The sequence below is a fragment of the Paroedura picta genome, chromosome 11, assembly GCF_049243985.1.
Source record: "Paroedura picta isolate Pp20150507F chromosome 11, Ppicta_v3.0, whole genome shotgun sequence".
Taxonomy (NCBI): domain Eukaryota; kingdom Metazoa; phylum Chordata; class Lepidosauria; order Squamata; family Gekkonidae; genus Paroedura; species Paroedura picta.
In genome coordinates, this window is record NC_135379.1 from 44,764,187 (window position 1) to 44,892,403 (window position 128,217).

The following is a 128,217-nucleotide window of genomic DNA, read 5'->3' on the forward strand; positions in this document are numbered from 1 at the left end:
GCTTCTGTGAGGTCCCTACCATTTTGGTCCCTTATCATACCCATCTTTGCATGAAACGTTCTCTTCATATCTCCAATTTTCTTGAAAAGATCTCTGGTCCTCCCCATTCTATTGTTTTCTTCTATTTGTTTGCACTGTTCATTTAAGAAGGCATTCTTATCTCTTCTAGCTTTTCTCTGGAATTCTGCATTCAATTGGGTGTATCTTTCTCTTTCTCCCTTGCCTTTCACTTCCTTTCTCTCCTTAGCTATTTGTAAAGCTTCCTCAGACAGCCATTTTGATTTCTTGCATTTCTTTTCCTTTGGGATGGTTTTAGTTGCTACCTCTTGTACAATGTCACGAACCTCCGTCCATAGTTCTTCAGGCACTCTGTCTATCAGATCTAATTCCTTAAATCTATTTGTCACCTCTACTGTGTATTCGTCGGGGATATGATTTCGTTCATACCTGAGTGGCCTAGTGCTTTTCCCTACTTTCTTCAATTTAAGCCTAAATTTTGCAACAAGAAGCTCATGATCTGAACCACAATCAGCTCCTGGTCTTGTTTTTATTGACTGGATAGAACTTTTCCATCTTTGGCTGCAGAGCACATAGTCAATCTGATTTCTGTGTTGACCGTCTGGTGATGTCCATGTGTAGAGTCGTCTCTTGGGTTGTTGGAAAAGAGTGTTTGCTATGACCATTGTATTCTCTTGACAAAATTCTACCAGCCTGTGCCCTGCTCCATTTTGTACTCCAAGGCCAAACTTGCCTGTTATCCCGGTTATCTTTTGGCTTCCTACTTTAGCATTCCAATCCCCCATGATGATAAGCACATCATTTTTTGGCGTTGCTTCTAGAAGGTGTTGTAAGGCTTCATAGAACTGATCAACTTCATCCTCTTCAGCAGCAGTGGTTGGGGCATAGACCTGGATCACTGTGATGTTGAATGGTTTGCCTTGGATTCGAACTGAGATCATTCTGTCATTTTGGGGATTGTATCCCAAGACTGCTTTTCCTACTCTCTTATTGATTATGAAGGCTACTCCATTTCTTCTGCGAGATTCTTGTCCACAGTAGTATACCTGATGGTCATCTGAATTAAATTCACCCATTCCTGTCCATTTTAGTTCACTGATTCCTAAAATGTCGATGTTCAGTCTTGTCATTTCTTGTTTGACCACGTCCAGCTTGCCTTGATTCATGGATCTGACGTTCCAGGTTCCTATGGAATAAAAATCTTTACAGCATCGGACTGTCTTTTCGCCACCAGTTACTTCCACAACTGAGCGTCCTTTCGGCTTTGGCCCAGCCGCTTCATTCATTCTGGCGCTACTCATACTAGCCGTCTGCTCATCCCCAGTAGCATATTGGACACCTTCCGACCTGAGGGGCTCATCTTCCAGCGTCATAACGTTTTGCCTTTTGGAACTGTCCATAGAGTTTTCATGGCAAAGATACTGGAGTGGTTTGCCATTTCCTTCTCCAGTGGATCACCTTTTGTCAGAGCTCTCAGCTATGACCTGTCCGTCTTGGGTGGCCCTGCACGGTATAGCTCATAGCTTCACTGAACTACGCAAGCCCCCTTGCCACAACATAGCAGCGATCCTTGAAGGGGGACTATTTATAGTAGGCTGAGTCATTTAGAATCTTAAATTCCATAAATATTCCAAACAGTATGATTTTAAATGCTAATGGAAGTTATGAAACATGAACTACATTATGTCTTTCATGTTGTTAAATGAGTAAAGCTTAATTTTGATAGAGTCATTATTGCATATATTTCAGTTACCCCCTACATTTCTGTTCTTTCCTGCCAAGATTACCAGGGGCAAAATTTTCTCTCAAGGCTTCAGCATTTACTGAAAATGTACATTTATATTTGGCATCCAAAAGTATTTTGACTGCCATCTTTTCAGACCATGTACATTTATATTTGGCATCCAAAAGCATTTTGACTGCCATCTTTTCAGACCATGTTTGAAAAAGATCACAACAAAGCAGGGGGAACACAAAGAATCAGGACAAATAGTAGCTGATATAATATGGATGCTCCCCAGAAGAATGCAGCTGTAAAAAACCCAGTGCAGAGGAAAACATTTGTGGGGGAACAGCCACTGTTAAGGAATGATACCGTTGATTTTAAATATATCTATACCCCACTTTTCTTTCTAATGGGCACTCAAAATGGTGTACAAAAGCAGTTTCTCTACCAGCTTATCCTCTCAATAACTGTAATGTAGGGTAGGCTGCAAGTGAGCTACTGACCCAAGGCTAGTCATTGAACTTCCATAGCGAAGTGGAGATTTGAGCTTGCATCTCCCAAGTCCAAGTCTAACATCTGAACTGCTACACCTTTCTGACTCTCCACTAGTAAACTATCTTACATGTATTGATTTTCAGTTACTTGTTCAAACTGGTCATGTACCTCTGTGCTTGATTACCTAAAAGGATGGTTAATTTTATCATCCTGCCCCACCCCTTTGACATTACCAAATATCTAGTGCTCTGTGTATTATTTCCAGTATTAGGAATCACTCTGAGTGTGATATAAAGAGTGCCAGTGAATGGAACCCTGTAGTAATTGTGTGAGACCGGAAGAGAGAATAGAGAATATGGTAGTTTTCATATTTCTAAGACTACTGTTTAGTACAGAAGGCAAGCACTGAAACATGGTTGCCGATACACTGAAAAGTAACACAGCAATGAAATGAATAATGAAAAAACACAGTTCAGATGTTCATTGGCATACATACAAATGAGCACCTCAGAAAATATGATTAATGTTTGAAACCTTTTGGCTGGTTTGTGTTTTTATTTTGGAGAATCTAGTGATAGGTGTTTTATAAAGAGAGCACAAGACCAGACTGCCCAGTTTTCTTGCTGCTATTTGTTAGAGGAATAGAATAAATATTGCTACAAGGTTTCAAGCTATGCCTACAACTTTGCATTTTGATCATCTGTGGGAACATGGAAGTTGAGGACCTTACCTATTTATTTATGATATAATTATATTTATATATACTGCCTTTCTCTGTTCATGATGGTTTACAATTCAGGGGTAGTCATACTGCGGCCCTCTAGATATCCATGGACTACAATCTCCATGACATCTGGAGGGCCGCAGTAAATCAATAATACATGAAATATTAAAAAAATTAAAAACAAGTTAAATCCATCGTCCCTCATCAGCTAAGAATAATTTGTTTCTCCAGGGGTGGGTTGGACTTGGCGAGGGCCCATTTGATGGTGTCCTAACTTGTCCACTCTATGATGACCAAGGATTAAGTTTATTTTAAGGTTAATAATGTTAATTTTAAGATTAAGGATATGTTAGAGGAAAATGGGGTTGCACTTACCTGTAACTGTTGTTAATTATGTGGCCTTCTGTGCAGCCACACATGGGACTGTAAGTCTGCAGCCCGGTCACAAAGAAGAGCTTCCACATTTGCCATAAGTCTTCGGTGACTTGATGGAGGGGTGGGGGACTACCAGCACCTGAATATTTGGGCTTATAATATCAAGGAAAAATCAATTATTTATCCCTTATTTTGGCATGCATGGCCCCCATGCTCCCTTTCTCAAGTCTTTCTGTTAGCATGAGCCTAAAGGACCCTGGCCCATGTTCTCCTGCTTTCGTGGTTGTCCAAATCACCCACCTGGAAAATACCTTGTTCGTTTTCTGTCATATTTTTGCATTGTGTGTGTAAAAAGGGTGACATTCCTCACCCTCGCTTTCTCAGGTCTGTCAGTTCCAGCTTTGGAGAGGATTCCGGAGGACAGCCAGTCCCAGTAACCTCTTCCCTAAATATAGGCCACTTAGGCTGTCTGTTTGCTCAGCGTTCTGGTCGCTGCCGGAACCTGCTGCAGTCTCAAGGTTATCTAGTTTGGATCATGGTTTTGCCCAAGTGTGATCAGTGCATATGGAACTCTCATAGGAATGCTGGTGAGAAATATATTTCCTGGAGAAGTGACGAGCAACTTTTCCCAGATGGGACAGCATATTTTGTTCCTCATATGTTGTATGTATTTAGATTGTGGAGATAAAGTAAATATTTATGTAACACTTTAAGCATGCCTACAGATGTGCCTCTAAAATCATACCGTTAAATATCTCTTGGTGTTTCTGTTACTACCACAGAAAAAAGAAATGAAGTCCAATCTATACCCAGCCCTTTGACTGGAACGAAGAGATACTATAAATGTGTGTTTAATCTTAGCAGTCTGAATAGGGTTTGGACTTTGTGTTCTCCTCTGTTCTGTGTTATGGAGTGAGCTATAGTTTTATTGAATGCTGCTGCTGAAATTGTTATTGTTTATGTCTATGTGGGGTTCCTTTTTTATGTGACTTACGTTTTAAGGATCCTGTCAAGAGACACCTAGGAGGGGAGAGACAGAGAGCATGGACTTTCAGAATCCCATAATAAAGGTTCATTGTTCAGTGGTTGAATATTTACCATGTAGTAATCTACTGCAGGAGAAGGATGAGGGCATTGTATATCTTCATGACACCATGGGGAGAAGATTTTCCACCATGCCAAAGTATAAGAGTCCTTTAAAATGAAGACAGAAGAAATAATAACATGTAGTTGAACCTTTAGCAAGAAGGAAGAGGTTATTATACGAGCGTAAAGCTCAGGTATAGAAGAATTCTCATCCTCTCTGGTTTTCTTGCAGCATGCTGGCTAAACAGTTCCTGCCTCCCGTCCCAAAGAATAGTTTGCAGATTTGCCTTCAAATCTGTTTCGGAAAAATATGTAAAGGACACATTGTGAATAGTCAAAAGAATAGCAGCTCTCATTCATTTGTTAGTATCCAACCAGAGACATTCTACCCAGCGTGAAACAGGGCTTTGTATTACTTTAATCAAAGAAGGAATGGGAATATCTCTTCGGCCAGCTCCCTTCTTGAGCCAGTTTGGTATAGTGGTTAGGAGTGCAGACTTCTAGTCTGGCATGCCAGGTTCGATTCTGCACTTCCCCCACATGCAGCCAGCTGGGTGACCTTGGGCTCACCTCGGTGCTGAGAAAGCTGTTCTGACAGAGCAGTGATATCAGGGTTCTCTCAGCCTCACCCACCTCACAGGGTGTCTGTTGTGGGGAGAGGAAAGGGAAGGTGACTAAGCCGCTTTGAGCCTCCTTCGGGTAGAGAAAAGCAGCATATAAGAACCAACTCTCAGTTCACCTTCACAAGAAAGAGAGATTGGGCAGAGCAACATGGTATGTACAAACACCAAAGTCTCATACAGCAGGTTGTCTCCCACCATCTCAAGTTCTGCAACCCAACTCTTTATGACACTGCTTGAGGAAAGGCCCTGGGGCAACCTAACACCATAACGGCTGCGGGTTTCTCTTGTGCTCTCAAAACAAGGCATCGTCACTAGTGAGGAGTCAAAGGCGGGATTTACTTCAACATTTCTGACATATCACAAAAGGTGTCACTGCCTGAGGATGTATTGCTTCACTGTGCTTTGTTTGCCCTCGGTGATGCCGCTATGTGGGACTTTGAGGTCCTCACCTTCCCCACATGTGCTCTGACTGAGATTAATAAAAGGAATGGGAGCGCTAAAGAGGAAGGGCATGACACGGAAAAGACAGCCAAGACAGACATGAAATAGAGGAATGGGTAAAAAAGTGACCACTTTGAATGGAAGGGATTGATCCCCAGAAGCTGAATGAGAGGAGGCTGATCTCTGCCTTCCTTGGGCCACTCTGAAATAGCTTGTACTCTTGCCTTAATTTTCATTGTATTGATTGTGTGTGTATCACTGATGTAATATTGATAATCCTTACGACAGCTTTGGAAGAACACTGTTTTTTGAGCCCGTATCCTCCACAGATGGAGGACTGAGACGAAGTGAGAGTGGCTGGCTTGTCAGGCATCCTTGAGAGTTTGTTAGAACCAGGAAGTTCCCAGGAAACAGCTCATTTCTCTGGATTTCAGTTGTTTTACACTGTTGTTGACAATTCATCTGGGAAGTAGAACAGAAATGCACAAAGTAAAAAGCAAACTGATTTTATCTTGGGATTTTTTCTTGATACGCAACCCTGGTTTAGTTAAAACACGGGGCTTGTAGGCAGTAAAACACCACAGAAATCCATTGGTTTTACCCAGGGACCCAGTTCCAGAACTGACGGGGGATTCATTTTTGTCCTCTGTAATGAAAAACAGGTTCTGCTTTGCATGGTGCCCCCACTAGTCTACCGTCACGAAGATCAGCATTTTGTTTAATTTTTAATCAGTGTTTGCTTTTAGGCTTTGATTTAGCTTTGGATCTTCTCAAGAGGAAAGTTTTGTCTCCTGAAAAATCAGTGCCCTCCCCCAGTCAGCCCGGGCTTATATTTTCATCACTTAAAAAAAAAGTATACCATGCTTCCTCATCCTTCAGATCAGTGAAGGCTTCTTTACACCAAATCCCACTGAGCGCCTGTAGTGCATTTCTGCTAAATGATGGAAAGGTTAAACTGTAATAAGCAGGAAAAGTTTAAAATGCCAAATCTACATTTGAGTGGGAATAAAAGAAGCCACCCGTTGGCAGCTGCCACAGCTAGTGGAGTCCAAACAATTAAATTCTCCTGTGAGATGCTAGAGGAGAGGAAATCACTTAGGTTATGAACACGAGCAATAGCTGGATTCGATCATTCTGTTTTTCTGATTAATTCTCTGCCCGACGTCCCTGAATGCTAATCGGGTGGTGTTTTAGGAATCCGAACTTTTCATGCAGCTTAGAAGAATGGATTATACCATAGCCTACATTAGAAAAAAGGCAACTTCAACACACAGTACACTTCTACTTGTAGGAATATTTCACACTAGTATGGAGACAGATGGTGGGGTGGAAGCCGTTGATCACTGGCATTGACAATTTTATTTCTCATATGTTTTTGTGAACTACAACTGAATTCGAGGGGTCTGATTGGCTGGTTTAGCAAAGAATTATCAGATGGATGCTGTGACACAGATTTGGATGCTGTGACTCAGCTTACTAATGTAACAGGATTAACTTTTGCTTTATATTCACACTGTCATGATGGTAGTTCATAGTCTGAGGAAGAGTGCTTGCACTTGAAAGCTCACACCTTGAATAAATCTTTTTTGGTCTTAAAGGTGCTACTGGACTCTGATTTTCTTACACAGTACACAGTCTCTGACATCCAGATTCAGCACTGCTGAATGAAGGTTATTTATTTTTTTACGTACAGTTAGGCTCTATTACGGTGCTGGAAGAGCAGATGCACCTTTAGCACCTTTAATACCTCTGGGTCAGCAGATTTTAAACAGTGAAAAAAACCCAAAGCAGTAGATCAGTGTTTTCTGTGTTGTGTGGCTACATAATATAATTATGGTTGCTTAAAGGTCAGTTGCTAGAGACCTATTAGCACAGTGGCTTTGGGGGGGGGTTTGCTCAGGAAAAAGGGAGGCACCCACCAAAAGCTATCCTAGGCATCAAGGGACCTGCCATGTGGGATGGAGGATGATGTAACAGATGGGAATGGAGTGAGATTAAGTGACAAAGCCAGATGGATCCAGTTCTGTCCCACTGATAGCAACCGAAGCTATTATTATTTCCCCTTGAGCAAGGGCAGAGGGGTTACACCCTGTCTGTTGTTTGAAGGACTCCCACATGAACACAAAACTCTTTAGTGAGTCTCTCCTTTCATAGTGTGATCTGCGATTTATCCCTTTTGCTGCAGCGGACCTCTGCTGCGAGGCTTGATTTACACAGGCAAGACAATAATACGAGCTCTGAGAATGGACTGCACCCTTTTACTTTCCTTATCTGTCTCCCCACATTTTATCCTCACAACAACTGTGCAAGTGGAGTGTATGTGACTGGCCCACCCTGGTCACCCAGCAGGCTGCCATGGCAGAGTGTGGGTTCCAACCTGGGTCACCCAGTTCATCTTCGTGGTTTCTGTCCAGTCCTACATGGGTACTGTGGAGTCGCAGGCCTGCCAGTAACCATGCGTGACTGCACTGAAGATCATGCGATGAACAACAGCTTCAGGTACGGGCAACCCTGTTTTCCTAGCCTGATGTTCTAACTAGCACACGCTACAGATGGAGTTTTAATTTTTGAAAGAAGAAGACAAAGAGCTGAGGTTTTTTTATATCCCGCTTCTCACGACCCAAAGAAGTTCCAAAGCGGCTTACAAACACCTTACCCTTCCTCTTCCCACAACAGACACCCCGTGAGATAGGTGGGACCGAGAGAGCTCTGACAGAACTGCTCTGCGAGAACAGCCCTAAGAGAACTGTGAATAGCCCGAGGTCATCCAGCTTCTCTATGTTACAAGCCCCATTCAAAGACAAAACAAGTAAAGCAAGCTGGGTTAAAAAAAAAAAGTGAAAATGCATTTAAACATGCGGTCTGTGGTGGTACCACGCTGTCGACTGCCTAATCCTGTCTGGAGAGCTTGGCCAAGCCCGATCTCATCAGATCCAGAAACTAAGCAAGGCCAACCCTGACTATTTGGATGGGAGACCTCCAAGAATGCTATGATGCAGGGGCAGGCCATGTCACACCACCTCCAAGCATCCCTTGCCCAGCCGCCAGGCAATCCTCGGATCTCCTGGTTACACGACACATGTCATATGATTAATCAATAAATGAATCAATAAATGAATATGTCTGGACAGAGATGCTGGCAAATAATAATGTTTAGGGGCAGTACATGAGAACTCCAACTAGGCCTCTGCTATAAAGTATGTTGAGAAGCAGGAAGTCCCCTGTTTTTTCTTAGCCCCAAAAGCTGAAAAGCAGCTGAGCACCAGGAGAAACATGGGCAGATACTACATTGGGGGGAATCACTGTCTTATCTTTACTATGGAGAGCCAACTTGGTATAGTAGTTAGGAGTGGCGGCTTCTAATCTGGCAAGTCAGGTTTGATTCCATGTTCTCCCACATGCAGCCAGCTGGGGGACCGTGGGCTCACCACAGCTCTGATAGTTCCATTCTCCCAGAGCAGTCCTGTCAGAGTTCTCTCAGCCCCACCTCCCTCACAGGGCATCTGTTGTGGGGAGAGGAAAGGGAAAGTGATTGTATGCTGCTTTGAGACTCCTTCGGGTAGAGAAAAGCGGCATATAAGAACCAACTCTTCTTCTTCAGTAATCTCAGGGCTCTCTCAGCCCCACCTACCTCACAGGGGGTCTGTTGTGAGGAGAGGAAAGGGAAGGTGATTTTATGCCACTTTGAGACTCCTGGTAGTGAAAAGCAGCATATAAGAACCAATTCCTCTTCTTCATAAATCAACCCGATGGTCAATGTCTCTTGGTATAAATGCATCTTTACTTTGGGTACACAATTAATAGTATGCACTGGGACAAAATTCTGTCCATTGATTTAAAGAAGCAAATTGTAGTGCTGCTTTTGAAATATGTATAAGCTCAAACATACTGAGAAATACTTGAGGTTTATTCCCAGTTATAAGATCTGCTGATTATTGACCATTTTTAGCAATTCCAGAAGCAGGTGGACTATAAACCCCTCTTTGACCACAGGCTGAAGATTTGAAACCAGCAGTATTAGTAGAACTGGAACATAATGGATGCAACATCAATGCCAGACAAAACTTTGTTCTTAAAAAGTGTCATAGGTCACACTGGAAACCTGGAAGCTGACCAGAGGAATTAAGAATGGACAGACTACGTAATCATTCATTCTGTTTTATAAATACAATGGCATTTGTTTAAATTAATTATTGACCTTCTAATGATATGTTTAGCTCTCAGATATTTGACACTCCATAAATTCTCTAGCTATCACACCAAGGACAGTTCTTCAATTACTTAGAAATGCCTCTCTTTTTTTGCAGTTGTTATTTTGTAATTTAAATCCCAGGTTTGAGCATACTTATGAAAATGGAAGACCAGTTCTCCAAGGAACTATGATGTCTTATTAATGAGGCTTCCAATCTGGGATTTGGGTAGATGATTTACAGTATGCTCCATTTTCATTAATATATTCTATGGATATCTGAAAGTTTTCTAGGCAAGATGGGTCGAATCAGGCATCATAGGCAGCTGCAGAATTTTCTGAGGATAAAGAAACTGACTAGATCAGTGATTCTCAACCTGGGGGTCGGGACTCCTTTGGGGGTTGAAAGACCCTTTCACAGGGGTTGCGGCAGGGCAAGCAGCTTGGCCGGGGAGACACCATCCACACAACAGCCTTGCAGGGTAGATCAAGGCAGGGCATTTGTCTGTCTGGAGCAGCAGAAAAGAGCGAGATCGGCATGGTGGGACAAGAGGTAGAACTGAACTGAGAAGCCCCAGAAAAAAACCAATTTATATACAATCCTGAACGATGGATCTTCACGCCATTGGTCAGTTTTGGTTTAATCTCTGTGAAATAACACTTGCATAATTTTATAGTTGGGGGCCACCACAACATGAGGAACTGTATTAAAGGGTTGTGGCATTAGGAAGGTTGAGAACCACTGGACTAGATGGTATATACCTGGGCTTTTCAAAAGGTTGGGGAGGGGAGAGATCAAATCCGAAATCCACTTGAGAAGAAAGGACAGAGATGCCCTTCTCTCTGAGCCAGACTTTTGCTGTAGAAACTATTCTCTGGCTGCCTTTTAAAAATGTTAGGGGAAAGCACCTGAACATCACCTGTAGTTTGCCTTGACACAGAAACAGCTGTGTCTTGCACATATTTGTGAGCTATACTTGGGAAATATTGGACAAATTGTGGACTGTGTGGTTTCATTTTCCAGGAAGCAAGATGGGTAAGGAATAGTTTGGTTTTTAATTTGTTTATTTGAAAAGGAAAGCCATACAGACAAATTTCAGCAATAATTCACTTTATACAGAAAAGCAAGCCTTTATCTCCGAAGAACTGGAAAGTGATAAAAACAATAAACAGTGAATTACAAATCAAGAGAGAAAGGTACCGCGCAATGTATTGGAAGGGGCTTAATAACAAAATTTAACATTCACATAAAAATCATTTGCCCAGCAGCTGAATTCAAAATAAAGGCATTTGTTTTTAAGAATGGGGGGGATTAAGGAAAGAAGATTCTCTGAGAGCTTGTGGAAGTTGACTCTAAGAGTTGATGCACATCTTTGTTATTGCCATGGAGGTGTTACTAGTAATAGCCTCTACTGTGGTAGAACACAGCAACCATATGGAGAATGTGGAGAACTCTTGACCTCATGGATTGGGCCACTGTGCCCCTTCTTTATGTTCCTGGTGACCATTGGAGGAGAATGATCTATGTATTCTAGGCACATTTCAATAGCATTTGTATATCACTTTCAAGAGTGTGGAGGAGGCTAACTCACAGCTGGTGGATATGTGCATAGTCTCCAAATCTGGGACCAAATCTCACCACTGGAGATGGAGGAACACCTTGACTCGTGACAAGGAAGTCTATGGGTCAGACCATGTGGCCCACCGCACCATGGGCACACTGGATGGCCATGCTACTTCCTCCTCTGACCCCGGAGCCCACAAAGGGGCATTGGGGCAAGTCCCCCCTGCGTCTTAGCAGAAATTGCACTGCATGCAAATTGTACTGTGAATTAAAGCTTCAGCCAAAGCCAAGAGACCATTTCATAAACAGGATCCAAGCTCCAAAGGATGTCGGTGTGCTTTACAATGTACAAGAAGTACCAGAAAAGCTGTCAGAAAGGAAGGCTAGCTACTGGGACTTGTATTATCATCCACAGCTTTCAAAACAGAGATCTGTGACAAAGCCGTTCATTCAAACTATGCACATAAAAGCATATAAGATCTAGGGAACATCCCTGGGGAAAACTGTGCTACCAATAACACAGTCTCGCTTCTTAAAAAAACAGCAGTCTCAGAAGTTACAGGTAGTATTTATCAGGATTTCACGGGCTGTGTTTGTGGCCCAGCCATGTTTCCCCCTGGATTAGGATCAGACCCCCATTGGAACTCAAAGTTAATTGCAACTGGCTGCATTTACAGTCAATTGAACCCCCAAGAAGCCAGGGACTGGAAGAAATTTGCTGCTTATAGACCCCTCATCCCGCACACATTGGATAATGCACTTTCAATCAGCTTCCTGCATGAAAAAAGGCTAATGATTCTAAAGCAACCCACCTCCAAAAGTCCCTTGCTTGGCTGCCAGACAATCCTCATATGACATATGAAAATAAATAAGTGTCAGTGCCAGGTCTCAGCTCATCTCTTGCCTTCTTGCTCGTCTGCCAAATGAAGGAGGAGCAGAAGGACTGAACAGGTAAGCCAGTGCTCACTGTTGCCTCTACTGGCCATGTCTGAACTCCATTCCCCCTTCAGTGCTGGTCGTTCTACTGAGCCTTGGCATCGCTTGCTCCTGGCTGTTAGCCTCCCCCCTACCCGGGCAATGGAGGCCCACTAAGAACTGTCCCTGTAAGCTGAAGGGCCAGTCAGCCCATGAGTAAGTCCACAGGAGCACTGCTTTGATTCTCTTCTCATTGGCTAATTCTCTCTTCCTCCTCTGGAGCATGTCCAGAGGAGGGCAACAAAGATGGTGAGGGGTTTGGAGACCAAGACGTATGAAGAAAGGTTGGGGGAACTTGGTCTGTTTAGCCTGGAGAGGAGACGACTAAGAGGGGATCTGATAACCATCTTCAAGTATTTAAAAGGCTGCCATATAGAGTATGGAGCAGAGTTGTTCTCTCTTTCCCCGGAGGGATGGACCAGAACGAATGGGGATGAAATTAATGCAAAAGAAAATCTGTCTAAATATCCAGAAGAAGTTCCTGACAGAGCGGTTTCTCAGTGGAACAGGCTTCCTCGGGAGGTGGTGGGTTCTCCATCTTTGGAGAGAAAAAAGGCTCTCACATCTCCCAGCCCCTGTCATGCTGACCATGTTTTTCATTCAGGGGACACCATCTCCACAATAAACAGCATGGCACTATATAGAAATTTTACATCACCGTTTTAAAAAAATAGACCATTGTCATAGTCATAAAAGCTATTTATCTGGAAAAATACTGCATGGATACACATCACAATGTCTCTAAAAGAAAGGATTTGTTTCAGATCTGGGGTTAACCTTGAAAAGTCCACTTCATTCTGGGTAGAACACATATTGTCAGCAAGGGTATACAATGAATGGTTGTCCGTTTCCATGCCACCCCCAAAGAAATAGGCATCTGAATGCTGAAGTCATTACTTTCCCCCTTAGCATCTCCACAGTCTTTGTAGTCACCTAAATATATTCAGGATTGGAGACAACCTGCATCTCTTGTCCTTCTGTTTTGTCTCTGAGTGTTCCCAAGGTCCCTGATCTTCTATGCCTAGGAAACATAGAAGATTGTTATGAACTTCACCACAGAAAACTCACTGTGAAGGACGTAGGATGGGAAAACGCATGGAAACATACATATTGTTTACTCAGTTTTAAAAAGATATGTATGCTCATTTTTTCTCCCCAGTGGGGACTTAAGGCATTCAGAAATTTCACTCCTATAGTATGGCTGCTTTCACTGGTTAGGCCTAACATAAAGCCAGGCTCTTTGGTAGAATCTTATTCATTTATTGCCTGTAGTAGAAATGGCTTAAAAAAAAAAAAACTTGACTCTACAGTTTGGTCAGCATAGCCTGACTCGTTCTTCTCTTTTGGGAGACAAAACTGCTTCAATTTCTATAATCTGGTCTATTTGGCATGTCCGGTCCCATTCTCTTTTAAGGTCCTGGCTTCACTTGTTTCGTTCTAAGCAACCTGTCAGTGGTTGCTGCTAGTGGTTGTCACCAATGTTTCTGAGGGAACGTGTCTTCACAAGGGAGCCAGAGGGGTGCCATGTAAACAAGCAGAAAACCACTCCCCCTTCATTGGAAGGAATTCTGAAAATCTCATTTCCTTACTTTCCTGTGCTGGGCTAGCTGACTAATGAACATTCTTTCATGCATGGTGGACTTGTAAAAAAACAAAAAGATATTGGAAAGAAATACATTGAAAAGTGGATGCTAAGAGTGTGTTATTTGGTGTTCTGCCCAACAAATTATCCAAAAAATCAGAAAAGATATTCAAAATGCATGGTGACAGTGACTAGAACTTATTTAGGCGGCAAAATGGAAGTGAGACATTTGTCCATGTTTTGGAGAATGGGAAAATAAACTTGCTCAATATGTTGTTATGGCAAAATTAACGTATTCGTGAAACTGTTCAATTGTGAAATTTAAGGTGATTATTTCCACAGGGCCTATAAGACGGAGCTATTCCACTAGGCTTATGGTCAAGGCCTAAAATAACAACCACCAAGAGAGGCTGGCTTCACCAGGGGGAGGAAGAACAGAGGTAGACGTTCGGCTCCTTTCCAAAGGACCCCCCCCCTGTCTGGGAATTTTAGTTGGGGGGAGGCATTTGTAAGAATTGTAATGCTTTAAACTTTATCTCTGTCGTTTTTACTGTTGTAACCTGCCCTGAGCAATATGGGAGGGTGGGATAGAAATAAATTTTATCATCACCATCCTCAGATGGAGTGTGCGTTATGTGTATTACACTAGCAGGAGACAAATTTAAAATGAGAAAATATCATATACAAATGTACAATAAATAGAAGTAGAATTAAAATATGTTCCAAACGTAATATCTCAGATACAACTGGATTCTCAATATGAGATATATAACAGGCTTACTGTTTCAGGTCTTTGGTCTTAAATTTTACATTTTTAATACAGTTCTTTTTATTCTATTTTACTGTTTATAAATTTGTATTTTATATTTTGTAAAGGCCTATGGCCATATACAAATAAATGTATCACCATTCACTTTAACAGGCTTCCTTTTCAACTGTGATATGCTAAAGGTAAAGGTATTCCCCAGTGCAAGCACCAGGTCATGTCTGACCCTTGGGGTGATGCCCTCTCGCGCAGGGATAGTCAAACTGCGGCCCTCCAGATGTCCATGAACTACAATTCCCAGATGTCCATGAACTACAATTCTCAGAATTCTGGGAATTGTAGTTCATGGACACCTGGAGGGCCGCAGTTTGACTACCCCTTTTCTTGGCAGACTCAATACAGGGTGGTTTGCCCTTCCCTTCCCCAGTCATTACCGTTTACCCCCCAGCAAGCTGGGTACTCATTTTACCGACCTCGGAAGGATGGAAGGCTGAGTCAACCTTGATCTGGCTGCTGGGATCGAACTCCCAGCCTCATGGTCAGAACTTCAGACAGCATGTCAGCTGCCTTACCACCACAAGAGGCTCTTCTGATATACTACTTATCTATTAACATTTCTAATGAATATGTAGAAGTGGTAAAATATGCTATCTTGAATATGCAGTAAGGATGAAACCAGTGTTGTAGTCAGAATAAATCAGTTATGAAGTTTGAAACGTAAAACTTAAATGGTGAGTACAATTATCCCCCAACAGAAATAAGTATTGCATTTTATAGATAGTACTTCAACATTTATTATTAAGGGGATGAAAGGAGAAATATTCTCTATTGTGCACTACATCACTGCCTTTGACAAGTGTAATTACGTGGTATAACTCTCCCCCTGTACTGTGCTCTTAAAATAATTTTTTAAAAAGCAACCCAGAAATCAGTGAAATGGCTTTTGGGGGAAAAAGGATTGTTGGAACTACCTAACCACTGTGCATAATACTTAGTGTCTGTCAGTATAAAAGGGCATTTGCCCAAGGACCCTTGCAATTTTTAAAATTCTTTTTAAAACACTTTGCCAGTTTTAAAGCCCCTTCCTTTCTTTCATAAATTCTTTTTTTGTTGTTTTTGTTTTTTATTACAGTAATGAGATTTGGGAGGTTTTGCTCAAGACCTACTCGGCACAAGGCTGGTTCCATGTGGGGGGTAGAGACTTTGGGGGGGGGGGTAGAGAGGCCTGGGGCCCCTCCTCTCTTCTACCTACCACCAGCCCCCATCTCAGGCCACCCTTCCCACTCATTGGCCCCCATGCTTGTTCATCCTTCCCCTACTTCTTCATGAGCCCTCTCACCACCAGCACTCACAGATGCCGGCACCAACCACATGCCCATGCTTTAATGATACTGTGCAGTGCGTACCTTTGGGAGCATGGCTGGTGAAGTGTTTGCAAGTGAGTTGGTGGTCTCCAGAGGAGGCAGGCTGTCAGTGGAAATGGGTCCCACCAAAGGTCTTGGGCACCTGCCCCACTTTGGGGTACGTTGATGCTGGCCTTGACTGTGCACAGCCTCTCCAAGACAGAAAGATGGATATACCTGACCGATACTGGAATTCTGTTTAATGTTTTTACAGCGTTCATGAGGCTGGAACAACTAACAGCAGCCTGCCAGCATTTTGTAAGACTTTGAGTAATGCATGAGGGTGGAAGGCAGGAAACCCCAGGGAACATGCTCTCTGTCCCATCCCCCACCCCTGCATGCCACGGCACTCCAGTTAGAGGGAAAGTACCTGAAAGACGAACAAACGGTGTTGCTAAAGATGCAGTATATGAGGGGGTTGATGGCGCTGTTCAAAGCCGGCAGGTTTTGGATGATGGCTGCTGCATAGAAACGTTCTTTGGTCTCAGGGAGGATGCTGAAGTTGTCCAGGATATCAAAGAGAAAGTAAGGACTCCAGCAGAGCACAAACGCTGCAAGAAACCAAGGAAGAATTTGAAACTTATTCTGCTGGTTTGACAGGATTAGTAGCCCTGGGAGAGCTGAAGAACAGCAGCTTGACAATTATCGCAAATGCCCACTAAAAAGGAAAGAGGGCAATTGCTATTCCATCTTTCGTGATGGACATCAACTTTTGCAGCACAATTCTGTTCTGAGTTAGGGTTTCGTTCTTCACTCTGCATAGGGCCAGGTCATCTGTGGATGGCATTTTAAGCAGTGCCACTGTCTCTTTAAGTGGATGACAAAGGCATAAACAAATTGCTTTGTTTCTTAAGCTGGAAACCTCAAAAGAGCTCTAACGTCTTGTTGCAGACTTTGTGGAAGGGGAAAAAAAAACTTTGCACAATCCAAGTTTAGCAAACTCCACAATCCTCTTCTGCAAAGGCTCTGGGATGCTCAGAGGTCTTCCTTTGCACATCCCATCTGCTGGATGCCTTTTAAGATGGAAACATGCGCCAGTGGTACTGTTATAACAATTCAGCAATTAGGAGCCAGACTCATCAAGACAAACGGCATCTTACAGCAGGAGCATAATCACATTCGATGAACGGCCAATTAGATGGTCATTAATTGCCAGGGAGCTCCCTTTAAATGCCTCCCCTGAGTTCATCGCCAGTCTGATCACATTAGCAAATATTTCATCAGAGCTTCTTCAACTTGACTTCTGATGGACTTTATAGCCAATAGATGATCAAGTTTAAATAAGAGGACAGGCATACATCTGAGGACAGGCAGGTAAAAGGAAGGGGGGGACCACAGAATCCCTGCAATACAATTATCAGTTGGACTGATGAGTCTGTATTTTCTCTTCCAACATGCAAAAAGGCACCAAAGACCATGGACTGGACCAAATAGTTCCCTTCTGTGAAGTGAGAAATCTTCTGCCAGGGAATGAGTCATCAGCCCTGCTGGATTTGAGAGTACGTTTTTGAAAGCAGCTAGGAGACACCGGGAGGGGAAGGGGCAGTGGGAGAATGGCTTCCATGAAGAAGAAGAAGAAGAAGAAGAAGAAGAAGAAGAAGAAGAAGAAGAAGAAGAAGAAGAAGAAGAAGAAGAAGAAGAAGAGTTGGTTCTTATATGCCACTTTTCTCTACCCGAAGGAGTCTCAAAGCGGCTTACAGTCACCTTCCCTTTCTTCTCCCCTCAACAGACACCCTGTGAGGGAGGGGAGGCTGAGAGAGCCCTGATATTACTGAAGAAGAAGAAGAGTTGGTTCTTATATGCCACTTATATGCCACAACAGACACCCTGTGAGGTGGGTGAGTCTGAGAGAGCCCTAATATCACTGCTCGGTCAGAACAGCTTTATCAATGCTGTGGTGAGCCCAAGGTCACCCAGCTGGCTGCATGTGGGGGAGCAGGGAATCAAACCCAGCTCACCAGATTAGAAGTCCACACTCCTAACCACTACACCAAACTGGCTCTCCAGTTTGGTGGGGCCAGTCACAAACCTCATCCTGTGTTGGAGGCATCCTGTGTTGCCGAACCTCATCCTGTGTTGGAGGCAGCTTTTATCTACAAAGCACTCTCTGGAGACACAAAGGAAATGGCTTCCAGATCCTTCTGAAGCACCTGCTGATCAAACAAGATGCAGTGGTGTCTCCTCACTTTGGGGGAAAGAAGGAAGAGCACACGAGGAAACACACTGGCCATACAAAGGTTCTGGGAGGGATCCAGCCTAAATTTCCCATCCACAGAGTAGAAATCTCCTGTCTTTTCCCTCTCACGGCAGCCCACTGTTCTTTATGTAATGCCGCTTTGGGGTGGGGGTTCTGCAACAAGAGGATAACTGATAATGCAATTATCCAACCGGATATAAAGACATCTGTTTGTTTGGGAAATGACAGTAACACAGAGCCTCAATACAGATCCATATCGTTTGTCCTATGAAATCCTATTAGCATTAGAGAAGATAACTCCAATTAAAAACTCAGTTCAGCCCGCTAACACATTCCAAATTTCTAACTAACACTTTCCAGATTAAGTAAGCTAATGTGCAGGAAGCTGTTGGTTTAATTAAGTCTCCCAATGAATCTTGGCAACTTGCTGAAAAGAATGTGTACCTTATGGAACTATAAAGTCCTTCGCTGCTCCAAAGTGAAGATATATGAATACTATCAGTTTTCTGGGTTGCTTTGTTTTGTTTTCATTTGTTGCTTTGAGTGCTTTCAATCTGACTATTTTTGTGGCTGATCTGTTCTTATATCACAGGTTACTGCGATTCTGTGTACCTTTATGTGCAACTGATGCAGAAATTCTTTGAAATCCAAATGTCCCCAGGGGGGGGGAGATTCACATAGGAGGAGGCACTCATATGGGTGTGCTCATTCCAAGTACCATAACACTATAAACTGATAATCTTTCAGTCAAGAAACTATCATTAAAAAGTGTACAGGTTAGGTACTGTTTGAGTTATTAATTTACCTAAACAGGATAAATAAAAGCAAAGGGATCTGTGCTTCTGGCATGTCCAAGAGGCTCATTTAATAGGTGATGGCTGCTCAGTGTGGAGTTCAAGCAAAGACAAGAAAGCTACGGATGCTCAGACGTTTGCTGCTTTGGCCTGCAACCCGTTTGCAGGTTTCGATTAGAATAGATACCTGATTTTTCAACATTCGGTTCAATAACTCTTCCTTCTGTTTGTAGTTGTATGCCTTAGTAACCGACCAGTTAGCATGGCTGGCTTTTTGCACATGCCCATCCTCACAGAGCTCCGCTGAGTCCTACCACCTCCCCATTCCTGCTACATAACCTTTCTGCTCAGCAGATGCCAGGGATTGAACCTGGGACCTTCTGCATGCCAAGAGGATGCTCTGCCACTGAGCCCTGGCCCCTCCCAGCAAACGCTGGCAGGGGCTCATGGGAATTGTAGTCCACAAACTTCTGGAGGACCACAGGTTGACTACCCCAAACTAAACACCAATAAATGCTGTGTTTCCATAAAATCCTACCCTCCAATGTTCAGCTAAGCTATCCTTAGTTATGCTAATTCCTCTTGCTCAGTGGGAGCCAGCAGGATCTCTGTGCATAAGCAGTTTGGGGGGGGGGGGGGATGGATGAAAACAGATTCTGTAGGCCCCTTTGGGGCTGCTTGGCACAAATCAAATGGATTAATTGTCCCACATCTGACCACCACCCTTGAACATAGGAAAGTTGAATGTGTTCATGCTGCAGCTGGCAGCATCCTCAGAGAAACTGAAGTGGTCTTGAGGCACAATTGCAGGGCGGGAGGGGGGCGAACAGAAGGCCCCCTTTCACAGAAGCTCTTTCCAGCAGCTTTTCAAAGCAGCAAAGTCCAGCCATCTAGAAAGAGCACCGGATAATGGCCCTGCTGCTCAGGGGAACCGAAGACACAGCTATTATTATCATTACAAAACGACTAGGGCCAAAAGGACTGGATTGATGGTGTTAGCAAGCAGGGAATCTAAGAGCAGGGGGGATGCTCCCATTGTTGCAGAAGTGGGCATCCACAATGCCTGGGAGGGGTCCCCCTCCGGCTCACCAGGCTCAGCCCAGGAGCTCCATGATGCTACCTCTCCATTGTGAGTCAGTAGAAGCACCTCTTCACCTTGAACATTTGTGCTTCTTTGGGTTGTTAGAGCAGAAGGACACTCACACAGAGGGAAGCCTGAACAGCTGATGGGAGGACAAAACAGGTCCTGAATTCCACTCCTTTAGACCAAGCGGGGAGGGGGGTGGTGTTGAATACATCTCTCTCTACATATATATATTTTCAAAATTGTACCCTAGGCTTCTGCATTGGAACGGGACTTTCAGTGAAGGTGCTTGGTCCCTGGGCAGGCATTCAAGAGGCCTCCCTGAAGTCAATAAAAAGTTAAACCTTCTGCAGGTCTGTCTGCGCAACAGGCCAGCCTCTCATGGAGCCCGAGGAGACACAGCTGTTTTGCTCACCGTGGTCACTCACCAAGAATTATTACCACGCTGTACTTGATGGCTTTGATTTTAGCCTTCGAGATGAGTCCCCGATGGGTGTAGCTCGCACGGAATTTACCGTCTGCAAACAGGAGAGAAATACAAATCTACATGTGTGGGGCTGTGAATTGGCAGCCAGTCTGGCAACACCAGCAAGCAGCTTTCAGAGCAAGTGAGAAGCAGAGGTGGCTGGCCATGGCCTTCCTCTGCAGAGTCTTCCTTGGTGGTTTCCCTTCTCCAGTACTGACCCTGCCAAGCATCCCAGATCTGGTAAGATGAGGCTACGCCATGCTGCCTTCCCTCCCTACACCCGTTGAAATGCAGCATCTTGCTCATCCACCCTTCAGGGTTGATCAACTTGCCCAACTTGTCTCCACTGCAGGGATGACTACATTCCGGGGATTTAATTATTCATTTCAGAAGAAAACCCTTTCAAAAATCACTGAGCAATGCACAGCAATTTCTCAATATGATCTATGACTTTCCCCATTGAACATTTACCCCTTTATTTATCATTATTTCAGGGGTACCTCCTGTGAGCTAAGGATCGCCAGCAAGTTCTCACCCGCAGAGTGAAGGGCCCTACAGAGGGGGCTGGGGGGTAGGTGGTCCCACAGGTATGTGGAGCCCAGAACACAAATAACCTTAAAGGTCAAAACCAAAACCTTGAAGTTGATCTGGGTCACAGCCAGTAACCAGTGGAGCTGCCTCAGCACAGGCCGGATATGAGCCCCCCAAGGTGTTCCTGGGAGGTCCTTAGCAGCTGGATTCTGCACCAGATGCGATGTCCAGATCAAGGACAAGGGAAGGCCCACAAAGAGTGAGTTGCAGAAATCAGTCCTGGAGATGCCCAGTTGTCCAGCCATTGTGCTAACGTAAATGGAATTTCCACTGAATTTGTGGAGGCTCTTTACAACACCATGCAATCGCTCTGCCTTCCCTGCTTCTGAAGGCCCAGCAACGCAGCAAACAAAATGCTTTCAAACCGGATCTGAACCTGATCTTCAAACCACTTACCAGAACAGTTAGATACAATCGCAGCGTGAGCTCTGCTCTTAGCCCATATTGTTCGAATCACAATGAAGTAAATAACACTACAAGTAGGGGAGAGAAAAGACACACAAACGCTTTGAAATTGTTTTCGATGGCATAAAGCTAGGAGCTCTGACATTACATCCACCACTCACACGTACACGTAAAGTAGATTTTAACAACTGTGATCTTTAGCATGCCAACGCAGTTGAAGTCAGCATCACACACATTTCAATTTAAGCTATGCAGTACCACAATTTTTTTTTAACCAGAACATTTCCTGAACTTTTTTTCCCCACAATATCTGCAGCACAAGGAGATTGTAAGAAGGCTGGAAACAACAAACATTCTCTTGTCTCTCCCACCATCCGGCAAAGACGACAGAAGGGAGGATGCCCAAAAGAGGTTTTAAGAGGGGTAGGAAATCTCGCAGAGTATTTTTTTTTAGCAGCCCTAGCTTTAGACGTGAGGAAAATTGCAATGTAAAACAATAATGGAATATGAGTTAGTGCCTACATATTGAAAAGCCAGAGATGTGGGAGGCAAAAAGGCCATAATGCTCCAGAATCTCGCAAGGTTGAGAATCATAGAATCATAGAATCACAGAATCATAGAGTTGGAAGGGGCCATACAGGCCATCTAGTCCAACCCCCTGCTCAACGCAGGATCAGCCCTAAGCATCCTAAAGCATCCAAGAAAAGTGTGTATCCAGCCTTTGCTTGAAGACTGCCAGTGAGGGGGAGCTCACCACCTCCTTAGGAAGCCTATTCCACTGCTGAACTACTCTGACTGTGAAAAACTTTTTCCTGATATCTAGCCTATATCGTTGTACTTGAAGTTTAAACCCATTACTGGGTCCTCAGTGTCTAGGTTCATAAGGCCTAAGGTTGGTGAACAAAAAATGTTGTCCTCTTCTGACATTTAATCTTTGGCAGAGGTGGGGGGGGGCGGGGAGAAGAAGAAGAAGAAGAAGAGTTGGTTCTTGTATGCCACTTTTCTCTACCAGGAAGAATCTCAGAGTGGCTAACAATCACCTTCCCTTTCCTCTCCCCACAACAGACACCCTGTGAGGGAGGTGAGGCTGAGAGAGCCCTGATATTACTGAAGAAGAAGAAGAAGAGTTGGTTCTTATATGCTGCTTTTCTTTACCCGAAGGAGTCTCAAAGCAGCTTACAATTGCCTTCCCTTACTTACTGCTTTGTAAGTCTCAAAGCAGCTTACAATTGCCTTCCCTTTCCTCTCCCCACAACAGACACCCTGTAAGGTGGGTGAGGCTGATAGAGCCCTGATATTACTGCTCAGCTTTATCAGTGCTGTGGCAAGCCCAAGGTCACCCAGCTGGCTGCACATGGGGGAGTTGGGGAATCAAACCCAGCTCACTAGATTAGAAGTCTGCACTCCTAACCACTACACCAAACTGACTCTGCAAAGCCATCCTTGGTGGTCTTCCTTCCACATACCGACCCTTTAAAGCCCTGTCAATATCTGGCTACATTATACTGTTCTTCATCCCCTCATAATTAAATACCATACATTAAAAGATATTACTTATTATGGAGGTATTCCAGGTAGGGCCAATGTTGCACATATGTCATTTTGAAGAACGTATATGAAGAACAGCTGCTAGAAAGAGACTAGTCTCATGTTCTTGCATTTGATTGTTCAATGCCACTTTTAAAGGGATGAAGGGAGACCACCAAGGAAGGCTAAACTCCCTATGCCGTGTCTCTTGCCTTCAAAACCAGTGGGATCACTGTAAGTCAGCTGTGACTTTCCACACACATATTTAATTATGATAAATGCATTGAATGCCATTCTCTGGATAAGAACATTGGCTTCCTTTTTGGCTCTGTCAAGGATGAAATGTCCGAAGCATACAACAGTCTTTGTTCACGGAGTTGAATAGACGTGGGACAGAAAGCTTTGACAAAGGGGAATTTGTAATAAGCACAGTTTCTATCAGGAAAAAATGACTTTCATTGAAGCATTTTAAGATCGTTGATGATTAGCAGATACTTGGGGGCTTTGACAGAAAATGGATGCTTTCAGATGGGAAAGTTACCAAATCTTTGTTGAGAAGCAAGTCTTTGTTATACTGAATCCATGCACCCCCACCACAGACTATTCAATGAAAGACCCTGGAGCACCAATTTAATTTAAAAAGGTAAAAATGCAACACATCAGACTACTTGGTTTTCATCATATGGTACCCAAATGGCCTTCAAAATTCATGCATCTGGTGACTTGCTATGCAGAAGAATATGTAATTGCTGTCCGTTTCGATATAATGAGATGCACCTAAGTTTTTTTTCTCTGCTCACTAGAGAAGAGCCCAGCCCAGCAACACGGAAGACGAGAAGTATCTGAGACACGTAAATGTAGCTTATGAATAGCAAATCCTCTGTTGTGGGACCAAGTTAAGCAAAGTTTCCCATCTAAATTCTAGGACTTTTCCACCCTATTTTGTGTTCTTGGAAACATCCCCTGGGTTCCAGAGGAAAGGAGAAGAACGGTTAAAACGTTGACCATCCATGATTCCCTATAGTTCACTATAGTTGGGAATTTGGATTATTGGCTTTGATAATTCTAAGATGATAACTGGGCCGATCATCTAGCATTGGCCCATCCTAAATATGGGTTTGTAAAGGCAAGAGTCACTGGAAAAGCCAATAATGCTAGGAAAAGTTGAAGGCAACCAAAAAGAGGAAGATTCGGACTGAGATAGATTGATTCCATAAAGGAAGCCTGGCGACAGGACACTTTGCAGGTCATGAATTCTTAGGGTCACCATAAGTCTCAAGCAACTTGATGGCACTTCACACACACACACACACACGGACGCACGCAGGCACGCACACAGGCACGCACGGAGCCATGCACGCACACACGCACACAAATATGGGTTGGTTGCTTGGGAAAATAATATCATGGTGCTGATATTCACAAAATTAAGCTCAAACATTACACCAGTTGTTTTTAATTTTTTAAATATTATTGCCTTGAGAAAATATTTGAATATCATTTTAATGAATCTCATTTTAATGAAAAGTTGAAGGCAGCCAAAAAGAGGAAGAGGAAGCAGTTTTCTGTCTGCTCTCCCCAGCCTATTGTTGAACTTTGTCTGTATTGTTCTCCAGATTTCATAGAGTTATGGGGTCAAAAAGCTGGAAGTGGGCTTACAAGCCATCCAGTCCAACCTCTCTCTGACCTCAAAAAGATGAAAGAGCCTTCCTGACAGATTTACTTCTGCTTGAAGACCTCCAGTGGTGGAGAACTTGCCTGTTCACTGGTTCCATCATCAAATTTTTAAGTTTCATCTTAATAAATATGGTGACATAGTTGCAGTTTCAATTACAAAAAAATGTTATTAAAAGTGTATAACTGCCAGCACAATGTTTGATAACCCATTAAAATTTTGTTGATCACCCCATTCGTCAATATGAGCATTACTCTTTTCTGAACTTCCTGTTTCCTCTAGGTTTGGACATCTGTGGGGCCCTTTGGAAGGAACTGCCCATTGGTCAATTGCAGGGGAATGTCCTGGGGGTGTCACCAAAAGACCAGTGGAGAAATATTTTCACTTCCAAGAACCTTGGGATGCTTTGAATGTGCCCACCCAGCTTGACATTTTGCTCATTCAGTACCTTGGACAGCAGTTCATTTGCATGATCTCCAGCAAAGAAACTGGTAGGTACATGGGATGGAAAGTCAACCCCTTGCTTGTTCCCCTGAGATGGCAATGCCAAGTGACAGAAGGGTGGAATATGGTGGAATAGTTGCAAATCTAATTGGGAGTGTCAAAAGAAATCAAGATAAAATCTACTAAGGAAATGAGAACAAAAATACATCAGTAATAAATTATCTAGCAAATTAAAATACTGAGATGGCAATGGTAGAGGACAGGAAGGCCTTGTCCATAGGATCGGACACGACTTCGCAACTAACAACAACAACAACAACAATGCTGGGGCTGTCTATTGAGGATAAGTCTCTTTCCCTGACCTGAACCCAGCAGCACAAAACAAGACGAGATAAAGAATGACTGCTTTGATGAGGGGTCTGTCTTTGGAAACCTGACATCCTTCCCTTCTCTTGGTTGAATTCCAGTGAGGAACTGGGAGTGGTCTCTTTCTGTCACCTGGTCATGCAAGAAGTTCATGGTAAATCAAGAGACATGGGAGAAACCATTCATAAATCATTCTGCTAGCCTATTGTGTAACATTGGAACTGCCCAATCTTGGGGTGTCTCTGTCCCCTTTCCCTGGATGATCTTCCTCCCTGTGGAGCCTTCTTGCCGGTTGGCAATACCCTGGGTTTGGGAGGCAAACTTAGTTACAAAAAGGTTTTTAGAGAGAGGTGACAAGCCAGTATCTAGCCAATACTGGCCATTCCACCTGTGACTTGGCTTTTGCCTGACACATCGAGCTTTGACTTCCCACAGCTGAGTTATTGTGTTACCCAAATTGCTGGAGAATCATGAATATAGCAAAAGGTTGGGTAAACATACATACACTAAGTTCTACAGGGGGACAAGTTCAAGATAGTGCACCTTTCTTGGATCCAAGCAGCTAAGACTCAATGTTGACGACATCAGGGGGTGGACAGAATGCTGTGTGTGAAGGGATCTGCTCAACACACACACACACCTGGGGTTTGCGTAAGGCTTGATATGATGTTTGAAAATCCCGGGCCAGCCCCACTGACTGCCCACTAGGAGATACATGACTGATGACTGGTTGTGGGTTATGTATGAATATGAGAGGGTGGTTGGCATATGAGGTCACTGGAGTGGGAGGTATGGAGTAATCTAATCAAGTAGAACAATACCTTGGCTAGGTGTAATGTGTTGCTAATGGCCCTGTCGTTTAATCAGGAAGGACTGGGGGAGTCCAGTATTTGGGGGTAAGAGATGCTGCTAGGCAGAAACTGCACTGGACAAGAGAGACAAAAGAAATTGCAGTTAGTACCTGGAAGGGATATTAATTTCCTGTAGGTAGTTTGGGAGGGGCGATTCAGATAATGTGCACACTTAACTCTGTCTTTTGGGCAAGCAGGAAATGGAAGATTCTAGACTAGGTTCTAGTCTAGCTCAAACCAGATGGAAATCTGGCCTCGCTTTTCAAGGCAAGAGAAGAAATCTAGTGATGCCAAACAAGATGGAGACCTGGCCAGGCTTCCTAAGTTTGTTGAAGGACCCTACTGACTCCATAGTCAGTCTCTGTCAGGCTGGTTTCTGTGTGTACCAACCTGCTCAGAGCCCAGTCATGGGCTTCTGTGCATAAAGGTGTCTCTGTGTGAGGCACCCTTCCATTATGGGCTACCTATAGGGTAAAAATTGTACACTTCATCTTCTCTTACCACACAATATTAAACTCATACAATGGAGGATGTGTATGTACCCAAGGTCAAGGAGGAAAGATAGATGGAGATCACATCTGCACAATGGGCAGACATGTAGCCATGCACACAGTCATTTTAATACTCATCCATCCATTCATTAACCTTTATTGGCATTCCTTCATTTTAATAAGAAGCAGGAACAACGTACCCAGACAAAGGCTGACTGAGTTGGAAAGAATGTGCAGGATTCTAAGCTTACTGACAAAATGGTCATTTCTAGTACTAAGATACTAAGATGGTTTTACCATTTTACTGGTGGTGGTTAAACAAAAAGTTGCATTTACCAGCAAAGATTAACAGAGATAGTTCAGACTGCAACAGCTTCGTGTTGAATTAATCGGAGCTATGCACACAAAAATCAACCTGTGGGGAGATGCACCATAACATCACATAAAAATCAATTCTCCTTACTGGGTCAGCTTCAACCATAGTTCAACCTTCTCATTTACGGAAGCCTTATACCAGGTGTTATTAAGATTTCAAGGAGTGCCAACTGGGAAAGAAGGAATGAAAGGCAATCACAAGGGGAAAGAGCGCTAAATGAAAAACAAATAGCAGAAGAGATTGTATGTTTCTTGTTGTTTGTCGGTCCGTGGAAAATGTGGCCGGCAGCTGCTAGGCTGACAACAATGCCACATTGGACATAAAAGCCATACTTGCTGCAGAAATCATCAACACTTAAATGAAGTGACATGTGTATATTATTAAACACTATGTGCACATACCCGGAAGCTGAAGCTGGATGAGGTTTCCCTGATCCATGCACACAGTTATTCCAGGAAGTACACGTGACATACACATTTGTGTACAACTTATAATACCCAATGCAGTCCACCAATACATATTTTGGCATTCCAGGTGCTTTACAGCTGGCCTTTACTTGCATGGTCTTTAGTTAGCAACTAAAACCAGGACACAGACTCCACTGGACCGCCATACAAAGAGGAAGAGCTGTTTTTTTTGTACCCCTCTCTTTACTACATAAAGAGTCTTAAAGTGGCCTTCCCTTCTTCTCCCCACAACAGATACCCTGTGAGGTAGGTGGGGCAGAGAGAACCCTGAGAGAACTGTGACTGGCCCAAGGTCACCCAGCTGGCTGCATAGTGAGGAGTGGGGAAATCAAACCCGGTTTTCCAGGTTAAAGGCCGCTGTTTGTAACCACTACATGACACTTGGTCACCAAGTTTGCTCTCTTTCACTACATCAAACGAACAGGGTAGTCACAAGACATAAATATTAAATTTTCCAAGGCACTGAAAAATAAAACTTTCAGATTAATAAATCCATTGATTAAATGTCTCCACTACCGGCACATTCATATGTAAACAATAGAGGTAAAGGTATCCCCTGTGCAAGAACTTGGGGTGACCCCCTCCAGCGTTTTCATGGCAGACTCAATATGGGGTGGTTTGCCAGTGCCTTCCCCAGTCATTACCGTTTACCCCCCAGCAAGCTGGGTACTCATTTTACCAACCTCGGAAGGATGGAAGTCAACCTTGAGCCGGCTGCTGGGATTGAACTCCCAGCCTCAGGGGCAGAACTTTCAGACTGCATGTCTGCTGCCTTACCACTCTGTGCCACAAGAGGCTCTTATGTAAACAATACATCCACATAAATAATTGCCTGTGGATTATTCATAGAAATAGACTGGCGATACAGATGACTGCACGGTTACTCTCACTTCCATCCCGTTTAGTGATCTGTGCTGAATGTGATATGCTTCCTTCTGTATACAGAACCTCTGGTGGCTTCCTGATCCATTTAGAAAAGGAGCCAATACACACACCTTCCTTGGCTTTTGCAGGTGGTGTGGCCCCAGGAGAATGAGTGGTATGGAGATCCATGTCTGCACCCGGATCAGAGTCACTGTGATTTATCAGCAAAAGACAGGTTCTTACCTGATAATAATGAGAGGGATGAAATACACCAGGAAGGCAACTGTGGTCATGTACGGGATCCAGTAAGAGTCATCTGGCCAGGCAGCCCAGCACTGCACTTCCCCATTGGACAGCTGCCGTTTCCCAAATATGATCAGAGTGGGAATGGAAAACAGGAACGCCAGGCTCCAGGCGACCACGATGAGAACTTTGGCCTGCCTTTCTGTTCAAGAAAGAACAAGGTGAATGAATGAAAGCACAAATGAAAGCACACACTTTGTTCTGTCTCCAGAGAACAATGATGCAGTACTCTTCTAAGAGTACTCTTCTTGCCACAGTAGTGAGATAAACATTGATGGTTGCCTGCTGTAATTGTTGTTCGCTTGCTGTGAAATAAGAACAATTTATTGAGGTCGATTTTGGGATTAAAAGAATGATGGAGGAATGTACTGCTGGTCTTTTTTGTAAATGATCAAGGGTAATTGAGGGCCAAAGCAAACACCGTGGTCCCAGTTGTTATTTCAGAAGGGAGTTACTGAGATTCCAAATAAAGAAAAGTCTCCAGTGACTGAGATCCATTCCACTTAATTCACAATGAGTCCAATAGGCACCCTAGGCTGACATCAAAATATGTTGCAGCTTTGTTTTGTAAGGCAGAGGCCCAGCGCTCAGTGGCAGAACATAACAAGGTTTGGCAGGTGGAAGGTCCCTACTTCATCCTCCAACATCACCACATGGCAAGAAAGGTGGGACCAGCAGGTGCACCCCCACAAATGCAGCAATTGGGACATGATTCAACCACCTTTTCTGTTGTGAGAAAGGAAGCAAGGCTCTCTTTGGTCACCTAAGAAGGCTACTCTGAGAATAAGTGGTCCTGCTTGGACAAAGGCCATGAAGGTCAGGATCCACTGAAAGGAGGAGAACAGAACAAGGCTGAGGGGTGTCTAAAGCAGCCTTTCTCAACCATGGTTTTATGCAACCCTGTGATATTTGTAGTGATATTTTTGGTGAGGTTCTTTGCTGATAAAATATCTCTCATCTGTTTCACCTTGGAGGTCAATGGTACATCTTCTGAGGTGCCAGAAGCTTGCTGTTTTGTAACAGATTCAGACTGAGCTTATCAATGAATACTGATAGGGTCCTTGGGAGTATAAGAGCCAACATGAATGCCCATCTTGTAAAACTGTCCTGGGAAAAGGTTCTGGAGCCAATGACTGTGATCTTTAATGCCTCACTGACTGAGCAGGACCTTTCATAGGCTTCCGAAAGAAGTAGTAGACCTTTAAAAAGTTTGTTGTCCCCAATATTACCATTTCTGGGGGAGGTATGTGTGCTGGCAGAGCAGCTACAGGGCTTATGGGATGACACATCTGCCCTGGACCAGTTTCAATCCAGTTACAGATCTAGGGTTGGAACGGGTACAGCTTTAATCACATTCATAACTAGATACTGTCAGTGGCCTTTAATATCATTGACCACTCTACAGTTATGCATTAGTTGAAATGTGGAATTGCATTAAGAGAAGAGTCCTTTGGTAATTTCACTCTTTTTTGTCTGACTTCAGGTGAAAGTTATTGGAGCCTAGGAAACATTCTGTTACCCTTTCCAGCTAGCTCCTGTAGCTTGATCAGTTCATCAAGCACAGCTATTCTGGTACTAACTCCATAAATTGATGTTGTTAGTTGCAAAGTCATATCCTACCCATTGCGACCCCATGGACAATGATCCTCAAGGCCTTCCTGTTCTCTACCATTCCTCGGAGTCCATTTAAGCTAAACCGACTGCTTCAGTGACTCCATCCAGCTGCCTCATTCTCTGTCGTCCCCTTCTTCTTTTGCCCTAGATCGCTCCCAGCATTAGGCTCTTCTCCAGGGAGTCCTTCCTTCTCATGAGGTGGCCAAAGTATTTGAGTTTCATCTTCAGGATCTGGCCTTCTAAGGAGCAGTCAAGGCTGATCTCCTCGAGGACTGACCGGTTTGTTTGCCTTCCAGTCCAAGGGACTTGCAAGAGTCTCCTCCAGCACCAGAGTTCAAAAGCTTCAATTCTTTGATGCTCAGCCTTCCTTATGGTCCAACTTTCACAGCCATACATTGCAACTGGGAAGACCATAGCCTTGACTAGACGCACTTTTGTTGGTAGGATGATAATTACTCCATAATAATCCATCCCAAAACTATGAGTGGATGTGAAGCACATTGGGAGCCATTCTAAGATGTAAGTCCCATTGTATTTAATGGGGCTTGCTTTCCAAGAAAAGTGTTCTTAGAACTGCAACCACAACCTTTTAAAGGCTAATGAAATAATCTCTCTACTCATTAAATGTCCAAAGACGCAGAGATAGGATGCTATCTAGAGGATGACATATTATGCATTCCAAGTCTGCACAGAATGCTAATGTATGCATGCACCAGGGCAATTATCTGTTTCTAATTTCACACTTTTAGTCTTGCCAGTTCTTTTTGTAATTTCTTTAAAATCCTCTGTGCGCCCAAAGCCAAAGAATATATTGTAGGTAAGACTACGCCTCAAGGGAAAGACAAGAAGGGTCTTGGGGTGGAAGTCATGCATAAAATAGGAGTCACAAGCTGTCTTCGCCTTCTGAAACACTATATAACCCACTGCTGGGGAATTTCTGTAGAATTAATCAGCTTGATCATTTCTGCCAGACTTAAAGGACTGAAAAGTCTTAACTGGAAGTCATTGCCTGCGTGTCAGACTTCATTACTCTATATCAAGCTCTTGCCTGGAATGATGAAATTGTAACCAGCAAACCTACTTTTGCCTATGATAACAAGACCCTTATTAAAAAGAAGCAGCCATTCATACATCTTGGGCTTCTGTAGCCGATTCTGTACGGGTGTTTTCCCTCACTTTCACAGTGCATGCCCATCAGGTTTTCTTTGTCATTCTGCATTGATTTTCCTCTCATCAGTTTGTTGTTTTTGTGTCAATTTCCCCCTGCTTTTGAGTCAATTTCCCCCTGCTTTTGTGTTAATTTCTCCCTTGTTTTGGAATAACTAAAACAGATATTCATTGTCCAAAGACTCTTTATTTCACAGGAAAGTTAGCTGGAGAAATGTTGGCTTAAGGACACAATTGTGCAACACAGAACGGGGGAAGCCTCTTACCTCCCTGAAAGAACTTCATGGGGTAGACTATGGCGTGATATCTGTCTATGCTCAGTGAAACAAGGACGTAGGTTGAAGCATACAAAAGGACAACCTAAAGAAGAAGGGGAGACGTAAGCTTAGCTGTTACACGATATATGAACAACTACGAGGGTGGTGTAGTGGGAAGAGGGTGGGACCAAGTTCTGCGAGGCCAGGTTTGAAGCCCAGCTCTGCCGGTTCCAAGTGTGTGTGTGTGGCAGGGTGTGTGTGTGTGGAACTCCCAGTAGCAGTTTTAAAATTGTATGCATGGAATCCAATTCATATTGGTGTTCTGTGGCAGTAAAGGTAAAGGTATCCCGTGTGCAAGCACCGAGTCACGTCTGACCCTTGGGGTGACGCCCTCCAGTGTTTTCATGGCAGACTCAGTACGGGGTGGTTTGCCAGTGCCTTCCCCAGTCATTACCATTTACCCCCCAGCAAGCTGGGTACTCATTTTACCGACCTCAGAAGGATGGAAGGCTGAGTCAACCTTGAGCCGGCTGCTGGGATCAAACTCCCAGCCTCATGGTCAGAGCTTTCAGATGGCTGCCTTACCACTCTGCGCCACAAGAGGCTCACAAGAGGCCAATTGTATCAGGAACAAATGCATTAATTAATTAATTATTTGATCAATAGGGTGTTCCTCTCTGCAAACGGGCAATTTTTAAAAACATCCTAAAAAAATAAAACTAAAAATCGAGCCACCATCTCAGCTGTCTTCGTTTTGGGCTGCGGGGTTGGCTATAGGTCAGGAATATATGCCCAGCCGATGAAAAAGGAGAGGGGGGGGGAGAGGAGATAATACAATAAAACAGTCTCACAGAATCAACAAAATGCCTGTTCAGCACACAATATTCAGTTAGATTGGGATTCTCTTCCTACCATTTACATTCGGCATTGGCTGTTTTTTCTTCCAAAAAGCCCAGCACAGACTCAAGAGGATCTCTGTTTTTGTCTTGAATCTGTAGGTCAGGGGTAGTCAAACTGCGGCCCTCCAGATGTCCATGGACTACAATTCCCAGGAGTTGTAGTTCATGGACATCTGGAGAATTGTAGTTCATGGACATCTGGAGGGCCGCAGTTTGACTACCCCTGCTGTAGGTTATTCACACTGGCAGACTTGGCTGATGCGCGTTCAGTCCTTTACAGGTGGGTTTTCCAGGAATCCACCTTCCAGTGGAAAATCCACTTGCAAATGATTCTAAAACACATTCAAAAGCAACCCATGAAGGAACAACTTGCTTAGATCTCAAATGAGCGAATGCTCCTAGGGGCTCCATCAACAGAGCTCCCAGTTTTTCCTTGCTGTAAAAATCACCTCTGAGGGAGGGGATGATTCGGCTCAAGACCATGGTTTAGGGAGAGCCCTGGGGATCTGACATATGCCTCCACGCCTGCATGCTTATTAACATCACAGTTCAGCAGACAGTTCCCCAGAGTGATTTAAGGTCAGGAGAATGCAAAAGGAAGGAACATTTAAAGCTTTCTACTGCCACTTGTGGCGCAGAGTGGAAAGCGGCAGAAATGCTGTCTGAAGCTGTCTGCCCATGAGGTTGGGAGTTCGATCCCAGCAGGGGATACCTTTACCTTTACCTTTTACAATTGGGCTTTTTAAAAAATGAAGCATAATCATCACCTCCAAAGACTTATTTTGCTAGTTCACTTTGTGCACCATGAAAAATCGTGACCAAAATGAGTCAAGCGTTATTACCTGGGTGCTCAATGCCTTTGGAGGGACGTGTAAGCACGACTAGCCAATGAATGTGATTGAAACACTCCGTGAGACCTGATCTTGCAGTACGATATTGTTTTAATGAAAGGTGATGCTCTATCAAAATGTCATTCTACGCTCATGGCTTTTAATGTGCTGCACACTTTTCTCCCCAACCCGCGCCCTCGTATACTGTTTCACAGTGAGCAGGGACTTAATGAAGGAATAAACATATCAAGGAAGTTTATCAGATCTCGTACCTGCAAATACCGCACAATTCGGCAGACAAAATCAGGGGCCATGAAATCTCCAGTGAAGCGCCAAATTATATCCGTCATTATGTTTATGAGTCCTGTGAAACAATCTGTTAAAATATTTAAAAAGACAATTAGAATTACACGGATACAAAATTGTCCTTGTATCAGCACAGTGCACAGTCCCACTTCCTGCCTTCCTTCCTGTCAAGCCTGAGAAGGTTGACAAGTTTCTGGAGGCTCTGAGGCCAGAGGTAGAGCTGGGATTGGTCCATCCCATTTATATCCCACCCCTTTTCCAAGGAGGCTCAAGAGGGGGGGGTGTTATTCTTCTCTATTCCTTTTCTCCTCATAACAATTCTCTGAGGTAGGTCAGGCTGACAGGGTGTGGCTGGCCCAAGGTCACACAGAGAGTTTCCATGGCAGAGTAAGGATTTGAACCTGGGTCTTTCAAACCCCAGTCTGACAGCTGAACCAATATACTGAGTGTTCTGTTCTGCCCAATAGACAGCTGGGGTTTTTTATGCCCTGATTTTCATTACTCAAAGGAGTCCCAAAGGAGCTCCCTTTACTCACAATGGACAAGCTGTGAGGTAGGTGGGGCTGAGAGAGCTCTGAAAGAGCTTCTTTGTAAGAATAGAACTATGACTAGCCCAAGGTCATCCAGCTGTCTGTCTGTGGATGAGCAGGGAATGAAACCCTGTTCCTCATATTCCAGGCTGCCATTCTAGAGCCAGTGTGGCAAAATGGTTAAGAATGGTGGCTTTTAATCTGGCGAGCTGGGTTTGATTCCCCACTCCTCCACATGCAGCTGGGTGACCTTGGGCTCATCACAGCCCTGATAGTGATGTTATGTCCGAGCAGTCCTGTCTCTCAGCCCCGCCTACCTCACAGGGTATCTGTTGTAGGGAGAGGAAGAGAAGGTGATCGTAAGCCGCTTTGAGACTCCTTCTGGTAGAATAAAGCAGAGTACAAAATCCAGCTCTCCTTCCTCTTCTTCTTCTTCTAACCACTACACTAGCGATCCCCAACCTGTGGGCCACGGACCACATGTGGCCCCGTCGACTAATTGGAGGTGGGCCGCGAAGGACGCCTTCTCCCCCCCCCCCGGCTCTTTACTACACCCCCCCCCCCGGCCCTTTACAACACACTTTGGGTGTCCTTGTCTCCCATCACTCCCAGATGGGACTATCTCATTGCAGAGAAACAAGCTCAGGGTTCCCATTGATTTGTCATTGTCATGAGTTAAAATTTCCATGAAAATAAAATGTTCCTTATGTTCATTGTTGTGGCGTGTCTGTATCTTATTTTGAAGGGACGTTTAAACATTACCATAGCGATCAGAGAGTGTTAGGGCAGTGGTTGAGAGTAGAGGAGTAAACTACCCCCCCCACTGGGCCTCAGTAAAATCGTCAAGCGTTGAGTGGTCCCTGATGATAAAAAGGTTGGGGACCACTGCACTACACCATGCTGGCTACACCGCAGTTCTTGTTATCCAGCCTCCTACCACTGTGCCCTGCTGCAGCTTGGCAAGGATTTTTAAAACATTATTGTCTTCTTTGCCATGCCGTTCCAAATGGAAAATAAATACATTCCCATGATTGGAAAAATGGACTGGGAAAATGGGAATGTTTAAAGTGGAGGGGAAAAAAAGATGAAGGCTTTTGGGAAAAACAGCTGCCTTTTAGTTCTGGGCACTTCAAGCCGAGTCTTTCTTATTGCTCCGCAGGACTTCTGCTTCTATGCCAGAAACAAAGGGAAGAACTAGCTGCAGGACACTGAGGTTCTAGAAAGGCTTTGACTGAAAGAGACAGTTTGGTGTAGTGGTTAGGAGTGCAGACTTCTGATCTGGCAAGCCGGGTTCGATTCTGCACTTCCCCCACATGCAGCCAGCTGGGTGATCTTGGGCTTGCCACGGCACTGATAAAACTGTTCTGACTGGGCAGTGATATCAGGGCTCTCTCAGCCTCACCCACCTCACAGGGTGTCTGTTGTGGATGAGAGGAAAGGGAAGGCGACTGTAAGCCAGTTTGAGACTCCTTCGGGTAGAGAAAAGTGGCATATAAGAACCAACTCCTTCTTCTTCTTCTTCTTCTTCTTCTTCTTCTTCTTCTTCTTCTTCTTCTGAACGGAAGCAGGCTAGCTGTGACACAGAGAAGACTAGAATCCTCAGAGCTTAGTGTAAAAAGTTACCATGAGAGCCCAGCTGACTCTTTTGGGTCTGGAAGGGAGAAATGTAGATCTGGATCTAGACTCACCAACTCTGGACTGGGAAATATTGAGAGATTTGAGTAGTAGAGTTATGGTAGAGGGGGGTTTCCAGAAGGGAGAACCCTATCAGCCATTTTTCTCCAGGGGAACTGATACCTATGGTCCAAACATAAGTTGCAGTCCAGGAGCTTTGGGTTCCGCCTGGAGCTTGGCAGGTCTGCTTTGGCCCCGTGGCATTGTCCCGCTCTTCCCGGCTGCTGCAGAGGCTGTCTTCCCACGTGGTGCTCGCATTCTCTGCCGCTAGAACTCCTGCTTATCAAAGGGCTCCTTGGGAAGTATTGGTCTTATGAATTGGGTCCCCATTTACCCAGGAGCCCCCAAAATATATATGTGAGACATACCTATAGAAAAACATGACAGTTTGGGCCAAAAATGTCCCCTCCAAAAGTGGATTTTCGACAAATAAAATAAGCAAAGAAAAAGTGTACTGGGATTTTAAAAACATCTACTTGTAAAACATAGTCGTGCCATAAAGTTCTGCCTTTCTACCTGCACATTTTGGAACCTTTTCAGGCAAGGAAGGCCTTACATCTGGCAAGGTTGAACATCTTTCCTCCGAGCATGGCCCATGGCAGGTATTGTCAAATTCCAGTAGCAGAAAGACTTTGCTTGCATGGTTGTGATGGTCCTGATACCCTCCCTCGCATTATTCTGGCTTGTTCTGCTTTCTAGCCAACGTAGCTTGGTTCAGGATTATATAGATCAGATGATAGCCATGAACTATAAATTATTTGTGCCATGCTTGGTGAGAAAGATTATGCTCTACTGTGTAAAGTTGCCAATGTCATTTGTTCACTGTTAAGATTTAATTCTCTCTTCCTCCTAAAACTGTAAATCGTGCATTGGTACTCTTGTGTACATTTGGGGCTTGCTATTTTATTCTCATTTTAGCTGGATTTTTTTAAAAGCCTATTATTGTAAGCCACCTTGAGCCACAAGGAAAGGCAGCATATAAATGTTGTAATACTTGTCATGGATGCTTCAGGGAGATCCTGCATTAAGCAGGGGGCTGGACTAGATGGCCTACATGACCCCTCCCATCTCTACGATTCTGTTTCAGTAACTTGCAACTAAATAAAATTGTTTTCATGTGTAAAAGCTGCACGGGCCAGAACTGAACTAATCTGCCTGCACTGATCGCTGTTCTTTTTCTTCCAGAAGACTACCCATCCATCAAATCCTATCAAATAGATAATGCAGCTCCTGCTGTTTCTATTAGCTTTGAAGTTTTAATCTGAGAACTGCAGAATGGAAACTGTGGCTCGCCAGAGAATGGGCGGCGTGGGTGAAAAGGAAGAAAAATCCATTCTGAATGTCTCTGTCACTGAGAACCGTCTCCTTTCTTTAGACAGGAATCAAAGAAGAGAATGTCTTGAAACGGCAAGACAAAATGTTTGCTTTGCACAGTACTCTGTCAGCCACGCAGGGGCCTTTACATCCCTTTTAACCAGACTGCTCAAGTGCAATCTTGGGTCGAGGCACACCCTTCTAAATCTGTAAAAATCTACGGATGTAGATAGGGTGTAATTCTGCCGAAGATTGGGAATTCAGAAGGGTGTAATTCTGCCGAGGATAGGGCTGGGTCTCTGGTCATCATTTTGGATGCAGTTGAATTCATAGAAACCAGATCCTATCAAGGTGGAAGAAACATGAATTCTAGCGTGAAATTAACCACTTTTGCTCACCAGGGGAGAGCAGCAGGTTCCCTGTTGATAACAGGAAGGCAAATTATGCTCGTCTTGAGGAATGAAGCAAAGGCCAGCATTTTGAGGGAACTTTTCCGCAGCAGTCCACCCATGCTGTATCCTGAAATGTCTCTTGAATGTCAAGTATAAAGTTTAAGGAACAAGACTTTGATGCAGAGCATCAGGTGGTCCAAATAAACAAGAACAAAACTCCAGCTGGGCTTGTTCCCACCTCAGTAGTATTTCAAAACCCCCCACAGGGTCAGACCCTCACACCAGATTCTGATAAATTCCACCTGATCCATAATGCTAGAAATGAACCTCAATTCAGGGTTTCTAGGAAGAATGACACACATTGTCATAGCTTACATGTATTTGTCTGTTAGTCTAGTTTTGTTTGTGATTTTCCCCAGACATAGAAACACTATGGAAAAATTACATTTAGGTGTATTGTTGGCAGTTTATATAGAATAAATTGGCTCAGTTCATCACTGGCATTGTTTCGCTTGGTTTGCAGCAAGCGGGAAACATGGCTTGGTTTTGATGGCCATCAATATCCAACATCTGCTTTCTCTACCCATTTGTTCCCATCGAGTTCCTGAGGGTCCCCAGACCAGTAGGTAACACAATTTCAGGGACTTCGTAGGAAGAGAAGATCAAAGGAAACCACAAATCTCTCTTCCTTTATTACTGAGGAATGGTACAGATGGGTAAAGGCCATGATTATGATATTTTCATTTGGGATATGCTGTTTCAAAGAAAAAAGAGAGCCAGTTTTTATTTATTTTTACATCAGAAAAAATGCAAGAAGTGTTGTGTCCATCCCTCTCGTCTGATTTCTGGGTCATCAGTCAAAGATGTTCCTGCCACTCAGGTGGCTGCAGATCCCATTTGTATGAGCTGCGTAAGACGAACAGGGAGGCAAGGTGGGTTAATTGCCTTTGCAAGCACAAGGACAGTTGTTGACTGAGCAGCAATGACCAAGACTGCCATGGCTCAGGCCGTGTGAAAGTAAATACAGATGTGCACCAACACTGATGTGCTCTGGAACAACTCCCTCTCATCCCAAGGGGTTGGTTCAGCGTGTCTTATCAGGGCCCCTGGAGTTGGATCCAGACAGCCTTCTCATTCAGCCTTGCTGCATTCTCCATCCCAGCCAGCATTCTGCATATGCAGATGCCATGATTCTCTTGGATGAAGAGGGCCAGTCTTGTCTCACTAGAAGAAAATCTAGTTGGGTCTAACCCTTTGTCTTGACAGTAAAGTTAGAGACTTAGACCAGGAGTAGTAAACCTGTGGCCCTCCAGATGTTCATGGACTACAATTCCCATGAGCCCCTGCCAGGGGGTTGGATTAGATGACCCATGAGGCCCCTCCCAACTCTATTATTCTATGATTCTATTATTCTATAATTCTAACCCCCTACACTATGCAGGACACTCACATCCCAATCGCTCATCTGCTGTAAGCCGCCACCCCTTTGCCTTCACAGAATCAGCCTCTCTGTCAGATGGCTATCCAGCCTCTGTTTAAAAATTTCCAAAGATGGGGAACCCACCACCTCCCGAGGAAGCCTGTTCTACTGAGAAACCGCTCTGACTGTCAAGAACTTCTTCTGGATGTTGAGATGGAATTTCTTTTGAATTAATTTCATCCCATTGGTTATGGTCCGTCCCTCTGGGGCAAGAGAGAACAACTCTGCTCCATATGGCAGCCTTTTAAATACTTGAAGATGGTTATTAGATCCCCTCTCAGTCGTCTCCTCTTCCTCAGAGTACACCATTTGCTGTGCTGGAGAAACTATGAATACTGATGGGCTACACAAATATTTCTCCAGTGAGGAAAGCAGCAGCTCCCCAAGGGCATTTCAAGTTGGGGAAAAGGTGTGTGTGGGGGGGAGGATTTAGACCCCTGCCCACGGCATGCCAAGAGACTACTGAGACTACTGCCCAACTATGCAGGTGTCTCTGAACGTACAACAGAGCCTCCCCCCCCTCAAAGCACCCATATGTTGTTGCATTTTATACACAGTATTATTATGAGTCCCTGTGAGGCACAACACTCCTGATTCCCCCCAAGGGTTAATGTATATAGTAACAGCTACCTTTCATGCAGTTCGTGTTTCTATTTGGGCCTCTCTGCCATCTTCCAGGCCAGAGTTAAGAATTGGATAATTGGCTCATTATGAAAACCACAGGATGGGAGGGGGGAAAATCAGGAGGGCTGAGGTAATCTTCTAGAGCGGAGGTCATCAACCCCCAGTCTTCGGCCCGGTACTGGGCCGCGAAGGCCATGGTACCAGGCTGCCGGCGGCCGCACCTGCCTCCCCCCTCCGCAGCGAAAAGCTTGCCAAAGCGGCCGCTTCGCTCGTGGCCCAGCTAGCTTCTCGGTGTGAGAGGGGCAGGAAGAGGCAGGCGTGGCTGCCAGCACACCAGCGACGCAAATGCGCATGCGCAGAGCTACCGTGCATACACGTTTGCACCCCTTGCTGATGAAAACGTGCATGTAGCTGCCGCGCGTGTGCGGCGCCTGGGCCGCTGGCTCTTCCCCACCCACGTAGGTGGTCCTCAACCACAAAAAGGTTGGGGACCGCTGTTCTAGAGGGTTCTAGCAAGAACACACCCCGATTGGCTGTTAATCATCACCTGACTTCACGTAGCCAAGAATGATAACTGGGGCTGGAACTGTGAAAGAGGGACTAGTTTGGATCAGCTCATTCCCAAATGGACAGCGGCGCAGAAAACATTTGAACTGCAGCTTTCGATTGCGCCATCTAATACAGATCTTGATTTGTGTTAGTTAAGCTAATTTTTCCTCTTTTCTATGTCGTACGGTTTTAGAAATGTGTTGTTACTAATAGATAAAACTTGAGAATTAATCCAATAAATTATGTGTGCGTGTGTGTGAGTGTGTGCATTCAAAGGGACCTTTTTTAAAAAAATGCACAGCTGCTCTGGGAACCCACAGAGTCAACCTAAGATACTTTGACAGTCCCCTTTCATGTTTTTTTACTGCATCCCAGCACCTTCTGCTTCTGTTGCTAGGCAACAATGAGCAAACACTAATATGCTAATATCCTTTCAGCAGAGTGAAGGACATTACTGAGAGAAAACAAAATCAGTTAAAATTGGTGAGGCTGAATGGGTCTCTTGATTTATAATGGCATGATCCAGTTGTGTACGTCCAGTGAATTGTGCACACACACACACACACACACAAACACTTTCAAAAACCAGTGAACAGCAGTAGAATGACGATGGTAGGAGGAAAAGCTAGTAACTACCCAGAAACTGCTGGAGAAGGAATCTCTGTTTTTGATATCTTAATCTATCTGAAAAACACAGTCCTTAAAAGACAAACAAACCCCAAACCAGCACTGTTCTTTATAGCAGGGGTAGTCAACCTGGGGTCCTCCAGATGTCCATGGACTACAATTCCCATGAGCCCCTGCCAGCAAACGCTGGCAGGGGCTCATGGGAATTGTAGTCCACGGACATCTGGAGGACCACAGGTTGACTACCCCTGCTTTATAGAAACACTCCCCTGTTGTGGTTTAATTACAGACTGGCCCATAACCTGTAAGTCATAAAAAGGCATAATGAAGAAAACAGTAAGGAGAGAAGGCTTCCGGAAGCTGATGAAATACACATAACCAGGACTGCCCCCTCCCTAAGAGCAGAGATTGGCAAAGTTCCTCAACACTCCCCCCCCCCGCCCAGATGTCCACAGAATACTAGACATTTATCTGAATAGAGCTCATTTATCAAATCCATTGGCTGCATGTGCTCAAAAGCATTATCTTTGCCTCCTTCCCCACAGAAATGATGGACGTAGTGCACCATGGAGTTCTTGCAAATGCTGCAGTGTGCACAACTGTTCAGCCACGTGATACTCAGACCACAATAAAAGAAAGAGAGGGATAGCAAAATGCATTCTGGTTCTTTATTCAGTGAGAAAACCCACTGTTGACCACAGTATTTCAGCAGGAACCCTTTGGCCAAGCATCGCTGAATTGAAGCCAATATTTCACATCAACAAAGTGTTGCTGACGTAGATATAACCAGACTCCAGAGAGCCTTTCCAAAGTGGCAGCCATGCTATTCTGTGGTAGTAAAGTCATCCAAGAGTCACGCAGTAGCTAAAAGACTCGCAAGATTTATTCCAGCAGCAAATTTGAAACAGCACTTTAGATGCTTGAATAGGGTTGATCTCTTGACAATAGAGATCAGTTTCGCCTGGAGAAAATGGTTACTCCAGAGGGTGGACTTCCGCTTCCATCCGTATATGATAAATAGTGCTGTTTCAATCCACTTCAGCAACTGCAAGTAAATTTTTTGTCATTTTGCAAGGTAAAATCCAATTGCAAACTGGATTAAAAGGGCCAGTGTTCTGGATCAAGTTTAACATATTGATTTTGACCTTCAAGGCCATTCACGGTCTGGGTCCAGTGTACCTGAGGGACTGACTATCTCCTTATGCTCCTATCAGGACATTACGCTCTGTGAATCTTGTTCACATGATAGAGGAGGGAGTATATGTTGTCCCTTTCAAAAGAAAAAGAGTTGGTTTTTATAACATGCTTTTCACTATCATTAGGAGTCTCAAAAGTAGCTTATAATTGCCTGCTTTCCTCTGTCCACAACAGACACCCTGTGAGGTAGGTGAGGCGGAGAGAGCCCTTACATTATTATTCTATGAGAACAGCTTTCAACAGGACTGTGACAAGCCCCAAGGTCACCCAGCCGGCTGCATGTGGAAGAGTGAGGAATCAAGCCCAACTCGCCAGGTTAGGAGTGGCTGTTCCTAGCCACTACTACACCAAGCAAAACCCATACCAACTATGCACAAGGAATTTGCCCCTGGACAGCCTCTCATTGCTCACAGGTTTTAGTGCTGCTTCCACATGATTGCTCCAGCAGCAACCTGGAGCTCTCCAGTGAGTGGCACGAGTTTTCGTCCAGTTTGCTCTATGATGAAGGAAATTGCAAAATCCCGATTTCCCTCTTCTTGTCCAGCTGCAAATCAGGGCATAAACAGGGGCAAGCCTGTCTGGAGGGAGAAACACGCAACAGTCTTGGCAGTGTTTTGTTGGAATAGGCAATGTCTGGTGTACAAAGATAGGAAGAGAAGAGCCTGAAGGGAGCAGCAAGAAGACCATTAGAGAGGTCAGTGAGGTCAGGACCTTTTCTATCCTGTTAAGTGTTATTTCTTGTCTGTCTCTAGATTGCTACTCTTAGGGGCAATTTCCTGCTTCTACTCGGATGCTTCTCTCTCACTCTCTCTCTCTCTGCTAGTCAGCCATGTAGTCAGGCTATTTCTATCTCTACTCTGCACTATCAACTATGGTCATTCCTTAATAAATCCTTTTCTCCTAATCCTAAAATATATCTATGTGCATATCTATGACTTACTTACTCTGCTAACATGTTTTTCCCGCCCTCACACCCACCCTCCCCTCTCCATTTCCTGATCATTTTTAAAAAATGGCAGCGTCTACATAGCTATGGGTCTACAAAATGACATGTCCTCACTTCAAATAAAACGTTCTCTTCAGTGTGCACAGTAATATTGGGATTGGGCGGCTAATACACATTCCTGTTTGTGTTTTCTGCTGGTGGGGTATGAATGGGGAAAGAGGGATGTGTGTATGATGCAGCAGCCTCTCCCTATTACCTTGGCATGCATGCCCTTTGTTTTAAATCTTTATCATTAACATACAATCATCGGGGTCCAGTTACCATGGCCAGACTATCACAAATTTACCTGAACATAAAGAGGGACCATTATACAAAGAATCCTGAAATGGGATCTAAGAAAAAGTTTTATTGTTGTGGCATTTCCCCATAGCAACATGGAAGTGTATTTTTTAAAATTAATTTTGGGATGCAGGAGGACAAAAGTTTGAGTTGATTGACAACCTGAAGAGCAGGAGGAGATGTGCAGGTTGTCCATGCTTTAGGCTTATCCTCTGCCTCATCGGGAAGTGAAAAGCTGAAATGAAGCAGCAGGATAATGTCTCCCATCAGGAGGTGTGCAAACACACATTTGCAAGTAGGAGGTGGTGTGTGTTTAACGCCTCTGTGCAGAAATTGTCCCAGATTCATTCACACATTCACTTTTTTGTGGGGGGAGAATCAAGCAAATCTGGAATTCATCTGGAGCACTTCTGCCATGCCTTACATTTATGAAATTGGTAGAAGAAAGGAATACACACATGCCAAATTTATGGGCTGACTTCACAGGCTCGCAAATTTATGGACCTACTAAAGGTCCTATGACAAAACCTTTTTAGCCCTTGACTTGCAAGTCTGGAGTCGTCTTTTCCAAACCAGCATTGTCACTTTGTGTGTATCATGTACAAATGTCAGCTATAATTTTGGTCCCTCAAAAAGAAAACCAAGTCAATGTAATCCCCACCCACAGTATGTTTCCTGGCCTAGAGTATCACCCTTAGACTTTCTTAAGAGGTTTCTTTTGGGGGCAGCAAATGAGATAAATATATTCCAGAGTTGAAACTAGCCAACTCCAGAGCTGAAACTTAATTCCTGTCTCCCGGAAGCTCAGGGGTGGGAGCTAGGAAGGGACATTCTTTCTACCACTATTTTGTGAACGCACATGTCTTTTGCTGATGTGTTGTGGATTGTACTCAGGAGTGTAGCGTTTTTTTCAGGGGGAATCCACTTTTTGCGATTCCTCCCGAAGCACTATAAAATTCCGAATGTTGCTGGAATTTGGTGAGAGTTTTGCGGATTGTTGTCATCATGCGGAATGTCAAAATAATAGCATTTACAAACTGTAAGACTTCAGCTACAGTTAAGTCGTGCGGAATGACCCCCAGCGTTGAAACAAGTTGAAACTAGCCAAACATTATTATTTAGCATAATTTATTAATAAAGTGGGCTAATTCTGAACATTTATGACTTTTCTGAACATCCATGTTGCACAATAAAACACAGAAATCCTAAACAATTATATTATTATCTCTGTAGACTGAAATCTATTTAAACATACGGCAGATACGCTTCTTGCTCAAAACTCATATTAACGTTAATGAATATGACTCAGTACGTTCTCCCCCCCCCCCGCTAACCAGAATGATACTCTATCAAGTCATTGAGGAAAGCAGAATATGATAGACAGGGTATCCATGACAATTAATTGGGGGGGGGGGAGAACTCATTCCCCATTCCCACTCTCCCTTTTGCTTTCCCTCTTTCCCTTTCATGGCTTGGCCTGTAACCTCTCCCTTCCCCTGCTCACTTAAGCTGTTTTTTATTCTCTCTCTCCCTGGCAGCATCTGCCCCTCTACTCACTCAATTCTGGTCTCTATCTTCAACTTTCTTTTTAAAAAGCTTTTCTTGTTTCTGAGCCTCCGTCTTTAATGTTTGTCCCTCCCATATCATGTCTTCGGAGTCTCCCTCCCCACTCCCCCATGCTGACATTAAAAGAGGATGAGAATTTTTGGCATTGTTGGCTGGGGCTTGCTCAAGAGTTCTCCATTTTAAAAGAATGTCTGCCCAGATAATCCCACAAGGTTTTCTTAGAACAGCAGACATTATTTCTGATTTTAGGGTTTCTTAACCTTACACGTTTAAAAAAAGCATTTCATATTTTTCTGTTGCCTTGGAGTTTCTTGTGGGCAGCTAGAAAAATGCCCCCTATCTGTATAAATCTGTACTGTGTGGATTTTTTTGATCCAACGTATGAGAGCATTGTTCAGAATCAAGTATCTGGGGAGATCTGTGATATTAATTGGACTGGGAAATTACACCCTCCACACTGACCATTTACGCACTGGAGGTTTCATGTCAGGCTGCAGGCTGGAGTTTTAGTCATGGCAGGTTGCCCCACCTCTTCCTGCACCCACATGGGGGAGCATTTGGCCCAATGCACCTCATCTGCTTCTGATTTATGCTCCTGCACGGGAGTTGGGGCAGTGAAGTTCCCTGTGCAGAAATGGTCACTGTCCTCCTCCACTGATTTTCACTCATTTCTTAATAACTTCCTCCCATCTTCCCATTTCCCCCCTCTCTCCCCTCTCTTTTAATAGTACTTTCTGTCCCCTATTCTCCCCCAATTTTCATCTCCCAGCCCCCATTGCCAATCTATTTCATTCTATATCTCTGTTGCTGCTGCTTTCTTCCAAGTTGCAGTCTGCAGTGAGACCCATGCTCTACTTCTTCCTTGCTAGCCAGCCCCACAGCACCAACTGCAACCGTGTGAGATGTTATGAGATTGCAGTCAGCATTCTTGGTTGAGTGGAAATTTTACCTCTCCCTCATCATTTCTTAAATTTCCCTTTCAACCACTTTCTGCTAGATTTGTCAGCCCCCCAAAATAGTACGATGCTCCCCTTTGATTCTTGATGGGGGCAAAAAGCCATTGCATATCAACATTTCTTCCATTGTTCTGGTAGTTAGAACATTATTGCTGTGGGATTGGCTGCCTGAGATTACTCATTCTTATATTCTGTGTTTGTGAGAATTTAAAGGCATTGAAGAAGAAGAAGAAGAAGAAGAAGAAGAAGAAGAAGAAGAAGAAGAAGAAGAAGAAGAAGAAGAAGAGTTGGTTCTTATATGCCACTTTTCTCTACCTGAAGGAGTCTCAAAGCAGCTTCCAATTGCCTTCCCTTTCCTCTCCCCACCACAGACACCCTGTGAAGTAGGTGAGGCTGAGATAGCCCTAATATCATTGCTTGGTCAAAACAGCTTTATCAGTGCTGTGGCAAGCCCAAGGTCGCCCAGCTAGTTGCATGTGGGGGAGCCGGGAATCAAACCCGGCTCACCAGATTAGAAGTCCTTACTCCTAACCGTTACACCAAGCTGCTTAGGACAGGGGTAGTCAACCAGTGGTCCTCCACATGTTCACGGACTACAATTCCCATGAGCCCCAGCCAGCAAACTCTGGCAGAGGGTCATGGGAATTGTAGTCCATGAACATCTGGAGGATCACAGGTTGACTACCCCTGGCTTAGGAGACTTTCACTTTCTGGGGACAGCAAAACGCCTTTAAAAAGACAGCCACCCTCAGACTGAATACATTCATACTGGCAACTGGCTGTGATGTTATTTTGTTTGAAGTCCCAGGAGCATGGTGTGCCCAGCAGAGGAGGCCACTGTGCATCTCAGGCCCACATCCTGGAGATCTGCCAAGGTAAACTGCCCCATCAAAATACTGCCCCTCTAAGTGAAGGCAATGTCTTCCTGACCCTCTTGCATTTTTCCTTTTCCAGCCTGGGTCTGTAGCAGTGGCTTGCCCAGGCTGTAGCAGTAATGTGCAGAAACTGATAGAATGGAGTAAGACAAAGCTGCTTGTCATCCACAAATTGATTTCCACCAGTTCCGGGCTGCAGTTCACACAGCTGCCTAGAAACCAGGTCTCTGCATCTTCAGAAGCCTCTGGCTGCCAATAGCAGCCATCACCATTAGCAGGAACTGGAGGGATCATTCCAGTCCCCTCAGCACTGCCACTCACTTCACCTCCTTCAGGGAATGCCAGGCTTCTTATTTCAGCAAGTAGGAAAAGGGAAGTCACGGGGGATTCCTTTTGCTCTGACTTCCTTGCACTTCACTGCAACTAGAATTAATGAAGCAAGGACACAAGTGAGCCGAGCATTAAGAGGACAGAAAAGGTATTTTCTCTAAAGACGAAGAATTGGTTCTCATATGTCGCTTTTCTCTACCTGAAGGAGTCTTACAGTCGCCTTCCCTTTCCTCTCCCCACAACAGGCACCCTGTGAGGCGGGTGAGGCTGAGAGAACCCTGATATTACTGAAGAAGAAGAAAAGTTGGTTCTTATATGCCACTTTTCTCTACCAGAAGGAGGCTCAAAGTAGCTTACAATTCCCTTCCTCTCCCCAAAACAGACTTCCTGTGAAGGAGGTGAGGCTGAGAGCCCTGAGATTACTGAAGAAGAAGAAGAGTTGGTTCTTATATGCTGCTTTGCTCTATCTGAAGGAGTCTCAAAGCAGCTTACAGTCGCCTTCCCTTTCCTCTCCCCACAACAGACACCCTGTGAGGCGGGTGAGGCTGAGAGAACCCTGATATTACTGAAGAAGAAGAGTTGGTTGCTGCTTTTCTCTACCAGAAATGGACTCAAAGCAGTTTACATTTGCCTTTCCTTTCCTCTCCTGACAGCAGACACCCTGTGGGGTGAGTGAGGCTGAGAGAGCCCTGATATCACTGCTCAGTCAGAACAGCTTTATCAGTGCCGTGGCAAGTCCAGTTCACCCAGATGGTTGCATGAGGAGGAGGAGCGGGGAAATCCAACCCAGCTCACCAGATTAGAAGTCTGTACTCCTAACCGCTACACCAAGCTGGCTGGAATGGCTGGAACTCTCCGTTCATTGGCCGACTTCTGCTATTATCACTTGAAAGCAGGGCTGCCCCGCCCCCAGGTTCAGCTAAAAAAATGCACCCTTCTGGATTTGTTAGAAGTTCTTACCAGAAGCAACAAATGGTAATTCTAGGAATCACTTAGAAGCTCTATAGTTTTGGAAGGGGCAGCAGTTTAAAGAAATGCTCCCACAACACGGCACCCCTCAATCCTCCTCCAGTTGCCAAACATACCCCACACCTAGGTCGCTCTGCTCAGGAGGTAGCGGGTACTTGGCTGCCAATCCTGTGGGGTTTGTTGGTGGGGCTATAGAGGTTTTATTGGTCCAAGAGATTTTATAATCATAAGCCGCCATGAGTCTCTGGAGAGTAGCGGGACATAAGACCAAAAACAAACAGACAGACAAACAGACAGACAGACAGACAAGTAAGTGAATGAATGAATGAATGAATGAATGAATGAATGAATGAATGAATGTTGAACAGTGACTACTGATAGAAAAAGGATATGTCCAAACCCAAAACACAATCATGGGAAATGGCAATAGCTCTCCAGTGTTTCATAGAAGTCTTTCACATCAACTACTACCAGATTTTTTTAACTGGAGATGCTGAGACTGGGACCTTCGTGTCGTCGTGCTTAAGAGCAGTGGCCTCCAATCTGGAGAGGTGGATTTGATTCCTCTGTCCTCCCTATGTAGCCAGCTGGGTCACCCTGGGCCAGTCACAGTCCTGTTAGAGCTGTTCTCACAGAACAGTTCTGTCAGAGTCCTGTCAGAGCTTTCTCAGTCCCTTCTCCCTCGCAGGATGTCTGTTGTGGGGAGAAGAAGGGAACAGCGATTGTCAGCTGCTTTCAGTCTTCACTGGGGTATTAAAACCCACTTTTCTTCTGTATGCCAAGCAAATGCTCTGTTGCTGAGCCAAAGTCCAGTCATTGCTGGGATAGCAGAATTAAATCCTTCGTAGGATTTCTTTGAGGATACTTTGTTCTGCTGTCAGGAATGAACAAAGTATACTTAAAAAAAACTCACCAAGATAACTTCTTATGGCATCAGCCCGCCATTATATCACTTTTCTATGGCATCAATCAAGCAGAGAAACCTGAACCATCTTCTGCTGTTTTCAAAAGTCTGATCATTTCCTATATTACTGTCTTACATGATCTCCAGGACATTTGTGAATCTTGCCATATATCTAAATAGTTCTTGGCTTCGTCTAGAACTCGGAGCTGTCGCTGCTAAATTGAAACTTGCTTCCTCTCAGCAGGTTCACTCTGAAATGGGGTTATTTACAAAGTCTGCCATTCACCGTCATTGTTCTGGGACATTTCAGCAAGATCACAACGCCTCCATGAAAGGTATCCAGATGACTTTCCATGCCCAATACACTACTTGAACATTGTATAATTCCACCGTACAGAACAGGCAGGCTGTGGACTTCCTGTGGAGACACGGTGGCCTCAACCTCATATATCACAAAACAGGAAGGAGATAATTTTTCTGGATCCCTTAGGGACAGTCAAGACCCAGGATAGCACTTCCTTCCATCTCATACCTCCAGGCCCTATCAACATTTTGATTGAGGCTCTGTGTGCAAATGTTTATCCATTAAAAAACCCAGCAATGCAATCATGCTCTGGCAGCGAGTACATGAAAAGAAGCAAGAAAAAAGGAACCAACCCGCAGAATAAGAGGGCGGGTTTTGCGGCACAGTCATCAGAGAACGAGCCCAGAGTCCCACTATGACTAACATGGCCAAATAATACTAATACTAATACTAATACTAATACTAATACTAATACTAATACTAATACTAATACTAATACTAATACTAATACTAATACTAATACTAATAAATTCAATTAAACAAAACTGCAGTTATTGAGAAAGATGTTATTCTGTTTGATACCAACAGAAGAAAATTGAGCGTGACTAAACATGATGCCAAGCGACTCTAGATAGCTATGGAGGAGGCAAAATCTACCACACACCTATCAGGAGCTTATCCTGTGTTTGTCTTGGTACTAGATATGCACCATAACATCAATAAGGATGATTCAAATGGGTAGCCGTGTTGGTCTGAAGTAGCACAATAAAATCAGAGTCCAGGAGCACCTTGAAGACCAACAAAGATTTATTCAGGGTGTTAGCTTTTAAGTGCTTGCACTCAAAAGCTCACACCCTGAATAAATCTTTGCTGGTCTTAAAGGTGCTACTGGACTCTGATTTTATCAATAAGAGAGGACACCGAGTGATGCATTATCAATGCATGAGATGTTCCAACCCCAAAGAAAGACATGCAAAGCCTGTGACAAAGATGCCAGTCTTAGCTTCCGCAAGCGGCAAGAGAGCCATTCCAGGACTCAGTGCTCCATTGATGAAACTCCTAAGCTGCTTGGCATCCCATTCATTCCCATTTCTCTGAGTCCAATCCTTCAATCTCCCTTAGGCTTCCAACTTGCTGCTCTCTCAGCCCTCAGAAACCTGCCTGACACAGCCCTGCAGGGGACACTTTTCACTCCACTGGGGCTCCCTCATGTATTGATGTGGTTTCCCTGATGGAGTAAATAGAAACCTCATGGCCAGCTTTGACTACTGTTGCATTTCTGTGCAGTATGGTCCTCATTTGAACTTGGGCCACATGTGCTGAGAAGCATGGATTCCCAGAACACTCCTGCAAACCCAGTACAGGGTCAGCACACCTGGAAGTTAACTGGAGGAAAAGATTCAGGGGTGAGTGGGTATAAGATAAAGGTAAAGGTATCCCCTGTGCAAGCACTGGGTCATGTCTGACCCTTGGGGTGACGCCCTCTAGCGTTTTCATGGCAGACTCAATATGGGGTGGTTTGCCAGTGCCTTCCCCAGTCATGACCGTTTATCTCCCAGCAAGCTGGGTACTCATTTTACCGACCTCGGAAGGATGGAAGGCTGAGTCAACCGGCTGCTGGGATCAAACTCCCAGCCCCATGGGCAGAGCTTTCAGGCTGCATGTTTGCTGCCTTACCACCTCAAGAGGCTCTTATGGGTATAAGATCATGTTTCCAAATTCATTCCCTTCCCCCAATTCCTCATGGCACCTATTTGTTTTGCTTAACATTTATCGATACAAACACTCCAGGCAATCAGGTGGAAGGACTTATGAAATGTCAGGAGAACAAGGATTTAGAAGATTAGCATTTGGGGCTGCGGGCACAGTAAAACAAATGGCACAGGAAAGTATTATTCTGCAGGTATTTAAAAAGAAGCGGAATGGGTATCTGCAGAGATGAGCCATGGCAGCGAATGCTACAGTTAGCCTTGGTGTCTCACAGAGGTCCTTTCATGGCATACGAGTCTGTGATATGCATTCTTCATGTGGGATTACACATGGTAATATTGATATTAAGTCCAAGCATTGGCTGATTAAACTATCAAGCCCATTCCTAACAATTGTGCAAACCAACTGAGCTTTTTCCATTTCCACTCGGTGATCGGTTTATTGGGATCAACAAGCCCTATGCAAAAGGACTTTTGTATTATGTAAAGTGAAAGAAAAAAAGCAAGCAAACGGTCTCAAAGCATAGCAGTAATATTAATGCCGCTCTGGGTACGGATCTGTTTGAACACGGCATGGAGAAAGCAAGCACATCATATCGGTAGGCCAGGGACCTTCCTTCGCTGGAGCGTGTCAATGGAAAGAACTGAATTTTCATCACAGATCTTAATCTGCGGGGGAAGCGCTGCAGTGCCGGGGCTAAGTGGCCTGCATCCGTGGAGGCAATCTGGCCATTGTTCCTCTTAATTCAAGCAGACAGCTGTTTAATGCGAGGCTGATAGAATGTGCAATGAACAAGAGAAGAGAAAGACTCCCTGAAGTTGCCTCCTCCATCTGGCCCTAATTAAGAGCGTGCAACATAGTTGGGCTCTGCTGGAGGCCCGCAAATGGCATCACGCCAAAAGCAAGGTTCGAAAGAACCCTTGGACGGAACACAGCAGCTGAGGTTATGCCGGCAAGAGGGGTGGGAGGGTGATGTATCCATAACAGGGAACCATTTCAGCTACTGTGGTCGATAGCTGCCTGTCGAGGATAGGAAGACTTGTGGGAGTTGTATACTTGCAATGGCCAGCTCTAGTGTCAGGGCTCAACAAGCAGTGCATGTCCTAGGAGATGGCACTAGCGTAGTACATCTGCAAAGCCATCTTAATCAAGGCTACAGTGGCCTAAACCAGGGATTTCCAACCAGGGTTCCAAGGAACCCTGGAGTTACGCGAGAACTCCCCAGAGGTCATGTGGCCTTTCTCAGGAGTTCGCATGGCTGCTGATATCATTAGATGTCTCTGGAGTCCACTTCCCCTGTGGCTCTACAAGCCTAGTCTCTTTTTCCACAATGGAAATTGTAAATGATTGATTGATTGATTGATCGATTGATCAATTGATCGATTGATCGATTGATCAGTTGGCTGGCTCCCACACCTTACTTCCACACCCACTTAACTGAAAGGGCATGTCACCACTTCCAGGGTTCTTTGAATCCTGAAATATGTTTAATTGGCCCCTCCACAGTCGAAAGGTTTAAAAAGGTTGGTCTAACACAGTGGTTCGCAACCTTGGGGCCCCGACACCAATTGGGGTTGACTGGCCCCTTCTGATGGGTTGCCAGGTTGGTGGCCACTGCGGTGGGGTGGTGGCAGTGGGTGGCAGCAGCACGTGGTGGTGGCAGCGGCGGGCGGTGGTGGCAGGCAGTAGTAGGCGGCGGCAGGCGAACTCTCTCCTCTCCATCACCTTTTGCCGCACCAACAGGTTGGACAAGGGAGAATGCCAGTTGACAGGCATTGCTGGTTGAGAGCTGAGTGGAGAGCCTTCCCAGTGGTCACCTCGTTTCTGTCCCTCATTCCTCCAGCCATGCTCGCTTGCCTCATTCTCTGTGTCAGTCTATCAGGCATGGAACGGCTACTAAAAGCCACAGCAGCAGAAAGTGTGGCTGCCCCACCAGCAGTAGCCACCTGGGAAGCTCAAGCCAGCCATCTTCACAAGGAGCGTGAGCAACAAGGAGAGGCTGTGCATTCCGGGCTCTGGGGTAGCCATAGTGCTTTCTCACACCAATGGGAGCAATGATTGACGGGGCAAGCAAGCCTGTCTCATGCCTGCTGCAGGAGTCACTGGTGGTGGCTGGTGGCGGGCAGAGTTATGGCACTGGCTGCCTCCACATGCCTCCAGATTGTTGTGTGCCTGCCCCCAGGACAGCCCCCCGCAATTGGAGTTGCGACATTATGGTGGTTGAGAACCATGGGTCTAACCCGTCCATTTCAGCGGACAAGTTATCACTCTACTTGGGACTGCAATACAAGTGTACAAACGCAATGACCTGTGCATGGAGCTGTGAGACCTCCCACATGGCAGCTTCCATTCCCTGCTGCTGCTTAGCGCATAATTCCAATGCTGCAATGTCCTATTGGCGAGAACCCCTAAGTGGTGTTATCATGTCAAGGTGACACTTTGGGATTCCACCAAAACGCTATGTTAAAACCTCAGAGTTTTGGGGGATCCTAGAGTATCATTCTGATATGATGATGTCACTTCCAGGTTCACACCAACTATGACATCATGGTGTTGGAATGACATCAATTTATAGGTTCTCATCCCCAGAAAGTTTCTGCCTGTTGCTAGTTCTGCATGAGCTAGTCTACTTGGACTGGATTTGCTTCTAGAGTCTAGATTAGAGTCTAGTGTTTAGCATCTAGGCCAGTGGTTCCCAAACCTTTTGAAGCCACCATCTCTGTGGTTTCATAAACTCATCCCGTGCCCTCTACTCCACCCTGTAAAAAGCAACCTTCAAAACAGTGGTTTGCATTGCTCACTAAAGAAGAAAATTAATTGCACATTTATTCAACATCCAATTAAAACCTTTTCATTCAAGTTATTGAACAAGACTGATCATCTTTATCTAGCAAGACCAGCCTTTCAAACTCTTATAATTATTTAGCACAAAGCTTAGATACTACATTTAATAACTACTTAATTCTTCGGTAACTTCATAATGAAATGGATGGTTTTGATTAATTAATATAAGTTGCCCAATGACTAGTTTAAAGTTACTTAGTAAGAGTCTTAAATTACCACATTTCATAATTTAGAACTGATTTCTTTGCTTGGACAGATGTTGGATGAGCAAGATAAAAGCAAATACAATATTGGAAATGTGACGAGGACCTTCTTAACCACTGAATAGTGCAGGATAGTAGTCAGAAATGTCCTTTTGTAATTAAAACTCGTAGTACAATTTCTAAAAAAGTAACTTCAGCCCACTGTCATTTGGGGCCAGTCATAGTTCTTCGGCCAGTCACAGTTCTCTCAGAGCTCTCACAGCCTCGCCTATATCACGGGCTGTTTGTTATGGGGAAGAAAAGGAGGCTTTACGCACCGGGATCTTTGTTGCAAATTGGTCACTGAACGAAAAATCGCCATTTAAAATAGTGGAATTCATCGTTATGCATACCTGCCTTTGTAGTGGAATCCAGTTGCGTTTTGTAGCGTTTCCCACAGCTTCCGGTCTCGGCAGAAAAGGAAGCGCTATTTCCAAGCTCGTCCCACCCCTGGCCGTCAAGCAGCCAATGGGCAGCCGTTAGCATGCTCCCAAACAGCCCCTTTCCCTTTAAGAAAGGTTTAAAAAAAAAAACAACAGACCCATTGTAACGAATCTGTGTAGATTCGTTGCAACGGAGAGACCCATCCAGCTGCCTAATGTGAGCTGTCGTTTGATCGTATGATCGTTGCCACGCTGCCTCGAGTGATAAAAAAAAAATCCCCCCCCCTCTCATGGGCCCAATTTTCGGCTGAATTAATGTGTAAAAAATAAAGGGACTTTATTTCAGCAAACGGGCTTTTATGTGGTTTGTGCTTAGTGACTAAAGGTGAAGGACTGAAGCCAGGGAAGCCTCTAAACAGAAAGAGGCTCGCTGGTGCGTTTATCCCCGCTCGCTCGGAGAAAAAAAAATGGCGATCGCTTCGCCGGAAGTTTGGAGGACAGGCTCAGGAGGAGGGACTTTGAAGAAACCGCAACAATGTTAACGCACAGGTCTTTATCGCTAGTGTTGCAGATTGTTTGCAAGAGTGTAGCGCTTTCCGGAGGGTGAATCCACTTTTGGGGATTCCCCTGAAAGCACTACAATGAAGCGCTTTTTGCTGATCGGTTTCAGGAGTGTTGCAGATTGTCTACGACGTCGTGCGTTATGGCAAATCAATAGCGTTTCCAATTGGCAACCATTGTGCGATTTTGAAGCCGTGCAAAAAGCCCCAAAGAGTTGGTTCTCATATGCCACTTATCTCTACCAGAAGGAGTCTCAAAGCAGCTTACAATTGCCTCTTCTCTCCTCACACCAGGCATCCTGTGAGGCTGAGACAGCCCTGATATAACTGCTCAGTCAGAAAAGCTTTATCAGTGCTGTGGCAAGCCCAAGGTCACCCACCTGGCTGCATGGGGAGGGGGGGGGAGCGTGGAATCAAACCCAGCTTGCCAGATTAGAAGTCAGCGCTCCTAGCCACTACACCAAGCTGGTGTAGAGGAAGGGAAGGTGATTGTAAGTCACTTTAAGACTCCTTCTGGTAGAGAAAAGTAGGGTACAAAAAAACAGCTCTTCTTCTTCTTCCTCAGTATCTGAAAATGTATTTTTTGCCCAATCTGGAATTCCCATGGAAAGAATCAATCAAAGAATCATAGAATCATGGAAGGCACCTCATGAGTAATCTAGTCCAACCCCCTGCGCTATGCAGGACACTCACAACCCTATCGCTCATCCACTGTAACCTGCCACCCCCTTGAGCCTTCACAGACTCAGCCTCTCCGTCAGATGGCTATCCAGCCTCTGCTTAAAAAACTCCAAAGATGGAGAACCCACCACCTCCCGAGGAAGCCTGTTCCACTGAGAAACCGCTCTGTCAGGAACTGCTTCCTCAAATTGTTCAGACATTGTTCCTGCAGCATATCCAAATGGTCACAAAAATGGAAGAGAATGGGATGGAATGTACTGAGGGCTTACTATTCAGAAAGCTTTCTTAGGCATAGAGGTAAATTACACGGCTGAAATCCATTCGCAGGCTACCCGAGATTTAATTTCCATTTAAATTCTTCACGACTCTTTGCTTGCCCCCTAGGAGTTGCCTTGTGTAAACATGGCAGCTGGTTATCTCAGCCTATTTAAGCTGTTAAGGCGGTGCAGAATAGTTGCAGAGAATTTCAATACAGATCCTCAAACTCTTCTTAGAGTTATGCTTATCAGAAGTGCTTGTTAACCTTTTCTCGCAATTGAATGAGGATTTAGCATTAGATTGATTATCTAATATTGGGAGTGGATTTATTCATCTTTGGGAGAGGATGGGATTGTACACCAGACAATAGTTCCAACTGCCCCTTCCAAACACCCACAAAATCCTCAATTGTTCCTGCTCCTAGTCCCTGCTCCTTCCAGTGAATGGTTCTTGTGACAAAATTAGCATTTGTGGTTTTTGAAAAGGATAATTGGTCCAGCATGGTGAATGAGTTAAATGCGGTGGCCTCTAATCTGGAGAGCCGGGTTTGATTCCTTTATATGCAGCCTGCTGGATGACCTTGGGCTAGTCACAGTCCTCCGAGAACTGTTCTCACAGAGCGGTTCTTTTGATACTTCCTCGATGTCGAATTGTTACTCTGAATTGAAATAAGATAATGGTTTTGTTTAAATGTTGATGAAGAGCATTAGAGAATGTAAGATCTATGTCAGAATTAATAGTAATAATGAAAGCAGTGGCATGATGTAATAGAGCAATAAACATTGCTGAATATTGAATCATGTTAAGATTCAGAAGAGAAGATGAGGTGATTTATGTTAGAATTTGACTTGGAGATTGAAATAATCCAGATGTCTAGTAATCCATTTTTTGTAGCATTGCATAATGAACAAAGGCTCCAAAATTGCTGTACATAATTTCTTTTTTTCCCTTTTTCTTTTCTCCATGACTATTTTCCCCTCTTGAAAATTTAAAAATCAGCTGCGTGGTTATAACTAAGGAAGGGGAGAAGAGGGAGGACATATTGGGGGACATCTTAGCAGATGTGGAACATCTGGTTTTCCTGTCTGTAGACAATATAAGGTGTAAGATGGGCCAGAGGTGTGAGTCAAAGGAGTTTTGGCCCTTTGCCTGAGCCTTGTAGCCCCAGGCCTATGGCAACCAGCCCAGTGAATGAGGATTCAGTCATGGTTGGTTTGCCGTCTTGCTTGTTTGAGGATAATAAATATCAGTTAATCTGGAAATGTCTTTAAACAGGGGTAGTCAAACTGTGGCCCTCCAGATGTCCATGGACTACAATTCCCAGGAGCCCCTGCCAGCATTCGCTGGCAGGGGGCTCCAGGGAATTGTAATCCATGGACATCTGGAGGGCCACCATTTGCCCACCCCTGTCTTTAATTCACCTTTGGATGAGAAACGGGATATATGCCCAAATAAATAAATAAATAAACCTGGCATATAAGAAGTGAGCTGAGCCAACGGCGGGTTGAATATCCTTAATTGCTACCACTGAGAAGCCGGTCAGAATAATAAGCACGTCTCTTCTATTCCTGCTCTGCATTCTTCTAAAAAAAGAAGAAGAATCTCTGAGAGTGTGGTGGGGTGTCAAGAACTGGAGATACATAAACTCTTTCCCCACGCAATTTTAAAGTTCAAATACGTATAAAACGCCTGCTTAACAGTAAACTCAATTAGCCTTTTTAGTTGTTCCTTCAAACATATCAAACGATTGAGCCCACTCTTATAAAGTTCACACAGGAGATATCAATCAATATTTATTTACGGTCATTCAGACCAAAATTCAAATACATGTAATTAAAAACTAAAACAATTTTAAAAGAGAGAGAAAGCAGTAGTAATACTATAAAAATTGTAAAAGGTCTGACATCATAGGAGCTTTAAGATGTTAGATTCAATATTTAAAATTACACAGGAGATAAATGCATTTCTAATTGTCTACCTTGCCATTTCAACCAATTGTTTTTAACTTTTCCAAGGGGCAGATATTAGTTTCCATATTTTCAGGGAAGGTCGCCCTCTCCTCTTCAGCTCCCCACCCCCATGTTTCAACTGTCAGTTACAAATGGTTGTTTAGGGGTTGACTGAAAATACCCTCTCCCCACCCCAATAAAAAACTGGCTAAGAAGCTGTTTTATCCAATCAGCACTAAGCTCCTTTTTGATTAGCATTTGATAGCTAACCAAAAGTGTTCTCAGTCCATTCATATACACAAAATCTGTGTTATTTTACGCTTCTTCCTTTTTAAAAACTTTCCTTATATACTTAACTACAAATACAGGATGCACATTCAAATTCAAATTTATTCAAATTCAAATTTATTTTAATACAGCACTGTGGCCAGATAAAACAGATAGCAAGAAAAAAACATTTCACAGCAGAAAATTGCATAATCAGGGAGCCAGTACAAAATTTAAAATATATAAAATTGTATAATTGATGGGTCTTGTGGCACAGAGTGGTAAGGCAGCAGACATGCAGTCTGAAAGCTCTGCCCATGGGGCCGGGAGTTCGATCCCAGCAGCCAGCTCAAGGTCGACTCAGCCTTCCATCCTTCCGAGGTCAGTAAAATGAGTACCCAGCTTGCTGGGGGATAAACGGTAATGACTGGGGAAGGCACTGGCAAACCACCCTGTCAAGAAAACGCTAGAGGGTGTCACCCCAAGGGTCAAGAAAACGCTAGAGGGTGTCACCCCAAGGGTCAGACATGACCCGGTGCTTGCACAGGGGATACCTTTACCTTTACCTTTATAATTGATGGGTACATTATAAAAATGCATAGTAAAATTCCTCTAAAAATCTTTACTTAAGCTTAAGTTGTCTTTCTTGTGTGTTAAGCACATGTGAGATGCACATTCAAATTCTCTACCACAACACGGCCAACGTGCTTAGGACTCTGAAAAAAAGGTGGGAAACATTCTTAAGTAAGATGAATTTGGGCACTGTGAAAAAGCATAGGAAGAAGGGGGAAATGGAAATTTTACCTAACGCTTCAATATTTCCAATTCCATGTTGCAATACGCTATTAGGGGCTCCAGAAAGCTGATTTTCTCTCATTCTTTTTTCTCTTTTACAGTGTCTGTGCATCAGCCCTCAACATTCTGGAGCATATTTAGGCCTCATCAGGTTGGATGTTAAGGTTTTTCCCTGCTCCGTTCTATTATTTTTTCCTGCATACCTTGGATATGTACATGTTTTAATGGATCAGTCAAAGACAACAGAGGCCAATAACTCAAGCTTTATTATGAGAAACTCTAGAATAAAGCAGAAACAAACATACCTCCTCCTTTAATTCTGTGACCTCTGAGCAGAAGCTGCATATTCAGAGAAAGTTTTTGTTGTTGCTCTCTCTATTAGTCAGAATAGTTGTTCCCTACTTTGTCTCTGGATAGTCTGGATTAGGCATGGGTGATTCAGTGCAGATAAACCAAAAAGTACCTGAATCAATGCTGATTCAGGTACTTTCTGGACCTTCCTGAACTGAACCATGCATCTACTGTATTTAAATGATTCAGACCAGTGGTGAACAAATAATGATTCAGTGATTCAGCCATGATTTGGCTCATTTAAAAGCACCTCCCCCCCAGAAGGCCGGGGAAGGAGAGAGTGCCCACCAAAAAGCTGATAATGACAGGCTCAGTGCTTTGTCTGCAAAGCCTGGGGGGAGAATTTAAAGTGTGAGTGGTGCACCAAACAGCTAATAATGACAGGTGTGCCATCAGCTGCCTTTAAATCCCTCCCAAGCTGAGGAAGGATTTAAAGGGAGTGGCATGCCTGTCATTATATCACATTTACATAGAAGTAGGCTTTTCAGTTCGATAGGCAGCTTCTTGTTTTGAAGATTTGTGGAAGAACAGCAATATTGACTGATGCACAGCAAAAGCTGCTATCTCTGCTCCTGTCAGAAGATTGCAATCCAGTCATAACCATTTATTAATCAATGTTCCTTAGGGTACTCCCCATTGGTATTCTATACACAATCGTCTATTGCATTTGCTTCTAAATTGTTATACTTGAGAAAAACTTGGGGGAAAGGCAGGCAGAGATCAGCAGAAGAGATCATTGACTGTTTCTGCTCTGTCTGGGCTCTTGTGGGGGAGCACAAATTGAGGGCAGATGAGGTGCACTGGGCCCAATGCTGTCTTTGCAGGAGCAGGAAGAGGCGGGGCAACTTACCTCAACTCAAGCTCCAGTATGCAGCCTGGCGCAAAGCCTCCAGTGCAGAAACAGTCAAAGAAAGGGCTGAGGAGAAACCTCATATAGGATTTTGGACAGAAAAATTACTCTCCGTCACAGTATAGAGAACCTTGCGGGGACAGAATGAAACATGTCCTTGTGCATATATGATATACAAGAATGCATGTACTTGGTGAACTAGCCCTTCCACTGTATACCAATGACAGACCAGTATGTTGCACACTCACATGGCACATGCACACTTCAGGACATTGCACACTCCTTTTCCTTGTACGCACAAATCAACCTCCTGTTTTGTTGTGTGTCAAAGGTAAAGGGTAAAGTTATCCCCTGTGCAAGCACCGAGTCATGTCTGACCCTTGGGGTGACGCCCTCCAGCGTTTTCATGGCAGACTCAATACGGGGTAGTTTGCCAGTGCCTTCCCCAGTCATTACCGTTTACCCCCCAGCAGCAAGCTGGGTACTCATTTTATCGATCTCGGAAGGATGGAAGGCTGAGTCAACCTTGAGCCGGCTGCTGGGATTGAACTCACAGCCTCATGGGCAGAGCTTCAGACTGCATGTCTGCTGCCTTACCGCTCTGTGCCACAAGAGGCTCCATGTGTGACAAAAGGAAACACAATTCTCTCCCATGTAAAATTCTTTTTTTTTCTTGTCTGTGGTTCTCCCACTTTTAAAACTTCAGAGTGGGGTCTGATTAAATCTGGGAGTGGAGGGCTAAAAATCTAATAATAAGTAAGTAAATAAATAACTGTTTTAGAGCCCCTGACAGGCAGGACCAGACTGCCAAACAAAATTAGCAAAAGTATGAAACTCTTATGCAGGGCCTTCAAGCTTCTCTACCAAGCATATTTCTACGAAAGCCTGTGGAGTTTTTATTAAAAGTAGAGCAATGTGGCAAAACAAACAGAATAAAAAATTAGAAGGCAATTGGATCCTCAAGTTGAACAGAGCATGGAATTCACAATACTTAGTAGGACATCCATAATATGAATCACAAAGTAACCCCTGCAATGTGGAACACATGTTATAGCATTCCCTGGGGCAAGTCAGTTGTGTGCTAAGTCTTACCAAGTCGCCACAATCAATAATTGTTCCACTGTTCAAAAGAAATAGCTCAAGAATGTTGAGAGGAACAAAATACAAAGGTTTGCCTAACAAACCCACTCCCTGTGGAACCCCACGTACTACAGCTTGCTGCTGATGAGTTTCTCTCTGTTTGGAGAGCCAGTTTGGTGTAGTGGTTAGGAGTGCGGACTTCTACTCTGGCATGCCAGGTTTGATTCTGCACTCCCCCACATGCAACCAGCTGGGTGACCTTGGGCTCCCCATGGCACTGATAAAACTGTTCTGACCAAGCAGTGATATCAGGGCTGTCTCAGCCTCACCCACCCCACAGGGTGTCTGTTGTGGGGAGAGGAAAGGGAAGGCGACTGTAAGCCGCTTTGAGCCTCCTTCGGGTAGGGAAAAGCGGCATATAAGAACCTTCTTCTTCTTCTACCCTAATGCCACACTCTGTCCTTGCCCTTAGATTGCAACCATTTAAGGGCAGCACCTCGAACCTCCATGATGGCTAGGCATTGGGCTAATAGCTCATGATTGACAGTAGCAAAATGGGGAGGAGGAGCTATAGCTCAGTAGAGGAGCCTCAGCTTGGCATGCAGAAAGTTCCAGGTTCAATCCCTGACCTCTTCAATTGAAAGGACCAGGAAGTAGGTGTGAAAGGTCTCAACCTGAGACCCTGAAGGTCTGATTTAACACAAGGTAGTTTCATGTGTTTTCAAGTACCTGGGGTTGCTGCTGTCATCAGCAGTCGCCTCCACCTGGCTTTCCATACACATTTTCACAAAGAGATGTGCAGCATATGCCAGGGAGAGAGGAAGAGAAGGCGAGTATTCGGGGCTCCATGAAACTGCCTCGTTGTAATTATACTGAGAACGATGGCTTTTGTCCCTAGAGACCATGATATTTTTCACTGATTCCAAGAACGGAGAAATACAGACCATTTCGATGGGACCTGTATTTACTTCTGCCATTTAACAGGAACTGTGCTTTTGCGCAAAAGCTTTTCACTGTAAGTGACATCCGACCGTTGAAAGAGAATCACGGCAACCATACCAATAGCAAAGGAGAGAATGGATCAAAAGAGAGAAGTCCTTCCTTTCCTTGCACTTCTAAGCAAAGCTTCAGCAGCCTTTAGTCAAGGTAAAAGGTGCCTTTGTGAGAAAATAAAAGCAAGGCAAAAGGTTGAGCTGATTAACCCATCTATCTTAAATGCTTCCATTTCAGCCCATCCTTGCAATTGTCCTCTCCGCTACTCTGAAGGATCCCAGGTGCCCAGAAGGCTGTATGTTTGGGAAGCCGAAGAGGAGACGTGGCAAGGCACAGGAAGTGTTTTATGCTCCACTTTGCTGGCCTCTTTCAAGGAACAAAGGGTGACTATTGGAGGGCTAGGGAAAAAAGGGTATCTTTGCCAGGGTCTATTGAACTTGTATCTTTGTCGTGTCTATTGAGCCACTGAATCACCCTTTTTGTTCACACAGCGAAAAGCATCTCAGGAACACTTTCTGTCAGGGGCTCTAAAACAGTTATTTATTTACTTATTATTAGATTTTTTAGAAGAAGAAGAAGAAGAAGAGTTGGTTCTTATATGCCGGTTTTCCCTACCCGAAGGAGGCTCAAAGCGGCTTACAGTCGCCTTCCCATTCCTCCCCCCACAACAGACACCCTGTGGGGTGGGTGAGGCTGAGAGAGCGCTGATATCACTGCCCGGTCAGAACAGTTTTATCAGTGCCGTGGCGAGCCCAAGGTCACCCAGCTGGTTGCATGTGGGGGAGTGCAGAATCGAACCCGGCATGCCAGATTAGAAGTCCGCCCTCCTAACCACTACGCCAAACTGGCTCTGAGAATGACCTTCTGTCTAGAATGTAATCCAAGGACAGCATCCTTCTCAAGTCGCAAGGAGCGCTGCAAAATGTCCTCCTGCAGTTTAAAATTTCCCTCCCCTCCAGGTTGTTAAGATTGGCGGGAACAAATAAGATTGGCTGGTACAAATTCTTTGGCCCAGAAGACAGTCTATGCCTTTCAGATGGATTGGGGAAAAGCCTCCTGGTTGGAGCGTGAGGACAACTTGGCTGAAGTCCAGGCAAGAAGATGATTGAAGGAGCTGTCAGGGCTCTGGCCATGCAGCAGAATTTGCTAGTGATGGCTGTGCTTGAGTGCAAACAGGGCAGGGAAGGGCCCCCTGACTAACTACACCCTCTTTCTCCTGACACCAGACAGAGGTCCTGCCCTTTGCCTGGCCCTGGTGGTGAGAAGGTGGTGGGATGGCTGCGATTCTGTGACCCCATCCTGGAATTTGATCCAGGGCCCCGGACTCGCCCTATCCAGAACTATGGAAACAGAATACCTTTTGTTTTGGGCGTTGTTTTATGTACAATCTTTTGTATTTGGTTGCTCTACAGTTGCAATGCAGCAATAACAAGTACTGTTTATTAAAAGGATATCTTGACTGTTATGTCCCCAAGTGATGCGATTGTCCAAAAATATGATATGACTCCTGAGTTTCTATATTAGTATTTTGTTTTAGGCACTGTTGGAAAATTAATAAGCAAATTGAAAATTTCTCATGCCCATCTGAGTATTTGAATCCCCCATAGCCACCATGACTAAAACTTCAAGTAATAGTAATATTTATCTGGCAGCTTAATTTCTAACTAAATTGCATTACCGGTATAAAACTTTTAAAGAAATCAGAGAGGCAAATGCTATTTACCCAGCCCTCTAGTCTAGTATTTCTCTAAGAACACAAGAATGTTTCATTCTGGCTTCACAAATCACTAAAGAAAAAACTAGTTAAGTTTGTCTTCATGACTATTAAAGAACTAAAGCAGGGGTAGGAGAACTGTGGCCCTCCAGATGTCCATGTACTACAATTCCCATGAGCCCCTGCTAGCATTTGCTGGCAGGGACTCATGGGAATTGTAGTCCACAAACATCTGGAGGGCCACAGTTTGCCCACCTCTGAACTAAAGAGATCTTTTGATCATCAACAAAACCACTGTGTAGTCTTCAAGCCTTTTCCAAACTTTTAATACCCAGTGCAGAATTTTTTTTCTCTTATACTTGAAAATTGCTTGTGCCTCTGTTGGCATCTAGCCCGCAGAGAAGAAAGGGGCTATTTTCTGCAAGCCTTCCTCCTCAGCCAGAAGCAAGATGCTCAGGCCACTTCGGATCTAATGAAAGCATCATGCAGCACCCCCTCCCCAATATGCAGTGTGAAACCTTTAATTTGCAAGGTGATCTGCCTGGTTTTGTATAATAAATGATTATAACTTGAAGGCATGAGAGATAACAACTTTATCACTGAAGCAAGTTATAAATTTATAATTTGCATAGTTTTTAAAAAAAATCTTCTTTTGTTATCTTCTGTCCCTTGATGGTAACCCAAAGTTGATGGGGTCAGCCCAGGAACATTTCCAAACTTTCTACAGTATTAAAATGCTAATTCGGAAACTGTCTCTGAAGGCTCAGCCATTCGATCAAAATTGAAACTGAAAACTACTTTAAATAAAATCCCTCATGAAGAAGGGGAGATCAAATGACTTTATTAAGATTGCCAAAGGGAGACTCAAGCCAAAGGCATGAATATTAATGTTGCTTAATGTTTCATTAATGAATTTAGATTTTTTTTGGCAAAATTATTGTATAAAACGAAAGAATTGCTAGATACACAAGAGCCCTCATGCAAACATCATTTTGCTTGTGTTACACTTCTAGGGGTTTCAGCAACATAGGAAGTATATAGGAAAGATACCAAAAAACATACAGATTCTGAAAAGAAAAAGATAGGGCTGTTGGATTAATTTGAAGAAAGCTGGCAAATTCTTTACATGCCTTTTACAAATTTATTATTATTATTATTATTATTATTATTATTATTATTATTATTATTTAGATTTCTAGCCCGCCACTCCCAATAAGGCTTGTGAAGGGTTACAAAACGTGCATAAAAACCCTAATTACCCCCCTAAAACAATCATAATCTACTCCATAAAATGCACAACAATCCAAACTCAAAAATGTCCAAGATGGACAGTGGTTAAAAAAGAACCAACAGCCAGATCCCACTCAATATCAGCCCCAGGAGTGGACAAAGGGGTTTCTGACCCTTAATCTGCCATCAGAATTGCACCCGTACAGCATAAAACCCTGCGGGGGGCATAGGTTGAAAGGCATCCCCTCAAGTATGTGGGTCCCAGACCCACGCAGGTCCTTAAAGGTTAATACCAAAACCTTGAACCGGTTATATATATATATATATATATATATATATATATATATATATATATATATATATATATGTATATATATATATATATATATATATATATATATATATATATATATATATATATATATATATATATATATATATATATATATATATACATATATATATATATATATATATATATATATATATTTCATCTGATGATCAAAGAAGAGGGCCAAAACTATGTCAAGTGGCACCTTAAAGACAAACAATATTCCTTAACATATTATCTTGTAGCCAGTGAAACCACACCCCCAGAATGTTAGGTATGAAATAGACCTTGGATTGCAACCAGTGAAAAGCAGACCTTTGGACTGGTTTCCATGGTGCCAGAAACCCTGGATCAGCACCTATGACAACAGTCCTCATCGTAGGACAAGAATAGCACTTGGGCGCTTCTTCAGTCAAGACTCTGGACTCTGGACTGTGGACATTTGCTCTGGTTTGGATAAAAAGCAGAGCCAAGCCAACATTTTCTAGAGAGCATCAGTGCAGCTTGGCATGACTGACTGACCTCTCATGAACTCAGCATCCCTCTCTCATGAACTCAGCATCTGTGGGACACAGGAGCACACGGGCTGCAACCTCAAAGAACATCCTCCATCCTGATTCCTCATCTCCACTAAACAGCAGACTCCGAAGTGCTTTCTTACTCTGAGATCCCCTTTCTATCATCCACACCATGCCAGCTTGCTAAAAGCATTATTGCTCTACGTTGTCACCTAGATCAGGGGTAGTCAACCTGTGGTCCTCCAGATATTCATGGACTACAATTCCCATGAGCCCCTGCCAGCAAAATGCTGGCAGGGGCTCATGGGAATTGTAGTCCATGAACATCTGGAGGACCACAGGTTGACTATCCCTGACTTAGATCATACCAGGTCTAAATTTTCCTAGATCGTTCTCTTTGATCACTTTTGATCCTGGACATTCTGGATCAATCACCCTTTGGGTCATCACATCAAAAGGGCACCTGCACACCTTTTGTCCTAAAACTTATGTGACTTTTTACCATGTATCTAGCCAAGGAGAAGAGTATAAAATACCTCTCATTGGGGTCCCCAAACTGCCTCTCTGGTAAGCAGCTTCTGGATACAATCTAACAGGTGAGGAGCCGTGATACAAGCAAAAGAATTGAGTTTCAAGCTAGCAATTTCAAATAACAGTTTATTCAAATGGAAAACTATTTCTCAAACTTTCCAAATCATCAAAATGAACTTCTGTTTTTGGCATCTTCATCAGTGATATATTTTTTTCAATGGATCTTCTTTAAAAGAATTCTTTCCAATGATGAAACTGTATCTGGATAATATAAACTTAAACTTATGGTGAAGACCCTCTTGTGGCGCAGGGTGGTAAGGCAGCCGACATGCTGTCTGAAGCTCTGACCATGAGGCTGGGAGTTCAATCCCAGCAGCGGGCTCAAGGTTGACTCAGCCTTCCATCCTTCCGAGGTCGGTAAAATGAGTACCCAGCTTGTTGGGGGGTAAAACGGTAATGACTGGAGAAGGCACTGGCAAACCACCCTGTATTGAGTCTGCCATGAAAACGCTAGAGGGCATCACCCCAAGGGTCAGACATGACCCGGTGCTTGCACAGGGGATACCTTTACCTTTAATCTTATGGTGATATATTAGTGTATATGGTTCACTCTCCAAATGGTTCTAAAATCTCCAGTATACAGAGATCTACAAGTATTAACATCACAAAGTGCAAATGCTTTTCAGTATGACCTCTGCGCCAGGTTGGGCCTACACAGTGCTCTCTTAAACCAAAATCAGAAATAAGAATTAAGGGCATGAATAATTTCCCCCGCAAAATCAATTGAACCTGAAAGTGGATTGTGCTCATGATTTTCCAAAAAACACGTTTGATATTATATTAGCAATATACTGACATGGAAGCCAATTCACAGACTATTCTTCCCATGAAGCTTTTTGATTTTTATCTGACTCAGGAACTGACTGTGCTCTGTTGAGTCTGCTAGAATTGCTCCTGCAATCAGTTTGCCACAATCTCTGTCTAACAAGTGGCTCAGAGGAGTAACGGGTCTGGATGTGACATAATTTCTAACGTCGGGAGTAGTAAGTACAGCACAATCCCACCTCCCGATTAATCAATGTGTTGCAGTCAGAGGCTGAGGGCAGAACAAAATGTTACAAGAACTGCAGGGCTACTGTCACATCCCCCCCCCCCGAACATTCCCTAACCTTGAGTACAATTTGCCACCTATCCTGACATACATTTTAACACCTCTCCTCCCAATGATTCCGATGCTGTTCAGGATATAAAATTAATAGGAAGAGGACAAAAATGATAACACAACAACAACAACAACAACAACAACAAGATATACAGAGTACTGAATGCACAGTAACTACTGATCCTGTTAAATACTTGGGAATAAAACTGAACAAAACTGTAACCTTTTCTGAAATAATTATCAGAAGACATGGAAATTGATACAAGCAAATTTATCCAGATGGATTTTATTTTTCAATTTCCTAGCTGGGAAGAATCTCAACAATCAAAATGAATATATTGCCAAAATTATTATTTATATTTCAAATGCTTTGTGTGTGTGTGTGTGTGTAGCAATTATATAAAGAAAAAACCTTGATAGGCTCACAAAGACATAAACTAATTTATTTGGAATGGCAAAAAAACCAAGAAATAGATTAAAAATACTTCAAGTTGAAAAAAATAATAGGTGGCTTAGGAGTTCAAAATATAAAATTGAATGATCAAACTGCAGGTCTGGTTTGGATTGCAGATTGATTTAAAATTCAAAAACAAAGAATAATACAACTTGAATCACCAGACCTAGGCGAAGGTTTACATAATCTCTTATGGATCAAGAAAACAATCAGAATGATTAAAAAGGTAAAGTTATCCCCTGTGCAAGCACCGGGTCATGTCTGACCCTTGGGGTGACACCCTCTAGCGTCTTCTTGGCAGACTCAGTACGGGGTGGTTTGCCAGTGCCTTCCCCAGTCATTACCGTTTACCCACCAGCAAGCTGGGTACTCATTTTACCAACCTCAGAAGGATGGAAGGTTGAGCCAACCTTGAGCCGGCTGCTGGGATCAAACTCTCAGCCTCGTGGGCAGAGCTTTATACAGCATGTCGGCTACCTTACCACCCTGTGCCACAAGAGGCTCATTACAGCACCAAAAAGCCACATAATTAGATATGGATTATTAAGAAGATGATTGAGCCCCACAAATTCTCATGTCCCCAATTGAATAGAGACAGGGCATTCAATAGCAGTACTCTTTGGGGTATCTGCCCCACAATTATTTTCCCTTCCACCCTTTGAAACAACCTCTCTGGGTAGCCCTTCTACAATCAAACTCTCCAATGGTTGCAGCTTGAGATTCTGATTCCTGAGAGCTTCACTGCTCCTGCAAACATTCCCCATCTTGGTACTGAAAAGTGCCATCTTGGTTGGTCTTGGGACATTCTGGCACATGGACTTTCATAGCTAAGGAAGACTGATGAAATATTGAAGTGATCTGAGCTCCTACAACCAATATTGCTGCAGATATGATTAAAACATCTTGATGAGCATGAACATCAATTGTACAGGGTACTTGTTGGAGCAGGAAACCGGTCACGTAGAGAGTGTTCACAAGAGGGGAAGCTGCACTCGGTGTTCCTCTCAGAACACTTAAGTGTTTTCAGCTGAGTGCACAATCCAGGATCCAGAGCTTGGTGAGGACCACGCCAATGATCCAGCAAAGCCAAAACCATTTGGCACTTCAGCCTTTGAAGTCCTCTGAAGCAGGGGTAGTCAACTTGTGGTCCTCCAGATGTCCATGGACTACGATTCCCATGAGCCCTTGACAGAGTTTGCTGGCAGGGGCTCATGGGAATTGTAGTCCATGGACATCTGGAGGACTACAGGTTGACTACCCCTGTTCTAGGGAAATCCTCAGCAGCCACAACAAAATCAACATTTTGCTGGCAGGGACTCACGGGAATTGTAGTCCATGGACATCTGGAGGACCACAGGTTGACTACTCCTGCTCTGAAGCATTCTTCTGGTTGCAGGCTATGGAAACCATTGAGCTTAAACTGGAGTGACACTGCACAAGATTGCATTTAATCCACCTCGCGATTAATCCTGATCAGGAACATGCGGATTTTATCCCATTCCCCAGAATGATCTGCGGACAAACAGTCCTTAAGTCTGGCAAGCAACACATTCGGCTAGTGAGTGGTCTCCCTGGAAGCCAAAGAAGCACTCCAGCTAAAAACTAAGCCTAGTCCAGCTGGTAGGGACCCAAGGATTAAAACCTTATTTCCGATACCTAATAGGGAAAATCACTGGCAGTAGCATGTGCAGCTGGCTGAAGGAGTTCTTCCTGGGGCTATTTTGGGTTCCTGTTGCCCTTGGAGCACAAGATATGCCAACATGCAAAGGAGTCTAGTTAGAACTGTCAGGACTGCAGGCTCCAGAGTTAAATGTGTGAACACTAAGAAGATCATTAATGTTGTTTTGCTAATGAGCTGATTTGTTACTTCATGTGGCAAAGGGGATAATTATGCCTGCGACTGTGCTAGTGATGCCATTAATGGTGAATGTCTTTGGATTTCCAAAAATGCTGGAGAATAGGATTCTCTTCTCTGGCACTGTTAGTTCTCCTAGGATGAGCTGCCTCTGTCTGCCATTCAAGTTTGCTTAGGATGACATTGCTAGTAGCCTGCTTCCTCTTACTCCCTGTAGTAGACTCTGAAGGGCTTGGGGAGGGGGGGGGTTGACAATAGCTCTTCAGAGAACTGGAAGTTTCAAGAATCCCCCTGGTTTTGATTTTCATTTTTGTCTCTCCCTTTATTGGCTCTGATCAGATGAGAAGCATGAATATTGGATGGGCGATACACTTCTGGGTAGCAGTGTGTATGAATGAGATCTTGGGGTACTTGTGGACTGTAAGTTAAATGTGAGAAGACAGAGAAATGCATTGGTAAAAAAGGCAAATCCAGTCCTGGGCTCCATCACCAGAGACATCACATCAAAATCACAAGATGTCATAGTCCCACTGTATGTTGCATTGGGAAAACAGCACCTGGAGTAATTTTTGCAGCTCTGGAGGCCTCAGTTCAAAAAAGATGTGGACAACATTGAAAGGGAGAAGAGGAGAGTGCTAAGGATGATCTGGGGCCTTGGGGCCAAGCCCTATGAGGAAAGGCTGAGGCACCTGGGAATATTCAGCCTGGAGTAGAGAAGGTTGAGAGGGGACAGGATTGCAGTATTTAAGTATCTGAAAGGTTGTCTCTTGGAGGATGGTAGGGAATGGCTCCTGTTAGCAGCAGAGGACCCACATTCAGGTAACCACATCTCTTGTCCTTCCTCACCACCAGTGGGACACCTCCCAATCAGACCCAGGTTGGGGTGTGAGGAAGCTGAAGTTATGCTTCAGGTTTTCCTGTGGCCCATTCCATGCTGCTGGGAGAACACCTGGCAGCTGGAACAGGTTGCCATCATTGCAGGAGCATCCCACCCTATTGCTCCCTATCAGATAACGCTGCCCTTGGGCCCACTCAGATAGTCCCGTCATTCAAAACCACAGAAAACCAGCTCTTGTATCACTGCGGAGGCCATACCTGGAAAGCTGTAACCTTGCTATACCACACATGAAGTCAAAGTTCCCCAAGAGTTCTGCATCACAGCTTCCAGGAGCCTTAATTTCCCACCTGCTCCAGTGGGCTCTCCTGCTCTGGTGTGCTCACGCCAGCAGTAGACCAGAATCTGAGAGAAGGTTGGAAGGTTAGGTATGAGGACAAGTGTTCCTGGGTTGGAGATGGAAACCACTTGTGGGATGGGGGGAGTGATTCCCTCAGCAATACTCTATTCCAGGGGTAGTCAAACTGCAGCCCTCCAGATGTCCATGGCAAATGCTGGCAGGGGCTTATGGGAATTGTAGTCTATGGACATCTGGGGGGGGCGCAGTTTGACTACCCCTGCTCTATTCCAAACCCAATGAGGCAGGCAAATCCTTGCTTCTGTGCGGGGCTCGTCTATCAGCTCTTTCTTCCATGGCATTTTTTTTTCTGAATTACTGCTAATGTTTTGGTTCCTTCATCCACTCTTATTAAGTATATTGAGTATATTAATCATTCAACTTCTTGGCAACCAGAACGGGGTTCCAGGTAAATTTCTCCCATTTTCTGAGGAGTAAACTGCCTCAAGATAACAGAGCTTATAGCCAAGAGATACGCTTAATTTGATTTACTAGCTTCAAAGCTCGTTCCTAAGCTGGCCAGGCAGCTTAAGGTGGCTTTGGGCCGCAGCTTGCAGCCAAATCAAGTGGGGTCGGTAGGGGCTGGGCAGCTTGTTAGCAGGGCGAGACAGAGCTGCTTAGTAGGTAGTCAGCAGGCTGGGAGGCCCTCGTCAGCAGGCCCAGCCTAGCAGGCCAAGAGGCCCTTGTTAGCAAGCACTCCACCACAACACCTCTCCCCTTAGCTGCTGCTGTCTCCAGACACTGAGATGCGTCTGAGAGCAAAGAGGCTAGAGTCCAGGAATGGAGGGCGGGAGCTGCAGGGGCAGGGCCAATGAGGACAAAGCTGGCTGCACCCTGATTGGCCCTATTCCAACTTGGACAGCTGGACACCTCCCACCCCCTAGGCTGTTTCAGAAATATATAGAGGAACAACAATGGCTAAAGATAACTGCTAAAAGCAACATAGATTGTGGAGTGGCAATTATTGAGGAAGAATCAGAAAACAGGAGAAATTTACCTGGGGCCCCGTTCTGGTTGCCAAGAAGTTGAATGATTAATATAAATATATACTTAATAAGAGTGGATGAGAGACCCATTATTTTGGCCTTTTGGCTTATCTATAACATTGAGAAATCAACAGTACAGCTTCTTTGCATCAACTGAAAACTTCCCTGACTGTGATCTTAGAATCAGGGCAAATGACTGGGTCAGCACAACAATATTCTTACTGTCGTCTCTGCTAAGTTCCTCTCAAGGCACAGGCCAGCGGTCACTTGAATATTCAGGGATTAATTCAAGGGGGATGCTGCTGGCCATTTGTCCCTGAAGACTCTGATGGAGGAACCTCAGTATGTGCAGCATTCAACACATTGCACAGCCAGACAAATAATGTACCTTCCCATCATGCCCCACACCAAGAATCAGAAGCACATCCCTGACTAGAATGTCTCTAAATAGTCCTGAATGTGCCACACTGTCACCATTCCAAATTGTGATTTCATAAACAATCTGTTTCCATTAAAACAATTAATGTCATTTGTAATGACAGTGTTCTGGGCAAAGATCTGGGGGGGAAAGACTAATACATCATTGCAGAGGCTGGCTTCATGCGCGGCAGAAGGAGGGCCAGTTAAGCATGGAAAGTGCTTGGCTTTTTTTGGGGGGGGGGTATTTTGTTTTTTGACTGTCAAAGTTAGTGCTGAACAACAAAGTGCTTGTATGTGATTATTTATCCTATTTATAGTCTGCCGTTCTTACGGAGACGCAAAGCAGATTCTTGAATTTCTAAAGGGAAAGACCGATGCATCCGAATGAAGCACTCAAGCTGCAGCCCAAACCATATTTGTTCACAGGGCGATGTTGTGCTGAAATTAAGAGGTCCACGCAAAGGTGCTTAAATTTGGGATGCAGATTTTGAAACCCCACGTTGAAGATTAGGACAAAGGAAAAGAGAAGAAATGAGGCTGAGTGACAGAACATAGACTATTAAAGTCAATGGCAATTTTCACTTTCCGTCTTCTCCATGGCTTGGAGGGAAGGCGGCGGGTTGATTTAGAAGCTCCAAATGTACAGTGTAGCTTCAGGACCCCCTTGTCTAAAGAGCTCCCACGTTTCAAGAAGTTTGGACAAGGGGGGTCCAATTCTAAGGGCACTCAAAGAGGGTGTCCCCATCCAACCCCATTGTATCCTTTGCTTTAGGATTGCTCCATAGGATATAAGGGGGCCAGAAGGGGACACTCTCTTTCGGTGGCCCATCTGAAAAATGCATTGCAATGATTGGCTCAGCTCCCTAGAGCCAGTGGTCTGCCAGTGGTCTGCCACCCTCCACCCTCCCCTTTGCCCTGGGAGCCAGGGCTAAGCCGGGAAACAGAGAGCAAGAAAGTTACAAGCAGTTCTCTGCTCTCTGCTGTCCCTTTAAATTTTAAATGGCTGCCTGGCCCAAAAACACGGAATGTTCCAAAACACATTTCAGGCATTTCAGAGGGCCATGTTTCGGCCATTTAAAATTATAGCGGTAAATGTTTCTGAACATTTCAGACAGTTATGTGCCTGAACCAAGCCTGCTCCAGGCCATTTTCAGCTGCAACAATGTGAAACACACATGCCTGCTCCAGACTTTTGCCAAACCTGCCTGGTGGAGCTATTTTTCGATAGATTTCAGCAAAGCCAGGATGGATGCTGCATGGAACAGATCTTTCCTAGGCTTCCTTGCCTTGTTCCCTTATGCATGTTTCCTACTAGGCATGTTTCACTTACTGATTAAGTGGGGGAAAGACCCCTTGGAAATGCCTCCTGGTGGCATGAAATGGGGAAAGGTAACTACAGAGAAGAAATAGAAGAGTTGGTTCTTATATGTTTCTCTTCTCTTCTCTCTACCCGAAGGAGTCTCAAAGCAGCTTACAGTTGCCTTCCCTTTCCTCTCCCCACAACAGACACCCTGTGAGGGAGGTGAGGCTGAGAGAGCCCCGATATTACTGAAAAAGAAGAGTTGGTTCTTATATGCCACTTTTCTCTGTTCCACTGAGAAACCACTCTAATATCAGGAACTTCTTCCAGATGTTTAGATGGAATTTCTTTTGAATTAATTTCACCCCATTCATTCAGGTCTGTCCCTCTGGGGCAAGAGAGAACAATTCTGCTCCATCCTCCATATGACAACCTTTTAAATACTTGAAGATGGCTATCAGATCCCCTCTTAGTCGTCTCCTCTCCAGGCTAAACAGACCAAGCTCCCCCAACCTCTCTTCATACATCTTTATCTCCAAACCCCTCACCATCTTTGTTGCCCTCCTCTGGACATGTTCCAAGTGAAACCCTTTTCTCACTTTACCCTACACCGACACTTAAGACAGGAATGAAAGTGAGAATATCTTCAAACCAGCTAATCTACTATGATCATACTCTCCCCCATCCAACTCTTGCAGCTGCCTTTTGCAATTAAAGCTTACTGTGACTTCCTTGAAGGAAGGGGTCTCTTTTGTTTTATTTTAGTTTTGCAGTTTGCACAATGGCATCACTCTGATCTTTCGAAGGACCGTAATTCCCCCCCCCCTCCTAAAATAAAGTAGAATAGAATGCCTTGGAGGGCATATCATTCCGGGCAACACCAGAATAATAAAATTACAATCCTGAGCAGAGTCATACCCTTCAAAATCCGTCAAAATCCCCAGGCTTAGAAGCCTGTAACTTGGCTCAGAGTTGCACTACAGCTCTTGTACGGAGAATGATTTATTCATTCTAGTGGGGAGCTGTCAATATTTGGGGGGGGGGCGGGGAGAGACTGCTTTTCCTTCTAGACTCAATCATGGAATGACTCAGCCACACAATTGCAGGCCTGCCCCTCTGACCCCTTGAGGACATGTCCTTCACACGGGAGGTCTGCAAATGGTGACCTGTGTGCACAAAAGGCTCAAGCACCCGATGGGCTATTATGCTGATTACATTTTCATCTGCTCTTCTGCAGCAGTGGATATCATTTACTCATATGGTTTAGCCTCCCAATGGGTCTGGGAGCTGAGAAACAAGGACTGCATCCCTGTGAGGATGATTCCCAGGTTTGCTTTCACTCCCACTGGGATGACAAAGGCATTTGCAGTGGGAACAGGCTGTCTGTAATGGGGGATCAGATCCTCCATGGCAGGGGTAGTCAACCTGTGGTCCTCCAGATGTTCATGGACTACAATTCCCACGAGCCCCTGCCAGCAAATGCTGGTAGGGGCTCATGGGAATTGTAGTCCATGAACATCTGGAGGACCACCAGTTGACTACCCCTGCTCCATGGCATCCCCTTGGTCTATGATGACATTCCAACCCTGTTTTCCCCTGCCGAAGCACCCAACCCTACCGGGGACCTCCTGCTGGCCATGCAGAAGCTTTCCCCCTGAGCCACGGTCCCTCCTCTCCCAATCTGCAATGGTAGCCTAGCCTCTTATTGCCCTCTGCTTCATCTTACCGGGCGCCCCTGATTAGCCGAACTGGTCCATTCATAGCTGTGAACCTTTGCTGAATCCTTCATTCAGTATTAGCATTTGTGTCCAAGTAGGGAAATAAAACCAGCCATCCCACCCCCCTTTCAACACTTTTCTTACCTGTTACGGCGAGTTGAGTGACAAAAAAGGTCATTCTGGATTTTCTCTTTCTCCTCCAGGTAGAAAGCAGGACAACAGCATTCCCACCAATGGTGACGACGAAGAGCACCCAAAGGGTAATCAGCTGTTCTGTCTGGGAGGGAAGAAAGAAGAAGATGAGCAGTGGCCCAGCATTGAATTGTGGGGGGAATAAACATTGGCAATTGTTCATTCATGGGCATTCTCCGGGGGGGGGGGGGGCCCTCCGGATAGCATGACCTGCCTGGGGCAATCAGGAAAGGCTCTCCTGCCATAATTCTCTCATGTGCAGAACAGAAATGTTCATGACAACATTTTTACAATGCGATTAGCCCAGTAGTATGGTAGAACTACACAGAGGGTTGTTTTCCAAAGGGATAGTATTACACTCTTTTGCAATGTCTTCTTTATGTACTACCACACTTTTTTCTGCACTGTCCCACCACCACCACCTTTGCAACCCTCTTTCTACATACATTATGGTATATCATGCCTTAGACAGGTTTTGTTGCTTTACAGTTTTGTATTTGCATTTCTCTCAATTTCTGCAATCCTGGTCCTACTGAAGGTTCTTGGTCCCTGACTGAATAGCTTTCACCAATGTTGTCAAAATATCCTTTTGCTTACATTTAAACATCTTAATGTTGACCTTGGGCTCTTCCACGTTCTCATTTTGTTGTTGTTTGTGTGTGCCTATTGCTTTGGGGGCTAATGTTGCTCCCTCTAGTGGTCGATTCCATGTTACAACAGAGTATGTCAGACACATTTCCCTGCACATTATATCTGCAGGGCGTTATGCCAGACATACAACAATTGTCACAGTTCAGGTTTCAGACCCCTTGATAGACATTGCCAAACACCTCTTACACAGGGAGAAAAGCAGTGGTGTATGCAACAATCTTCTGTGCATGCCCTTCTCTAGATTACGTTGTCCATATTAATGCAACTATACTTAATCCAGTGAGCTGCCTTTCAGCTTCCACAATTAAGTGAACTGAAGCCCAGTAATGATTTGCACCTTAGAGGGAAGCCAGAGTGTGCTTAGCAGTGACTTAAGCAGCTACTAATCATTATAAGACTATATTAGCATACACACTGAACCAACCTGACAATGGGCAATTTTCAGATCCCTTTCAATCCATCCTAAGGATTGCACACATGGAGGCTAAATGCCAAAGAACTAGCTGCAGGCTCTGGCTCCGGTCACACCCACTGAATAAATTAACCCCATTCACAATGTTTGCTTGTGATCCAGGTCCCTTGCAGATCAGCAAACGCCCAGTGGCCTTTGGGATCAATACAGACAAAAGTGATTCCTCATCTCTTATAGAAGAAGGGGGCAGCAGGATCATATTCATGATCCTTCCACAAAAGCTTGATGTTGGGATTCAGTTCTGCAAAGAGCTGGAAGCTCTCATTACAATAGCCCACAATTCTGCTGGCAGAAATATGATATAGAGTTTCAAAGGCCGAGAAAAATATTTGTCTCTAAGAAAGAGTCCCTGTTCCCAAGACAGCTGGAGATACTCAGGAGGTATACATACAGTTTCTCCCTTGGGTTTCTCAGAGTGCTCCTTTTGCAGGATCTCTGTTTATTTACATAAGGCTTTCATTGGCTGAGAACTCTGATCATTGAAGTTGTTGGTTCTCGCACACCCGCCAACTCATCCTTGAGTGAACTGTAACTTTCTTTGGTACCCTATCAAATTCTTCAAATGATATTGTATCACAACGTTATTCTGGATTTCATGTACACTCTGAGCAGGATGTGCAGTGGAGATTAACATAAAAGGAATCTCCCCATTACACAAAGTATTTTGATAACAACTCCCCATTGTTGATGCAAATCACTCTTTTGTATTACTGTTCTCTGGGTTATGGAATCTGATCTGTTATTATCTTTAAACCGCCTGTGGCGCCACGGGCGCCACGGATTATATAATTCGTTAAGCCCCCTTGAGGTGGGCTTTGTCCGTGATGAGGAAGGGTCCGGATTGGACCCTTCCTCACGATGACAATCGGAGGGACCAATTGGCAGGCGCGAAGCGCCTGCCGATTGGTCCCTCCGATTCCCAGCTACAGCAACTGCGAGCCGCGCGAAGCGCGGCTCGCATTTCCCCCCGGCCTGACGCGGCGAGAGGCGCTCTGCGCCTCTCACCGCGTCAGGCCGCCGACCCAGGGAGCCCCCGGCAGTCGCGCGAAGCGCGGCTGCCGGGGGTTCCCTGCCTGGCGGGCTGACGCGGCGAGAGGCGCAGAGCGCCTCTCGCCGCGTCAGCCCGCCGCCGGCGGAAGATCGCCGCCGCCGACCAGCCTGCCGACGACGACTCAAGTAAGCATCTAGCGCCCGCTGCATTCCCCTGCAGCGGGCTTGCTTACTAGTATATATATAACTACCACACTGTCAAATCCAGAGGGCCAATACAGTAGAAGCTGCCTGTCTGCCTGTCTGTCTGTCTGTCCACCTGCCTATTGTTTTCTGGGAAGCCACATCCGAAGAGTGGGTTGTGTGATGCCTCAGCAACTCTTTGTGTATTTCTTTTCATATAATAAGCAATTGTTCTCAATCACAATGAAAGCAAAACACTTTGTACCGAGATCCCTTTCAGGCAGAGTTATGTACTACTATGTTTTAGGATGTTCTAATTTCTGGTTTTAATGGATGTTTCACATAACCTTGTGCTGGTCTATGACCGTAATAAAAGAGTCTGTGCCAAGTTCACCTTTCCTATGATAAAGGTTTTATGGCAGGTAGGAACTCTTCCAGAGCTTAGAGATAATATGAAGAAGAGGAAAGAAAGTTGGTTTTTTAGACCCCACTTTTCACTACCCAAAGGAATCTCAAAGCAGCTTAGAACTGCCTTCCTTTCTTCTCTCCACCACAGATACTCTGTGAGGTAGGTGGAGCCTACAGAGCTCTGAGAGAAACTGCTCTGTGAGAACAGCTTTAACAGGACTGTGACTAGCTCAGGGTCATACAGCTGCTGCATGTGGAGCAGGAGTGGAGAATCAAATCTGGCTCTCCAGTTTAGAAGCTACTGCTCTTAACCACTACACCAAGCTGGCTATGACTGAAGATGACTGAAGATGCAGAAACCTACCGACTCCCAGATCATGTATGTAAATCTTGATACCTGTTTGTGGCTCCATTTTAGTAAAGCATTAAGCAAGGCATCTGCCTAGGTAAACTTGTATTTTTAAAGAACATTTTTAATTCCGAATGACTCAATTTCTTAGTAGAAATACCTGTTTTGAAACCCATCCACTAAACAGCCTCTAGTGTCAAAGCTTTGCGTATTCCTGTGGTGACATGACTTTATACATGAAGTAGAAACATTCTTGTGAATCTACAGGGTGAACAAGAAAGCCTTTTCAGGGAGACAGAAGCTAATCTTTACAGCTGGGCTGGGGGGGGGAGAGATTGCAAAAATATATTAAACAGGCAACCATTTGAATGCAGATCTAGACTGGTGAACCCACAAAACAAAATGAAAACCTTCAACGGCTCCAGGTCCAACCTGATTACTGGTCATGTCCCTCATGATTACTGTCCATTCCCTGATGAATTATAGAAAGCAAAGCATGACCTTTCCCCCCCATCAGTATGGAGAGGAGGAAGAATACAGGCTGCTGCTTCGGATCTTGGCTCATTTGATTTGACAAGGACTTGTTTTATTACGGTAGATGAATTTCAAAGTTTTTGAGCCTTGTCACTGGTGATTCCTTTAATATTCTGAAATGGTGTGTCACTGTGCACCAATTTTATGCCTCCATGGTAGAATGTGGGGCATAAATGGAATAAACAAGGGAAATATTCAGTCATTTTCCTACGCTGAACTGGTATCTGTGTAGAAAAATCATGGCACAGGGAAAGGTGTGGGTCACAGCATGAACTTTGTGCTGCTTGCTGGAGAAGTAATCTCTTATCTCATTAAGACAGGCAACGGTCTGCAGATATGGGCAATGAAATATATTAATGGATAATAACGGTATGTAATTACTACAAAAGACCATGTTCCAATTACCTTTAAGTGCATGTAGCACAATTTCCTGTAGTAATTACCATTGCCTTTTCAGGTTAACTTCTGGTTGCCAGCAGAAATGAGAATCCTAATTGTGAAGTCATTTGAAACATTAATGAAATTCATGCAGTCATTATAAACATTTTTTTTTGTCAAGTCATACCTGTCTTATGGCAGCCTCATGGGGTTTTCAAGGTAAGAGATTGTTGGTCATTGCCTGCCTCTGTACTGTGACCCTGGACTTTGGTCCCCCAATCCAAATACCAAGTAGTTCTTAGATTTCAAAACTTGATGGGATGGGGCTAGGTCAGAGCCATTCTAAAATAGCCTTTCCTAGTTTTCAGTATAAATGTGAAAAGTACATCTGGGATCAAAATTACTAAGGGGTTTACTAAACATCCCTTCCAATTTATTTTTATTTTACAATATTTACATTGTATATCTTTCTGTCCTCAAACAAAACATACAAAATGAAAACCTATATTAAAACATTATTAGTGCCACTATGATGGCCCTATCCCCATTCCTCCCTCAGAGGCAGGATTTTCCCTTCTGTTTTTCTTTCCTTTTTTGATTGAGCAGCCCCAGTGGTCTGTTGTATTTTCCCTGTAGGACTTTAGCTGTCTCACCGTGTGTCAGTATGATATTTTACTGCTGGCTCAACCCCGGGACCTAGGGAATCATTAGGATTGCCCTTAACCACTGAGAATGGCACTTGAGACATTTTGAAGTTCAAAATTAACAAAATTAACACAGAGGGGAAAATCCAGTGAAATCAGAGTTTGAAATTCCTGAATCAATTCAATATAGATAACTCTGAGATAAAAACCAGTACATACACAGACTTTAGCTCTTGCATTTCAGGCTAAAGAGAGTTTCTTAAACTACTCACAATTACTTAAATGTTTATGTCGAGAGACTTCCGGCATTCTTCCCAAAGACTTCAGTATACTTTCTTTGAGTAATTTTTGACTTGTTTGGTTTTCAGAAGGCTGTTACCCAGACCTCTTCTCTTGAAAAACCTGTACTCATCTTGAGTTTTTAACTGAGTTGTAAGATCTCCAAAGGCAGTTTCTAATGACACCACACCACACCATCGATCTCTTCACTCTTCAGAGCTAACTCCCTGTTTGACTGAGTAGGGAATTTTCTTCTCTCTCTAGAAGATCTATCTCCTTCCCTTGGCCTGAATGGGAGTCTTCACCTAACTTCCCAGGCTTTCCTGTCAACTTCCCCTCAGTTCTCCATCTGTGTAAAACTGATCTCAGCTAAGGCTAAAATCAGACTCGATGCAGTCAAGGCAGGAATTGACCAACTCTCTCCTCAGAATTCAGCTCTCAAGTCTTTCTCTGCTCAAGTAATGTTAACCAAAGATTGCTTGGTGCAACCTGTCGTTCAAGGTAAATTATCCTTCACTATCCTTTACTCTGTTGTTAGTACAGCACTTCTAAGTTTTTAAAAAGTGCACTCTGTCACAGCCACCCACAACACAATCTTAAAACAAAATACTAAAAATACACACAACATCATTTTAAAAATTAAAAATTTTGACAGGACGGAGGGGACACTGAGGGAATGCCAATTAAATGAAAAAAACCCTTCAATCTCTGATGAAAGCTGGCAACAGAAGGGGATAGAAGACTCTCCCTTCCACCCCTGGCCACCTGCTTATCGAGTAGTAGGTCTGGGTTCAAAAGCAGCTTCAAACCTGTTCCTTCATGGGGAATGTAACCCCATCCAGAATGGATGGCACCCTAAATCCTGGTAAGACCTGCTGCTTACCAGTAGTACTCTATCCTGTCAGGATTAAGGGTATGTATTCAGCAAAACCAAGCAGGAAGTTAATGGAAAAATAACTTATTGGTATTATTTCAGCTGGATACATTAAAAAATACTTTTCTGTTATCAAAATGGACAACCCCCCAAAATCCCCAAAACATTCAGGATTTTTTGGGGCTGCTGGATAGTCAAAGTTGAGGCATTTAAAGGCACCGAGATTCCTTTAATGTCTTGGAATCTGTTCACTCTGAGCCACATGGCTTCCTGGCTTGGAATACAGTCAGAATCTCTAGTAGTTAAAGAGATCTAAGTCCTGTTAAATGCCTCAGACAACACCCACTCCAGAACTGGTCCCAGGCACCTCTTCAGGATTTCCACAGCTTCCCTGGGATCAGCTGCAAGTGGATAAAAGTTTAGCATCATCAGCATATTAGTGACAGTATAGTAGTAGTAGTAGTAGTAGTAGTAGTAGTAGTAGTAGTAGTAGTAGTAGTAGTAGTAGTAGTAGTAGTAGTAGTAGTAGTAGTAGTAATAGTAATACAATTTATAGCCCACCTTCCCCAAGAACTCAGGGTTGGTAGCACCCTAAGCATTGCTTTAGGATGCTTAGGGCTGATCCTGCATAGAGCAGGGGGTTGGACTAGATGGCCTGTATGGCCCCTTCCAACTCTATGCTTCTATGATTCTACCATTTTTAAAACAATAACACTATTCAATAAAACATTATAACTTTAAAACCCATAATAGGTCCTTTAATTAATTCCATCCTGCCACCTACTTATGGCGTGAGGGTTGCTATGGGCTTAGATTTCAGGTTCTGATGGTGTTTTGAACAGGGAGGCCAGGATGTCCACATTGTTTTAGGCTTCAATCATAGCCCTGGAAAGAACAGTTCTGTATTGCATGCCTTGTGGAACTGTCCAAGGTCCTGCTGGGCCCTGATCATCCCCACAGAGAGCATTGTTTTATCCTCTTTTATCTTTGTTTTGTTGTTTGTTATGGGATGGGGTTTTATCATGTTTTATGGGGGGGGGGGTATATTGTACCACACCACAAGTCCCCAGAGAGTGGTGGGCTAAAAATCTAAGGAATGAATGAATGAACAAATACATAAATAAATTTGTGATAAGAAACTTAGTGTTGTTTCTTTAAATTACCCCTCTTTTACTTTGTATGCAATAAAGCCATTTGTTTTTATAGGCACTCACTTTCTTTCTTCATAATTTTATTGTGGGGTATCCCTATCATGATCTACTCCTACAAGGACCAGGTTGGTGTAGTGGTTAAGAGCAGTGGCTTCTCTTCTGGCAAACCAGGTTTGATTCCCTGATCCTACACAGGGTGACCTTGGGCTTGTCACAGCCCTGATAGTGTTGCTCTCACAGAGCAATAACATCAGGGTTCTCGCAGCCCCTCCTACCTCACAGGGTGCCTGAGGGGAGAGGAAGGGAAGGTGATAGTAAGCTGCTTTGAGATTCCTTCTGGTAGAGAAAAGCAGGGTATAAAAACTAACTCTTCTTTCTGGAACCCTTTAAAAACAATTTTTCCTTTCTTTGGGTCTAATTTAGGTAACAAATCATTAGCTCTTTTAGTAAATCAGCTTATCACAAAATCTGTGAGGAAAAGAGAGCATGAATACTAAATAATTAGCTCTGAGTAAAAGTCCATAGCAGCAGATAAACAATCCCCCCCCCCCCAATGAAAGCAATTCCTGTCACATTAATTTGGTTTTCATATCGGTATCTTACATGGGCATTTCCTCATTAAAATGTGTCCTTTCCCCCAGGGGCTATCTCAGCAAGCGCCTGTTCAGAATGTATTAAAAGCAAATGCAAAATATGAAGCAGATGTTATTGTTCAAGGTATGCATTTCAGTATGCTGGGTCTAATGCAGTTCCAGTAATTTTTATATGGTCTGCCACTGCCAGTTTTGTGTAGTGGTTAGGAGTGTGGACTTCTAATCTGGCATGCTGGGTTCAATTCTGCACTCCCCCACATGCAGCCAGCTGGGTGACCTTGGGCTCCCCACAGCACTGATTAAAGCTGTTCTGACCAAGCAGTGATATCAGGGCTCTCTCAGCCTCACCCACCTCACAGAGGGTCTGTTGTGGGGAGAGGATAGGGAAGGCAACTATAAGCCGCTTTGAGACTCCTTTAGGTAGAGAAAAGTGGCATCTAAGAACCAACTCTTCTTCTTCTTCTTCTGCCTGCCCCTGCATACCAACCCTGGACTCAATGTGGTCTCCCATCCAAATACGAACTAGGGCCAATCCCACCTAGCTTCTGAGATCTGACAATATCAGGCTAGCCTGGCCATTCAGGTCAGGGTACAATACCCTCAGAATCTCAGAATAACTCATTGAACTGCTGGGATGGGGGAGGGGGCTTGAAGTTTTATATTATTTTCATCGCTGGGGGGGATCATAAGTATGTTTTTGTTTTAAAATGGAGGTTTCTTAACAATATGGTTTTTATTGGGGGGCTTTTTATTCTGTGACCCACCACAAGCCAGCTAGCCTGGGAGTGGCAGAGGAAATAAATTCAATCAATCAATCAGTAATACAAAGCACAGTAAGGAGAAGCTGGTGGTTTCTGGAAAATCAAGAATCTATAGGAAGACTCTTCCCTTTTACTCCTGTTCTTTTTTCAAGGAGTTCATCCTTTACTTTCCTTCCAGGTGCAGAGGGGGAAGAATGTGCAGGGATCTCCATTACCCCTGCTCACTGAGAAAGAAAGGGGTGAGAAATCTGATCTCTAAATCAGGCTGTGAATATTTGCTCCTGATTAAATCTCACCAAAATTAACACAAATGTGTACACAAAACTCATAATGGGAACTTCGTGTGGAATTGTTGTGCTATTTTTACTCTCATAGATGATGTTGCTTTTAGCTCCCGTTGATCCCATGAAGCTGTCTTAGACCTTTTGTCAACCAAGGGCCTATTATACATGCGTGTTTTCCCTCACTTTTCACCACGCATGTCCATCAGGTTTTCTTTGTCAATCTGCATTGATTTTCCTCCCTTCAATGCTCAATTCACTGATTGGTCTCTTTCCCTTTTTTTTCCTGAGAGTGCTTTTGTGCCAATTCCCCCCTTGTTTCACTTCCAAGCTGAAGGTAATTCAAAAGCATACAAATTCCCTTGGATTTCTCCTCCATCCTTTTGCAGCCCATTAAAAGTCACTCCCCTGCCCACATTGAGGTCACTTTCCCCCATCTTCCCCCTTTCATTGTTGCATAAGCTCCATTTCCCCCTCATTTAATTTTTTTAACAAGTGGCATGAGTCCAGCAATATGAGACTATTGCTAGTCTCAAATTGTTGAAGAAGAAAAAATTTAAATGGAGGGAAAGTTTAAAAGGAGTGAGTGAAGTTTAGTTCCTTGCTGGTATTGATTTGAAAGGTGGATCGGAGAGGAGGCAAATGGAAGCATCCCCAGTGCAAAAAAGGATTTCAGTGCTGCATGCAAATAAAACAAATGAGGGGAAGGGATTGTCAGAGCTAAATGATATTGACATGAGATGTGAAGGGAGAGAGAAACACTGGGATGGGAAATCTAAAGCTCTGAAAACATTTCTCTCTTTAATGCTCAAACAAAGTATTTTGGAGGGTGAAACCATTTTGGCAGTCTCTGGACGCCTAAGGTTAAAATGGTGTCTGAGCTGCTTGGACTTTCCGTGAACTGCCAGAACTTAAGAATCACTTAGAATCGATCCACTTGGAGGGAGACTGCCATTCATAGCTAACAAGCTATTAAAAACTGGCAAGTTCACAGCCAGCATGCCGATCAAAGTAGAGAATCTGAAAGAAAAAAAGCCACATAAATTTGCAAGGAAGGCCTGGAAATTAGCATGAATACGCAGCTACACTAGGGCAGTGGTCCCCAACCTTTTTATCACCGGGGACCATTCAACACCGAAGACCACTCACCAGGGACCACTCAACACCTTTTACTGAGGCCCAGTGGGGGGGGGGGTGTAATTTACTCCTCTACTCTCAACCACTGCCCTAGCACTCTCTGATTGCTATGGTAATGTTTAAACATCCCTTCAAAATAAGATACAGACACACCACAACAATTAAGTGTGTTGTAAAGGGCTGGGGGGGGGATGAAATAAAGGGCCAGGGGGGCGAGAAGGCGTCCTTCGGGGCCCACCTCCAATTAGTCGAAGGACCACATGTGGTCCGCAGCCCACAGGTTGGGGATCGCTACACTAGGGCATCAGAGAAAACACCCCCCCCCAAGTTTTTTCAGTTTAGTGGCACAAGGCTAAAAAAGCTCTCCACAGCTTCTGCCAGAGGACTCCTCCCCCATACCAATCGCAGCCCTGTGGAAAGTGTAGTGGAGTTGCAGTCAGCTTTGCACAGGCATGCATGCACACATATGTTGCCAACTCTCACAACTTGCAAGTAGTGGGTTCTGCCATGCATTCAATATGCTGAGCATGTTACCCCATATTATGAGACCGTGCGACTCTTTCCCATTTTTGACAGTGGCTAATAACAGATGCTCCAAAATCTGGAAAAGGGTGCTTTGCAGCTGCTTATCTGACTCAGGAGCACATGGTGTAGACTTTCCTGTAGAATCGTGGAGGGTCAGACACAACTGAACGGATGACATCCTCATCATCTGGCTCAGAAAAGTCTTGTCAATTTCAACATGGGTTTTTCTCCCTTCACCTGCATCCCTTTCAGATCCCTTTTACTGAACAGACTCATGCTAAAAAGTGTGCACAAAATCTGAACCACGAGGATTTGAATGGAAGGTGCCTGCTGGACAGTATGGCACAGCTGCAATAGAGAAATTGTGTGAACTAAAAAGAAGCCATGGCCCCTCCACCACTATGTTTTAAATGCCTCTTTGCTGGAAATCACTATGAACAACTTGGGAAATATAAATTCAAATGGGTAGTCATGTTGGTCTGAAGTAGCACAATAAACTCAGAGTCCAGTAGCACCTTTAAGTCCAACAAAGATTTATTCAGGGTGTGAGCTTTTGAGTGCTTGCTGAGGAAGTGCTTGCACTTGAAAGCTCATGCCCCGAATAACTCTTTGTTGGTCTTAAAGGTGCCACTGGACTCTGGTTTTATTGGAAAATATAAATAACAAAAAAAAATGCAGGCAGGAGAATCTGGCACCTTCTTTGGGAAAGAGAGATCGGGAGGACAGAGGTGTTGGAGAAAAGGGAGCTTAACCCTTCCCCCATCTACCAGTTTTCTGTATCAAGTGAAAGCAGACTTTTGGAATGGAGGGGTAAGGGAGTACCAAAAAAACCAGAGTGCACATAAAAGGAAGTGTTCCCCTCTGCTTCAAATCAGCCCTGGCAGAATAGGAGAAGCAACGATTGCTGTTTGCAGGATGAACTCAGTGGGGGAAAGGTGATGCAGCCTAGCCCAGACTTGTCAGATCTCAGAAGCTAAGCAGAGAAAGTCCTTGGAAGGGAGACCACCGAGGGGGGCTCTGCCAAGGAAGGCGATGGCAAAGCACCTCTTCTTCTCCCTTGCCTTGGAAGCCCTTTGCATGGGTCGCCGTAAGTCAGCAATGACTTGACAGCACTCACAAACTCACAAACTCAGAAACATACACAGAGTGAATCTGAGGAGTACAGTCTAGTGGAAAGAGATGCAATTTTTTCAGGAATACCTTTCACCTGAGCATAAGTATGCCACAATAAGCGCAGAGAACTCTCATGCAGGTATGTCCTGAGTGGCCAGAACTGGCACAGGGAAGGGGACTCAGTGACAGAGTGCCTGTTTTGCATAGGGAAGATCCCAGGTTCAATCTTTGGCATCCCCAGTTCGTTGGTTCTTTTTAATCACATTGTAGATGAAATGGAAGACCTCTCCCTGAGACCCTGGAGAGCAGCTGCCAGTCAGAGGACAACCTTGACAGATAAATGGCCAGACTCGGTAAAAGGCAGCTTTTACTGTGCTTATCAGCTGGAAAGCAGAACAGCATCTTTCAAAGAGAGGGGAAAGAAAGTCTCCAGTTTTCCCTTGGGGAGCTACATGGAGAGGAGCCTTGCATCTGCCATCAGCCTTACGACACGCACAGACCTCAACCCGCTCCCACAAAGGTCAACAAGCCATTGGCAGAAACCGAGTGGCTGCAAACTGGTGATGTTTCCTGTCCCTGCCATCCCTTCTGTCTCCAATTAAGCAACACGAAAGTAAAGTGTTCCCTCTGCCTTTACCTGCCACTCACAAAGCCATCCGGAAACTTTGAGCTGACAAAGGAAACTTGCAGAAAAGGAAACGCAAACCCGAGGCAACTTTTCCATCGATACCACTAAACTTAGTCCTGTGTTTTATCTGACCTGTTAGGGAGAGAGACGCAATTTACCCACTCCCATCAAAAGCCCAGCCTTGAGAAGCTAATAGTGTCCCTTTGAACCCAGGGGGATACAGATCCAGCAGCACATCTACTAGTCACAATTAGAGTCATGGGGAGCAGGCCACTTGCCAAGGAGAAAAACTCGGGAACAGAAAGAAGAGAAGAAGAGGAGTTGGTCCTTATATGCCGCTTCTCTCTACCTGAAGGAGTCTCAAAGTGGCTGACAATTGCCTTCCCTTTCCTCTCCCCGCAACAGACACCCTGTGAGGGAGGTGAGGCTGAGAGAGTCCCAAGATTACTGAAGAAGGAGAAGAGTTGGTTCTTATATGCCACTTTTCTCTACCCAAAGGAGTCTCAAAGCAGCTTACAATCTCCTTCCCTTGCCTCTCCCTACAACAGACACCCTGTGAGGTGGGTGAGGCTGAGAGAGCCCTGATATTCCTGCTCGGTCAGAACAGTTTTATCAGTGCTTTGGCGAGCCCAAGGTCATCCAGCTGGCTGCATGTGGAGGAATCACACCCGGCCCACCACACCTAGCTCTCAGTTTGGTGTACTGGTGTGGAAGCGTGTCCTTCCCTTGTCTGCCGAAACCTGTCCTATTTTCCCAGGCATCGACACAGCTCAGCATCTGCCGACCTGCAGCTCTTATGTGGAAGTTCTTGCAGAAGCAATCAGCCAAAGATCAAGAAGGAAACAAAGGTGTTTTTCGATCCCTAACTAGTCAGGTCTCATTTGCCAACCTCTGGAGAATGCAAAGGACACGACAGCCGAAGAAAGCAAAAACACCCCTACCTTAAAGGAATAATAAAAAGATTCCCACTCCTCTTCTTCCAGCACTTCCGTGAAAGTCAGCATTTCCGTGCATGTTACCAGAGTGGCATCCAGGCTGCCCATGCCTCCGTTCTGGCTGCTGCCGGCTTCTGTGACTCCGGCTTGCATGGCTTGTTGCTCCTCGGCAAGCTGCTCTGCTGCTTCTTGCAAGAGAGAGAGTTAGTGCAGCCAGGCTCTCCTCAGAGGAGCACAGCAGTACAGGCAGCTCCGCTCTTCCACGACTGACGAGTGGAGGCATCAGGATTCCAAGCGACTGAGCAGAACCATCCAGGCTGGGATCCTTCTTCCCCCCCCCCAACCCCACCCCGAAGACAACTCTTCTGCTTGCCAACAGAAGTCACTGTTGGGATGCTTCTCTCTGCCAGGCTCAGCCAATAGTTACGGAGTGCACATGGCGTCATCTTTGCACCGGAGCAAAACGCTTAGGCTTGATTGCCACACATCCTAGGTGCCAACCAGCAAAGCCAACATCGCCTTCTTTCCAAAGTAGTCCAGCTAGTCCACATTTGATACACACAGCCTGTAAAAGGGTTCACCTTCCTCCCTGACCAGCCAGTTGCATTCTTCAAGATGCAAATGCGCTCCTCTGCCACAGGTCAGGAGCCGAGGTCACTGCCACTCACAGGAATCCACGCATTCCACCAGACTGGGGCCAGGGCTGAAAAGGCCCTGGTCAAGATCAATTTCACCTGTTTGGGCCAGGGATCCTAAGTAGTTGTTGATCCAAAGATCTTAACGCTCTTAGTGGAATACAAGGGAAAAGACAGCCCCTTAGATATGCCATTCCCAGACCATTTCAGGCCTTAAAGGTTAGGAACAGCATCTTGAGCCAGTTTGCTGTAGTGGTTAGGAGTGCGGACTGCTAATCTGGCAAGCCCGGTTCGATTCTGCACTCCCCCACATGCAGCCAGCTGGGTGACCTTGGGCTCGCCACAGCACTGATAAAGCTGTTCTGACCAAGCAGTGATATCAGGGCTCTCTCAGCTTCACCCACCTCACAGGGTGTCTGTTGTGGGGAGAGGAAATGGAAAGCGACTGTAAGCCACTTTGAGCCTCCTTCGGGTAGAGAAAAGCGGCATATAAGAACCAACTCTTCTTCTTCAGTAATATCAGGGCTCTCTCAGTTTCACCCATTTTTATTTTGCCATGATGTCCTGCCTTTGCTGCAACATTACAAAGACAAGAGACAGCTTGCTGTAGTGGTGTAGTGGTTAGGAGTGCGGACTTCTAATCTGGCAAGCCGGGTTTGATTCCCTGCTCCCCCACATGCAGCCAGCTGGGTGACCTTGGGCTCGCCACGGCACTGGGAGGGCGACTGTAAGCCGCTTTGAGACTCCTTCAGGTAGAGAAAAGCAGTACATAAGAACCAACTTTTCCTCTTCTTTAGTAATATCAGGGCTCTCTCAGCCTCACCCACCCCACAGGGTGTCTGTTGTGGAGAGAGGAAAGGGAAGGTGACTGTAAGCCGCTTTGAGCCTCCGTTGGATAGAGAAAAGCGGCATATAAGAACCAACTCTTCTTCTTCTTCTTCTTCTTCTTCTTCTTCTTCTTCTTCTTCTTCTTCTTCTTCTTCTTCTTCTTCTTCTTCTTCTTCTTCTTCTTCTTCTTCTTCTTCTTCTTCTTCTTCTTGAACTTGATTCAGTCTCCAAACTGGAGCCAATGCAGCTGGGAGAGCAGTGGTATTATATGTGCCCTCCACAGAGTCCCTGTAAGGACTGGCTGGGGCTGCTGCATCTGGGGCCAGCTGGAATTTCTGGATCAGTCTCAAGGGCAGCCCTGCACGGAGTGAGTTTTAGAAGTTTAATCTAGAGGGGATCATCGCATGGATCACTGTGGCTACGTTTGGCTCAGAGAGAGAAGCTGCAAGCTGGCAGAGATAGAAAAATGCCATGGGCCTCCATTGATAAGGCAGGAGCTAGAATCATGCCCAGATCCTTGACGGAAGGCACTGGTGTTAACTTCATGCTGTCAAACACCTGCAGTGTGGCTGGGTCCCTGTGCCTGGGCAGTGTGGAAGGGTGGGCCTTGCCTGGTAATCCCCTTGGCCATGGTGTGAGGGTGGGCCTGACGAGATGCAGGCTATGAAAAGGGTGGGAGGGATGGCCCAGCTCCTTAATCATGTTATCTGTCCACAGAGGGAGAGGGGCCTGTGCGGGTGGCTCCCAGGATCCAGGAAGGGCACCACATTCAAGGCAAAAGCTCCTTCTGGTGGAAGAAGGCCCAACACTCACCCGAGCCTAGAGGTTTCCAGCTCTGATCAGGGGAAGGATGTTCCCAGCTCTGGGGAAGGGGTTATCAGCTCTGATTTGGGGGAAACTTAGAGATGTGGGGGTGGGGCGTGGTTATTGCAGGGTTGGGGGGAGGGGAAAGACCTCAATAGGGTATAATGCCATACAGTAGCCATTTTCTCCAGGGGAACTGGTTTCTGTTGTCTGATGCTCTGTTGCCTGATCAACTGGACTCTGTTGTGTGCTGATCAACCTGCAGGCTGGCAATGGTACTTGAGGCAAACAGTAGGACTCAGTGCAGTACGTTTCTTCCCCTTCCTCAGGGGAAATATCCTAGAAATCTTCATTTGCTGCAATCATCTTTTTTTCTGCCACGCTCTTTGAAAGACCATTAAAAATGTTTATGAAACAATATAAGCAATACCTCAATCGTCAGCCTGAAAGACAGTCACAGAGGAGATGCGGAACAAGCAGAAGACATAAAAAAACAGCAGCAGAAATTAATCAACGTGAGACCAATTCAAAGGGAGGCAACCAACAAGAAAAGATTTCATCTGAAATGAAATGCCAGCGGGCTAAAAACATATTAAAAAGAGTCGCGTCGGCTAAAAGCAAATAGTATTTATTCAGAACATGTTTGTTTACGAAGTCAAATACGATAAATATAACAAAAGCAGCTTAAAAATCGAGCTATTAAAAACCTGCCCGTCAAAAGCACATCCAGAGCATAAAGCTGCCTCAAACATTTACCTACCCCAAATGGTCTTTCAAATATATGAGCTCAGCCATCTTGCTTTCCAGAGCTCAGGTGCCTCTCTCGTATGGATCCTGGCATGCCACTGTTTGCACCTGTTCTTTGGAAGGAAAGACATCATGCTGGAAAGATCATTGTGCTAACTTCTGTCATTACATTGAATCCAGCCCCAGGGCCTGGCAATTCACGGTAATACTACAAGCTCTGCAAATAGGGCACTCCTATGAAATTTTCACCTGCACATTCATAAAAGAGCCATTATTCAATAAAGGTTTAGAGGGAAGGCTGAAGCCAATGGTGTTTTATGGCAGATAATTGGCAACGCCTCTCCTTTAGTGATTTCATTTACATCTTCCACGACCTCTCGAACAACAGCATTTTGAATCTAAAAATATTTTCCTTTCCATCGCATAGCATGAATGGGTTAATCGATAATGTCATTTGATTAATGAACTGCAAAAACGATCTTTATGCAGGACTGGTAATAGAAGACTAGCTGTGCTTTTATCCAATGGACACAATCCGGCAAGCAGGGCTGTCTTCCTAGGCGCACTTCCCTGGGAGTGAGGAACCCTCTTCAGATATTATGATCTCACGGACCAGAAACCTGCAAATCATTAACATGGAGACCACCTAAATCAGAGTCCAGCAGCACCTTTAAGACCAATAAAGATTTATTCAAGGCACGAACTTCCGAATGCAAGCACTCTTCCTCAGACTAATGGACAACCATCACAACAGTGGAAATATAAGGAAAAAGCTAATTATGGTAACTCAGTAAACTGTGTCAGAACATCCAAATTCAGGTTGGATTGGTCTTAAAGCAACTTTTGGACTCTAGCTTTGTTGTGCTACTTCAGACCAACACAGCCAAGCCCTTGAAGACCACCTGTTATCCATGAACTGCCTGATACACATCCTTGCCACACTGTCTGAAAGGAGCAATAGAGGGATTTGAACACAGGCAGAGTATCTATGAAGCAGTCAGGACACTGCAGTGATTAAAGGGTGACAAAAGCTTTCTTTATGGAACTAATAAACTGGATAGAAAAAGAGAAAAACCCAGCAGCCTTACTGGCTGAGAAACTTCTAAAGGTAAAGGTAAAGGTATCCCCTGTGCAAGCACCGGGTCATGTCTGACCCTTGGGGTGACGCCCTCTAGCGTTTTCATGGCAGACTCAATACAGGATGGTTTGACAGTGCCTTCCCCAGTCATTACCGTTTATCCCCCAGCAAGCTGGGTACTCATTTTACCGACCTCGGAAGGATGAAAGGCTGAGTCAACCTTGAGCCGGCTGCTGAAATTTCTAGACTGCTGTAAAAGAAAAGCCAAAGAATAGCTTTCTGGAGACCGACAAGGAAAAACCCTTTATTAGAACGAAGGTACTCCCCTTAGTACAGGGGTAGGCAAACTGTGGCCCTCCAGATGTCCATGGACTATAATTCCCATGAGCCCCCGCCAGCATTTTCTGGCAGGGGCTCATGGGAATTGTAGCCCATGGACATCTGGAGGGCCACAGTTTACCTACCCCTGTTTTAGAATATCAGAAAGGATGGAAATACCCTCACATCCCCATCACTCCTCGTTCTTGCATGCTGTTCACCTGAGGTCCACAAAGCAGAGGGGACTGTTAGCATCAGCTTAGAAGTAAGTTGTAGTAGGATACAGTGAAGATGGGAAGAAAGGAAATTTCCCTGAGCTGAAGATCTTTCTCAGTTCCTACTTTAGAACCACAGTCACTGCTTCTTCCCACATTCTGTGTTCCACATAGCATCTACAAGGAAATGGGAGATCTGACTGCTGCATCCAATTTTTAATATCTAATGTTATATCTAAAATAAACTTGTGCACAGTAATTTCACATGCTATCTTTCTGGAGATTTTCTCAAAACACATTTCTTTTCGTGCTCGAATCTGTCTTAAGGGCATGTCATTGCAGAAGTCACCATGAGATGTGTTAAAATTTTTATTTTGCCACGATGTCCTGCCTTTGCTGCAACATTACAAAGACAAGAGACAGCTTGCTGTAGTGGTGTAGTAGTTAGGAGTGCGGACTTCTAATCTGGCAAGCCGGGTTTGATACCCCACTCCCCCACATGCAGCCAGCTGGGTGACCTTGGGCTCGACACGGCACTGGGAGGGCGACTGTAAGCCGCTTTGAGACTCCTTCAGGTAGAGAAAAGCAGTACATAAGAACCAACTTTTCCTCTTCTTTAGTAATCTCAGGGCTCTCTCAGCCTCACCCACCTCACACGGTGTCTATTGTGGGGAGAGGAAAGGGAAGGCGACTGTAAGCCGCTTTGAGACTCCTTTGAGAAGAGAAAAGCAGAATATAAGCGCCAACTCTCCTTCTTCAGTGATATCAGGGCTCTCTCAACCTCACCTCCCTCACAAGTTGTCTGTTGTGGGGAGAGGAAAGGGAAAGCGACTGTAAGCCGCTTTGAGACTCCTTCGGATAGAGAAAAGCAGCATAGAAGAACCAACTCTTCTTCTCCTTCTCCTTCTCCTTCTCCTTCTCCTTCTCCTTCTCCTTCTCCTTCTCCTTCTCCTTCTCCTTCTCCTTCTCCTTCTCCTTCTCCTTCTCCTTCTCCTTCTCCTTCTCCTTCTCCTCCTCCTCCTCCTCCATGACCCAAAATGGTCCATTGTGGGGAGAAACGCATTCCATAGATCTGTTGCTAACATGGCCTGTTGTTAGATAAGAAACACACTTGCTCATTGTTTTGAGCAATGGCTATTCTGCGCCACCTTTTATTGGTGATGAAACAGAAACATGAACATAACAACTGTTGTTTTACCCGACAGAAATGATGGGTTGCACAACACCCACTCCGAGATATTTGTTCACAGTTAAATTCTAATGGGGAGCCATCATTGGAGAATGGATCAATGTGGGTAGACCTAGGGGCTCAATTAGCACATCTGCAATCTGCTTTTTCAATCATCTTCTCAAAACAGGTTTACAAAAACGCACACTCAAATCCATAGTGTACAAATTATACACACAGATCCTTCCATCACACTCGGCTTGACCTAATGTCATCTAAGCATAGAGAAATTATGTCTTTCACTCATGAGGCTCCCAAAGGATTTGCCTTGTGTGTGTGTGTGTGTGTGTGTGTGTATCTCCTTGTTTTTTTATGCTGTACTAAGAGTTCACTTCGAATTTCCAAACAGTACCTCTGTGATGTAAAAACGTCTGTCTTATGCAACAGCCTCCTGTATTTTACATGTGTCGATGTCAAGCAGTATATGAGAGCCAGTGCATATTAATTTTTAACTGTTCCTGTGTTGTTCATTGTTATCTGGCATTTTAATAAATCAAAGAAGGGCCCTAACAAGAAGGCGGCAACTTTTTTTAATGCTTCGCAGCCGACAGATGTCACAAAGGGAACAGAGGAAGGACAGGAAGGATCCATCAAGCGGCTGTTGTGTTCCCACCAGTAATGCATCTGCAGCTGGGCATTGTAAAGCATCGCTTCTGTCGAGTGGTGGTGGTGGGGGTGGGATGTCTGAAAAACAAGTTCCGCATTAAAAGACTGAAGAAATGGGAGCAGAGAGGGCTGAGTGGAGACATTGATTCTTCAAACACAGGAAGGACTGACAGGTGGGAAAGGGCAAAGACTTGTTCTCCGCTCCTCCAGAAAGTGGGACAATATCTTGTTTACGTCACCAAGGGATAGACGGCTTTCCTTTCATATCTTCAGGGCACCCATTCTGCAAGGTGGAGGGCATAAATCTGAAGACACAGGTAGTAAGTTGATGAGAAATGGAGAGCCAGCTTGGTGTAGTGGTTAGGAGTATGGACTTCTAATCTGATGAGCTGGGTTTGATTCCCCACTCCCCCACATGCAGCCAGCTGGGTGGCCTTGGGCTCCCCACAGCTCTCTCAGCCTCACCTACCTTTGAGATGCCTTTTTTCCCCTTCAAATGTAGACTTAAAGCTGCAGAATGAATGAGAAAGTAGCAGCCAAACCACAGCTGGTGCATGAAGAAGAGAAGAGGTTTGATTCTGACTCCCCCACAAGTGTGACCTTGGGCTTGCCACAGCACTGATACAGCTGTTGTGACCAAGCAGTAATATCAGGGGTCTCACAGGGCCATTCCACACCCAGAAAATATAGTGAGTCACTTACCTTTTGCAGACGCCATATTTTTGGCGTTTCAAATGACATCGTCTGCATCCAGCTTCCCAGCAGCAAACTGGCAGCTACATGCTCCAATTTAAAGCGCTAGCTGGGAAATCCTGAAAACTTGATTCCCCCAGCTTTGTAGCGAGAGCAGCAGGACAGGAATCAGCAAGCACTAGCAAAATGGCTGTGCATAACCAAAACAACCAAAGTAGCAAGGGGGCAGTCGGTCACACCAACAGCACAGATACTATCATATACCAGCACACAGACTCTTTGCCCACTGGAGAGAAGAACATTGACAAGGTGATAACAGGAAAGGCTGAGGCTTTCTAACTCTTGGGCCTGCCCTCCTCTGAAGAGACCTGCTTCTTCTTCAGGCTGGCAAGAGAGAGGTTGGTTTTGGCATCAGGCAGTGAAGAAGCAAGCTGAGGACAGAAGGAGATGAATCCTGAGCCCCCTCCCTCTCCAGCACTGAAGCCTTAAAGGCATGGGCAACCAGCCAGCTGGCTCTGAGACCGTAGGGAAGAGGGGTGCCTTGAGCACAGAGCATGACAACAAGGTACTGAGACCACTTATGATTTCATTTTGTTCTCCATTTCATCGGTGCCTTCCTGCTTCAGGAGAAGAGCCAGTAATGATGTTGGTAGGCCCTGACGTGCTTTTCTTGAGAGGGAGGTATGAGGGAACATTATGACAAACTTCCTGGCATGTCTGAGGCTGGCAGCATGAGGGCATTTAACCAGTGGTTCCTTGATTGGGCTCCAGGTTTTCAGAACACCTGCTCATAAGAACCATCTCGGTTGACGAGTCTCCGGAGAAACTCGCAGCAGTGTCACTGTTATCTGTGACAGGCCTGTATCATCTTTAATTACCATCACAAGATCAGAATGGGTGCTTTTAAAAGATAATACACCAAAGTTGGCACATCTGGTTTCCAGACCTCAGAATTGTGATTTGAGGCATCACTGCAAGAGAGACGCATCAAATTATGAAGCAGGTTGAGATGTGACTTCAAGGTTTTATTATCACCACAGTTCCATAGACTGCATACGGGGGGGGGGGGGACTTGTGTGTACAAAATTAGCATGTTGGAAAGAAGGATGCAGCCTAGTTTCCTCCCTGACGTAGGGTTACCATTCCTCGAGGTGGGACCTGGAGCCCTACTGGAATTACAACTAGTCTTCAGACAAGATGGATCACTTCTCCTGGAAGAGCAGGCAGTGTTGGAGGGCAATTACTCTGCATCAGGGGTGGCCAAATGGTGGCTCTCCAGATTTCATGGACTACAATTACCATGAGCCCAGGTAATTGTAGTCCATGGACATCTGGAGAGCCACCATTTGGCCACCCCTGCTCTATATCCGGGGTAGTCAACCTGTGTTCCTCCAGATCTCCTGGGTGGTTGCTGGCAGGGGCTCATAGGAATTGTAGTCCATGAACATCTGGAGGACCATAGGTTGACTAACCCTGCTCTTTATCATCACATTGCCACTGAGTTTCATCTGCTCCTAAACCTGGGCAATCTCCCAGAATTACCTCTGATCTCTAGACAACAGGGATCATTCCCTGGGGGGAAATAGCAACTTTGGAGGGTGGACGTCATGGTATCATATGCCACCGAGGTCTCTCTTCTCCCCAAACCCTGACCTCTCCAGGCTCCATCCCCCAAATCTCCAGGAATATTCCAAACCAGACTCTACAACCCTGGCTGAAGGTGACTGGAGGCCTTAAGGAGGTGGAGATGCAAGACCCACACTTCTAGGGGTTCTTAAAGCCGCCATTCCTGATTGTGTGGGGTAAGAACTCCAACAGAGAGGGGGGTCTTGGTTTTAAGGTGTCAACTGTGGGGAGACCTCAGGTGCTGCAGTAGTCTCTGCAGTGGGGGGGGGGGGTTCAAGGGTGAGTCAGAAGGTGGGACTGTATTTCTGGGTAAGAGTGGTGACTCAGGACTCTGGGAGGCCTCTGGCACATCACAGGAGGTTCCTGCAAGTGTATCAACTGCTTCCTTCTGTGATGAAGTCAGGTGCATCTCTTTTTCATCTAAGTCCACCTTCTCTTTAGCTGGTGAGGTAGAGTCCACATATGGTCAGATGGAGACAGTGTATTGTGTAGCCCATCCTTACGCTCTGGAATCCAGTTCTACCAAAGATGCCTAAATAATTACAGCTGACTAATCCTCCTGATGAAATCTCTTTGGAAGAGGAATCCAAGGCAGAAACATGAATGTTGCATCTTCATTCTTGACAGACACTGATCTTTGGCCAATCCTGACCTTTGGCCAACAGACACCACTATCCTAGTCCAAGGCCACCAAGATCAGAAGAATGACCTGCAAGTACTTGGTCACAAACAAAGGTCTCCTGATGTACTGAGAGATGATTCAACAGCTCAAGCAAGTCAGGTGACTGTCAGTCCCCAGCAACATGGTAGTACACCTGTCTCTGTAATTTTCTGATCTCCTGGGCTCTTCAGTTGAGACATGCCCCTGTGAGGACTTCACCCAGAGCTACTCTTCCAAGTTAGCCTTTCTGTGATGACTGACTAAAACATGAAGATTGTAAGCCACTTTGGAACTCCTTTGGGTCATGAAAAGCAGGGCATAAAAACCCTTCTTCCCTGCTTTTCTTCACCCAAAGTGGTTTATAATCCCCTTCCCTTCCTCTCTCCACAGCAGGCACCCTGTAAGTTAGGTGAGGCTGAGAGAGCCCTGACATTACTGCTCTGTGAGAACAGCTCTGACAGGACTGTGACTAGCCCGTGGTCATCTAGCTGGCTACATGTGGAGGAGCAGGAAATCAAGCCCAGCTCACCAGATTACAAGTCCGCACTCCTAACCACTACACCATTGGCTTAGAGTTTATTGCAGACTCTGTTCTGCAGCGTCACAAAGCTAAGACTTCCATCAGCCTGTCTTCAAATTATTTCAGAATCTGTTCTACAGCACCTCTAGGACTTGCCTAAATTTACATTGCAGGTTCACATTGACGGTTGTGATATCATTACTCCTCCAATTAAAATGTAAGGATCGTATGCAATGTATTGATTCTAAAGCACAGTGGCCATTTTACACTGATTGTTCCTGAGAACTTGAGAGAACCTCTACCACTGAAAGTAGATGACACCAACCTCAACAAAAGACCGCTTCATGTGTTCACCTACAGATATGCCCTTTTCTCCTAAGTGCACCTACACTTGGTATGTGAGCAACCCCAAATGCAAAGAACAGAATACACAAAAGTCTTCTCCCCAATCCAATCGGGCACACCTTCCAGTCTGAAAGAAGGTGCCCCAGGTATATCAAAACTTGCACTTCATGACAGTTTCTCTAACCATCAGCAGGTGGAGCTATTGATTTACTCAAGACGCTTAATTAGACGACGTCAAGAAAATAAGGAAATATTGGGCAATTCTCCATTTATGCTTTGTAGGTAACACACCTCATTTTGTTCATTGGCGTCATCAGAAATACATAAGTCTGTCATTTGGTTCAACAAACACCCCCCCTGCTCCACCCCTGGTCATGTACGGAAGCTAACACAATGTTTTTCATGAGTTGGAACACAGTCTGGGTAAAGCTCAGCTCTCTCCAAAATGCACAAGCCATGTCCAACTGAGGTGGTGGTCCATAAAAACTTCAGAAATGAATGAATCAACCAAAAAAAGAGGGGGGGGAAGCAGCTTCATTATCTTGCTAAAACTTGCTCAGAAGGATGGGGTGGGGGGGACGCACCATTTCCATATGTTCCTAACAAGAGTTGGAAAGAAAGGCACATTCTCATTAAACCTTTTTAAAAGGGAAAAAATGCCAGGCTCTTATGCAACATGGAAGTCTGGTTATAACGCTTTTCCAATGGTGTCATTCTTCCTTCTCCCATATTATCTTCAGAACAACAACCTCACAGGCAGGTTAGGTTGAGAGAGAGAGAGAATAGTTGGCCCCAGTTCACCCAGCAAGCTTCCATGGTAGAGGGGGATTTATCTCTGGGTCTCCCAGACCTTAGTCTGATGCTTTAACCATAGCTTTCCAACCATCATTCGTCAAGTGTGCATACTTCATGAGATGCACATGCATAGGTTTCCCAGGCCTCATTTCAAGGAAAGAATGATATGCAGAGAGGTCTAAAGGATCAATAAACTTTGCAAGCAGGAGTTCATACTGAATCTGACCTGAAAACCAGCTCAGAAGAATATACATGATTATTAGAATATCTTTGTTAGAGTTGAGGAGTAAAGACACCCACACTTTCGCCACTTAAGCGGGCACACTTTGTAGTAGCAATTTTGGAATTTGCAATTGTGGGAAAGAGAAAACCTTTACATAGTTGGACAAAATGACTGGACTTCAGGAAGGCAGATTTTAACAGACTTAAAGGCATGTTGGATAGAGTCCTGTGGTCAGAAAGACTTAAAGAGATGGGAGTCCAAGAGGGCTGGGAGTTTGTTAAAAGTGAAATACTGAAGGCTCAATCACAAATGATTCCCTTGAGAAGGAAAGGTGGAAGGAGCCTAAGGAAGCCAAGGTGGCTCCATAAGCAGTTGTCAAATGATTTGAGGAATAAAAGAGTCATTTAGGAAATGGAAGGAAGGCCTTATTGCCAAGGCTGAGTATAAACAAATAACCAATAATTGTAGGGAGAGTTAGAAAAGCTAAAGCTCAATATGAACTTAGGCTAGCAAGAAATGCTAAACACAATGGGAAAAGGGTTCTTTAGTTATAATTCATATAAGAAAAAGAATAGGGACACCGTAGGACCACTGCGAGGACAAGAAGGTGAAATTATAACTGATGATGAAAAGAGGGCTAAAATGCCTAACTCCTCTGTGAAACCCTGGGGGTTTTTTGATGGCCCTGGAAGGGTTTCCCAAATGGGTGGGAGTGAATTGATGTTTTATATATTTTTAATATTTATTAAGCCTTTATTGGGTGATATGACCCTCCCTCCCATGAATCCATATGCCTGAACTGACCAACCATGAACCTGTTAGATGGTTATTCTGTTAGAGTGGTATTCTCTTTGCTTATGGCTACTATTATAATTGTTACTGCCCATTTGGCATAACTACTGAGTTTGATTAATTGCTCTTCTTCCTTACGTTTCATGTGAACCACCCTGAGCTTCAGGGGAGGGTGGTATATAAATGTAATATATAAATCAATAAAAAAAACAAATAAACAAAGTCATGTCAACCTGCGGTCCCCTCCCCAAATGGCCAATGATGGGCCTGCAGTGGGTAGGAAGGAAAGGGGCCCTGGGTGGGTGTGTCCACAGCTCTGCTTCCCAACCATATTCTGCACAATTGCACCACTTCTGGGGTTTCTTGAAGCCTCAAGAATGTTTCAGGGGTTTCTCAGTGGTAAAAAAAAGATGAGAAAGGCTGGTCTAAAAAGGTGGATCAGTGAGAGAGCATCTACTTTGCATGCAGAAGGTCCCAGGTTCAGTCCCTGGTGTATCGACTACAAAAGATCAGGTAGCCGATTACTTGAAAGTCTGGCTGAGTCGAATCAGCTCCTGCACGTCCTACAGGTCGACAGAAGGCCCTTTCCCATTAAGGTTCAATCAGTCCCTAATTGCAATTGTAGCCCACCTTCCTTCATTTGGAGGAAAGACACTGATGTTCTTCACATTAAGTTGGATGGGAGGGGGAATTTAGGCTGCTCAAAAGCCACATTTCAAAATTGAAACATCCTTTTAAGTACAGTCCTTGTACAGAGGGAAAAAGCATTTTCCATGACAAGCGGAGAGAAGCTATACCTAGCATTACCTCTTTGTACACTCTGCAGCTCTTAGCAAGCCTTGTGTGGGCTAGTTTCAAGAAGAAGAATAAAAACAGAGGTCAAAAAATATGTGCCGCTTTCATGAATCCAATTGGAATCCTTTCAAAGGTCACCAGTGCTTGGATGTGCTGGAAAATAGGACAGAACTTTTGACACTGTTTGTTAGAGAAACTGTTGCATACAGTCTGACCACACACCACACACTTTCTCTAATTGCTTGGTTTCCACCAAATCCCAGCTCACTTCTAAAATTTTCTTATAAAGGCAAAATAAGCTTCTCTTTTCAAATATTTGTTGGCTGACAGAAAGGGTTTCCAGCTGCCCTATCCTTCAGCGATCAGGATTCGTGATCCCCAGTTGGGTTGTTTCATGTCCTGATTAGGGAACCAGTCATTCAATGCATGGTTTGCATGCATTTGAACAAAGGATTTGCATAATTACTTATTATTAGTAGTAGTATTACTATTATTTCGATTTATTCCCCACCAGTTCCGAATCAGCTCGTGGCAGGTTACAAAGTCTTATAAAACCCCCATTAATAACCCCATTAAAAGACAAAAGAAAATGATTCCAACATGACGGACCCCCCCCCCCTTACTACAGGAGGAGTGAGGAAGGAGGTGACAATGTACTACTCCTTCCCAGGGTGGGGGGGACATTGATCTACCTCGCCGACCCCAGCCTCAACCATAAACCCTGTGGGATAGCTTGATTTTGCAGGCCCTGCAGAATGCCAAAAGCTACCACAGAGCCCATAACTCACCCAGGAGCTCATTCCACCAGGACTGAAAAGGCCGAGGCTAGGCGTGCTTCCCTGGGGCCGGGAACGACCAGTAAGATGTCACCCATAGAGTGTAAAGCCCTGCGGGGGGCATAGGGCGATAGGCCTCCACTTACAACTGTGGTGTCTCTGTGTGTTTTCTGACAGTGTCACTCAGAGCACAATTCTAAGCCGAACTGCACCCTTCTAATGCCACCGGGGCCCATAGGTTAGACGGCCAGCAGCTGCCCATGAATCAAGATGATTAATTTTGCGGTCGTTTCTTGTGATCACTTCACAACAGAAGACACTGACTGCACAGGCATAAAAAGTACACAATGTTTAAAGGATTTATTTGGGTTTGTTCAAAAAGGTAGAAGTGAGCTATTGTCGCTCGAATGCCCAGGGTAGGGGACAGGGCAGGGAAGGCAAAGGATAGTCCTTATGTGACCCTCATAATAAACTATCATTGACATTCTATTTGGAGTGAAATAGCCACAACTTTATGGGTTACAGCTGTAAGAAGTCTTGGCACAGCATGGGACACTCGGATCCTGGCATCAACTGACCTGCCTGCCAGTCGATGTACCCCAGCGCACCCAAGCCCACCTACTGCAGCGGGGAGGTTGCCATGGGATGACAGGATGTTGGGTTCCACAAGGACAATCACCACTAAATGGTCTCTCCTGCCCTTTGGGCATGAGGGTAACCGGTTGGCAGTCCCTGAGCTGGGCATGCTCTTTGAAAGTCCTCACCCCAAGATCTCTTAAGGGAATCTCCACCCCAGGGAAAATGGGAACACAGGTCATTTTTTCTAGAATGCATCTGGCCCTATGTTGATATCGGCCATCACTGTGGCTAGAACGAAAGCAACAAAAAAAAAACCCAGAGCAGAAACTAATCCCATGCACACACACCAACACAGCACCCATCCCACCCACAAACTTCTGCATGTAATCTACCCACTAGAACAGTAACCCTCAGAGATGGATAGCCCATGCAGCCAGGTGAATTGGCTAGGTAGTGTGCACACTTCCCCTGTTGACCCCTTCTCTTCCCTCTCCCCATGACCCTGGGTCCAGCATGATCATAGGCCGGCCTTGGGAGGCGTTGGCCATCTTTTTGCTCCCTTGTGACCACCTAGACCCTCAGCTGTCCACTCAGCCAGTCCTCCTTGTTGGACTTAGCTGGCTGTGGCTAGCATTGGCCTTGCTGGCTCTCCTGCCCACCTGTGCCCACAAACAGGACTTTCAGGTGAGTCAGGAGCCCTAGCTAATGCAATTACTTGCTACTGTATGTACTCTGATGTTCCTCACATCCGAGTGAGGAAGTGTGTATGTATGGGGGGGAGGGCATCATAGATACTCATGGCTTCTTTAGATTATAGTTTCAGAATCTACCTTACCTTTCTATAACCATCAACCCAATGTGTCTCAAACTTATTGAGAAACATGTTTGGTACTAGAGGTCATTTGTACATTTGTCTAAACTTTCCATTCTATGGAGAAGAGTTCAGTCCTCAAGATGACCTTGGGATAGCGTTGCCAGGCTGCAGCTGGCTACCCCGGAAGCATTTAGAGAGTGGACTGGCATTACTTCAGTTGAAACCATAGAGTTTTTGTACATTCTAGAATGTCCCCTGACATCACTTCTGGCAAAGTTAGCCCAGCAGCATGATACTGGCATGCCCCACCATTGTCCTCCACCTTTCCTCCCATCGGTGCTTCAGGAATCAGTGGGCAATGAAACAGGTTGCTGGAAGATCTGCTATAACTGTAATGGGAGAGCTAGGAAACTACTTTAGGAGGTTGTAAATGTTGGTCTCCCCTTGGCAACTACTACTTTTAGAGGGCATAGTACAGGTTTAGGGCACAGATATTTTATTAGTTTTTTTTCATATGCTCCTTTCTACTTGGCCCCACCTTGGGATGTGTGATATCTGTGCAGGGTCCAGACTTCAGAACTAGAAATAGGGGTGATCATAATAGCTCCAGATGCCCTGCAACTCCCTTTCTGCACATTTCTGTGAAAAATGCACAGAGAGAGAGAGAGAGAGATGAGAGAGAGAGAGAGAGAGAGAGAGAGAGAGAGAGAGAGAGAGAGAGAGAGAGAGAGAGAGAGAGAAATGTTATTTGTAAATATGTTGAACAAAACACCAGATGAAAAGGCAGAAAGTAGCAGTCAAGCTGTAAGACAGAGGAAGGAACATCTTAGAAGGAAGTCGCAGAACTCTCCCATGAAGTGTCATCACCCCATGGAAACATCATTATGCACTGAATAGAGATATAAAGTGACCTGTTGAATTCCAGCAGCCTAAGGATGTACATCCTCTGCACAAAGGATGCTAGAATTAGGCACCACAGGTACTCTAATTATTCGCCACCACAGCATCGATAATCACATTGCTCAAAGGGTTCAGACACCTTGTCTGTAGAATAGGAGCCAGGCACCGCACTTTGCCCATCCACAGGATTTTGGATTCAGAGGAATAACCACGGCCTTTTCTTTCTTCCTAAGCAATTGCTCTGTGTCATAATAAGATCTCAAAACATCAAAAAAAATTGCTATACATATAGAAAAACAATCAAATTAAAACTGAGTAATCTGGGATAAGGGGAAGCAGCCAAGCAGACAGAATGGTGACACACTACCTTTGAATTATAAGGGATTAAGGGATGTCAGGTTTGGTCCTTGCTACCATGGGCATCCAAACTGCCTGCTCTGGAAATAGCCCCCCAGACTGACCACTGCTTGTTGTCACCTTGTCCCAATATGCATGTGTGGTAGTTCACCTTTCCCACCAGATTTCCTATTATTTCTTTAAGAAACAGTCATGATCTGCTTTTGTTTGGTGTCGTGGTTAGGAGTACTGACTTCTAATCTGGCATGCTGGGTTGGATTCTGCACTCCCCCACATGCAGCCAGTCGGGTGACCTTGGGCTCACCATGACACTGATAAAGCTGTTCTGACCAAGCAGTGATGTCAGGGCTCTCTCAGCCTCACCCACCTCATAGTGTGTCTGTTGTGGAGAGAGGAAAGGGAAGGCGACTGTAAGCCGCTTTGAGCCTCCTTCGGTAGAGAAAAGATGCATATAAGAACCAACTCTTCTTCTTCTCCCCCCCCCCCAGCATTAAAACAAATCCTGAAGGCAGATTGCAGCATGTGAAGAGAACTATAAGACCACCATACAAAATAAAGCAGGCCAACAGCTTTCCCTCATTATCTGCTCAGCAACACCAGACTATTAAAATATTAGCCAGCATCATGAAAATATCATTCCCAGTTCAGCCACTGCAAAAAAATTAAAATAATAATAATCTAAAGGGGACTGTCTTCAGAAAGGGCCAAGTGAATTCCCTTGGAAGGGTATCTCAGTGACATGGTGCTGCGAGGGTTATATCCACTCCAGGATATCGCGGGGGAAAGGTAGGGTCACTCTGGATAAATCATGTTTGTTGCAGATGAAAAATTTAAATCACCCAAAATCAAAATAGAAATCGCATTCAGCATAGACAGCAAGGATTGGAATAAAACTCAGTGCGGATTCAGCCCTGGTCTCCTTACTTCTTTGCAATGTCTTTTTGAATGACTTCTTTCATGGGCTGCCTCAAACAGGCCTCTGGAAAAGTGGCATATAAATTTTCTTAACAAATAAACAGAAGGCAGTTTTTAAGGCCCTGTAACCATCTGGAAAAGGTCTGCATGATTGGGACTCCCTTTTCTATTTGTTTTCAATTTTTCACTAAAATGTACATTTCTATGCTCATGAAGCTCAGAAGGGGTTCAATGTCTACCCAAGTAAAAAGATCAGTTGAAATAACTCCTGCCCATGCATATGCATAAATAAATCCATTTTCTGACTGTTATGGGTTAGGGTCCAACTGAGAGAGAGAGAATGGTTAACAAATGTAGCCTGTTAATGTTACAAGAAATAGGAGGAAGCTTTTAAGCTTGGGATGTGCCAAGCAATGCTTTGGATCTAAATGAAAGATTGGTAAAAGGCTGCAGAAAATAAATGACTTCATTAACGAGTCTGGGGAAAAGAGAAAATGACATTTCCGTTGCATTTATTACTTCTTCAGTCCATTGCTCTAAGCTTCTTTGGGTATATGTGATTAAAAGTGTTTAAACTGTCATTAAAACATTTATTGCTCGTCTTAACATTTATGAAATATAGATATTTTCTGTGGATTAATTAGTATCAAGGGAAATTACTCTAAGGCAGGGGAAGGCAGACTTATTCTGGTGGTGCTGGAAAGTGCCATCAAGTCACGGTTGACATGACTACCTCTTGGGGTTTTCAGGACAAAAGACATTCAGAAGTGGTTTGTCATGACCCTGATAGTCCTTGGTCGTCCCCCATCCAAGTCAGGGATGACCCTGTTGGCTTCTGAGCTATGAGGAGATCAGGCTAGCCTGACCCACACAGAGCAGGGCATCCTCAAAGTTACTTCATTTTTTCCCCAAGAACCATGGAAGGTCCCTGTCACAAAATGATGGCTTGGAGAACCAGTCGCAAAATGGTGGCTTGCTTTGTAGATGAATGAAAGCTAGGAAGGGAACACGGCCACATAGGCCCTCTGTCCAGCACTCTCCGAAGCAGAGCTGGCCCTGATGAAGCAAATCGTTTTACTAACAGCTGTGATTTTTAAATCTGTTCAGCTAATACCTGAATCAGTCAAAGGTGGAGTTGATGAATCACTTGTGATCACTACTGGTGAGCTGAAATCTTATAACATACTTTTTAGAGGCTGTGTTTTAGTGGAAGTCTGATAGAGTTGGAAACTCACCTTGGGAATTCCTAGAGATTTCTGAATGATGACTTGAGGAAGAGAGTTCAGAAAGGATGTGACATTGCTCTAGGATTTCTGTTTCTCTGTGGTACTGAAGCTGCCATTTCCTCCTGAGAAACTCATCTTAGAATCATTGAATCATAGAATCATAAAATTGGAAGGGGCCATGCAGGCTATCTAGTCCAACCCCCTGCTCAAGCCAGGATCAGCCTAAGGCATCCATGATAAGGAGCTGTCCAGCTGCTGCTTGAAGACCGCCAGTGAGGGGGAGCTCACCACCTCCTTAGGCAGCTGATTTGACTGCTGAATTACTCTGACTGTGAAAAAAGATTTCCTGATATCTAACAGGTACCATTACTGTGGGTTAACCCTGTCCTGCCAATGGGATCCACTCCTTGCCCTCCTCCAAGTGACAACTGTTCAAATATTTAAAGAGAGCAATCATGTCCCCTCTCAATCTTCTGTTCTCCAGGCTGAACATTCTCTCAGCCTTTCCTCATAGGGCCAGAGGCCCCGGATCGTCCTTGTCACTCTCCTCTGAACCCTCTCAATTTTGTCCACATCCCTTTTGTAGTATAGAGATCAGTGGCAATTCCAGAACTCCAGTAGGTAACACTAAAGGTAACACTATCCAGCCACTTGGCAGCACCTCGCCTGCCTCTGAAGTAAGAGGATGAGGAGGCATTGAGAGATGGTGGGGACTGATCGGGCTTGCCTGACTAGGCAATCAACAGGCAGCCCAGCAATCAGTGTGACTCCAATAGGTGGCCTTAGTCCTGCTGCTACTGATGAGCCTGTTTCCCAAACAACTGGCATAGGACAAGATGGTGGCTTGATCTGGGAGAATGGGTGAAGTTAACGGAGGCTTCTGGAGAGAATTTCATCTCCACCAGCCTCAAGCCAAGGAGGACTTTCTGATATTCAGGGGGAGGAGAAGGGAGAAGGCAGGAAGAAGGAGGATGTCCTGGAATGGAGATGGAACCTGAGCTGAGACCCTATGGAGGGGCCCAAAGATCATCACAGACCCAAGAGAATTCAGAGATTTTGTCAGGGGTACAAATATTTCTGCAAGGTATACTTTTGGATGACATGAATCCAGACAAGTTTAAGAACATTTGTTGTACACGCTTTTAAAAGTACTTCCTCATATCCAGAGTGATGTTCTCAACACCACAGATAATGCCCCGATGTGATTTTCACACTCGCTTTGTTAAAGCTTTCCATCATAAGGTTTCCCATGAAGTCAACGTTTCAACTTTTTAATGCAAGAATCTCTGTGTTTTAGTATTCACTGAGATAAAGAAGAAGGATCAAACGGATGAACAACAGGACTTTAGGCATTTTCTTAAAAGTTTGTTATACTGATGAATCGGGCTCAGCTGATGACTCATTCGGCTCTGTGAGATGCTCAGGGAGCCTTTCCTCGAATGGCATAGGGTCTAATCATAGTGGCCACCCATTAAGCAAACAGCAAGCAGACTTTCAGCATTTCACATTTCAGCTCTTGCTTGGAACACCCCTGCTATTTTCTGCAGCAGTGACTGCCAATTACATTGGATTCTGCCAAAGAGACATTCCAGGGCACTGCAATAGAGACAAGGAAATCCTGGGGCACCTAAATGCCAAATGGGTTTTGGTGGGATGCTGAGGATGGCTGGTAAAACTGAACAGGATACCACCATTAGAGTAACTCAGAAATAAGCCAGTGTAACTCCGATTTAGGCCCATGAACCTGGAAGGATATGAAATAGCTCCCCATAATACTGTATGCTATAATAGGCCTGCTGCCAGCACAGGTGAACCACCATGGAGGCTAGAAATGGGTCATGCCAGTAGAAGAAATCAGCAGCTCGCAGGGGCTCATGGGAATTGTAGTCCATGGACATCTGGAGAGCCACAGTTTGACCACCCCTGTTCTAGGGAGGTCACAGAGACAGCAACCAGAAGTGATATCACTGCATTTGTAATGCCATTCCTGTCTCTTCAGTTTTCTCCTGCTACTCAAGAGGTTTCTTGCCATGCACGGGAAGAAATAGAAATATCGTTATGTTGTCATAACCCCTTCAGACCATGACCCACCTCTGGCCCATGAGTTACATTAATCTGGTGAAATCACTGGCATTCTTCTAAATGTTCTTTTAGAATGAATGGGGCTTATGGATTTAAGCATTCCTTTTGAAATTAAGTGCCCACCCACACAACTCACAGTCATAGTCCTGGGCCCATTCCGCACACATAGGAAAATGCACTTTCAATGAGCTTTGGCAGCTGGATTTTCCTGTGCAGAGCAGGAAAATCTACTTCTAAAGTGCATTGAAAGTGCATTATCTATTGTGTGCATAATAGGCCCTGCTTTAGAATACCAAGGAAGCCTTTTAGCCAATCACAGCTTCTCTAAGTACGATCTACTCCCCAGCCAGGACATGTATAGTACAGATGATAGACATGCACCAGGGGCTGCATCTGTCTGGTCTCACACTGGACAACATGTTAGGGAGGGTTTGGGAGAGAAGGCACTTGCCACAGAAAAGTATGCTTTGCACAGGCAACCAAGGATGAAAAGAGCATACCTCTAATAGTGGTGTGTTCAGAACCATGACACATATTCTACCCAAGGATACAAATGCCAGTCTGGTCTATCCATTCCTCCAAATTCAGTCCTCCCCTTCCCTTTGCTTGCCCCCCTCACGGGCAGTCTTCAACCAGTGGATGGATAGCTACTTATTTGTGAGTGTAGGCCAGATTGCTCTGGACTCTAGCGTTGTTGTTGCTTCGTGGACAGCTTCTTGGAGATGTGCTATTAAAAAAAAAACATCTCTGTTCTGTGATGAGAGAACCCTGTGGCAAAAGCCTTTGTTTAGCAAGGCCCACTCCATCACATGCATCTTCAACAGCATAGAAATAGGCCTGTCCACCGAACTTTTGGAGCTCTTCCAGTGTCAAAGTCACACAGCCACCTGGCCTCGCAAACTGACGACAGAGTGGAGGATTTCTCATCCTCAGGAAGGGCGCTGTGACCATGATGCCTATTAAACCTGGAAACCTATCCACTGGTGACACATTTTATCTTGCCCATACATCCTTGGCTACTTCAGTACTTGCCAGTGTTTTTAAATTATCTCTCTTTGCTCAGATGTTGTATTTCTCTTTCCTCTGTGATATTTACAGATGCTCCCTCAAACAGACATTGGGTTCAGAGCAAACTCACTCCTTCCATCCTGTTCACTCTCCATCTTCCTTCATATTTGCAAGGCGGCTTTAAAACAGGTGCAATTAAATCAATGCCGGGCATGGCTGCAAGAGGCCAGAGCAACAGTATGAAACAGGAATCACCTGCAATGGAAACATAATGAGCCTCTGAATAGAATACAATGAAGAGAGACATCAGATACGAGCTAGCAGGATCAAGAACAGATTGCCCCCTGACAGAGAGTGAGCCGGGTCCTTCCCAGGAAAGTGCAGGCAAAGGAGGCAGAAGCAATGCCTCAGGCACATCAGCAAAGCCAGATTACCCTGAGCAAAGAAGGTCCCAAAGCCACTGGCCACTCTGTCCTGAAGGGAAGTTTTCCAGCAGCTTCAGATGTTGCAATCAGGGGCAGCCCAGTCAAGATGCACTGAACATAACAGAGTTTTTTCTGGAGAGTACAGTTTCAGGCTGCGCAATAGAAGGAACCCTTTGGATGCCCCCAGACTTAAAAACAACCACGAAAAGCTTGTTTTTTTCTATGAGCACAGCATTTTTAAGCAAACCAGAGACTGATGATAAAAAGACACCATCCTACTGCATTTTGTGTGTGCATGTGTGCGCGCATGCATAAAATATCATCAAATTGCAGCAGTCTTATGATGACCCCATAGGCTCCCCAGGTATTCATGGATGCCAACCTCCAGGAAGGACCTGTGGGTCCCCCCAAATTACAGTTTATCTCCACACTACAGAGATCAATTCCCCTGGAGAAAAATGGATGCTTTAGAGCAGTGGCCCCAAATCTTTTTATCACCGAGGACCAGTCAACGCTTGACAATTTTACTACCCCCCCCAGGGGGGGGGTAGTCTTCTGCTGAGGGACGTCGCCGCCTGAGCCCCTGCTCCGCTTGATTTCCTGCCGGCTCCCCTGACTTCCCACCGCCCACTGGGGGTGCTGCAAGCAGCAGCTGCACAATGCCATGCCGAGGGGGAGCCCCAGCCATGGCGGCTGCTGGAGAGCACCAAAGGTGAGCCAGTGGCAGAGTGGCAAGGCAGCCCCTGAGGCAGCAGCCGGGGGAGGAGGACGAGGAGGAGCCGCAAACCAGTACCGACTGATCCATGGACTGGTACCAGTCCCTGGACTGGGGGTTGGGGACAGCTGCTTTAGACAGTGGACTCTATGACGTTGGACCCCACTGAGGTCCCTGTCCCCCCCCCCAGAATCCATCCCCCAATCTCCAGGAATTTCCCAGCCTGGAGCTGGCAACCCCATTCCCCCATCCCCAGCCATTGGCCAGGGGAACCTGGCAACCCTAATAAACTATGGCTGATGTTTAGCACGACCTTTTTTTCTCAGACTGAAAATCTGCCCTGTATGCTCTTTTTATTGCTGTGGGGTCCTTTGACAAAGGCTTAGGCTATTACAGTGCTGTAATAAACTCTGGGGCCATCAGCACAAATCAGAGCAACTCCCCAAGGATGTGTATCTCTTTAATTAAGGTGCCACTTTTCAGAATGTGATGCAGAGCTGACCAAACTGAGCAGTTATTTGCTGACTGGGTGACTGACTTTTGGGGGACTTTTCGGGCAATGTTATTTATAACAGCAGCTCTCATCCAAATAGCAGTTGAGGCAAGAAGTCACACTTGATCAGAGTAATGGGCCTCATGCTCAAGATAGCGGTTCAATTATAGCTTGACAAGCAAGGGGCTCAAGGACACAGTGGTTGGAGTCGCAGTGCGAGACGGTAATTAACACAGAGATGCACTGCTTTAGTGCGAATCTCCCCTTGCCAGTACAGGCCACTTGAGGATTGGGCTGTTAGCTAGTCCTCTATCCTTTAAAATGAAGTATTAGTCTACTAATAAAAGTCCAGGGTGGAAAAATGGGACACAACTGGTTGCAATGTGGCTCCTAAGAAGCTGCCAAGGCTGCATCTGTGATACCTTTTGCAAGCCACCTTGGGCAGCAAGTTCAAGCACATAGTAATAGGAGTCCCCTCAACCTGGCAGAACTTTCCATGGATCAAGACCGACTCCTCAATAGAGAGGAGACAGAAGAAGAAAATCTGCCAATACTAATCCTGACAAATTGACAGCTCTTGAGCCAGGTGATACACCAATTTTGCCATATTCATTCATTCATTCATTCATTCATTCATTCATTCATTCATTCATTCATTCATTCATTCATTCATTCACAACCCTCCCCTGAGAGTCAGGGGAAATGTGTGCATCGAGGAAAACATTAAAAGAGGCAAACTGTTTCCAATAGTCTCAAACGTTGACGATTCTTTAGTTCCGGGTCCTTTATTAGCTCTACATTTATATATTACATCCTCGCAGTGTTGCTTATCAAGACCTTTTCAGGTTCATCAGACTGTCATTATCCGGCATATTAAAATGGCTTGCTGTTCAAAGCACTGAACGTATCTTGCCTGGCAGCCAGACAAGCTTAAGACCTCCTGGTAATGCCACGCGCATGCTGGAAAATAAATAACAACATAACATAACCCTCCCCTCAAAGCCTTGTCTGATTTTGTAGTGACTCATCTGATGAAGAATTTTGCAAGCTCAAAAGGTTGCACATGGTTTCGTCTCATTTTGGTTGCCCCAAATAAAAATGCATCACATGGAGTTCTGCCTTTTGTTTGGGTCCGTTGGTGGTCAAATATAGCTGGCTACAATTTTTACTACCTAAATGAAGCCAGGAAAGAGACAGGTTTGTCACCGGGATGAGAACAAACCCATAGAAAGATCAAGCTATCTTAAATTTATTTCAGACTCTGCTCACATAAAGTCTCCCAAATGCTCCTTCTGTTCTCAGCTTCCCAAGAGAACTGTCTGGATTTGGATGTCATTTAGATTTTGCGGGGCTTCATCTTGCCAATGAGATGATTCTCCATCATTTACATATTCTTCTCAAAATGCAAGTGCTGTTTTAGGGTTGGGCAATACCTGGAGATTTTGAGGGTGGAGCCTGAGGTGGGCAGGGTTTAGGGAAGGACCTCAGTGGGTTATGGTGCCATACAGTCTATCTCCCCTAGAGCAGGGGTAGTCAACCTGTGGTCCTCCAGATGTCCATAGACTACAATTCCCAGCAAACGCTGGCAGGGGCTCATGGGAATTGTAGTCCATGGACATCTGGAGGACCACAGGTTGACTACCCCTGCCCTAGAGTTCACTTTCCATTTGTTTCCAGGTGAACAAATCGGTCATTGGGAGATCAGTTGTAATCCCAGGAAATCCCCAGCCAGCAGCTGGAGGGTAGCAACCCCAGCTGTCATCTAAGACTAATAGAAATTCAGAAATGACAGAGCAGCATTGGTTCTGGACGTAATGGTGGCATGAGACTGGTAAGATCATGACCGGGGGGGGGGGGGGCTGGGGGGTTACAATCTGCTTTTCCTCCTTCCCTGCAAGAATGTTTTTATTTCTTAACTAGGAGCCAAGCCCGTCGTATTCAGGAATACAAGGGGCGCTAGAATGGGGGGAGGGGTGGAAAAACTCTGTGGATGGTCTCCCCCTCCCTGCAGGTCCTGGAAAGGCTGCAAGCTGCAGGCCCCCAGGAAGGGAACTCACCGGCAGGGGCAGCTCTCACGCAGCAGGGATCTGCAGCCTCCGAGCCTCGGAGGGATGTGGAAGGAGGAAGAGTGATCAGCGGTGGGGGATGGAAGGCAATTGACCAGCTGCTAGACAGGCAGTCAAGATAGTTGGAGGAGGAGGCACTAAGGGGCAGGACAGCCGCCCTGAGTGGCTGTGCACTTAAGCAATGACACCAGCTCCTCCTCCTAGGCCTTACCAGAAATATAAAGAGGAACAGATGTTTACTCTGATGAAGAGTTTTGGTGAGTTCAAAAGCTTGCATAATAGTTTGGGTCTTGACCCTAAGGAAAAAGGTCTTTTGGCTTTCGAAGCAAATGCTAATCTAACAATTTTTGCGGACTCCTGTCCACTGCAACAGGTGCATCAGGTGGCTTCTCAGCGGGTAGATATATGCATGCAGGGATGGAGGGAACAAACTGGGAAGAGTAAGATGAAAAGGTAATGGCATGCAAGAAGTACAGGATGTGACATTTTAATGTGAGCAAGGAAAGCGACCAGTCATTGATGAAACACCTATAAATTACCACTTGGGTGACCTTGGGCCAATCACAATAGTCTCAGAGTCCTCTCAGACTCACATCCCTCATAAAGTGTCTGTTGTGGGGAGAGGAAGAGAAGGTGATTGTAAGCCACTTGGAGACACATGAGGCCTGCTGGGTAACCTTGGGCCAGTCACAGTTCTCCCAGAGCTCTCTCAGCCTCACCTACCTCACAGGATGCCTGTTGTGAGGAGATGAAGGGCAGGTAAAAACCAGGATACAAAAAAACCCAGCTTCTTCTATAATCATAAGGAAGGATTGGAGAATGTTGCTTATCAGCCCCATTGTAATATAATGGCACTTACTTGATTTTATTGCTCATAGCTGAGGTATTTCCAGGGAAGGATAACTAGACTTCACAAAATACAGCATATTGTACTAACTGTAACATGAGACTTCAAGAAATATATAGATACAGGACTTCTACCCTGCCAACGGTAAGCTCACAATGTATATAAGCCTCAAAATTGCCTCAATATATTAAAGAAATTAAGCTATGAATGTCTAATTAGGAAACCGTATTAACAAAGATTCGGATTTTATGAGCTACAACAATGGCCACTTATTATGACTGCCAGAAAAGAACCAGATGGTCTAACGCAGCCTCTAGATATTTATAAGGAAGGAAATATATTTCTTGCATCTTCTTCTCTTGTTAAATTCTATTCACAAAGGACCCCCCATCTTAGCTCCAGCATGTCCTGTAGTTAATAATTCACCACAGCACAATCAGATTCCAGCTTCTCCCAAGGTGCATCATAAAAGAGCAATGAAGAACGGACTTTCTGCTTACAGAGTCAGGAATGCAGGACAGAATTGCCTCTTGTGCCCCACTAACCCCCGGACATGAGATGCAAAAGCCATCTGAAGTCCCTGGGGAGGCCAGGTTGGTTAGAAGATAATCCTGGACAGAAATTGATCCAGCAGGTACATTATTCTAAGCATGAGCACAAATTGTAGGAACGGAGGTGGGGAAAAGGGAGTCGATGTGGAGCTGAGGGTAGATTTTATTCATTCATTCATTCATTCATTCATTTATTCATTCATACATTCATTCATTCACATTTTTTATTTTATAATTTATTTTAGAATTTATTTTTCTTAAAGCTCCTTATAAATTGCAAAATTATTTTAAAAATCCATGGTAAAGATCCACTTTCTGAATATATGACCGACCAAACATTCCTGCTTCTATATAGTTAATGTGACAATCCACTAAACTGCCCTTTTGCAAAATAATCAGATAGTTGTTCTATGTCAAATATGTAAGTTTCACCATTGCTCCATATTCCATCAATTTATTTAACCAATCCATAATATCTGGTGATGATTCTTTTTTTCCAATCTTGATGCATAAAGGATCCCAGCTGTTACCATGTATTTTACAAGCTCATTGTACATTTTTACCTTATTTGGTATTTAACACAAGACAAATTTAACCTTCAGTTTAACCTTGTATCTCATCATGAATCATAGTACAATATTTTTAAAAGGCAATCCTTGTTTGCTCAATTGGTAATTAAACTGGAATTCCCTCCCAGCAGATGTCCTACTGGCCATGAGGGTAAAGGTAAAGGTAACGGTATCCCCTGTGCAAGCACCGAGTCATGTCTGACCCTTGGGGTTACGCCCTCTAGCATTTTCTTGGCAGACTCAATACAGGGTGGTTTGCCATTCCCTTCCCCTGTCATTACATTTTTACCGACCTTGGAAGGCTGGAAGGCTGAGTCAACCTTGAGCCGGCTGCTGTGATTGAACGCCCAGCCTCATGGTCAGAGCTTCAGACAGCATATCGGCTGCCTTACCACCCTGCACCACAAGAGGCTCTGGCCATGAGGGTAGCTGCCTTTAAAAGATTCATGGGGGAGAAATCTGTCAAAGGTTATAAGTCATTAAGAACTAAAGAGAGCTTCGGAAACTCAGTGATAGGAGGTGACATCATGGAAATAGTCTCAGCCTCCCTGCCCTGTTGTTATGACCATCTACAGCAGGGGTGGGCAAACTGTGGCCCTCCAGATGCCCATGGGCTCATGGGAATTGTAGTCCATGGGTATCTGGAGGGCCACAGTTTGCCCACCCCTGATCTACAACAACTGGTTGGCTGCCATGTGAAACAGAGCACTGGACTCCATTGGTCTGATCCAGCAAGATTCCTCTTATCAGATTCTTCTTAAAAAGTAATGTCTGGTTATTAAATGAACCATCAATAACAGCCAGTTTTGAAGCGCCTGAAATTCAGGTGCATGAATTCTACATTATCTCAGTGTTTTGCAAACCACTTTATGCAGGATATGCTGACAGCTACATTCAGGGTCCTGATTTTAATCTTGTTCTAACGATATAGTCTTCTTTCAAAAAGCTCCAGGTAGCATGCACACCGCTCCTAATTAGTATCTCGTCTACACCTCTTACATGACTTCTGGTTAGTATCTCATCCATGCATCTCACGTGACTTGTGAGCCATCCCAGGGAAAAGACTCCTCATTTAAGGGGAAGGAGAAGAGGGAGGAAAGATACTCATCCTTAATGAAAGAAACTCTTGGTTCAATTGGGAAAACAAGGCAACATCTTGCTGCAGGAATTTAAGTTCAGCAATTCATACGGTAATTAGGGTTACAAACCTTCAGGCCTGAAGTTCTCCTGATCACTGAGCTACATCGGATCCCCTGAAGAAAACGGCAGCTTCTCAGGGTGGACTGTATAGCAGTTCTGCTCTCATATACTGCCTCCCCCGAGGCATCTCCCTTGAACCTCTAGAAATGTCCCAAGCTTCAGGCCTTATGCGGTCTGGGCCCAGTGTACCTAAGAGATCATCTCTCCGTCTATACACCCCAAAGAGCATTATGCTCTGCCACCGCCAACTGGCTAGTGATCCCTGGCCCCAAACAAGGATGTCGGTCCTCAACGAAGGCCAGAGTTTTTTCTGTCCTGGCCCCCACCTGGGGCAACGAGCTCCCTGAAGAGATTTGGAGTACAGGGGCAAGCCAAACCATAGTGGGGCAGGTCCTCCACAAATCAATTTCCACATATACACAGGCATTGGGCTGTGGGAATTCAGAGATATCGCCCAGAGAGCATGGTTGATGGCATCATTTCAAATTGCAGAGATGTTAGAGCCATTCTAAGATTACATGCTGTTATATTTACTAAATATGATGCTCTAGCGTGGTCTTTTTAAATTGTTTTATACCATGGGTCTGATTGTGATAGCAGAATTGAAGAGTGATCAATCAGTGAATCATCTTTGAACACATACATCAGAAATATTGGCTAATGTGTGCAGCAAGTTGACTGGTATGGTATAGCATGAAAGAATGAAGCTAAAAAAATCAGATCAATTCCTATCTTTGCTCAATAAGAGCTTAAAGCTTTGATGGCTTAAAGAATCTGATTTGATTGTAATGACTTTCTTCCAAGATTTCAGAATGGCTAAGTGGGCATGGGCTTTGAGCAAAGGAAAACCAAGCTCTGTCCTCATCTTGGCTGCAGGAGACCCTTTCAGAAGAGCCAGGATTTGTCTGGAAAAAAAATTCTGAATGGGCTCCAAACTATTAATTATTTGTTCTTTTCAGCCCCAGATGTCAATGCCATATAGTAGGTGAGGCTGCAAATGACCTTGGCTGCAAAGAGCTTTAGAGCTGGATCAACTAGAAACCCTCCACTGGTAATTGTTACTAGTTAGAATAGGCATGTGTGTGTAGAAAAAATTCTGGTCGCTTTGACTTTAAATGAAGCCACTTCAACTTTGAATGAAGCTGCTTTGGTCCACTTTGGAGTGGTACATTTCCCCAGGCTTTGGAGTGACTTCACCGAACTCCACTGATTATTGATTATTCCAACTGTGGAAGCTCAATTCATATCTTTTCTGCCCATACCCCAAGAATGGCAGCCCAGTGACTGCTGGTCCCAGGAGCCTGACCGGGAACAAGTGTTTCAGATGTGACAGCACAACTGTAACATTCTAGGAATTTCTCCATTGCTGCGATAAAGGCCATAGACATTAGGGGGATGCCTGGAGTGCCCCTGTATTTTTCTTCCCCTGCTTATCTGATTGAGCACAGGAAATGGAGGAAGGGATTAAAATGTATTTGCTGGTGTTGGACAAATGGCAAGCCCAACATGCTGAAGAGAGGGCAGGATTGTGATGTAGGCTTCCATCTCTTCACCTTCATTTTAGCCGAAAGTGTTCATAGAAGTGTTTATACAGATAAATGCACAGATTCTGTGTGCACAACAGGGGTATGGACAACAGGTATCATCCCACCCCCCAAATGCATTCACTGAGTACTTGAAGAGAGCTTCTACTTACAGTTCAGGCTTGAATTTGGTTAGGGCAACAATGATGCTGGGGTACATTCTGCACTCACCTTCTTTTTGGGTTATAAGAGCAAGAGATCCTTAATCAATCCTAAATCAGCTCCTCTACTTACCGGTACCATGCGTCAGAAAAATTAGGACCAATTATTTTCTGAGGCTATATTAGATGTGCATGAAACGGGGAGGTGAAATCCAAGTAGATGGGCCCAGGGTCTTGTTCAGGATAAGGCAGCTTCATGAGTATTCATAGGGAAGGGTATTGCATCATTCATCAATCTACCATGTATTTTGCCCGAAGCGAATACTGCTGTGATTTATTATGGAGAAACAGAGGCCCACGTAAGCTTCCAAGCCCCTTTCCCATTCCTCTGTTAAATATGGCTTGCGGGAGATGTTCTTCAGAGACAAGGTAACTTTGCTACTACTTCTGTGGAGCTCTTGGCTCTCTCCGTTCCTTTGACAGCTCATCTGAAGTGCTGGAATGCAATCCATCTGCGGCTGAGGCTTTCAATACCATTTACGTGTTATAAAACATGTTTCCAACTAATAGCTCATCTCAGCCGAACAATATGGATTTTTCAAAGGAGCCTATAAAACTGTGCTACTTTGGAGGAAATACTAGAGCTAATTGGTCTCTCATAAACTCTTTCCCTCTGAGCATTCTCAGGCTCGGGAAGGAGAGAAAAGCATTTCCCCCCCCCCTTTCCCAATTATATCCAATTCTAGCACAGTTGTTAAACATTAAGACTTGCAAGAGCTGCAGCTGGAAAGGATAGAACAGATGCAGAATTTAGACACATCTGGCTTTGCGTGCTCCTCCCCCATCTCCTAACACTGTTTCAGTAATTAAAAGATTCTGGGTAATCCAGACATTTTCCTTAGGAAAAAGGATGTCAATTAATCAATGTGGTTCTTTTTAAGAGTCCCAGTCCTGGGAGAGTTACAATTCATTTCCTCATTAATGTCCCTAGGACTTAAGTACAATTAACCTTTTCTGGTCTGGAGTCTTTAAAATCCATTGCCTGACTGGCTGATTCTGTGAAGGCTCAAGGGGGTGGCAGGTGACAGTGGATGAGCGAGAGGGTTGTGAGTGTCCTGCATAGTGCAGGGGGTTGGACTAGATGACCCAGGAGGTCCCAACTATCATTCTGAGACTAGGCAAAAGGGCTGTTGGTAGCTGGGACAAATGTTGGGTGTTCTTGTGTTTTTTTAAAGTGGGAAAATTGCCTTTGAATTGTTTAAACCCCGTTTTTAGCATCAGTTCAGCTGCATTCTACTGCCAAGTTAGCAGCTGGTATTACTTCCCATTCCTTGAGAGTCCATTTTTGTTTTGTTTTGTTTTTTAATGGAGGGGGGGAACATTGTCAAAACAAATGAATGCACTTTGTGAACTGACAGCAGAACATCTTCACAGAAGGCTCCTTTTAGGGTTGCCAACCTCCAGGTGGGGGCTGGAGCTCTTCTGGATCCTCTCCAGGCTACTTATTTATTTGAAACATGTATCCTGCTTCTCTTTGAGACAATGGTTGCTTTGGAAGGTGGACTTTATGTAGTTAAATTCTACTGAGGCCCCAAACCCCCAGGCTCCCAGACTCCCAGGTATTTCCATAATCATAAAATCATAGAATCATAGAGTTGGAAGAGACCTCATGGGTCATCTAGTCCAATCTCCTGCACTATGCAGGATAAACCCAGAGTTGGCAGCTCTAGCACCTTTTCAGATGGTACATTCTGCCCCTGTGGACAATGCGGTATAGAATCAATTACACACGTTTTCTTCCATTGTCCATTTTATTCTTCGATCTGAGCTAAATTTCTTAACTCACTGCTGTGTAAAAGAGAACTGCATTCGGATGAACGAAAGACTCAGTTTCTCATCCACTATCCACAATCCTCTTGAGATAAGCAGTCAGGATTTAATTTGAAACAGATCCTGCACATTGTTGTCTGCTACAAAATATACCTGCTGCCTTTAGACAAACTGTAAGTCTGGGTGTACTGCAGGTAGTTTGTGCTCCTGGTACACGTGGTTGGGTCCAAAAGTGGCACCCGAAAAGGTCCAAAGCACAATACAGGAACTCAAACAGGGACACACATGAAGCTGCCTTCAATTGAATGAGACCACTGGGCCACCAAAGTCAGTATTGTCTATTCAGACTGGCAGAGGCTCACGGGAATCTTTCTTATCATCACCTCCTACCTGGTCCTATAACTGGAGGTGTCAGGGATTGAACCTGGAACTCTGCATGCAAAGCCACAAGCCAACTTCCCAGGGAGCCATGAATTGGGTGACCTTGGGCCAGTTCCCCCTTACTCAGCATATTCTAACTCATAGCATCGATGTTGTTGGAATATGTAAGATCTGTAGTGTGTACGATTCAGAAACATATGAAGAATATCCTACGGGGGGCATCAGAGGAGAGGCATTTTTAGCATAGTTAGCTTAGGAACTTCCAGATATTTTTCAAATACTCTCCTCCTGTCTCCTGATGGGCTCATTGGAGACTCCCTGCTGTACACGTCCTCTCTGCTTGCCCCCACAACAGACAGAATAAATGCAGAAGAACAGTTAGATAGTTAGGAATCTCTCCCCCCTCCCTTTCTTTACAAATTGCTTCTCTGAGTAAGAAAACTGTTTTATTATTTTAAGCAGTCTGGTGCTTTACCCCTCTCTGAATATTTAAACTCTGCCAGCAGATGTGAGGATCAAATAGAGGAGAGGAGATCCTTGCCTGACACCCTGAGCTCCTTGAAAGGTGAGAAGGATAAAAAATGTGATAAATAGCTCATATTCACATGCAGCACCCCCCTCTCCTTTTCTGGCCTGACTGAGTCATGCATTCCTGCTTGGTGTTCTCTAGTGCTTAACAATCTATCCTATTCATCACTGTGGCACGCAGCCATTTTCAATGGATGTCTCCACGCAGGGCTGAGTACCTGACATTTAACATTTCTATTCCATCATCAACATCTCTACTCCATCCTCAACAAATCCCATCCCACATCTGGCATGGGGTGTCAGATAATGAAATAAGACAGATAATCTTAAAGAGACCAGTTCCCCTGGAGAAAAGGGCTGCTTTGGGGGGCAGACTCCCTGGCATAATATAACACTGAGGTCGGATAGTTTATCCCAGTTGCGTGCGGATTTCGGAATGAGTCACTGCTGGGAAGAAGCCTCCTTTCCAAAAGAGCCGGGTCCTGGCAACACAACAGCTTGGCTTAACGAAGCAAGATTTCTCACAATTGCTTCTGACAGCAAAGGTGTAAAACAAAACACTTAGCTCAGTCCACAAGACACCCGTTTCAAAATCTTGCTTGCATCAGGTAATAATACTTCTAAAGTTCCTCTGGAATAAGAAGTTTGAAACACAGAGTCAACAAGATCTAAGGGTGCTGCCCACCACACTGCAGGTTGGGTATAGAATGTTCCAGATTGTATGGCATCAGACCCTGCTGAGGCCCTTCCCCTTCCCAAACCGTGCCTTCTTCAGGTTACAACCCCCCCCCCATCCAATTTTGTAGGGATGCCTGTCCCCAGGTGAGACCTGGGGATCCCTTGGCTTTACAGGTCATCTCCAGGTGACAGAGATATGGCTGCTAAGGAGGTTGGACTCCATAGCATTATACTCCAGCGAGGTCCCTCCAACCCCAGGTCCCGTCCACTCCCGGTTCCAGCCCCAAAGTCTCCAGGTATTTCCCAACCCTGAACTGCCAACCCTATCCTCTGTGGCCTTTGAGGCCTGCATGGCAGAGGCCTGGAGACAATCTCAAGGATTTGTGGAGAGGCTTGGAGGCTCCACCTACGGAGCCTCTGATACTGAGGAGGTGTCATGTGGAGGTGACTGTGCAGTGCTGGGCCCTTTCTCAGGCTTGGGGATGCCAGCTTTACCCCCAACATCCCCAAGTACTTCCCAACCCAGAGTTGGCAACCTTGGGTGGGCTGGAGGGGGGTCGTGACAGTTCTACAAAGATCTATTTGGGCTTCCAGTTGCTTTTTCTCCCCAAGGAATTAAGAAAGACACAAGTATCCATCATCTCCTTAGAATGCCATCTTTTCTGTGCATATTCGTTATACGTCATGCACGTTTGTTAGACACCCCCCCCGCCCCCATGATTGAATAGGGTGATTATTTTTCTCTCCCAAATAGCACTTCAGAATAGGGTAGGTGGGTGTATTAGAATGTGGAAAACTCCCTTAAGAATTCTAAACCTAACTTGTATATTTCAGGGGTAGTATTGGTGCATCCGTGTGGAAAGATAGATTATGCTAGATTCCAACAAAATGTTCCATTTTCTTTTTGGCATTTTCTGGACTGTTCTGCTTAATAAGAATGCTAGTCTTGCAGTCTTTCCCCATCTTTCTCAAATTACATCCTGGTTACACAGGAATTATTCATTAAAATGTATTGACTAGTTTTTTAGATTAGGACTACTAAAACATGTATATTTCAAACAATCCTTATGTATCCATTTAACTCAGCTCCTTTCTACAAGATGTTGGAAGACTCAGTAATTTGTTTTCTCAGGCTCCAATAGAACATTTTTAATCAAGCTCTCCGTTCCGTGTAGAATATATGATGGCAAAGCATCTTTTTATAATATTGGAGGAAGAAAGACTTCCTGTAGGAAAGGCTTAAGACTCATTCACTGTAATCTATTTCCCCACCAAAAAAAAAAATTGTATTCAATCAGAATATCTATTGTAGTTTTGATTACATTGCATTATGGGCATGGTATCAGCTATCAGTCCATAAACGGAATAGCTTCACTAAGGCACATTCTAAATAATATTGTTCTTGAAGTTTCTGATCCTTCATCATGTAGCCCAGCCAAGTTAGCTATCCAGGATAATAGAAAGTTCACTGGGAAAACTGTGAGAAAAAAGCCGGATTAAACTTTTCATGGCACGAGAGGACCAATGTAATATAGCGTTTTGTGTCAGACAAAAACCTGGGAGACCTGCATTCAGATTCCCCACATTATTACAGAAGCTCAGTATTTGTCACTGTCTCGCAGCTTAACCTCAGGCTAGTTGTGAGGATAAAATGGAGACAACTATATTGTAAACTAAAATAGGATCCAATAACACCTTTAAGACCAACAAAGATTTATTCAAGGCGTGAGCTTTTGAGTGCAAGCACTCTCCCTCAAACTAAAATAACAACCATCATAACCATAGGAGAGCCAGTTTGGTGTAGTGGTTAGGAGTGCGGACTTCTAATCTGGCATGCCGGGTTCGATTCTGCGCTCCCCCGCATGCAACCAGCTGGGTGACCTTGGGCTCGCCACAGCACTGATAAAACTGTTCTGACCAAGCAGTAATATCAGCGCTCTGTAAGCTGTTTTGAGCCTCCTACGGGTAGGGAAAAGCGGCATATAAGAACCAACTCTTCTTCTTCTTCTAGATATATAAGGCAAAAGGAAATTGTGGTAAATTAGTAAACTGTGTCATAATATCCAAATTAAGCCATAGGATGCCATATGATAATTCTTTGCTAAAAGAGCTAATCAGTCCTTTTCAGTTCACACTTTGAATAAATCTTTTTTTGGTCTTAAAAGTGCTATTGGACTTTATTTTTGTCATGCTACTTCAGACCAACACGTCTACCCACTTGAATCTATACTGTAAACTGCTTTCGGTCCCCACTGAGAAAGGACCCGTTCCTCACACATTGGACTTTCAAGGTGCTTTTGCAGCTGGAAATGGGACACTCAGGGGAGGACTTACAATTCTTTGTAATTGAACAAATGTTACCAGATGGTCATCACAAACTGAATATTAACAAGTTATTAAGACAAAGGGAATGCTTCTACATTTACTCATTGGATTCTTTGAGCCCACGAGGCTTAAACACGGCCTTCGAACTTTCATGCTTTTTATGAAGCTTTACCTTTAAAACAAGATTTTTACAAACTCATTGTCAATTGCCTTCTTTCAATCCGGAGCCTTGAAGTTTTTAAAAAAGCTTTAAAAAATGGGGGGGGGGGGCAAATCGGGATTTTTTTGTGGGGAAGAGGCATGCTTTATGGGCAAATTGGTGGGGGAAAGTTTATTTTGTGCTCTGCCTGGGCAATTGTGCACCTATTTGTTGTTTCAGGCAGTTTTTATTTTCAGAAAAAAGAAAAGAAAGAAAGCCCCATTCTGGGTGAAGAGAGAGGGAGGTGGGCTCGAGGGCGGGCACTGGAGCTGGAGATCTTGCTACTTTGGCCACTTTGGTAACACAAGTGTCTTTTGCGAGTGGCTTGCTGGCTGCTCTCCTCCTGCTCGCGCTACATGGGAGGGGGAATCCAGTTTATGAGCTTCCCCTGCAAGCGCTTTAAAATGGAGGATGTAGCTGCTGGTTTGCCACTGGAATGCTGGATATTCACGACATTGTGCAAAACGTCAAAAATATGGTGTTTACAAAAGGTAAGAATTTCACTTTTTTTTATCGGGTGTGGAATGGCTACAACTTTTCTTCTTTACTCTGGTGGTCAATAGCCCAAAGCCCTTTATAGAAAAAAGAACATTCTCATATTCCTAACTCAGAGCCAGGTGTTCACCTCCAGGGATCTCAATGCAATCTCTTCCCTCAGAGCAGAACTGGAAACACGGTTTGAAACCCCCAGGATCCTTTTCTAAAAGTGGATTAGAGGCTGTCCTCTCAGTCAGGATGCACCAATCAAGATCTTTGTGGGGGGTTAAGGGTTGGTTCATCCCGTCATGTTCAACCTGAGGTCACGGCAAACTGAATGGTTCATTCCAAGCATAATTTTTTATAGCCTCGCCACATCAGCAGAGAAACCATCAAGTTGTTCATAGCTGCAAGGTATGATTATCAAATGGAGAGAAAACAGGTGTAGATGACCTTTAGGCAGGCCATTAAAATGAAGTAGATATCCATCTCTCAGGCATCTGGACTAGGTGGTCTAGAACAGGGGTAGTCAACCTGTGGTCCTCCAGATGTTCATGGACTACAATTCCCATGAGCCCCTGCCAGCATTTGCTGGCATGGGCTCATGGGAATTGTAGTCCATGAACATCTGGAGGACCACAGGTTGACTACCCCTTGTCTAGAAGGCCCCTTCCAACTTTAGGATTCTGATTGGATCAAGCTTCAGTGACCTGAAATAAGTCATAACCTTGGCTTCCGTATGCTTTACTGGAGTGTCCGGGCACTATGATCAGAGACTTTTTCAAGGTACTCTCCAACCTCTCTTTTAATTCTGAAGGGTGATAATTGTGTTGGAAATTGCCTATTCCTTTCATTAAAGAAAACTGTTGGAAGGACTGGCTTGTGGGGAGGGGAGAGAACAAAGGAAAGAATTAAGATTGACTGTTCTGCTTCTGGTCTGTCAGACTTCTCTCTGAACAGCAGTGTTGTTGTTGTTGTTTTTTAATCCGCTTAGCTAGAAGCTGTTGTACTGCTATCACTTACAGCTCTTAATGATAAATGAGAAAAACGGGGAGTATATTAAACCACAGGATGCTAGAGTCTTTCAGGACTATATTTCAGCCATGAGCACTGTGGGAAAGAGAATGTAACTCTGATCCAGCAGCATTCTGGGCTGAAGAGTTTATTATGTTTATTATTCTACTGGACTGAGACATCTCCGGTGCATCCAGGGCGGGTTTAAGCTTTTTTTGTTGCTATTCTTGTGGTCTGCAACCCGCATAAGTATGAAGACCCGCTAGCAATTATGGTGTAAAGCCCCCCTAATCATACAGTACCATGAGTCCCCTGGTCCTGTGGGACCCATGGCATGTGCTCCATGTGTTACTAGGCTAAACTGCCTCTGGGTGCATCTTCAGGTACACCATGTTGGCAGAGTTTGAATACACAGAATGAAGCATCAGGCTGTTTAAAACAATACAATAGTTTTTTTTATTTATGAAGAGAAACATCCTTTGTGTAGAAAGAGCAGAGAAGAGACCTAACTGACTGTTGTCTGCAGTCATTCTTCTGTTGTTCAACTGCTGTTTTTTGGGCAAGTAGAGAGGAAGTGTGCTCAAAAAGCAGGAAATCTCCTGCTGAGCCAACCAGGACACTGGATGAGATGATCTGAAAATCACCAGGAAGTTCCTACCCCAGCAATGTTAAATATACATCTCCTCCAATGTGAAACAAGCAAAACTGCAAAATAATAATATGCTACTAAATCACCACCAAAAATAGCAGTCTAGCAGAATATCTTGACTACAGCAGACAAAAAAGAGCAGCATTAACACAATACATCTGCAAGTCTTGAAAAGAGAAAGTAGTAACAGAGCACAGATAAAGAAGGGGATGCGAGTTTTATCCCCTGCTTTTCACTACCCAAAGGAGTCTCAGAGCAGCTGGCAATCACCTTCCCTTCCTCTCCCCACAACAGATTCCCTGGGATGTAGATGGGGCAAAGAGAGCCTTGACAGAACTGCTTTGTGAGAACAGTTCTGACAGAACTGACTAGTCCAAGATCACCCAGCTGGCTGCATGTGGCAGAGTGGGGAATCTAACCCAGTTCTCCAGATTAGAGACTACTGCTCTTTAACCACTGCACCAAGGCCAATGCAATAAAAATAAGGGCCATCATTACAAGGCCTAGGGCAGAGGTAGTCAACCTGTGGTCCTCCAGATGTTCATGGACTACAATTCCCATGAGCCCCTGCCAGCACATGATGAAAAGTAATACCTGAAATGTTGACATTTATTGCATCATGCCACACAGGTATCTTTCCACACCCGTGCTGCCACGATCCACACGCGGACCAAAGAAAAAACACAGAAGAGGAATCTTCATGTGAATGCAAACAGCGCAATGTAGATATTCCTGTTTTGAGAGGCATTTGCAATGCCTGCATGCCTCGATATAGCCATGCCCCCAAAGAATCTTGATGCCCTCATATCCGGATTGTTTTTCAGCAGGATGTTACAGGACTCAGCAGGAGGAAAATGGTAAAAATCATCTGCAGCAAATTGCCCGTTCTCCGTTTCTAAAGTTAATTTTAGAAATCTGCATTCATAAATGGAAATTAAGGAGGAGTGGGATGCACATAGTAGAGCAAAGCCCCGAAGGAACGGAACATATCAAATTCATTCAAGCCTATCC

General features: G+C 44.6%; 1 protein-coding gene across 1 annotated transcript; it reads right to left on the reverse strand.

Moving 5' to 3' along the window:
* Positions 1–10,771: 10,771 nt before the first annotated feature.
* NPSR1 (neuropeptide S receptor 1) lies at positions 10,772–89,313 on the reverse strand. The gene is made up of 9 exons (XM_077303868.1): positions 89,016–89,313; positions 76,076–76,208; positions 33,908–34,011; positions 31,916–32,009; positions 28,809–29,010; positions 21,496–21,572; positions 20,471–20,560; positions 16,338–16,518; positions 10,772–13,237 (listed from the first exon to the last, which is right to left on the reverse strand). The coding sequence occupies exons 1-9, from the start codon at positions 89,160–89,162 to the stop codon at positions 13,150–13,152; spliced, it is 1,116 nt and encodes a 371-aa protein (XP_077159983.1). The 5' UTR covers positions 89,163–89,313; the 3' UTR covers positions 10,772–13,149.
* Positions 89,314–128,217: the final 38,904 nt, after the last annotated feature.

Bases quoted from the DNA above. Each gene is read 5' to 3' on its own strand.
- NPSR1 (XM_077303868.1), bottom strand. From the start codon at position 89,162: ATGCAAGCCGGAGTCACAGAAGCCGGCAGCAGCCAGAACGGAGGCATG. The intron at 20,561-21,495 runs GTAAGTGGTTTG...TCCTGTTTGCAG, and splicing joins GATTGTATCTAACTGTTCTG to ACGGTAAATTCCGTGCGAGC. The intron at 16,519-20,470 runs GTGAGTGACCAC...GGTTTCTTGCAG, and splicing joins CAGCGTGGTAATAATTCTTG to CGTTTGTGCTCTGCTGGAGT.